The 117,563-nt window shown below is 42.4% G+C and overlaps 1 protein-coding gene across 1 annotated transcript; it reads left to right on the forward strand.

Moving 5' to 3' along the window:
* Window positions 1–26,520: 26,520 nt before the first annotated feature.
* LOC114773375 (low-density lipoprotein receptor-related protein 1B-like) lies at window positions 26,521–109,893 on the forward strand (the record flags this gene model as incomplete). The annotated part of the gene is made up of 4 exons (XM_028965827.1): window positions 26,521–26,778; window positions 92,345–92,467; window positions 109,575–109,712; window positions 109,774–109,893. Coding segments are annotated over exons 1-4 (475 nt in total), but the record flags the coding sequence as incomplete, so codon positions are not given.
* Between the last annotated feature and the right edge of the window lie 7,670 nt (window positions 109,894–117,563).

Here is a 117,563-nt window from a genome sequence, read left to right on the forward strand (position 1 = left end):
CCCCCCTGCCGTGCAGCCATCACCTGAAGGAACACAGGATGAGTAGATTTAGCCAAACTGTCTCAGCCCCTACTGAACTGTTTTGTTGTATTATAAGGGACTAAAGCTAATTAGTATTCTTTATTTTTAAAGCCAATTACAAACCAAAGAGCCATTTTCCCTTCACTGCATCAGATATAATTACATCAGATATGTTAAAGAAATAAGCTCCCTAATCGTATTAGCATTTGTAATTCTAACCACTTGGGCAGGTTTGTACTCACATTTAAACAGAAAAAAAAATTGAACTGGGAAAAAAGGGACCCACACTGAACCAAACCTGAACCAGGCCTGGCTCTAGTTATTGCTATTTAGTGTTCACATTAATTTATGTATATCAAAATTACTTTGACAAAACCTGAACCCATGCATCTAAAAAAAAAAAAGATATTTCAATATGAATCGGTATGTATTGCTAACTTTCTACGTGCTTGCAGTAGTTTGTGGACAGGCGTTTCATTGGTAGCACAAATAAAGGCACAAACATTGCATTCTATCTTAACCTTTTATCAGTTAAAATATGCAATACAATAGACATAGTTGGTTTCATGGGTCAACTTTCTGTTTGGGATCTTTGATTATTCCCTGCTTAGTGTACATGGTTGGGACGACCATGTCCCATCCTTCTCAACATGGCCAAAATACAGTTTTTTACCTGTATTTTTCCAGCACTACATCAAGCTGACACCAAATAAAGTTTTTTATATTGATATTGTTTGGATGGTGCTTTACCTACTTGTCGGTTGGGGAAACAGGCCTGCTGACAGACATTTCAACATGCTCTCAGGGATTAAATCATCTGAGACACGTTGTGATAATCTGTCAACCAGTTGATGGAGCCTGGCAGAAAGTGTCAGATTTGAAAAAATGTGTCCGGCCCTGCTGTCAATGTCCCACGCATAATTCAAGATGGGAGAGGGGGAAAAAATAAAAAAGAAAGTTGTGTCTAGATTGAGAAATGTTAACATTGACTTAAGGTCATTTGCTAGAGGTCTTACGCAAAGGTCACAACTGAGCGATTTTATTATGAGGTCAAAATGCACTCACTCAGTGTTTGAGAAATAACACCACAGGTCCCCGGAGGCATAGAGCCTGTTTTTCTTAGTACATTTCATTTCAGATCAGTTCAGTTACTCAAGCACTCTCTGCAAGGTCTCTGTAAGTGCCATACATCTGAACACAACACAACCTCCTTCATACTTCATAAAACAAATGACTAATGAAAATGCAAAACAGGTATGTGAGCCAAAGTGGGTTGCATTACATTGCAGTGCAAAGTGGGTCGTCTGGTCACCCTAAGCACAATGAAACAATTAAACATCTCAAATTTAAACCTTTCAGTAATTTCAAAATCACATTTCGACTTGACATAAAATGAACACACTCCATGACATTTGGTTTCAGAAATTAACTTTTTAAAGCTATTTATTATTGTAAGACTTTCAGGACAATCATGGTCACTGAGGGGTAGTATAAAAACTGCAGTAATGTTTTATTGCGGCTACAGCATGTCATCAAATTCCTTACATGTTCAGAGTCACTCTGTGATGGAAGCAAGACTACTGAACTCCCTCTGTGCATTCTACAGTCCCAGTCCCCAAGCAGAGGCTTTTCCTCAAAACCTCTCAAAGGAACTGTGTGGAACTTGTCTCCATTCATTCCTTATTGATTTTTCTTTCCACACTAAATTGGCCAGACAGATGAACCAGCTCTGCGGTGACTCTTTCATTAGAATTTACTTTAACGTTAATGCTTTAATCTCGTTCAGAGAAGAATCTCTCACAAAATTGCAATATCCACTCCCATTGCTTTTATCACCATTCCCCATCTCAAAGGATCTAGGTTTCTTGCCATCAAGCAAGGGTATTTTGCAGGATAGGTTTCAGACTCAGCTATTCATCTGCACAGAATATTTATATTGGCCGTGAAACTGTGCCAGGGAAGACTTCTCAATTGTGATTTTTTTTCTGCAAGATATGGAAGGGCAGAGAGAAAATGTTTGTGGCCATGCCGTTGTAGGGAAGGTAATTGTGTGTGGAGACTGGGAGTTGAACACAATGATGAATGTGTCGATCCAACCACCTTTGTGGCAAACAGGGAGGTGGAGGCTGACCCACTTAAGACACATCTGAAGGTGATGTATGGCAGATGTTGGAGAACCGTACAGTAAGAACCGGGGAGGAGGAGATAGTATGAAAAAAAGCATTGGGGACCTCCCCTAGCATATTTAATTGCTCTAGTTTATTCTAAGCAGATAATTGACAGCACAGCAGCAGAAATTTTTATATGGAATAACAGTGAATTGGACACATTTTCACTAGTAGCTTGAGTGCCAATTCCATTATCTGGGCATGTTAGTCCAACTTTGAGAAGACTAATGTAGTAATCTTAGTAATTTTACAAGACATTATCAAACAAATATTAACTGGTAATAATACTGACAAGGCTGCAATCTATAGAGTTAAATGCAGGGTAAACTCAGGTACATTTGTGCATCGACAGAATGAGTTCAAAAAAACTTTGTCACAGATGTGCTCCATGATGAGCTGAACCTCCAAAGAGCAGGCCCAGATTCATCCTCTAAGACAGATGGACTCTGGTTTGCCCATATTACCTCCTCGCCTCAGAAAGCAGGATGTAAAAGGTCAAACTTGTGGTTGCAGTTGCCTCACAGGGGACTGGTCTCATAGTGAGAGGTCTCACGATGACCGCTCACGCTTGGTGATGCATGGTACCTCGACGGACTTGAAAAAATTGCAGGTTATTTGCCATCGTGACAAATGACCTCTATAGAAATTCAGTCTCACAACTGCATAATGAAAACTGGGGTGCCACCCTGAGGTGATTTTAGGTCACATTGCTCATTGACCTTGGCTATTTCATGTAATAGTAAGCACACTGAGCAAAAATATGGTGAAAGAACAAGGCTTCGAATAGGACTGCCATATTTCCTGTCTGAATATTCTAGCATGCTATTAATCAAAATTTAAAAGGCACAAATTTATAGTCTGTCCAAAATAGCCTGGTATATTGAAAAAAATGAAATGTAGAAACCCATCTTAACACTTCTTTTGCCTCCAGACTTCCAATAAAAATCTCAGTCCTTCTAAGCAATTGATTACATTTATTAAAGAAACATATCGCCTTTAGGCATCAGTGAAAGACCAAATAGTATATAAAACCGGTGCATAACTGGTACTTCTGGCAGCTTTTAATTTAACTGCATTTGTGTCTGTGTTTTCCACACAGTCTTGCGGAACTGGTAGGCATTTTTGGGCTATTTTGTTCAACTCAACCTAGTCAGAAACAGGGAAGATGAAGTGGTGACCGGAGTAAAGGAGGAGACCTCAGCGGAGCATGATGGAGAGCAATCACTGCATTCACTGACTACCGGTTACTAACCAAGGCAGGGTACATTCAAAATGACTGATAGGTAGTTTACTTCACCTTTCTGGTGAGTCTGAGGGCAGGACAGATGATATGCTGACTTGCCTCTTGAGGTGAATTGAATAGTAAATGGATATCAAAAAGGTTATGTTGACATTTGTAGTTGTTCAGAATTATTTAATAATAAATAACAAACCAGTTAAACGGTAAAACTAACACTGATCCACTAACACGCCACTAACATTGAATGACATATTATGCTCATATGAAATATTTACATATGTTGCCAATGTTGCCAATAATCTTCAATAAATCTTTCAAGCAAAGTACATTGCCCTGCTAAAAACATGTAATGAGTAATTGCTGTGCTGATTTATAGGTAAAATCTGGCAGTGAATTATGTACCTTTCTCATTTCTTAAACAGCCATATAGGAAGATACAGTATATAACCATTGAAAAAATTTCACTGCTTTTCAGAACGTTATTGTTCTGCAATAAGCTCTTGAAATTGATTGCTGAAATGACTGAAACTCTGTTAAATTATTTACAATATTAAAACCTGGAATGATGTACCATCATCTGAGCAGAAAAAACTGTTGTCAGAAAAAAATTGAATGGACAGTGGTTGGTCGACTGACAAAAACTAAGTTTAAATGGACAATGATATGTCAAATGCATGCTAAATATGGACAAAATTTATAATGCAAACATGTCTTGTTGGGGGTGCTCTTCATGAGGGATCTTTTTTTATTAAGAATGAAAATAAGAAAGAATGCAGCAGGGCACAGGAAGCCACTGTATGTGTGGTCAAAGCTTGAAACACATTTATGCATGATGTTATGCATGGTATGCATGATAGCGACACTGTTTTTTTTATGTTTAAGGATCTTCTAAATATATATTTTTTAAAGTCACAAAATAAATCCAGTAATAAATAAAACAGCATAAAACATTGACATTTACAGAGTAAAAGGCATGCTAGTCTATTGGGTCAATATTATATCAGCTTTTTTATATAGCTCAGTATTTGTCTAATTTACCAGACGGCCTTATCCAGAGTGACTTACAATCAGTAGTTACCGGGACAGTCCCCCCTGGAGACACTCAGGGTTAAGTGTCTTGCTCAGGGACACAATGGTAGTAAGTGAGATTTGAATCTGTGTCATTGGGGTTTTCTGTGAGTGTGGTACCCACTAGGCTACTGTAATTTTAATGTTGTCTAATATATATTTTAGATTACACACTGTAACAATATTAGTGTTTATGACCTTTTAAAAAAGAATATTAACAAAAGTAGTGACTACCATTTAGTAATACGTTTTATAAAATGTAGCTGAAAAATAGTTCGGAGGAATGCTGCAAAACTCAATGGGAAGGCCAATTCATCACAGGACTCCAGACACCCTGGAGGCAACAAGAGAGAAGAGGATGATGAAGAACATCATGAACAATACTGTCCACCCACTTTCCATTCTGCTCTCTTGGTGCACTTTTAGCAAACAGCTCAATTCAACATGGTGCTGCAAAGAGCTGCTGGGGACGTTTTCTGTCTGCTGCCATCAGATGCCGGCCTTCAACCAAACATTGACACATGCCAGAACAATTTCACCTGGCAAAATCCACCATGATGTATTCTTTGTTTTGTATTTTATGTTTTTCCTTTTTTTTTCAAAATCTAGCCACACACTTCTCACCTTGTCATGAGAGTGTGTACTTTATGATACTGGTACATGGGTACTGCGCTCAGTGTGTATTACATATGTATGTTTAATGTGTTCTTTTCAGGGACAGACATGTAGGACATAGAAGAAAATATTTAAAGCGCTATACACAGTTTCATAGCCTTACAATTTCTAAATTGAAAAAGAAACATTTTACCATGAAACAGGAAATCGTTGATTAGAGGACAATGGGAAGTTTCGAAATTGAAATTAAATGTGTTTTTACAAATTAAATGCATAATTTGGTGGTATTACTCTTCTGGACCCCAAACGAGTGAGGAGTCATATGCCATTTGTGTATATGCCTTTACAGAAAATCAACACTGCAGAGATGATTGATTATTTCTGTATTACACCATTTCGGTTCTTTTTCTAGAGACACATCAGATGTGTGTGTTGTCTTTTATGCAGCCACCCTCAGTGCAGAGAGAAGAGACAGCTAGTCTCGTTAACATTGGCAAAAATTAACTGATTGTTGTTTTTGAATTTATTTTCATGCATTTAAATATTTTGTTTCCATTGTAAGATGGATACATTTTTTTTATCATAACAAATGTTATAGACCTTGGCAGCTCAAATTAAATTTCAATAGCTGACCCTCAACACAGATTTTTTCCGTGCTGTGGAATATTGGACCAGTTCTTATCCGTGGCACTGTCGAGTGGGAGTGCTTGGCTTTATGCTAATCCACTCTGCAGTCCATGGTTGTGGCTCGGCCCATATGCTTGAATTCATTAGGCCTGTGTACTTGGTTCCGGTTGGTATTCACTCTGTTCAGTGTCGACTCTCCTTTGTACGATTTCCATGGCACAGCCAAGGAGATGAGTGTCTATAATGGGGAGCTGGAGACAATATATCATGACCTCAGGAGTGAATTTGACAAATCTGTCTTGTTTTGTGAAGATTACAGCTCCAAGTTTAAAACTATAGTTAAAAAAGTTTTTTGTCTTGTGTACAAAATGACATGTTCAAATTCCACTTGTGTCATGTAAGTTCATGTCATTTATTCTGAATTAGTGCCTCAGCTATACAAATAAATACTCTCTTCAATTGAGGAGAAATTAAGTGAAGGAAGTCAAGTATCTCAGGTTCTTCTTGGGATCACAGTGGTTAAAGGAGTGTTGTTCCAATCTGCACTTGTCACTGTGTAGAGCACAGCATGAAAAGGGCCATTTTTACAAGTAAGCAACATTGCAAATTGCAGTGGAATTGTAAATGGACAAAGGGCAGAGAAGATTGTTCTGTTTACTTGCCCGTTCTTACACATGGTCAAGAACACTGGATAGTAATCAAATAACCCGATCTTTATATATGCTAGTGGCTGAGATGAAGGTCCTCAGCAAGGTTTCTCAAACTGTTTTTTATGAGAAGATATAAGATTTTTTGCTGATCATCTTGAATCTTGAACTTGAACTTTAGAAGGAAGTGGAGAATGGGCTGGTTAAGGCCCATCATCAAGATACAACTACAGCAGTTGTATTCTAGGCTTGTCCTACTGACAGACATTTTATCTCCTGGATAATGTGTTTGCACCTCAAGAAGATCTAGAGACTGTTGCTGGGGAGTCAATATGAGGTAACTACTCTACATTCTTTTGGTACCTGGCACGTAGTTTTCCACCACTTTACTCTCTCCAAGTCATCTTCAAACCGACATTCAGAAGGGAACAATGGAGGATAGTGAATCTTAAAAAAAAAAAAAAGAAAAACTGGCCTGGCAGGTTATACATCATTTACAGTTAATTGGTCTCTTCAAATAATTTTTAAGCAACAACAGTATTCAGAAGCGTTTGTTCCAGGATACCAAACACCTGTATTTCCTCCATCGACCACAATGTGGCTTTGTGTTGTATTAAATACGTCAGTTATGGGGTGGTAGTAGCCTAGTGGGTAACACACTCGCCTATGAACCAGAAGACCCAGGTTCAAATCCCGCTTACATTGTGTCCCTGAGCAAGACACTTAACCCTAAGTTGCTCCAGGGGGGGACTGTCCCTGTAACAACTGATTGTAAGTTGCTCTGGATAAGTGCGACCAGTGTTCCGTTTCGGTCTTGATATATGGTCACTATCACAGTGTGTGTATGTGTGTGTGCAGGGGAAACAGAGATGAAGATGGCAGATTCCATTAAACAAATACCAGACCAGGGCCACTCTAAGGATTACAGAGCCCCTTTCAGATCAAAGGAAAGAAAAAACATAGAGCATCACAAAACTTGGAGAGCAATCGCTGTTGATCTAAGTTGAGGACAATCGGGCCATAAAGTCCAAGACACCGCTTTAACCAGAAGACTGGGGCAGAGGTTACGCAGGCTTCCTGCCAAAACTTCTGCAGAACACAGAATTTTTTTTTATTTAATTCTACCTGGGGCATCTAAAATCTCTGGACTCATATCACTTGGTGGGACAATAGACTTTAATTTCCCATGTACCATGTTCAAAGGACATACCTAGTTAATTTCAGGTTTCCTAGTTATTTACAGGAATGTGGTACCCCATGGTATGGATGAATATGCATATACTTGTTGGTGTCTCTTTAACCACCAATTTATAACCTGAGTGAATAGTTAGAGTGTAGTGGATAAGTCTTATATCAATTTCCTATTATAAGGATCAAAATGAACTCATCTCCGGTCAAATGGTCAGGAGGGGAGAAGCAATGTCGGTCCTCCCTGCAGCCTGACACCCTACTACAGCCATTGGCTAAGGCCTCAACCTGCGGTGTGGTCCCTCTGGAGATAGAGTTGGCATCCCATTACCAACTTCAAGGAATCAAAAAAGATTTTACACAACAGAGCACGGCAGAACAGAAGAACAGCTAGACGAAAGGCAAAAGAAGAAGAAACAGGCCTAGTTGTTAACACACTCGCCTTTGAACCAGAACACCCAGGTTAAAATCCCACTTACTACCATTGTAGCAAGACACTTAACCCTAAGTTGCTCCTGTAAATACTGATTGTAAGTCACTCTGGATAAGGGAGTCTATTAAATGCTGTAAATGTAAATGTAATCAAGCAGCAAAACCAGAACCAAGGGTACAACTTCAACCTTCAGAGACCAGCAGCACAGCTGATCAACAAAAGCAAGCCTTATCATCAATAAAGTAGAAGCCTTCTATGTCTTAATGTGTAAGTAAGTGAAGTGAAGTGATTGTCACTTGTGATACACAGCAGCACAGCACACGGTGCACACAGTGAAATTTGCCCTCTGCATTTAACCCATCACCCTGAGTGAGCAGTGGTCACCCATGACAGGTGCCCAGGGAGCAGTGTGTGGGGACGGTGCTTTGCTCAGTGGCACCTCAGTGGCACCTTGGCGGATCGGGATTCGAACCTTCTGATTACAGGGCTGATTCCTTAACCACTAGGCCACCACTACCCCGCAAAGCTGCATTAGCCGGGATGTAATCGTCCATCAGACAGAGAACACGTGATGGATCGTGCATAGTATATTTGCTTTGACTGTTTGTTGCATAAAACTGCCCCCGTGGTACTTGTCAGGCCGAACTGTATTATTAACATCATAACCTGCTCCTTAAGATTGTACCTCATGATCTGATTAAGGTCTTTCATGTAATTTGTAATAGTCTTAGAACTTGTATACAATAAAATTCCCAAAAAGCATTTCTCCTGAGTATGTTGAATAGCTGCATTAAAATCTAGAGAACCTACACTGATAACGATCAGACTTGCTCTAATTTGACAACCTTTGGGGATGCTCTTTTTGTCCATGCATTTCTATAAGAAAATTATTATTAAAATAATTAGAAATTTACTAAAAACCATGTCATTATGAGTCAATTCACAAATTGATTCACAACCACACATTTGGGCTCAATTTACAGTACACGTGTACAACTTGTGGTCTCTCTTTTTTTGAGGTTGACCGTGGCTGTCTGCTGGGCCGGCCGTGGGCTTCCTCAGGAATTCCCTCCGTGTGGCCTTGGGGAGTGCTGGTGTGATCCTCACCAGCAGGTTAGGAGCATTGGTGCGAGTCAGTGTGACTCTGTCTTGTCTGGGTGCTGAATTCCTGCCGTGTGGTACGGTCTGGCCAGCAAGTTTGGTCCCAGTCATGTGTCATGGCCTGAGTCAGTGTGACTCAGGGTCACAGTTATGTGTTAACAGTCGAGGTGTCTTTACAGATGTGGTCGTGTGCGGAGTGTTCCCCAAGTGTGTGAACCTTCCCTTTCCAGTCTCCACTCCCTCTTTCCCAAAGCCGATTCCTAAATGTTGAACTTGAAAAGCTAAAAAAAAACAAGTTAACAGGTTCCTTGTAGTGTAAGAAGGACACTGGTGAAAAAAGTATAATGGTGACCAGCCTGGCCTGATTCCTATGATGAGACATTTTTCATTTTCTGCTATTAACAAATACTGAGCTGCCTAATAAATTGTGTTGGAGATATCGAGGTTACTCTTTTCCAGGTAGCTCATTTGTGCCTAATTTGGCTCATTGCATAAAAAACATTGCATCACTCTTTTTGGCACCGGGAAAAGTTGCTGTCTAATTGCTGTCTATCATTCCAAACAAAATCAGGCAACTGAACCTGTCATTTGTTTTGCACGATCTGAACTTTAATAACTACATAGTGCTATAACATGTTTTATTATTTTTTATGCTAATGACTCACTGCCACATACTGCACACATAGAGCATATGAAACATCTGCTCCAGGAGACTTTAGAAGAATGAACTTAAGCAATAGAGGCATCTTTGATCCAGCACATAGATATTGTTTGCTGTCCAGGCCTTAATATTTGCAAGGGGTTCAAAACTATGTTTCCTCATGGATGCTTAAACAGAATATTGATCACTGTTAGGTGTGTATTGATCAGTCATTTTTTTTATGAGTTTAGCTTCCCAGTTGGCCTGTTAGGGTACTGGTGATTTCTACTTGTTCAGATATTGATTCCTGTGATGTGACCACCATTACTTTATTGTACGAAAGGACAGTATAGTTTGAGATATACAGCTTGTAGATAGACTGGACAATAAATTCAGTAAATCCTTTGATTATTTTTATTCCTTTTTCAATATTGATGTAACAGATACATTGTTTCCTCCTTTTGGGGGAGGGGGTATTTCACACTGGAACAAAAAGTATTAGCACCATATTGACAGGGCAGGCCATAGCAGCATAGGCGATATTTCAGCTATTTTACAAGAGGAGAACATGAATGATAATATCTACTTCCAGTCTCTAAATAAGGCTTGGATCCGGTTTACCTGAAATGTCACTTAAGCCAGTCGATAAGTGGTGATGCAACTTGATGTAAGTCGTGACAATGCATTTATTCTGCTGTCACTATTCCCACACTCTTCCCACACTATTCCCACGTCTGTGGAGTATTCTGTCAAAACGCCTCACCTCTGGCCTTGTTCGCCCGATCTTACTCACCTACTGATTTGTAGCCATGCCCTGGACTAATTTATCAACCTACAACCAACAGCACCACAAGGTCTTAGTCACAGCTTTTAAAGTGCTAATGAATTTGCATTTTTTAAATATTATAGAAAAAACAAAAGACACAGGGCTATGAAATAACATACCTGAGGTTATATAATAAATAGGGTTGGGCAATTTTTTAATCACATAAGTGACTGAATAATCACGATTAATCACATTGTTGAGCATAACATTCAGTAATAAATTCAGTAAAGACATTTTCTTTTTTCTTTAACTTTAATTAATCACATTCTTTTTTTAACTTTAATGTCATTGTAGTAATGAGACATTGTAATACATTTTTTAGGTGCTATTTTCTAGCGCAGAAAAATAAAAATGATCAGGAGAGTGGGAGTGCACAGTCAGAGACAGGCATGCAGAGCTGGGTCTGGGTTCATTGCAGGTAGGACGTACAGGGGAGAGCAGGGTGTGTGGCTGTGGGGGATGAGATGATTTGTCGGCAGTGGGGGAAGCCGTGCAAGGTGGATGCTCTGAGCGCTGCAGCAAAAAGGAGTGCATTCATGACACCATGATGGTTCAGGCTTAGATTTGGGCGGAGAGAGTCAGATGCAGGAAAAGATAATATTGGGAAGTCAACCGGGAGGTTGGGCGGTGTCCATGACATTTATATTTATGTGTATTCAGAGCCAGACTCTCAATATAAAAATAATAACAATTAAATATCTTTAGAAAATTGTGTTGTTGCCATTATTTTAGAATGCACCAACATGACCATAAAATGTTAAACTGTAAGTAATAAACACCAAAAGAAAGGTAACAAAGGCTTACTGGCTTCTCTCCACCACCTCTACCAGAAAACAGGGATGGCTTCCAACAGTCCTGAAGGTTTATGCTGAGCACTTTCTTATCATTACCTCATGTCAATGAACATCTTATATGAAGCGGCTTTTGATGAGGACAGTAGTGAAGAAAGAAAAGGTAAAAAGGGATGACCATGAAAAAGCAGATTCATCAAACATACTTCGCTTTCTCCTGCAAAAAAAAAAAAAATCATAACTGCCATGTAGTTCAAAAATTTGGACTGGTAGTCTGTGTCTCTGTGTCTCTCTCTCATCTCTCATATATATATATATATATATATATATATATATATATATATAATATATATATATATATTGTGTGTGTGTGTGTGTGTGTGTGTGTGTGTGTGTGTGTATATACATATATATATATATACACACCATACACACACACACACACCCACACACATATATATATATATATATATATATATATATGCTGATGTGCTGTTTTTTTCACTGGCACAACTAATCACCACACATTTCTTAACTGTTGAGACATCTGAAGTTCGTGACACATGTTAATGCATAAGCTGGTTTATCTGGGGCAAGAAAAGACCTGCCGCTGGTATTGAGTAAAGAGTAAGAACAGCCTGAGCCTCTGTGACTCGAATCGATATTTCATTTGTCCACGTGAAATTGCCTTCGGATCACCCGGCACACACATTTTTGGACTAGATTTGTCTGTCTGCATTTACATAGGCCTCTCTCATGCAACCTATGTTTATTCCACAAGCCAGATTGGCTGAATGGAAACTCGGTAGCTGCAGTGATCTTGGCTTGAGGCCTTTGCGAAGCTCTTTGCTTTAACAAATCACGGGAGATGCATCTATTTTACATTAAGCTTTTTCATTCGGACAAATGTCCCCAGACAGATTACAAAATCACATTTTCAGAAGCCTTCCGAGTCTCAGACGCGTACCGTGACAGAATCTATATGGAACAATGGGGGCGGCTTTGTTTTATTTGTATGGAACACTGCAAAAAGGATAATGCACAGACCAAGGCAGACATTCATCAGGAAGGCAGGGTGTCTCAATGGGAGCATTGAGCTTCTCCCATTCTGATTCAATTTCAGTTCCAAATATGGCGTCGAGCACAAAAGTCGTTGTATAATTGTTGATTTGGAACCTCTCACCCTGGTTAGCAATTTTCCTCCCCTCAAACACACACACATATGTATATGCTCCAATCCAAGGCTATTATTGGGACAACAGGAGCCAGGGAGACCAGGTTTAGGGGCCAGCGTGATTTGTGTTTCATTTCATGCTTTGCTGGATGTGAAGCGGCAGTCGCACGTTTCAACAAATCTCCTTTCGCCGTTTCATACCTGACTTGTTTGCCGACTTTGCTTCAGAAACTGCAGAAGAGGAGAAAGTCCTCTGGGTGCGAGCAACAATTATTTTTGAAAGCCTGTGATGTAGTGCGGTTATGTGGAATCGTACACATTCGGTTAGGGGGATGCTGTTGTCTCCTTTTCTTTCAGAAACTTTATTAGCTTATTAATTATGAAACAATGCGCAGGTGGCTCCTCTGATAGAAAACAACTTAATTTTTCTGCCGCAAAAGCCCACCGTAAAAACGCCCTTCACATGCTCGGCGGGGAGGTATACAATTAGCCAGGAAGGTAAAGTGCAGAACGCAGCAGATGAATCTGAAATGAAGACGGGTGAGTCATGAGGACAGTGAGGCACGGAGAATAGACGAGAAGGTAGACTACGACTGAACTGGGAGGAGGCCGTTTTAAAATAAACACATGCTGAAGATGAGTGAAAGCATTGTGACGGCCTTCAGATGGACCTTTGGTTGCCTCCTGTCATTTGTCTGAGGTGAGTAGTAGGGATGCTATCAGCGGGATGATGCGTCTCTTGGGGGAACGCCACCAGGGACGAGAGCGGCTCTTCATCATGGGGGACCCAGTTCTCTGGCGTTTGTTCCCGCACGCTGCAGAAGTTTCACTCCATCTAAAATGATTCAACTTGCAGATCTGCAAATATGATACTAGAAATATTGCCCAGAATTGTACCATTCCAATGAATCAAACATGCCTGAAGCAGTGGCATAAGCAGTTTTAGAAAATTCCTTTCTGTGTTTACCTCGGGTATATTTATTACCTGCAGTAGGGTGTGCTTTATCTGTCTGTATGCAGGGTTGGGCAACATGCTACAAAAGGTAGTGAAGATTCAACCCTGAATGCAAAATTGGCCACTACAATAAATGTGGGGCTTGTTTGGTAGTGTAAGTATAAAGACGTTCTTAGGATGTATTTAAATAAATAGATCTTTGCACATTTTACTTAATGACAGGCATTGGTTTAAATCCAGAATGAGGAATGAAATGAAAAAAATTGAAAAAAAAGAAAGTGATTGTCATTGTGATACACTGCAGCTCAACAAAATGTGTCCTCTGCTCTTAACCATCACCCATGGTGAGCAGTTGGCAGCCATGACAGGTGCCCGGGGAGCAGTGTGTGGGGACGGTGCTTTGCTCAGTGGCACCTCAGTGGCACCATGGTGGATTGGGATTCGAACCGGCAACCTTCAGATTATGGAGGCGCATCCTTAGCCGATAGGCCACTACGCTCAAGTGAGAGCAGTCAGTCATCAGGATCCTCCCATCTCTTCAAGATGCATAAAAAAATGCTTGGAATTTATCTGAAAAAGCTAAGGTTCTCCTGGTTTTACAATATTGAAAATAAAGTCCCATACAGACAGCCTCCCTGACGCTCAGCACGAGCAGCAGTTCTAAAATAGTGCTTGTTCTTTTGTGTATTCAGAATACTTTTATAATACAAAAAAAAATACCTTTTTGATGTGGATTTAAATGAACCACTGTATGTTTTCCCTTTTGTAGTGCTGTCAATAAAATCACCAATAATGTATCAACATGAATAATACACATTACTGACTGTCATCCACATATACTTTTGATTTTATGAAGCTCTTCCTTCATGAATGTGGGTCTTATGACTTCATGTCTTGGCATGTCACCTGTGGAGGACTCCAACTCTGGATATGTCTAAGAGTCAAAGTCAAAATGCAAGACGCAAGTGTTTTAGTCCAGTATGTGTCCAGTAAGTACGTGATGTCCCTGCTTCTCAGCCTCTCTGGTAATCCCTATGCAAGGGCTCTTCAGAGGAGAATTGTCAAATCTCAGAATCAAGAGGAACAATTAATATTTTGTCCTGGCACAGTGGAAGAACTCTTCATCCTTAAACAACTGTGTGAGGTTGCATCCACCCCCCCTGCTGGCGTGGAGGTGGAATGGGGGCCGTGACGTCAATGTTTATGAAACATAACAAACAAAGTATGATTACTCAATATCATAGTCCATATTCTCAGCTACAAATTCCATGGGAAGTGCACCTGTCTAGACACATCTCTTCCAATATGTAGACTTGGCCTTTTATGATTTAATGAGCTATTTAAGCCTACCATTGAACTACCAACCTGTCTCTCATTCTCATTCTGTAATATTAGAACTAGACATTAATCACATCCTGAGAAACACTCTTCGGAAATTTACCCAGCATCGGCTGAGACCGGAGCAGGCACAGTTAAGTGGATAAACCCATGGGTAAAACCAACCACGACTAGATAGGTTTTTATGGCTTGTGTAAAATGTGATTGTAGATACAAGCAGAATACAGGATCTTTTGCCAATCCAGTAAAATAGATGAATTCTCATTTTGTCAAACTCTCACCTGTGAAAATATACCATCACATTCCGTTATGACCTGTTTGTTTAATTTTTTTTTATATCTTCACATTCTCCATAAAACTGACATTATCAAGGCCAAATCAAAAATGTTAAGGGCATTCAGAGGAAAGAGAGCGAATTGCCACCAGTGATATCTGCGTACAGGCCTGCGTTTGTCTCACCTTGTTCTATTGTGTCAGCAAATGCAGAGGTCAACGTTGCCCTGTCAAAAAAAATTCTTCCACATTTTGCAGTTGATCACCCAGCATTAAATGGCAGCCATTGGCCAACAAACTCTGTTGGTCTCTCCTACTGTGATTATGTATTGAAGAACAACATATTATAACATTTACTATGCATGGCTATATTAGGCAAAATGTTGGACTTTTTTGTGCTTCACTTTTCTGCCATGTAAATATAGAACTGATTACTTTGGTGGTCGAAGGTCAAAGTCACTGCGAGGAGCACCTTGAGGGGAAATTTATCAAAGATCAACTGATAAGATTTTGGAGAAAGGTCACTGCTTTTCTACAGTGTGGCCGTATTTACATGAAACAGGCTTGCAGAGGCAAACATCACTTTAATTGAATGTTTGATTTTGAAGCAGTATTTGTGGTTTGAAAATGTCCCCACAATAGTACTATTGTGATCGTATGCTTTCACCTTTTCTTTAAATGGTGACTGTGGTAGGCCTATATTGTGGCAATTGGGAATTAGATGTGGTCTAGTGAATTGTTTTGAAGGCCCTTTTGCAGTTAATCTCGGCCATCCCTGCAGACTGTTACTCTGCTCTGTAGGTCAAAAAGAAAACGCTCGATAGGTGACCTGTATAAATCATTAAACCTGTTATAGGTGAAAGGCTCTAGGACTCTTTGTCCATAACCTGACATGTGTAATTAAGGATTCACATTTTTGCCGACCATTTCTCTAAGAGCCATTCTTCATCGAGGCGAGGGGAAAAGATCTCATGTCTTTGAGGCATATTACAATGGGCAATTTCAGTTGCTGATGGCGGGGCTGGCTGTAGGGCATTGAGCCACTTGGTGGAGGATCATTTGTAGCCAGTCAATCAGGGACCACACAGACACCAGAGGATGTGCAGCAAAAAGCACAAGTGCCTGCCTGACAAAGTGCATGAGAGGGCTGGCGAGAGGGAGACGGAGAGGGGGGGAAAAATAAAGTGCAGTCATGTCAGAGGCGGCTGGCTCGTATCTGAGCGGGTGGACGAGGATGGATTTTTAAAAATATATATTAAAGATATGAGCAAGCCATCTGCTTTTACTCGAGTGCAGCAGAGACACATAACAATTGCACATAATGGATTCAACAGACTCAGACAGAGTGCAGAATATGTGATCATTTATATATAGACACATGCCTTATTTACCACCTCCACTACTGCATTGTTTTTTTTTTTTTTTTTTTTTTTATTGTTACACCATGCATGGAATGATAGGAGCTTTGGCTCCAATTCTTCCCGTCTGGCTGATGCACACCTTGCAGGCATAACTGTGTCTTCCTCACCTGCTCAACAGATGGTTAGACTCAGCAACTAGTGTCTCCTGGCTTTATATAAAAACAAACGGACACACTGTGTGGGTTTAGGGGTGTGCATGTATGGCTTTTTTCCCCCTGGCGAGTTCATTCGTACTGCTCATTATGCCTATGCCCTTGCATAGACACAACTGTTAATTAAATGGCAGTGCCTAAGAGTTTCCACGTACAATAACAGAACACCAGACAAATCGCTGACAGCTTCTTCTCCATCGATAGTAACACCAATGTTTAAAGTGTGTTTGGCATCTGAAATAAGGCCGACCCGGATGTCTGACCACCTCCATCAATCATAAGCAGCCCATGTGAAAGGTGGCACACCGAAACTACAAAGTGTCAGGCTTGATAAACACCATCAGAGCTATCATGAACAAGATAAACACCGCCTTCGGTCAAAAGGAGAAGCCGGGAATGGACCGAGGGCCTGATAACCGATAGGCAGGGCCCAATCTGATGTGCTTGTGCAAAGATACTACCCAAAGCCCATCTGAAAACATTTCCTGGGACTCCTCCGATTCAGAAGCAGTGGGGTGGGTGTCCTTGTGGGACGGTTTGCTGTAACTTTGTATCCAATGCATTTTAACAAGGTGCCTATGGCCAGATTGTGTGGCGAGGGCTTTTAGTGTCCCTCAGAGTGTTTATTTGTAGATGTGCAACCCCACTTGTATATGTGCGCATCCTATGAATTGCAAAGGTGTCACCATGAGGAAAATTTTAAATCAGGTTTACCATTAAATGAACATATTCATTATATTTTATTGAAATTTTTTTTTTTTTTTAGCATTGAGAACACAACCATCTAACTAACTAAAGGACATTGTCCCTTGAAGGACATATGTATACAATCATATAAGAAAATGATTATTTAAAATTTAAATATTATTTGATTTAAATATTAAACAATCCATTCTTTATTAAGAATTGTTCACATATCAGTGTCCAATAATGTTTTATACCTAAAAAAGAAAGAGTGAATTTTATGTGTATTTTAATGGAGAAAATGATAAGACACAATACATGCTAATTAATAGTGTTCCCCCCTTGGCGATATAACATCAGTGAGATACCTTTTGTAGACTTTTGCCAGTCTCTGACATCAGAAGAAAGTTTGCCCTCATGCCTCAATGCAGAATCTTTCCAGCTGTGAAATGTTTGAGGCGTTTCTTGCATGTAGGGCCCGTTTTCAAGTCACCTCACAGCATCTCAATGGGATTAAGATCAGATGACTTGGCATTTCAGGACTCTCCACTTCTTATTTTTTAGCCAGCTTTTGTGAATTTGCTGGAATGCTTTGGGTCATTATCATGTTGCCGTGTCGGTCGGCAAAGTTCTTCAAGCACCCTATGATACACAGTAGAAATTATGATGTATTCTAGGGACGGTGAGTTGGCCAGGTCCTGCTTCAGCAAAGCATCCCCAAACCAAGGCCACCTCCATGCTTCACTCTTGGTATGTGGGGTGGTTGTAGCCTAGTGGGTAACACACTCGCCTAAAACATGTCTTCTGTTCTGGTGTACAAATAATTAAATTTTAGACTCATCTGTCCAAAGAACATGATTCCAGTCATGGTCTTTGTCTACATTTGCTCTGACAAACTTCAATCTGGCCTTAATTTCTCTTAGAGAGCAAAGTTTTCTGCCTTGCATATGACCCATGAAACTTGTCAAAGTCTTTTTTCTGATAGTAGGGGACATACACATTGACAGTAGCCAGAGCCTGCTGACGTTCCGGTGATGACATTTCAGGATTTTGATGACTTCTTTGAGCATCTTGCGGTCTGCCTCTGGGGGGTGTATTTGCTTGGACGGCCAGACCTGGGCATGGTGGCAGTTGTTTTGAATGTCCTCCACTTGCAAACAATATTCTGGATGAAAAATGGCTATGCAAATTTTTAAATCCCTTACCAGATTTATAAGCGGCCACAATCTTCTTTCTGAGGGCATCAACAGCTGTTTAGATCTCACCATGGTGCTTCAACACTTCAACAGTGAGGAGCACACCAAACTAAATCTGAGGTTTAAATTAGGCAAGGCTAATTTATGCCTCTCCAAAAATTGCATTCTTTTAAAATTACATTTCACAGAAAGTATTAAATATCCAAAATGTCCAAATATATATTTAAAATATACAGGCTTTCTTAGTGTGTCCTAATTTTCTCACATGACTGTAGGTGCAGTAACTTTGACAGGTGCCTTAACAATAACAAACCCATTTCCTCAAGCAACTCTGGCATGATCGTCCTCCATCAGGCTGTCTTGGGCCTACCCCCTCTTTTTCTTGCAAACTGGCACCCATTTGAGGGCACTGTTATGGATCTGGTCACCGACACTCTAAGGACATGGCTGGGGCTTCTTATCTTGAGCTCTATGGACAAGAGCTGGCTTTGTGAAGTCATGCATTGACATAATTTTTGGGCGCCTCACTCGATGCTCAATTCTTTTCATATGAAGTCTTCAACTTTCTTCAGACACACATTCAGTGAGTTAGTTGCTTTAGTTAAACCCATTACGTGATCTTGTTTCTTCCTGGAAATCAAGCGGCACAATATAAAATATCTTGTCCTTATAAAGGATGTCTTGATCACTTAACTATTTATTTTGTCAGGCTGGTCCTTTGTGGTGTGACAATATTAATTATTCTTCAGAACTAAGGATTAAGGATTTTTATGCCACCATATGTCAATTTCAGTCTAATATTCATTATTTCTAATCATTGGAAAGTTTTAGCTATGCATGAAAAAAGACAGTTCTCGCTCGTAACACATATTCATCGGCTCTGCTGTCCTGGCAGGAATTCACTTGACATCACATTTTTCACTCCTTTCCTTTTGCCTCCACTTCTACTTTCATGATCACCCCCAGAGAGAGTCTAGAACCCATACGACATTGTGGAACTTCAAAAGCTAATTGTGATTGGATTGAAGCTCGGCAACAGCAACAACTGTTGCCTCAATGGACATCAACGGTTTATACCAATGAAGCTAAGATGCAATCAATACATTTCCCAAAGACACTGGAAAGGTGGTATTGAACTTTTAGTGCTCATTAGAAGAAATGAGGTTAAACGCCTTCAGCTGAGCTAAACAGACCTTCACGAATCCTACCTGTTCTCACACAGACCTCCTCCTGATGGACTGCCTCGGTTCTCCTAAAGTGGCACAGCGCCAGGCATTATGGATGCCGCCGTTAACATAATCAGTGCATCCTGCGCCATTGAGAATGCAGCGAATGTCCATTTGCTGACATTATTCAGCGCATTGGCAGCGGAGACAGGGGCATGAATAAAATCCCTTGCTCAGGCTGACCTTGTAGGGGCATTCAAAAAAAAAAAAAAAAAGAGGGAGGAAAGAAAACACAGACAATGCAGAGAGTGAAACTTTCTACACGCGGTTCATAAATAAAACGACGGTTCTTGAGGCCCGGTTTCTGGCCGGTCACACCTCTCTCGGTAAGTTAGGGGCCCTCACTCCTCGGATAATTAGCCATTTATTTTTCCACTAAGATGACTGTGTGTGCGCTGGCACTCATCCAGGACCGATGAAAAAGAACGCCCGTGGGGGAGTTCTGCCAGAATGTGCTCTACCAAAAAGAAAACTGGCACTTTCTGAAACACGCGATCCGCTGGATCATATTTATGCGGCACTAAATTAGACTAAGCACACGGGGAGTGTTCTCTGAAGTCACATAAAGTATATCTTTGGACAAACTCCTTGCTAGTTATCTGTATCTTCATCAGTGGTGTGTCATTGTTCATTTCCCAGATGAATGGGGCTTTTCGAGACCGTGTTCAAAAAGAGGTGGATCTTATAAATGTGATTAACAGTTCTCGTGCACACTACTTTCATCGTTCTTTATAATATAAAATTCAAGAACGATGGAAAATTGTTTTTCATCATGTATCGAATTGAATAGAATGGATGGAATATGAAAGTATTTGTCAGAAATAAATCCATTCAGGCTCCACCCCTATGCTCTAACTCAATCTCCGACCACGGCTGCCAAGCTGAACGTGCATTTTGTTATCTTTTAATTTCCCGATGGCGAGCTGATGAATGTGAACATATTACAGAAAAAATATCTCTGTCGGTGGCTGTTCTCACGGCTTTGCGCTGTGCAGTGTGCTTGCATTCTTTGCCGAAGGGCTCACTCTCCGTGAAGAACAGGAGACGTCTCGTGGCCGCCTTCAGAAGCGGGGCTGGCGTGAGGCAGGCATGGGGGTTAGGGGACCTGACTTGACGGTGAACCCCTCCAGCTCAGCCATCCAACCCCTCTTAATCTCAATCAGACGAGGTTGGGGCATCATTAGTCACTAGTGAGGTATCTAATGGAGGTCTCAACCCTTCCCTCTCCTCCCTTTCCTCTCTCTCGTCCAGTATCCCTCACTCCGGGACAGATGTTTTTGCTGCGAAGCTCCAGAGGACACACCGGCCATCAGTGATTGCTTTGCGCAAACCTGCCGTCAGCCTGAAGCCAAAGTACTCAGCCATGACCAAGAGAAAGCACGATGTGGAGGGCTCTGTGTGTGTGTGGTTGGTGTGTGTGTGTGTTGCCAGAAGAGAAGTGCACAGATTTCTTCTTGCATAGCTGTAAGTTTGTTTCTGATTTGGCAGTGAGCTGTCTTCCGCTGTGAGACTGACCTCCTGCAGAGCTGGTTGGTCCCACTGGTATCCAAAGTGTTGGTTTTACATACAAGCCACAGTGGCACAATCACAGAGAAACACACACAGAGAGAGAGAGAGAGAGAGAGAGAGAGAGAGAATGAGAGAGAGAGAGATTGGGGATCGGGATCAGTACCTGTCTCTAGAGGGAAGCTGGAGGGCACAAGCTCAGAGGACCACGGCTGATGACGGCACCAGCGATGTTGAATGTTGAGTCAGAGAACAACAGAATTCTGCCGCAGTCTCACGCTCCTCTAATTTGTGGAAGATGTACCCTGTATCATATCACCTTCTCTCGGCGTGCTTGAATTCACCAGAGGCCTTCAGACAAACCCTGGTATAAATGGATGTATGCATTATTTTCCCGGCCACAGCAGCATGCCAACGTCCTAGTGACAACGCTGTTGGACATGGAAGTATTCCTGAAGGTTGTTATTAGTTAATTGCGCAGCAATCGATTTAAGGCTCGTTCAGACGTTCCCTTTGTTCTTGTGTGAGAAGTGCGAGCGAGGAAGTGAGTGAGGCACTGGTCACTCTAGATGGCAGTAGTAAGTCACTGCATTGTCATCCGCTCGAAAGATGGCACACATTTCTGTAGCATCAATTTCAATTATTTCCCAGTTAATGGGATATTAAAAGTAATACAATGATAAAAATATTCCAAATATAAATAATATATTACTAAGCTTGGATGGTTCAACATCAACAGCCAAAACAGGATGAAATAGGAATGGTCAGTCGGCAGAAAGGTTCTCAAATCTTCCTTGTTTGCCTGAGATTTGGTTAGTCTGATGGTCTAATTGGCGGCTCATCATGTTGTTGTGTTGAAATTCAAATAATAATGGATGTCGCTGTCTTTGAAACAGAAATGCATTTTTTTATTGAAGTGAAGTTACTTCATTAAAAGTAAATGTGAAAGGGCAAAGAGTAATTTGGAGTAAGTAGTTAAGACAAGACTATGTCCTGCATAGCCAAGAGGTTTCCTCCCTGTTTCTATGAGTTTGTATAAAACATACATTCATTATGCAGCATCCTCATTATAAATATTTTCACGAAAAGTCCAACATTTGCATTTAAATTCAAAGACATTTTAATGTAAATGTGTCTCGCTCCCCACCATTAAATCACTTGCATGTCCGCAGCTGCCCACCTGCAGACAGTCCTTCTCTCCAAGCACTATGTGAAAAAGATGAATAAACAGGCCGTCTGAAGAGAAAACAACTGTGAGTGATTTATTTACAGTCATGGAGACAGTGGGCTAGTCATTGTCTCAAAAAAACATAACTCTGTTTTTCTCTCTTTGTTTTTCACAGAAGTTATTGTGACACTGTCTCTCCCCCCCCCCCCCCCCCCCCCCCCCCCCCCCCCCCCTCTCTCTCTCTCTCTCGCTGTCTCTCTCACATGCACACCACACACACATGCATGCTTGTTAATATAAAAAACTTAATCCACACTGATGTGAAGCACAAAGATACATATGACAATTAAACATACGTATGTGTTAAAATATGTTTTTGAACAGCCTATGCAGTATAGAATCAGAATTGTGTTTGTTAGCATACGCATATGGGATTTGTCTCTGTCTCTCTCATGCAACACAGTAGAATACAATACTACAAGCCCATATACAATTTGTACCATGTACAACTAGATCTTATTTTACAGATGTGCATGAGAAATAAGACAACACAAACATACATGAAATGCAAGAACAACAGTGCATGCATGGGGTGTAGACCAAATAGCATTGGACATTGAACATGGATTTATAGATTAGATATTAGTGAGGGTGATAGGGTCAGGGAAGAAGCTGTTTCTTTGTCTAGAACATATACAACAAAAGATATTTATGAAACATGCATTTGTGGGAGTAGCCTAGTGAGTAACACATTCGCCTATGAACCAGAAGACCCAGGTTCAAACCCCACTTACAACAATTTTGTCCCTGAGCAAGACACATAACCCTGAGTGTCTCCAGGGAGGACTGTCCCAGTAACTACTGATTGTAAGTCGCTTTGGATAAGGGCATCTGGTAAATGCTGTAAATGTAATGCATTTGATTCTTTTGATTCCTGGTAAGAACCTAGCATTAGAAAAGACAATTTTTCTTCACCCCAACCTGTTCTATGGTAACGTATGCTATTTAATTATTTTTCCCTATTGAGAGAACTGATTCCTTTACCAAGTAACTGTCATCTGAGCGGCTGATAAAAAAAATTCCCCTGAGGCCCAGCGCCACTTACTGAAGCTGCCACACAACAACCTGCCTGTTCCCCGCAAAACGCCCTGCATCTTCGGTTCCGCACCTTCCATCATGCACAGATCACATCACACACGTCTGTGTAAGGCAGAGCAGTGTGCATTTACTACTTTACTCCCACTGCCCTGACCTCCACAACCCACCAGTGCTCCATTTCACCCACTAAAACACCAGGCATGGAGTGAGGTAATGTAGGCCAGGGGGGGTTTCCTCCGAAAAACAACACAAAGCCAAAGGTTCTCTCCACCGTCTCTTCAGCGCCGGAGACCTGGCAACAGCTTCACCTGGTCCACGGCAACCGCGAGGGCTGCACCTCCAGGCATTATTAATGCCTGCGCGCCTCCAACCACACGTGAGCGCCTTCTCCGCAGCAGGCAGGGAGGTCAGGGATCTGCATCTGTCTGTTTCTGCGGAGATGGAGGCGGAGAGAGCCCACCGACTACACGGGAGCTGTTTACTATGCGCGCCACGTACCTGCCTAGATATGAGTCACCAGTGGTGCGGAATGGAAGTGTCACTTCCTGCGGGACGTTCAGTCGTTTAATTACAACCTAGGACATCCTTAAGTCCCTCAATTTCCCGAAAAATGTACAGTTGCTACCCTGTAATGGAGCCTCATGGATTTAAATAGGCCAGTAAATGTTTTTTAGATATATTTTCATGTACTATATTAATACCATGTACTTACTGATTGCGAAGGGGCCGCTGTCTATGGTGCTGATTTACGTAGTATGAAGAGCCTAACATCTTTGCAGGGGCTAAATATCTTCTCCACAGGTTAGTTTTGGTGTTAGACATAGAGTCATAGACGAAGTCATAGACGATGTTTCAAACAGGTAATGTGAGAATAATAAATGTCAATTGAGCTGCTACTGTTATAAATGCCATGCATGCTCCATATGCATGACCAAGGGCAAATATGGCGTAGTAATATTTAACTCACGTATGAACTAGAAGAATCTAAAAAATTCATTTGGACAGCCCGCTCCTCTTTATTGTTCAGTAAGTACTCTTTATTTACATGGTGAATACATTTTTTTATTTTTTTTTAACAAGGCGGGATGTGAAGGGGTTAATGGAAATACTCGTTTTTCGCCGGGCCGGCTGCCTGTCGCGCCTTTTAATTGCCGACCTTTGCCGGGCCCTCATTTTCCACACTAACGGCGACGGTTCATTAAAACGGAGCCCAGTGGCAGAGCGCGGTGTCGCACACGTCCCCGGGCCCGCATGCACGAGCGCTGCACATTCTGAGCTGCAGAGAGGTGGAAAAGCGCCATCCGTTTGTTTACTCCTCCGAGATGCTTGTTCTGATCGTCTCCGCGTCTTGCCACCGGCACCACGTCGCAGCACAGCTAAAAATAAACACGGACACGTTCGGCCGTCCCGGCGAGGGGCCGAGAACGAAAAAGAAGTCGCGATGGTGAGGAGGCCGCAGGTCGAGGAGAATCCTCGGAATAAAGGCGGAGGTGCCGCAGTGGCAGCGCCTGGCCGGCAGCTATAACCTCGGGCGTGGCGGTGTGTGGGCAGACCCTCTGCGCGACATACCAACAGGCCCGGCGGGCGACGAAAGCGTTCGGTACATAATGCCTTCACTTTACATAACTAATGTTGCCTAAACGTCTACAGCGTTTACCAGACGCCCTTTTCCAGAGCGACTTACAATCAGTAGTTACAGGGACAGTCCCCCCCCTGGAGACACTCAGGGTTGAGAGTCCTGCTCAGGGACACAATGGTAGTAGGTGGGATTTGAACCTGGGTCTTCTGGTGTGTTACAACCACTAGGCTACTAGCACCACAAACGCTGGTTTTCGTCGCTCTCCAGTGAAGGTTCGACTGAACTGTGATGTCCCGCTCCAACTGGGTGTCTTGAGAGTGATGAGACGGAATTTTCTCACGTCTAATTAAACCGACAGATTCTTTTCCGTTTGCTGTAAATGGCGTCCATGATGTACCGGCAGCTGTTGTTATTTCCGGGGACGTTCCCTCAGCTCTAGTCCGCGGGACGGTGCGGCGCGCCGCACACGCATTTAATTAAGAGGACATGCTACGCTACAGAAGTCCAGTCCGTCAGTCTGTAAATATTTGATGAAAGGCGGCCCTCCGGGACATTTCTCCGCAGGCCGGCCGCTTTGCGTGAGACGAAGGACGCCGCATCCCTCACACGGATGAGTCACTTCCGATTAAGGATGAAACTCCGGGGTACCGGGGGGAGCTGAGTCGATGTAAACGCGTTACTTGCTTTAAAGTCTGGTTGCCTGCAAGCAGCTTCGTGATGGTGATGGTGATGATGATGATGCCGTCACCTGTTGCACTTGACCTCGAGGGTTCATGGTTCTTCACCATGATCTTCTGTCTGGCCATTTTTTGACGATTTGCTGTTTAACGTAGCCACAAATCTTCACAAACACACACGTATGCTAATGTTGGCAAAGTAGCAAACGTATTATTACTAAAGCGCAACTATTGCGCAACCTTTAAAAGCTACTTTACTTAAACCCATCAGAAACTTGCTGGATCAAATTCATCTGTTATTGTGCTTTTCAAACAGCCTGTGACTTGTGTTCAATGTGTTTTCTTTATTTTCATGACCATTTACGTTGGCAGATTCTCACTGAAGAAACTATGAATGAACATATAGTATCTTGTACACTTTACACTTCAAGGTGACATCTCTGTACCTTCTGGTCCTCGGACGGCTGTGGTCCAATCTGGTGTCTAGATGGGCTTCCTACTTGAGGAATGTACTTCGAGGTACTGAAATGGACTCATGTGAGAACCCATCTTTCTGACGAATGAAGTCAACTAATGATGCAGAAGAAATGATGATGCACAACCCTCTCTCACACACCCACCTCTCTCTCTCTCTCTCTCTCTCTCTTTTACACAGAGGAAAAGCGAGTGAGACACACACACACACACACACACACACACACACTTGTTCACACACCGCATCCATCTGCCCCCGCCCTCCTCATTCTGCTGCCGTCCGCTCCCGCGCGTCCACGTGCCCGCCCGAGCTCGCCACCGGAACGCGCGGCGCGGCGCTCGGACCCGGATCCGGACCCGGACCTCCAGGCTGCCGCCGTCCTCTCCTCCCCGCAGCGATGTCCGACCTGCTCCTCGCCCTGCTCGTCATCTCGGGACTGGGGGATTTATTTTGTGGCGCCCAGGCGCCCCGAGCCGCCGCTGCACGGGCAGGTAAGACATGAAGCCGAGTCCCGAGTCCCGACTTCTCACCGGAGACACTTCGGCTCGGTTGGTTCGAGGGTTTGGGGGGTTCGAGGGTCCTTCGGTACCGGCGTCGGGTTGACTTTTGCGCGCGCGCGCGAACTGGTTCTCGTCCCTCGTCCGGTCCCACCGATCTGCGTGGATTCTGAAGGTCCAGATGTCCCTTAGACGTGACGTCGATGTTATAAAAATGTCACCTTTACCAAAAAAAAAAACAAAAAAAAGATCGTAGTCCATGGGGTCTCCAGAAGGAGCCAGTGGAGGACAGTGTTCGACTTCGATGCAGCACCAGCACCACTGACCGGGTCTGAGCAGAACTTCACTGCCGTCCTGCTGCTGGTCCCGTCAGATCACCCAGCAAGTAACACACACACACACACACACACACACACAAACACACACACACACACGCAGATGCGCACATAGCAGCCTGCAGACCGCAACTTCTCTGCTTCATGAATATAACTTGAAGAAACGAGTCAAGCATGTTGTCTTGTATTGGCTATTTGGGGGCATTCCCTGCTAAACGGGGACCCGTTTCTTAGAGGTCCTTGTTCTAAGATTTGCTCCCAGGAGTTGACTAAACAAGCCCACACACCCACGCACACACACACACACACACACACACACACACACAGGGTGGCACAGTCGTCCCCCCTTTGACAAGCGCTGCACGTTTACGATCCCTCCCTGGAACGTCTGCGGCGGAGCTTTTCACGTGAATGTCAGGCCGAGGCGTTATAAATCGTCCCGCCCTGAAAACCCACTGATCGTGGATGAGCCGGGGGCAGTGTCGTGTCAGCGTTGGGGGCGCGGTCTCTCTGCTGCCCGGGGTGGCGTTCGATGCAGAGCAGCACACGCCTTCCATCCCGGTGCCACCCCGTCCCGGATAATCCCATTCCGGCTGTCGAAACGTGCACGTTCTGGTTCTGGAGTGAGGTTGCCCGTCCCTGATGGCCCTGCACCGGAGACGTGCCGGGTAAGATTAGTGATGGCTCAACATTGCCGGGAAACCTGTGGGCCGTTGTGGGAGGCAGAGTAAATAATAATTTCCTAATGAAATCAGGAAGATGGTCTTCGAGGGCTAATGAAATGAGATTATATCTGCGTGGGCTTATCGTCATACCTGCCACTGGTTCTTAAGTCAATAAAAGCTGCGGAGAAAGGGTGGTCTGGTGGGGAGTGTGCAGGGTGATGCTTTCCACTGCTGGGTCCGGTTGGGTTGGAGTGGAACGGCGGTGTTGCCGGGTAGATGAACACCTGAAGATTTATTTCCAAAGAAGAATTCCAAATGCCGGGCGACCTTCCTGGGGCATCAAATGGCAAGATTCAGATGATTTAGATACAGTGACAAAAAAAATGGACCTGCAACGGCAAATACCAAAGAGTTACTGAAGCCTCCAAACACAATGCACTTTTTTTTTATGATGCAGTGCATCATGGGGCTTTGGGGTGGGCGTGTCTTGCTCAGAGTTTACATATCACTCAGCCTGGTCTGATTTCTTTCATTGTTTTCCCATTTCCTTCACTTGATGCCATGGAATGAATAATACTAGTAATAGTATAATTAAATAATAGTAATAAGAATGAAGGGTGGATATTGACGTGATTAAGGGACTAGATAAAACTGCCGGTTGTGGCACTTACTGATGTTCGTGATTCTAGCTATGACTGCAATCGGCCTGTGTTTTTATCAGGCATATCGACACTGAATCACTAATTTAATCTAATACAAATTTGTCTGAGAAATGAACATTTAGCCAAGGTCGTATGTAAATGTAATTTCATGTCTCAAGTAAAGTTAAGCTCAAAAACATTACCTACTCAACAATTTTGGCCTGATTACTTATTAAGTTTAGTCAATTTATAAAAAATTGTAACTAATTTAATCAAAAATTTAGCAAAAAAAAAAAAAAATATATATATATATATATATATATATATATACACACACACACACACACACACACACACACACACTGTATACTTCACATTGCTCACAGCAGAACTTTTTATAAAATGGTAATTTGTTGGACAGTCAGTGGGGTAAATTTTGGGTCTAAGTTGGGTCTGATCTTGCGAGTCAGAACCGACAGTTGGTTGCCGCTTGCCCACCATCTTGTGTAAGATGACATTCCAGGTGATTTTATGACGGCAAGGCATTTGACTGTCAAAAAATGGTTATTGTTATAGACGCGACATATTGAAACCATGTGTCACACATAAAAACAATGCATACGATACGAATGGCGCATACAATGAAATGTGGTCTCTGTACCTCAGCGGCACCTTGGCGGTTGGGGATCCCTTTGCGATTATGGGTCTGTTAGCTTGCTCGCTAGGCCGCGAACGACGCCTGTGGAGCAGTGTGTGGGGACGGTACTTTGCCTAGTGGCTTCGAACCGGCAACCTTCTGCTTAGAAGTGGTAGGCCAACACCCTTCTTCTGTGCTGCACACTGCTGACTCCTCAGCTTTGAAAGTTTGGTGCCACATTTGACCCCGCCCGAAAAGCAGGGGCACTAATTTGACCAGAAAGTGCTGCCTGAAAGGGTGGAAGAAATGACAGAGTCGCGGCGGCCGCCGTTCGCGCTACGAGGAAGTGATTCATCCAGCACCTGAGTGGCGGACCGTTTTTCTTCTATTATTTCTCTTGGCGTCGGTGACCATGTCTCATTCTGTCCAGCTGGGTTTTCTTGGCTGCCAGAGCCTCAAACAAGTCCGGTTATGGGCTTGTTCAGCAAATTGTTTTTGGTAATTAATTTAAATGAAAAATTCTGGTGAGGGCCCAGGTCCAAACATGACCAAATGGAGCTTCAGCTCTTTGAGGCTGAACCACAGACAAAAATCCTGTGTTTCAGAATAACGGGCAATTACAGATTTGTCTTTGGCTTCATTTGTGCTTTATGCATCATTAAAGAAATACGCTATGAATATAACACGACTGATAGACTGATGGGTCCTTTTTTGTTTCCAGTTGCTGCTGAGCCCTTCATTTGGAAAATGCTTGTGAATGCGTGTCTGACTAATGCAATTACTGATTTGCGATAAAGCAATACGCTTTTATCCTGTGAGCCCACAGAAGGGAAATGCAATTTAAAGGTAACAAAGACGCGGTAAATAAGCATCGTCTTCATAAGTCAGGAGAGCTCATATGAAGCAGCAATGAAAGGAACGGTGAGGCTAAATCAAAGAGGCAGACCTGAACACACCGATGAGCCCGGAGACTCGGTAAATGCGTTTCCGGGCAGACCACCTCCCGTCAAAGTTACTTCTTTGTGTCTGTGATGAAATAAGGCCGCTCGCGATGTTGTAATCGTGCCCGAACGAAAATAGTTTCAAAGTCGCTCGGTTGTGGAGGGTTGTGACAAAGTGAAATTTACATTCGCATCATGCATTTACATTCGCAGCATGTGGTGGGACGTAAGTGGTCTCGACCTTGTTCTAGCTGTGGGAAAACACTCATGGGAGGATAAGAAAGTAAATCTAATGATGGCTTCATATTAGCCTTTTCTAAGCCAGAAGGACATTGGACATTAGGGCCCATTAACTTCATTGGTACGAGCTGAGCAGCATGACCCAATCCTGATTGGCTGAGAGTTATTCCGGCTGCTTGATCTTGCTTGCCCACAATCGTTGTCTAATCGCACGATAGATCTAAGGTAGCTTTTCAATCAAGTTCGAATAAAGGGTTAGAAACAACTCTCTGCCTGTGTCACTGCGGTGGTGCACACTAATGCACTAATGACGTCTCTTTATTGAAAAATGGATCAAAAAATTGGCCGACCCCGAGGAGAAAATGACAAGTTATTGGTCAAATGTGAACATAAATATCTTGGTCCAATAAGCGAGTCATCAAGATACTTTTTGTAAGGTTTTAATGAATTGTCATTCAGAATGTCATCGGTATGATGTCATCAGTGGCAATAACACTCATGTTACCTCTCACTGTCGGCCATGATTCTTGGTAGTTGTGTTATTGTGTGAAATTCCATATTTTGTTCGGTGAAACAGTATTTCAGGACGCTGTGTTGTGGTAGATGGCTGTATTACTCCGTGCCACTTCGGTAGTAGAGGTCGTGACCTTTTCCTACGGTCGATCCGTAGAGAAACTCCCGTTTCGCCTGCGCTTGAGTGAATACGTAACGAGGTTGCTCGTGAAGGTGTCCCGCGGATAACACCTGCCTGCCCGCCCGACAGCCGACGCGCTCGTATCGGCAAACACCTGTGGTGAAATAGACTTGCCGACGGTGAGGTTCGCACTGTGCGGCGAACGTCGGCCCCCGAGCCAGACTGTCGAGGAGCCAGTCCAGCTGCCACCTGGCACCCACCAAGACTGAGGGGCCGATGCAGGAGCGCCCGAGAGAAAATTAGCACAGAGAAGTGATTCATGGGAGCGTCTGCGGCAAAGACCCCAGGCGCGGTAATATATATATATATATATATATATATATATATATATATATATATATATAAATAAATTAACTATTAACTTTCTCACAGCAGACATGCCGGAGAAAAAAAAAAAAAAAACACACTGCAGATACTCATTGCCAACACCGGTCTGTAATCCCACGCTCATTCATATTCTAATCTTGTTTGACGGATGCGGCGGCTGATTATGCATGCTTCACGAGCCCCTACGCCGCGTGCCGGCATGCAATTTATAGGAAAAAAGGGATCGTCTTAATTTCAGGTCCCTTTTCCTCGGCAAGGTGGAACCTTCCTGGTGACATCGGAGGCGAGGGCTGAGCCTCGGGGCGGGGGAACCGAGATGCGAATCGGCGGCCTCATCGGCGATGTTCTGCCTGTGCCGCAGATACGGCAGCGCCGCGGGGAAGCGCTCCGGCTCGACCTGCCGAGCCCCTGGGAATATGCACAGCGAGGCTGTGGGGGGGGGGGGGGGGGGGGGGGGGGGGGGTTGGGGGGTTGGGCGTCTGGTGATCGTCTCCAAGGTTTCCCACCCCCTGTCTCGCGGTTAGTCAGGAACTCTTGTCTGAGCTGGGGCCAATCCCAGAAGAGGCCGGGAAAGAAAATGAAGTTGACACAGGGAATCAGAGATGCTTTAGTCTGTTTTCTATGCTAAGCCTGCTGATATTAAAGTCAAAAGTCCTGGCTTGAGAGGTATTTGCCTTTTGTGCCGTTTTAAACAGTCTTGTGGGGGATCAAAAAAAGCCACGTTTGAGACTTGGCCGGTTAATATTATTGCAGAATGGGTCTCTAATGACTATCGATGGAGATGCTCAAATGCAGTCCAGACAACTACTCACAGTCTAACCATCACATGGGATTGGAAAACAGGGAGACCAGATGCCACGAACCAGATGTGGTGAAATTAGTATGTCAGTGCGAGACCCCGTGGGACAAGTGACGTTGATTTTATTCCAGAAAAGAACTCTTAACATTCTGTTCTTTGTATCCGTGATATCTCTGGCTAGCTTTGTCCTTATCTGATTTACTGTGTAAAATATTCACTCATGTCGTGAGTGTTTGAGGACATCCACTTGTTGCGCGAAAGAAAAGCTATTTGAGTTTTCAGATGTACAGATGTGATGTCTACATGCATGAAATGTGACACTATTTTGATGCTCCGAGTCTCCGCACATCTCCATTCATACAGATGTAGTCTAACTTAGATGACTGGGCCAGCACACGATGGCCTGCTGCCAGCTATGGAATATCAGCAAGGCCTTTTATATGCTTTATAGACGTAGCTGACAGGGGTGCAAGGGCACAGTGGTGGCCTAGTGGTTAAGGAAGCGGACCCGAAATCAGAAGGTTGCCGGTTCGAAAACCAAAATGCCAAGGTGCCACTGAGGTGCCACCGTCCCCACACGCTGCTTCCCGGGTGCCTGTCATGGCTGCCCACTGCTCACCAATGGTGATGGTTAAAAGAAGAGGACACATTTCATTGTGTCACCGTGTGCTGTGCCGCAGTGTTTTCACAGAATCACTTCACTTTCCCAGCCATCCCACGGTACGGTTTGTACCTTGTACGGTTTGTTATTTTCTTGTGTTTCTTGTGCCATGGTTGGTCTGTTCAAACACATTCCGGATAGACAGTTGGCGTTTTGCTGCGGTTACTTTTTTAATCTCTCGACTGTGCTTCTTCGCTAGTGCTCGCCATGCATGTTTGTTTTCTTTTTTCTACCTCATCTGTGTGCGAGTTGCACTTCCAGCTACGCTTTAGTTACAACAGTTTGAGAGGCGGCGAGTGGGTGGAGGCACAACAGTGAACGAACATTAACTTTCACCCATAAAGGCTTACAGCTTAACAGGCTATGATATGCAAAGTTACTGTTAAGTTGTAAGCGCCAATGGAAGAAAGTCCTCCCCGCGAGTTAATATCCAGTCACTGGACATTCCTGGATCAATAAAAAAATGAAATCCTGCTGTCCAAAAGGAGAGATTGGACAGACGTGACAGTCCAATATACAGTCCAGTGCCTCTGCACCCCTAGTGCCTGTTTATGATTGTGCAGCTCATCTCATAATTTAATCAATCTTAACAAGTTACCAAATAAACTGCCAAACATTGAGCGTTATTGTCTGGCAGCATAACAGATCTAGTGTGTGTTAGCTTGGAGTGTCATCTTGCATCACATTGCTTCAAGATTTATAGATAAATGTCTGCATGATTATGGCAAAAACCATTTGACCTTTGAAACATCCAGTCGTAATTGTTTAACAATTTTAACATTTTGCATTTTAAGAAGACTTTCTTTAAATATCACTTCACACCAGAAAAGTTCTGAAATACAAAAATGGCAATCTGGAATTTTCTGGGCAACTTTGGGCATCTTTGTGAAAAGGAATGTAGTAACACACGTGTTATTTTTGTAATAATTTGAAGCCAAAATTGTAATCAATATTAAAATTTAATTTATTGCCCAGGCCTACATGTATTTAGTAAGGAACATTCTATTCTTGCCAGGCCAATTTTGTCAGTAGTGTTTTCTACTCTGAGAACATCATCAACAAGGTCCTACAGTCCCCTTCACTTACTAGCAAATCAAACTAGCTTACTTACCATCAGGTGGACATTGCAACATTTATAGTTTTAGTTCTGATTGATGAATTTTTGAATCTCATCTATTCACTTGTCCCCAACACCTTACGTCTTATATAGTGCTTCAAAAATATCCCCCAGCACCTCAATATGCAGTACGTGGGACAATATACTGTGACGTCTGATCACTTTACTCGCAGCAGAATAATTCTATAAATGTTCTCAAACCAATCACTGTAAAATCGCACACTAATTAAACCAAACTCCTGAACTTTGCAGAAGCTGAGATCTTTTGCATTAAGTCTATTCTGTTTGGTTCAAAAGACTCCTCTGTCTCTCAGTTATTATATTTTTAATTGCTTCCCACGCAGTGTCTCTGCTACTCTGATCTCAGCAGTGGATTTCCACGGATGTGCCTCCAAACAGGCTACCTGCGTGACAGCCACCGTTAAGTCGAGTTGGTTTTCGCTTCCCCGGCTTTTGCCGTAATTAGAGGCAGACTTCGGTGTTCGTTTCTCTCCCCTCTCCCCCCATCGTGGTAGCGCACTCATGCCTCCTGCCTCGCCGCTGTGCCTGAGTGCCCCGGGAAAGGGGGCCGGAGATGAAGCACTCAGCCTCCCGAAAAACAAGGGGCCTGTCACAGCCATCTGCCGCATCCTGCCAGATAAACAACACTCCTCTGAAATTGTTCAGTGGTCTCAGAGACGGGCAGGAACAGAGAGGGGGGCGACGCGGAGACGCCTTGCACTTTTAGAGAGCGGTGATTGTTTCAGTCGAATAAGCAAAATACTGTGGTGCTGCGCTGAGAGGCTGTCATTTTTGGGGTGAAAGGCGGGAGCGAGCGGGTGATTCTGGCTTTGGGGTTCATCTTTGAGGTTGCGTTGCCCAGGAGACATCAAAGGTACCTGTGATAGCCCAGGGGCCATGGGGTGCTCCTGCACCTGATTATGGAGTCCTGGTCCATACCAGCTAATACCGATTAGGCTCGATGGGCCAGGACTCCATGAGAACTGTTCGGCAGCACCCAGTAGGTGCTGCCACATGTATCTAGACATTATTTGTGCTTGTTTTGCTTCTGTTGTTCTGGACACACGCCTTCAGGACAGTTTATGTTTATGATTTTCCTTTTTGGCCATCATGCCCGGTTTGATTTCTGTTTATAATAAATAGCCTTTGTCAGAACACGCCTCGCTTCTGCGCCTCCTTTCCCTTCTGGCCCCAAGTCGTGAGAGAATGTGGCCTCCCACACCAGAAGCGTAGCATGCGAAGTAAGCAGAGGAGAAGACGGAGAACCTGTGATGAGTGCGGGTGCCAGCGGGGATCACTGGACAGCTGGCCCGAAGAGAGTGTTGCGCTATGGCGAGGTGAGCCATGGTGGTGTGGCACCGCGATCTGAAGGAAGGATGCCATCCATATGATGGGGTCGTGCCATGGCGAACCATGCCATAGAGCGTGAGCAGCGGACTCTGGACGGTCTGGGAGCGTCTCCTGGCGGGCATCAGCGAGGGATGCAGAAAAAGCGTCAGTAGGGACGTAACTAGCAGGGTTGGTATCTGTCCTGGCCGGTCCGGGACCGCCTCCCTGCATGGCGCCTGCAGGGCTTGGGTGATAACAGCAGGTGCACCTGCACCTGATTATGGAGTCCTGATCCATCCCAGATGGACCCATTTACGACCAGGACTCCATAAGAACTGTTAGGCCACACCCAGTTACTTACCTTTGTGTTCGTGTTGCTCCTCTCATTATGGACACATGCCTTCGGGACAGTTTATGGTTATGATTTTTCTTTTTGGCCATTGTGCCCAGTTTGATTTTCTATTTTTAATAAATATCCTTTGTCAGAACACGCCTCACTTCTGCGCCTCCTTTGCCTTCAGACCCCAAGTCGTGACTGTACCCAAAGGACACAGAAGGTCAGCTGTGACCATGAATTTTACCTGGTCTTTGTGCTGGACATAAGACCTCAGGGGAGTCTGAATATTTTTCCTGTTTTGAAAGAAGCCTATTTCTGTGCAGGGGCAGGGACTGTGCTCATAGATGGTGAAATATGATTGTGTGGTATTGTGCGTTTTTTTCACTCACGTTTATATATCTTTTTGTCAGATTCAATCAATACGATGAATGATATGCAATGAGACTGTTATTTGCAGAGAATATACAGATTACATACAAGACAAACAACATTACTTAAGGTGCATGCTACAATGAGTAGCATGAGTGGGAAATGAGTATATGAATAATTTTGGATTTTGTAGATGAGAAGCAGGATGTAATAAAAGTCTGAGGAGTGAGAGTAGTTATGGAGCATTTTTTTTTTTATGAGGGTGGTGGCATTAGGCAAGTATGTTTTATGGAACAAGTCACTGGTATAATGATCATGTTTGCCAGGGCACTCGTTTGTTACTTATTACAATGATTTTTTTCAGTTTTACCGCGCAACACAATGCATTTCACATCGAATCACATTTAAACATGAGTTGCGGCAGAATGAAGAAGGGCGGATGCCTTCGAAATTCCTGGAGGGTTACGGGGTTAAGCTCCACAGAAAGGTAAGCATTTTGATTCGGTTCTCCTCAAGGCTGTTCATTTCTTTGTAGAGTGACAAATGACAACCCCCCCGGCAGGGCAGGTGAAGCTGACAGACAGCGTGGTTCGGCTGAAAAAAGAAAAGCACACATACATAAACACACAAGCCTCTGATTGCGCTCTCGTGTGTGTGTATGTGTGTGTGTGTGTGTGTGTGTGTGTGTGTTTTTCTGTTCATTTCTCAGCAAACAAGCACGACTAGCGTGCCATCAGCGGGGGTTTAATTATCAACGAGCGAAGGTAACCTTTCAAATCGTTTCCAACGCGGCCGACGTTAAATTTGATTGGTAATTATGGTGTATTGTGGTGGGAAACCGACTGCCTGGTAAAAAGTAGCTCCGGGGGGACTAATCCACTGCGCCCCCTTTGGCTGCTGACTTTGGCTTTAAAACGTTACAGTGTCGCCTTTTGAATTGGGATCTTAACCAGGCAGACTCGCCCTTCCACAGGTGTGGAAGCCCATCCTGGGTCATTGAGCATCACCAGGCAAGCGGGGTGTGCTTGTTTCATACTGCCGCACAGAAAGCAACAGATGTGTTGGATCCGTAACGTTCATGTCGCTGTATAATTGAGTTGGGCGTCATTAAACTACATGCTGATGAAAGGAGTGACAAGTGACTGGCACAGATGCGCTGTTTCTACATTTTAAACTGCAGGATGTCTCAAGCACCTTCATTTCCATATTTTTAAATTCCAGAAAACGGAATCAAAGAATGTTGCTTAAGGGAGAAAGTGGAGATTAAGGATATATATTTTTTTTCGGGATGGGGTTGACAGTGAGTCAGTGATTATTTCCTAAACCTCTTGGTTACTACATGAGGAGTAAGTAAAAAAAAAAATGTTACATTTGCATTTTTTTCATTTAGCCGACAGTCTTGAATAACTTAACATTCAGTAATTACTGGGGCATCAGCCCTGGAGAGGCAGCATTGTTGCCACGGGGACAGTGTATCGATCTTTATTTTTTTATTTCATTGCATTTTTACATTTACAACGTTTATCAGACACCCTTAACCAGAGCAGTTTACAATCCCTAGTTACAGGGACAGTCCCCCTGGAGCAACTCAGGGTTAAGTGTCTTACTCAGGGGCACAACGGTGGGATTTGAACCTGGGTCTTCTGGTTCATAGGCGAGTGTGTTACCCACTAGGCTACTACCACCCTACCATTTCACTTTGTTGTTTTGGTCTCTTGTCACACCAGAATATTACAGTTGCACATATTTCTTTTACGTGATTAAACAGAGATACGGCTTTAATGGTAGATTTTGGGGTTTCTCCTTCCAGCTACACCCATTACCCACCACTCACTATAACTGTATTAATGAGACAAAGCTTATTTTTTGTTGAGGAAAAAATTTCATTCTTGGTCCCGGCCTGACGTTTTACATAATGTAAACGAGTTAGGATGCAGGGAAATTAAGCTACACCATGAAAAATAGCTACAGACATTTCTGTAGTAAAGACTTGTGCAGATTAACACAATCAATTGTTACGAATCGCACTGCTCGACAGGGATCACTTGAACTTGGGTAAGACGGGTATGTAGATTGTAGGGTGTACTGTATGTATGAACCACCACCAGTGTTCAATAGTGGTAAAAATAAAAAAACCACTAGCATGTGTAAACAGAACACAGTCATCTGGCAAATGTTCAAAAAGTAATATACGTTTTGGGTGAAGGTGCCCTTGTCGAATGCTTACTTTCCTCAGGATAGTGAGACACTGTTTTACTGTCAATGTCACACCCACACAGTGATGCCAGCACTATTAACACAGAATTTGCTGTCTTTCTGTGATTTACTGCATTGTGTTCTTAAAAGAAATAGATCCTGTTTTTCTTTTCATTCCAGTAATTGAAAGTGTTTTATTTTGCATTGGCACCTCAGAATAAGATAGGGTGGTGGGAGCCTAGAGGGTAACACACCTGCCTATGAACCAGAAGACCCATATTCAAACCCCACTTACTACTATTGTGTCCCAAAGTGTCCCATTCCTGTCTAGGGGGAAGGAACGTGGACAATGTGAACTAGGTGGATGGTGACAAGGAGGAACACACGGGGCAAAGTGCAATAAAAGTGTATTTATTTAAAGTGCGGGAAGTGATATATACGGGCAAGCCAGCTAGTGCTATATTCACCACCGCAAAACCCTCAACCAAACACACACAAACTATATACAACCCCAGCACAGAGCCAAACACACTAACAGAGGGGAATCCATGCACGGATAAACACACACACGGGTGCTCTGCGAGCGCTAGGCCACCGTTCAGCCATTCTGGCTTAAAAGGAAAACATAGCATACACACAAGCATACACAACCCCATTAATACACTCCCAGGGTGCTAAGCACCCAAGGCACCCAAGACGCTTAACCCAGAGTTGCTCCAGGGGACTGTCCCTGTGACTACACAGCTTGTAGGTCGCTCTGGATAAGTCTTAATAAACGCCGTAAACGTAAATGATAGATGGATTGACCAAAGGAAGCAACCCGGATGCCTCTACACTCCGATGCCCCATGGGTGCCTCCCCAGGCTGCCACTTATGCCATGTACATTACATCAGCCTGACAGAATAATGCAGCACCATGCTACAGATGGTGCCCAAAGCTTTGTCTCCGGTTCCTGCAAATGATGGCATCATTTGTGAGGAAAATTTTTATCCTGTTTTTTTTGGGTTCTTGCAGCACTCCCATGAATGCAATTTGTGTCCAGTCTCCGAACGTGGACTTTAGCTAGTGAGTCTCAAGTGAACTTTCCTACTGTTCCAACTTTCTCCATTTGTAGATAATGGAGCTCTCACTGTGGTTTACAAGACTCCTGGCGCTTTAGAAGTGGCGCTTTTCTAACCGTCTCCAGACTTTTTTTTTTTAACAATTTCTAAATGTCTCAGCTCATGTTGAATTTCTTTATATTTAAGCATTATTTGTAACAGTTATTATAATTCAGTTGATTGAACTGGTTGATACTGTGGCTACTTTTATACTTACCTTGACAGTCTGTAACATCTGAAAACTGAAAATGCCTTGGAACTTTTATCTGTGACATATACATTGTAGGCATGAACTAAGCACTACACAAAGCTCTCAGTCAAGCTGATTAGCCTGGCTTTAGAGGAAGGCGTTATAATTGTTGGGCGAAAAAAAAAAAAATTGCAAAGTTAGCTGACAGGCTGTCGGTTTGACAGTCATAACAGCGAAGCGTGATGTACTTTGCCAGGAGCATTATAAAAGATCCTTTCCACCCGGGACACTTCCTGTTCAAACTGCTGCCCTCTGGCGAAAATTTCAGTAGAATTTTTTAACAAACTGTTGGGCGTGGACCAATAGAATTGAAGTCTTATGTCTTTCACTTTCCCGATTTCACTAATCAATATTTTTTGGTTACACCCATCATTATTTCTGCACAGATAGAGTGCAATTTTAAGATATAGACTTTCTATTCTGTGCATAACTTTAACCGCTGTGACAACCATGTATTTCTTTAGGCCTTTAAAACGTCTGGTTTCCCGTTTAGGCTCACTGCAGTGGAACAGCTCTAAGTTCCTGCATCTGACACACATTTTGACAGTTTTTTTCATGGAAGACAGAAGGTGTCTTGATCTCCGCTGGAGGTGCGGTGCCTGGGCCCGGAGTCGGAGGGGCCGGACTCATGGGCTGGCTGCAGTTTTCTGATTGCTCAGCTGTCATGCTGACTCCACTGACACGGCGCTGTGATGAGGTCGGCGTTGGCCTTTTTTCGTCCTGATGTGGTACGTGAGGTGCTTTCACAAGAAGCTCTGTTGTACTGTTATCTTGGTTTCTTCAACATAGACGGAGTGGCAGGCTGAACCGAGAACAGTCCTGGGCGCTATGCAAACATCATTAAACCATCCAACTGGTCACTTTTACACTATGTGTCATATGTGTCATAATACTCAAATTTAGACTCTTTAAAAAGATTTTTTTTATGCTCATAATTGGACCGTATGGTGGAAGGAACAGACCTTTCTCTTATTCCGAATTCATTTGTAAATTTTTGGAGCCAATTCCCCAGCGAAATGTGAGGAGTCACTCTTGGCAGCACTTCCAACAATATTTTATGTTCCAAAGAGTATGGTCTCGAGGTCTCAGGGAGGAAATTGTACTTTTGTGTCTGTGAGTCAGAAAGGGATCTCGATGTGGATAATTTGCTGTAGCTGTCAAGACTGTTCCGTAGCTCAATGTGTTACGCTGCACATTGCCGTGAAAATAGAAGTTGCGCTGCTAAAAGTGCCTCCTTTGAAGGCATCCAACATCTTTCTCCAGACCTTTAGAGGTCAGATTTCAGAAGAAAACTGCCAATTTATGGACTGAAGTTCTTCTTGAGAACCTTTGATAGAGTGAACGGTGACACAGGCTTCAGTGGTATAATGGACACGTGTGGATTTACTGTTTTTTTGTTTTTTTTTTTGGCCTTGTTCTTTTTAGATTGACACATGGGGGTGGCGAAACCTGTCCATAATTTAACAGATGCTGTCTGCCACGTCCGCAATTTCAGACAGAGGCGAGTGATTCATGGATTCCGGATCACGGCGGTGGCGAAATCAAAATGCTTTCATACAAGTTGCAATGGCGATGCCTACAGAAATGGCAGCCAGCAGGTGCCCTGAGGGACCCTTTGCAGATAGCACTTCAAAACATTAATTTTCAGACTCGCCAAACACAAGCAGCCAGCCTCAGGCATTGTTTCCCCCGGAGGACTGCAGACGATTCATTATATAAAGGGCCCTCACACAGCAGCCTCCGCACTCCTTTGACCTAATGACTTTCTGGAAGATTCAGCGAGGGATTATACTGTAGTTCATCCTCATTTCCTTTATCGTCTGAGGATTTTCATTGCACACCGTTTCAGATTTTTTCTTTTGATGTTGTGGCACACTCCACGGTTTCACAACTTTTAAACATTAATCTTCTATTGAGAATTTGCACGGTTTTGTATGTGAGTTGGAGAAATGGAAAGGGAGAGGTAATCCACTTTTTCAGCGTCTAGGTTCTGTGCTTAACCCTGAGGTTTTTCTGATCAGCACACACACCTGCGGGTTTATTAAAACATGCACAATAATGATGTTCATTTCATTACCAGTCTTTTATTTGACTGTATGGGGGGTTTAGTAGTATGAGAATGGTTTATCAAAGTGAATTGTAGATCTGTAAATGAGAGGTTTGTTAATGGGCCTCTGCTCATTATTGTTGCTGCAGAATAAAAGGATGGAGAGAGGGAGTCAGCAGTGTAATTGAAATATGGGATGTATAATGTTCGAGTTTCTCTTGCACTATATATATGTATTACAGCGCGGGTGAATGGTGGTACTCGCCGCCCTAATCCTGCCGACAAGCCCGAAAAGAAGAAGAAGAAGAAGAAGAAAGGAACAATCTTTACATGACCGATGATTGAAACAATGATATGGACACAGCTGAAATGCTGCAAAAGGTTCATCAGCACAACAAGAGATTAAAGGGGGGGGGGGGTCCTCATCAGTCCCATTATGAAACAATACGTCTTCGGACAGCAGGCAGCAATGTGCTGATGACATCTTGGGCACGTGTTCCTTCATAATGTCATTAGCATTATGAGAAGGCTTCTTGTAGAGCGTTGCACATCCCCTGAGGATCGCTGAGTGTGAAATTGTCAAGCGGGCATCCAACTGTTGCTCGTATTGTTTTTTTCCTGCTTTTTGCCATCCTGTGTATGTGTAGGTATTCTTTTTGCCTCTGAGGGAGACGAAACATTCATGCAATTATATCAATGTTCACTATTAACAATACAGGGAGTGCAGAATTATTAGGCAAGTTGTATTTTTGAGGAATAATTTTATTATTGAACAACAACCATGTTCTCAATGAACCCAAAAAACTTAATATCAAAGCTGAATGTTTTTGGAAGTAGTTTTTAGTTTGTTTTTATTTTGAGCTATTTTAGGGGGATATCTGTGTGTGCAGGTGACTATTACTGTGCATAATTATTAGGCAACTTAACAAAAAACAAATATATACCCATTTCAATTATTTATTTTTACCAGTGAAACCAATATAACATCTCCACATTCACAAATATACATTTCTGACATTCAAAAACAAAACAAAAACAAATCAGCGACCAATATAGCCACCTTTCTTTGCAAGGACACTCAAAAGCCTGCCATCTGTCAGTGTTTTGATCTGTTCACCATCAACATTGCGTGCAGCAGCAACCACAGCCTCCCAGACACTGTTCAGAGAGGTGTACTGTTTTCCCTCCTTGTAAATCTCACATTTGATGATGGACCACAGGTTCTCAATGGGGTTCAGATCAGGTGAACAAGGAGGCCATGTCATTAGTTTTTCTTCTTTTATACCCTTTCTTGGCAGCCACGCTGTGGAGTACTTGGACGCGTGTGATGGAGCATTGTCCTGCATGAAAATCATGTTTTTCTTGAAGGATGCAGACTTCTTCCTGTACCACTGCTTGAAGAAGGTGTCTTCCAGAAACTGGCAGTAGGACTGGGAGTTGAGCTTGACTCCATCATCAACCTGAAAAGGCCCCACAAGCTCATCTTTGATGATACCAGGCCAAACCAGTACTCCACCTCCACCTTGCTGGCGTCTGAGTCGGACTGGAGCTCTCTGCCCTTTACCAATTCAGCCAGGGGCCCATCCATCTGGCCCATCAAGACTCACTCTCATTTCATCAGTCCCTAAAACCTTAGAAAAATCAGTCTTGAGATATTTCTTGGCCCAGTCTTGACGTTTCAGCATGTGTGTCTTGTTCAGTGGTGGTCGTCTTTCAGCCTTTCTTACCTTGTCCATGTCTCTGAGTATTGCACACCTTGTGCTTTTGGGCACTCCAGTGATGTTGCAGCTCTGAAATATGGCCAAACTGGTGGCAAGTGGCATCTTTGCAGCTGCACGCTTGACTTTTCTCAGTTCATGGGCAGTTATTTTGTGCCTTGGTTTTTCCACACGCTTCTTGCGACCCTGTCGACTATTTTGAATGAAACGCTTGATTGTTTGATGATCACGCTTCAGAAGCTTTGCAATTTTAAGAGTGCTGCATCCCTCTGCAAGATATCTCACTATTTTTGACTTTTCTGAGCCTGTCAAGTCCTTCTTTTGACCCATTTTGCCAAAAGGAAGGAAGTTGCCTAATAATTATGCACACCTGATATAGGGTGTTGATGTCATTAGACCACACCCCTTCTCATTACAGAGATGCACATCACCTAATATGCTTAATTGGTAGTAGACTTTCGAGCCTATACAGCTTGGAATAAGACAACATGCATGAAGAGGATGATGTGGACAAAATGCTCATTTGCCTAATAATTCTGCACTCCCTGTAATGTTGAAAATATTATATACAAAATAAACTGTAAACCTCTGTGAAACATGCAATCAAAGTAGCACATGTACTTTTATAAAATATTACATCATAATACCTGAGACTTTGTCTCAGGCATCAGTCATGATGAGGTGGGCATTGAAAGATTTCAGCCTCTGATTGGCTCGTAGGTGTGCATTAAAACAATAGAAAATCATAGTTAATGGGGACTAAGGGCAACAAGTAAATCTAAGAATTACTCCCAAGATTCTGTGCTGTTCTAGTGATGCAGTACCTGGGGGCTGACTGGACATTTTCAAGCCTTCACTTATGCCACTTTTCAAAATATCAGCAGGGCTGCATGGAAAATAATGCTTTCTAACTCTACTGTAGTTACTTTAAGAAGAAATGTACCAATAAAGAGCATACATTTTTACAATTTACTTTATTCGTCAAACATGTCTGAAAATGAGGTGTTGTGTTACACTCAGGGTTGAGACCAAAAAACAGAATACTGGTACATGGCAAAATGTGAAATTTTGGAACAAACGATTGAAACAGTCTTTGATTAATCTATTTGTTGCCATTTTTCTAAATCGTCTAGCCCTTGCACATTACATTTTTGGACGTCTAGAACCAGACTTTGTGTATTGTGTTTCACATCGCAGTATGAATGTTTTGCCGCGAATCCTGTGAGTGACCTTTCTGTGGTTTTCGTTGAAACCATGATAAAAGCAGGATAATCCGCTCCACCGAGGTGTCCGTTTAAAGACTGATTCTTCACCTCCTTTAACTCACACCTCATCCGGGATTATCCCCAACTTCAAACCCTATGATAAGCTGTGTTTCGCCTTATCGCATTCAGTTGCTTTATCCACACATTAACATATAAAAATTTCCATACTAGTCTGAGCCGTGTGCCGAGTGTTTTATACTCCGGCAAACATTTCCTTCTCCGCCTCGCCTGGCATCGCCAGCCCCTCTCTGCATCCGCCACTGAGCAAAGAAAGAGTGTCTGTATTTTTGAGAACTGCCCCTTTTTAATGGCTTTTGTAGATTTTTGACCTTCAGTTTCCCTTTGTGGAGCAGTTTTAAAGACATCAAATTCAGTCCTAGGCTAAATTGCCATGGATGGTCTGGCAGAAATGCCGTTCACGTCACTCTAAAGGCTTTTTTCTTGGTTTTTAGGAGTTTGTAAAAGGCCAATAGCGCTAAAGGCCGTGTTAAACCCGGCAGCATTTGCACACCAGACCATCAGTTTAAAGAGATCGTTGAAATGGACTTGTGTACTTTTGGGTCTGAACCCCAGTGGAAGAGTAAAAATATGAAACAAGTGCAGTGCGTTTTAAGGCCCAACAGGAGACTGATCAAGATCCTACGGTGCATCTAAACTAGACGCCGCTGTCAAAATGCAAATGACTTTGGCGGCGTTGGGGTTCGTCCTGCGACATAAAAATAAACTGCCAATCATGGGGGGGCGCCAGCACCTTTAATTAAAGGTAGAGACGGCGTTATAATAAGGCAGCGCCCTGACGGATTGGCCTCATCTCATATTTCATTTTACGGCACGTTTTATTTTCCAAAGAACCTTCGGCCGCCATCTCTTCAGCCGGCCGATCATAGACACTGATCATTTCCGCCACAGAGAAAATTGAATTTTCACCTTTTTATATTAGCCCAGCTTTACCTGGTGGGATTACAATAGGAGAAGGGCTGCTTTACATGCCACTCAGCTTTCATTTGGGCTGCTTATATACACACACACACACACACGCCTACAAAACTTTCGAGATCGTTTGCTCGAGTTTCATTAATTGAAATTTCTTTCTGGCACTGATGTACCGATTTGTTCCATTTACTATGAACTCTGCACTGGGCCCTGAAGCAGAGAGGAAAGGAAGAATCGCTTTGTACTTTATTTGACATCAAATTTTAATTCCTCAGCTTCCTCAGCGGGAACATCATGAGGGGCTTTTTATGGGATTTATGTGTGTTCTGTGGTTGCCTCCATTGATCCTGAGTGGTTTAATGTGGTGTGCGTGCGTGTGTGTGTGTGAGTGTGACAGTGTGATGCGCCGTGTTCAAGTCCTTGGTCCAGATGCTGCATAACCAAATGTGGTTCTCCTCGACCGGTACTAGGCTGTGGTCTGCTGCCGATGGAGGAGAGGGAAAGCGCGCCAGAGCGCTGGATCTGAGCGGCAATGCGAGAGCGAAAAACGATCCCTGGGGAGAGCGCGTTTCAGAAGTTCGGTGGCGTACTTCAGTCAGCAGGCGCATCAGCAGGAGAGACGTCTTCCGCGAACTGAATCGTTAGTTCTGCACAACGTGGTCCAATGTGATAACAGAAAAAAAAAATCACACCGGCAACGACAACACGCCACGTCTCTCCATCTGCTTTTGGAATTTTCTTCACCGTTTGTTTGGGTTTTTTTTTTTTTTTTTTGCACCAACCCTGTGCATTATGCATACCGCAGGTGTCTCTGCAGCCACGCCGGCACAGCAAGCGGCGAGGAAAAAAACCCAGATTAATCATTTAATCTCCCCAGCCGCGCTTTGTTGTGCTTCCCTTTTTCTAGCCGTTCTCCAGCCCAGTCAGGAGGTGTTTGTTTACCCGCGGGACCGGGAGGGGCACCATGCGTCATGTCTGGTTCTGGAGTTCTGGAACAAGTCTCGAGAAAATTACCCACGCAGATGTGACACCTCAAGGCCTGGCCTCCACTCACTCCCCTTTCCTTTTACTCTACACCACATTTTCCAGACCTTGCACCATGCAATCCCTTCCTGTTTCTCGTTCTGAACACCTATAAAAAAAAAAAAAAAAAAAATATATATATATATATATATATATATATATATATATATATGTCCCTGCAAAGCCCGTGTTTTTCCAGCCCTGAGATCCTTCATGTCGCTGATCCACAGGAAGTGTTCAGAAACCGCCATGACCTTGCATTTAAATGGACACTTCAGCTGCTGCGCCCCGGTCACATAAAGGCCATTTAAAACGCTGAGATGTGTCCTTTTTCTTTCCCGATGGCCTTATGCTCTAGTCTGTCTGTTTGGAGCTAGTGAAAGGCTGCAAAATAATTGAGCCTGAATGCTCTTCCAGAGGAGCCATTGCCGCTGACGCGTCCTAGAAACGTTGAATGCAGCCGCTTCTGCAAGGATTACAAGTCATGAATGCAAAGCTGTAGATACCATATACTGGTTCAACAAATGTATTGGTGTGAGAAAGAAACTTGCAAGTTGAAGATGTCAGTGGAGGTGCTTTCATTTCTCTTTGAGACATAGAATTCTTTTCATGCCTTTTTTTCATATAAGGATCCAACCATATGCTTTTATTAATGTTGATGTTTCTCATGAGTCTAAATTAGTTTTCTGTACGAAGAAATCTTTCACCACCATATACGGCGTTTCGAAAACTTTTTGCGCCTTTCTATTTCTATGGCAACCGTTCCATGACCAGAATTTCAACACCCACATTTCACATTTAACATGATGCTGATGTTTTTTTCTTGTTTTTGACTGATTTAATATGAATTTGGATTTTGATTCCAGATTGTTAATTCATTTATTATTGATGAATAAGGACACAGGGAGTGTACATCATCTAAAATGAGGAGGTATTTTAAACCTAATTCATTCTGGGTGGATAAACATGTATATGTGTGTGTATGTATATATACACATAACACACAAACACATGCACACACACCACTCCACCTTACCGAGTGCTCTGTTGTTGTGTCTGTGTGGAAATTTGTCATCTATTTGCAACTATGGATGTGAAATTGGTCTTGAATTGCCTGTGTAATGGTTTTAAGACCACCTAAAACGTAACTTGTTGAAGCCTGTAGAGTCCCTGTCTGTATCATCTCCAGCTGAAATGTGATTCTTTGCGGACGGCCGCCTTTCATTTTTTGTTATCATTGTCTCCCTTATTGCCCGAAAGACAACAGATTGTGTCCCGTCCTGGCGCTCCTCGGCGATTCTGTCAAATCATATTCTGGCGTCGGGGGCATGCTGTTCGAGAGTCTGGCCGCAGTGGCAGCCCACGCTGGCTGTCACCTCTCCTCCTCGATCGGATTTGCTGATAATCTGGTCCAAGCTGTCCGTAATGAAAGCCCGGCCCTGGACGCAGCCGCACAAGCCGGTGCGCCCGGGCCAATTTGCAGCGTGTGAAACGGCCTGTTTATATTTTAACCATGCTAATTTGCTGCCTAACTGCACATTATCAGTGCCACTGAGGCGGAAATAATTCACCGCCTGCAATTTTCTTAGCCTAAATATCACGTGGGTCAAGTAGCCATTTTATAACGGTGCTACACGTGGACAATTGCCCAGAGTGCCGAATACAATACGCGTCCCACAGGTACTCCCTTTGAATGCTGTGGCATTTGGGTAAGTGGATACGTCCCGGCAGGCAGATAGCCTCTGCCAGGCTCTTCTGTGAAGCGCACTATATGTTTGAACACTCAGTATGCATAATAACAAACGCGTTTTGTTCTTGCCGTGTATTGAAGTGCATGCCGCGAAAACACAGAGGTCTTTGTGTAAATGGATGCGAAAAAAAATATTAGAAGTTCCGCATAACTTGTTTGCCGAGCATCGTTTCAGACATACGTACACATGAATCCTAAATAGTTCATGAGAGGGCTATATGAAGTGTGTGTGTGTGTATATATATAGATATATACATTTCCACCCTTATTTTTTGGTTTATTTATTTATTTGTTTATTTCTGCTGGCTGTATTGCAGGATAAGCAGGAAGCGCACGTCCAATACTCAGTCACGCGCTGAAAACATCGGGATCAGCAGCCCCTGCCACGCCTCGACAAAAATCTACGCCGCTTCCTGCAATTCGCTCTTAAAAACAACGGCGCAGAGCTAAACAAGTCCAATCGATCACTAGCAACCTGAGAGGGTGCCAGAGTCCCAATCCGTACTCGTCTAGTGCTTATATGCCTTCATGGTATAATGTAATGTGGTATAATACCCACTTTTATTCATTCTGCCATGTAATTAATCTGTTCTTGCAGCAGGCACGTGAACATTCTTCTTTAATTCATTTATTTCCTTTGTCATGATCAGTGTTGTGTGTTTGTGTGCTTCAGCAAAGTAGTTGTCGTTTATTTTGCAAATTACTGCATGTACATCTCAAAATTGTAAAAAAAAAAAATCAGAAAAAAAAAACCAGGGATGGACACCACTCTGATGTGGTGCTGATGAATGCACTGGTGAAAATAATTTAATAAGGAAAGTCAGTTTTGCTTTTTTTCTGCTGCTAACACAGGTTGAGTATCATGTTGGCTCCATTAAAATCAGTGATTCGAGTTGCTGAATAAGCTGCTTTACTTTGATGGGTTTTTTATGTCTTCTTTACACTTCTGTCCACGGTCTCCTGTTTCTACATCACCAATCAATGTATTGGTTTTAATCATCTTGTAAAGCTAAAAGTAGTGCAATTTTAGCAACACTTATTACTGGAACTGAAAATAATCCTTAATAATACAACTACTGCTTGATAATATTAATCATCATCATTATTCTAAATACTAGAGTGTATGTGACTACCATTTGTGTGTGAGTGTCTGCAGGAATAGTAAAGGAAATCCGGATCGGCAGCTTATCTTGCCTCCGATGCTTGGTGCAGTTTGCATGACTCCATCCACCTGTATTATAATTGTAATTATTACAATTACCACCTTATCCGGCCCATTCCTGTGCAGGGCATCGCCACTTTTTTTCTTTGAAAATGACCTCATGGCATGGATTTAATGTTTTTTTCATGATGAAAATTAACCCCTGGAAGAGGGTGTGGCCATGCACATGGTCTCCGACGACACTCTGCTGCCTGAATCGGATAGAGATCTTTGCCCTGCTTGATTGCATCACCGCCACCAGGCTGAAGCACTGACACGAAACAGGAGGGAGGCCTGGGCTCATGCTGTGCTCCCCGATGTCTGACCCAGCCGTCTGTACGTTGCAGCAGATTTTGTCGGGCAATCCGGTTCGAGTCCACTGCAGCCTCATGGCTATTATGCAGAACCAGGCCGTCTCTGTCACAAACATACACCCTTCCACGTTCAGATGACGTCTTGTGTGTGGGGGGGGGTTGTGACTCAGAAAGCATTCTTGCGGCATTTGTAAAAAGCCCGAAGAGATAATTAGGAGCTCAAGTATGCAGATGGGCACTTAAAGCATTAACGTCAGAGTCCTGACCTCCACATAAATCAAACTCTGTGAGATCACACAGACAAAGGGAATAAACTGCCTCTAAAGAAGGACCGGTACCTTAAGATGATCATACAGCACTGTACCAAAGCTTCTTTTTTAAAGACACACAATTTTTATTTATAGCATAGTATATCCATATCGATTTTTTGACAACTGAGGTCTAGTTACGTTTACATTAGTGCTGCCGCCTCTCAACAAGGCATCCTGGCCTCCTTCCATGACACCCAAGTTCTTCCTGTAGTTCAAAGGCATGCAGATTAGGGAACGTGGCGTGTCTGTGTGTTTGTACCCTGTAACTACTGGCATCTTGTTCTGGGTTCTTTCCCGCAATGGGCCCAGAGGCTGCATGGATAGGCTCCACCTGCACTGATGCTTTACATTACAACCACGTCTTTGATTTTCAGTGGGACGCTAAGAGTTTTGCACAAAACATGTCTTCACCAATGCCGTGTTAGAGGAAGCCGGGTTTGCTGCCAAGTGCTCGTGTTGGAGAAATGAAGCAGAGGGCCAAGGATCGATCCCCCCCCCGCTGTTCGGCCTCTCCATACTATACCATTCACTACCTTCTTCTAATCCAGGATGGTGAAAAAGGTCTGGCTGTTCAATATGTTCCCCTCTAGCTGCACAAAAAGCAGCCCAGCCACACCAACACATTCAGGCAGGCCAGGAGACACGTGTTAAATGTATATAGAGCAAGACCAGTGGTTTGCAATGCAGCAATGACTGGGATCAACGGCATAAGGGATCTAAATGTAACTTTTTTTTTCAGAAATGGGTCAGTCCAGGGTCTATAAAAGGGCGCAATGCTGTCAGTCTTTTGGCCTGTCTAGCTAGTGGCCGGAGCCACTTATGCCCATTCAGATTGAGCACTGTAGCTTTGTAGCTATTTAGCAGCTTGGCTGGTCTCAATTATGATGGCAAAAATAAAATCACGAACACAATATTGAATTTGATGGAGTGTGGTGTCCCAGGATGGGCTCCGGTAGGTGCAACCCTGATTAGAAAATGTGATTATGGGTAGTAAGTGACTGAGAGTTTTATGGTCCAGTGTTTATGAAAGTAAAGTAAAGGAGTTAAATAGGAAAATGAGGACAAACAGGACGTTTAATGCCATAACTAATGTAAAAGCTGCTGAGTATTTTGCTGCTGGGTCAGCTCGTTTTCTGTTTGTTACAAACTACATGGTCAGTGTGGTGTGTGAACCTGCAGCTGCGCTCACATGAATCTGTACACACGTCTCTACACAGAACACACGCTTGCTAGAAAGGGACATTTGCCAGCGATTGGGGCTGGCAGAACATTTTTCACATTCCCAGCTCCAACTGTAAGCTGTCCTCTGTTGACATTCACATTTATGTATGTCTTCAACTTTTTCCTTTTAGGGTATGTCTTGTATGGATAATTTGACAGGAGTCTTTGAACGTGACTAGTCCTAGCACTCTACAACAATGCAATTTACATTTACATATATGGCATTTATCAGACACCCCTTTTCCAGAGCAAGTTACAGTCAGTAGTGACAGGGACTCAGGGTTAAGTGTCTTGCTCAGGGACACAACGGTGGTGTTTGAACCTGTGACTTTGTGTGTGTGTTGCCAACTAGGCTAACACCACCCAATTTTGGAGATGGAGAGACAATAAAACACACTAGTGGACAATGAAAGTATAGCAATAAGTAATGCAGATACTCTTGAACATTCATATGATAAATCTCTACCCTGGAATCCATTTACATTTTTACATAGCCTACATCCTTCTAACAAGTTATTAAGTAAACTACCACTGAGAGAACGTTGTATTAAGATACGATGTAAACCCACTACACTACACTCCTCTACATCTATTAGTTCCATTTTGCTGCATGAACCTTTGCATGATGGGTATTCATGTTTTCTGCATCCCATGCATTCCATGAAGCCTTGAGCGACAGAACACATTCTGGAGAAGAACACTGTTGAAGGACAAAGACATAATTCTGTAATGGGGAAAGCAATGTTTCATTATTTCATTTTGATGTCAAAAATAATTGAGAGCACAAGAAAAAGAGGAACAAAATATGTTCAAACAAAATATGTGAATCTGTGGCGTCATAACCAATTTGTCAAATGCGTTTTTTTTTTGTGTTAGATCTTCACAGACAGAGCTACATGAAAAAAAAAAACATTACAAAAAGACTTCAGCTGCTCTCTGTGGTAAGGAGTATGGAATGCTGATGAGCAGAGGGCATCTGAAGAGAGACAGTCTAACACCAAACGAGGCTAAGATAAACCTATAGATCTGGGACCTAAGCCTGAGAATGTGAGCGAAGGGTCTCCGCCTTCAATGGGCAGGCACTTGGTGCAGGGCGGGGCGGCAGCCCATCGCAGGGGCACTTGCTGCGTAATAACGTTGCTTTAATACGTGACCTTGAGAAAATAGTCAGAGTTTCACTCTCTGCGAACCAGTCAGGGTTTATAGGGTCACTTTCCACTCACACTAACCGTTTGGACATACCTACTCTGTGACAGTTATGGAGACTCAAATGGAGACATTTTGAAGAAGAATCCAATGCAAGAAACATATTGCATATGCATCATGCTGGAGGAGAGTGAAGTATGTTTGATGGATCTGTTTATTCAGAATCGCCTCATGGCTGCTTTGTTCAACATTTTCATCATCAAAAGCAGCTTCATGAGATACTCATTTACATGAGCAAATGATAAGAAAGTGTTTAAAAACCTTCAGGACTGTTGGACACGATCTTTGTTGTCTAACTCAAGGTGTACAAAATAAGTTTGAAAATGCTGCCATCACACCCAAAGCTCCCTGTTTTGGACAGATGTAAAAGACCAACTTTTTTGCCTTGTTTGTTAATTTTTTTATTTATGACATAACCTGATGTGTTATATCAGTTCTGTGTTTTTAATTCTATAATATAAAATTAAGACCCTAAATGAGTAGGTGTACAGACTTTTGTCTGGTAGTGTAAGTTACATGGCTGTGTTCATCACTATCTAAATCACTATTTAAAGACATAGTTACATTTTTCTGAATTTATGACCAGGTAATAGAACTTGTATTAAAGTATTAGCTCTATTAGTAAATTTTTTATCATGTTGGATAATTATTTGAATTTATAGTCACACATACTCATGTCATTTGAGCATAATTTTGTATTTTGCAGTGGAGAAAATAATCACCATGGTCAGTTCTTTATCATACTTTATCATATCATGCTCAATATTTTCAGTTTATGGTCTTTAGGAACAGTTTTAATGGTTGCCATGTTTTTGTTCATGAAGGCTTCACCATCGTTCTACCAAATTTATGCACACATAGAATTTCTTTACAAAATCTCCTTTCCAGAAGACCATCATTTTCAGTTTTCCCTTGTCAGCCTGTGCATCTTTCTGCTTCTGCCCGGATGCTGAAGAGCGCCGGGCGCTTCTGGTCACGTCGCCCAGCACTCTGCCATCCCCCTGTAGCTGGGTCTCCTGGTGCGTGACCTTATTCCCGGTGACATTTTCGCCCATTAATCTCCCGACGTCGGGTGATGGAGTACCTCTCTGAGTCACATTGTACTCGTGTCACCCTATTTCATGTGAGGTGGAGGGGTTCCTCGACCCAGACGTGAGTGGTTTTGCTCGGGCCGAGAGGTGACGGTAATTTAATCAGCCCTACCTGCAGGACCCGTTGTCACTGTTTGTCTTATTTATTTGTGCTTCATGGAGACGTACAGACTCATACAGCGGTGCATGGTTGGGTCCCTTTGAGTATCACAAAGGGGTGGGGCTTCAGGGTGGTGCTCATTAAGGCAGGCATTGACTGATGGACTTAATGCGAGTCCTGACCGTCTGAAAACTGCAGCATCCACTGGTAGTGATTGATTATTAAGTAAAAGATAAAGACCTGTCAGACCCAACATTAAAACATGGCTAATATTGTGTTGGTCCCCCTTGTGTGACTGAAAGAGGTCTGACCTCTGTCATGTGCACTCTGGATGTGGGGTCTCTGTGGACCATAGACTTATTTTTATGGCACATCTCACAGATGCTCAAACAATTTGAAGGGTTTGACAGGTTCTTCAAACCTTTCCGTACCTATTTTGCATTTTGATGGGGATCGTTATCCTGCTAATGAGACCAAAATCATGAGGGAATATCATCGAAGGTGTTTGGCAACAGCCTTTCAATTTGATTTTGTCAATTTTGTCGTGGCAAGAAAAGGATGGAAGGACACAAACGCACGACTCACAAACAGGGTTTTAAAAAAAATGTACAGAACACAGTGTCCCTCACACAAACACCAAACATGAACATGCAAAACACGGGGGGAAATTCCGAATGACAGAATAAGGACCAGACATGGCAAGGATACATCTATACTAATAATTACATCTGAAAACAATCAGGTATCAGGAGCACAAGACTGAGAACACAAAAGTGTGGCCTGGGAAAACGGGGAACCGGGGGCTTCCCGGAAATGTCAAGGTCGTGACAGATTTAGATATAAATGGCAGGACCCAAGGTTCCAGCGGAATGATGAGAGCATCACACTGCCTTTCCTGACTTGTCTTCATCCCATAATACTTCCCGCTTTCAATAGAAGGTGGTAAATCACCTTCTTCCATTGCTATATGGTCCTTTTCCGAAGCTCCTATGGCTGCTTTTCATTGTTCAGCAAGGTCCCTTGGACTGGTTTGCAGCCACCCATAACCTTGAAGCAGATCCTGAGGCCCAAGTGATCTAGCATGACACTTTGGTCCTTGTCACTCAGATCCTTATGTATCTTTTGTAGCCAGGTAATCAAGGTTATTCCATCTCCTAATGATGTGGCAGATCGTGTGCTCCAGTGTCGTGGTGCATCTGGAAAATATAGTGCCATTAGCAAACCACTGGAAGCCATTGACCTACGTGCTTGTTTCACTCTATTTGAAGCGAAATCGAAGTGTGTTTGTAAAGGTTTATAGCATAAAACGGGATTATGGGTTGTTTATGGGCTAAGTGTTTTAATAGTGTGATGATGCCTCTCTGGGGACCTCAGACAAAGCTGATGGATATTACAGGAATGACCCCGTCACCTCTATCAGATCTATGGCATCATAGCCTGTAATAACACTTTATGGATCTGTTGACGGACAGGCCCAGACGTCCCATACAGACAGAGCCTCTTATCACAGTGGGGTGATATTGGATTAATGTCTCTCCCCTGTTCTGTGGGCATTATGGCTCATGGCTGCTCCTGGCATCTCCGTTGTGATACTTGATATATTTTGCTGATGAATTGTGAAATCAATGCAGCTTGTGGAACGTGGTGAGTCCCAAAGTCAAAGAAGTGCCTTTGCGCGGAACATTTATTTTTGTGTGGGCTGCTGCTGTTACAGCTCTCTGTAGTGTGAACGGTTGCCAGATACCTTGGCATCTCTTATACCATGAAACAGAAAAATAGGCATTTTCTGAGGACACAGAACTTGCAGAGAAAATTTGGACACATTTGTCAAAAATCTACTTTAAAACATTAAATCTGGTTTCTGTGGAGTGCATTTGCATGTTCATCTATTTATTTTGGTTTATGTACGGAATCCTTCTATTGAACCTGGAATTAAACTAATGTCTTTTCACACAGAGAAAGTGCACGTCGATTCCACTTTAAAAAAATGTGCTGCTACCACAGAAACAAGGTCGTCTTCCATTGTGTCGACCTTTTTGGGCTTGATGACAAAAAATGTCAGTGAAACAGTAGCAGTGCAAAGCAGAACATTAAACATATAAAAACAAATGCATATTTTTATACATTTTATGTGCTAATACGCTTTATGTATCACGTGTGCACACACATTCTGTACACTATAGTGTAGTGTAAATTTAGTCATTTTAAATGTAAATGCAATATTCATAAAGCTTACAATAGTTTTTTTTGATTATGAGTCATGATAACCAATTCCATTTCATTCAAAACTTGATTGAGGCTGACGGGTTCCTTTTTTAATTAAATTGTAAAAATGAACAACCTTTTAAACATTGTTTTAATATTCTGTATTATTCTTAAACATTTACATTTATGGCATTTAGCAGGCAACCTTTCCAGAGTGACTTACAATCAGCAGTTACTACCTGGAGCAATGTTAGTGGGTGGGGTTTGAACCTGAGACTTTGTGGTCTTGTTCATAGGCGAGTGTGTTACTCACAGGGCAGGTACCATCCAAAATGCTAGTATGTATGGCTGGGTCTTGTATGTATACACTGGTCTTCAGAAAAATATATTTTCAAACGGGATATAGCTTCTACATTAAATATATTCTTTATAGATATAATTTAATGTTGCCTTAGATTGCAACCCCATTTTTTATGTGTTGGCATGAAATGCTGAATCAACATCATCAAAAAGGGCCACATTTTAATGAGTAAGACCAAAAGGTTTCTGCGATTTATATACAGTCTTAGCTGTAATCTGGATGGTCAAAAAAAAATATTTGTTTTAAGAAAGAATTCTGCATTCATAATACATTCATATATGATATAACGAATGTTTGTCAGGTTTGTGAAGGTCCAGAGAGAATGTGAATGAGCTTTATGACCATCTGATTTCAGATGGGATGCTTTTCGAAAGGGGCTTTCGCTGCCAGGGAGGGAAAGCATGCACCGTACGAGCACAGGCGCGACCTCCATCATTTTACTGTCACCATTGACAGGCAGAAGGCAGGTCAAGAAGCACAGCAAGAGTATTACTCCTCCCGCTCTTCAATTTCTTATCTTGAGCATTCTTTTTCACTTCTTCTTCTTCTTCTTCAAAATGATTCTACCGCACCTAAGAGGCAGAAACTGAATTAATAATGAATAGTCCTGAGACACCCAATGTCCAATTTCACCGGATTTCACCTTGGAGTGACTTTGCTCAGGTATTGAATCCCGATGGGGCCAGATATGTGCAGCAGGAGGCGACTTTTTTCCCCCTCCTCCCTCTCTAAGCTGCACAGATGAAAGTGAGGTGGCCGATCTGGCCGCAGATCTCAGCAGATCTCGTCTCCTCACGCCGTTGTCACAGGACATAAGCTCAGGAGCGAGGAGAACGGCGATTTTTCAGGGTAATTAAACCCGTGTCTGCCCGCGCTGTGTCTCGCTTTCACGACGGCTGCCTTCTGAATGAAACACCCCAACCCCCCATGGGGTGCTCTTCTGTGCCGTGTTTTCTTTTCTTGGCTCTACACCGCTGTAATCTCCACCAGGAGACGTTTCAATTCTAGCCAGTTGGTGTGGCGAAATGAGATTTCTCTGCGCCGCTATCCCATTGTGCAAACTGATAAATTATGCATCGTCCAAACACTGTTTAGAGCCGCTGATCAATACACTCCGCTGTTTTTCTTATGAGGGATCTCCGAACAGACACCTTGTCATTCTGTCAAACATCATTAGCCTGGCACACGTTGGCATGGATTAGGGCTCGGGAAAGGTAACTGTGGCAAAGGAACATACCGCGAGTTCAGGGTTTCCATCTGCTTAGTAAAGCACACACTCCGGGGGACAGACTGCTTAAGTCCTTATGCCAGATTTTCGTGTTATCGGGTCAAAATTCTGATTTGAATGACCAAATTCATGATTTTAGAACCGAAATAGGATCAACAAGCAATTCCCAGTAGCACCGAACCGTCCGCAGTGGAATGGGAACGGGAGTGTAGACCAGCTACTGATTTTCTTTCCATGCTAATGTCACAAATGTAATATGTCTCCCACCATGCATCCATGTACGCTGCAGTGAAAGAACAAACTGTGTTTATGCTCATAACAGTGAATTCAGAGATAACATTTTAAATAATATGTGTGTATGTATGTGATTTAAATTACTTAATAAGTTGCTGCCATCACATTTCGAAAGTGAAGTGATTGTCCTTGTGAAACACTGCAGCACAGCACACGGTGACACAACTAAATGTGTCCTCTGCTTTTAACCCATCACCCTTGGTGAGCAGTGGGCAGCCATGACAGGCGCCCGGGGAGCAGCGTGTGGGGACGGTGGTTTGCTCAGTGGCACCTTGGCGGCTCGGGATTCGAACCGGCCACCATTGCCCCCCTGCTAGGCCACCACTGCTCCTTCGTGATCGATTTGTGGATCTGTGTCATAATTCATGCCTTAACCTGAACTCATATTTATTGGAAAACTGGTGCCACATACAGGGAATGCATTTTATTAAAAACAAATGTTGTGTTAATACATGTAGTATTACATGTATTAAATAAGTCTAATTTGATGGATTTTATTGCCACTATTTCCTAATTTAAGGTTTAGAAGTTATTTTGCTCACTCGGCACAGGCACCCAATCAGCCATCAAAACAGTTGACAGGACAATTATCCATTTTTTATTACTTGTAGTGGCTAGCTTTGTAGTGCGGTGTCTGTTTAAACGACACACTACATTTCTCTTCATCATTCTCTTTATCATGGCTTATTATCATCCATTTGTCTTTCGATTGTTCCCGTTTTGCACTTTGGCATTTCAACCCTGCTTTTGTGAGGAGGGCTACCTGCTCTTCTGGCGTTCAGCAGCGCCACGATGCCTTAGCGCGGGTGACGATGGTTCCGACCGATGCAGAAACTTACTCAGCTTGCCTCTGCCTTTCACCACACTGTCTTGTTTGGAAATGAAGATCAACGTGAAAATGAAAAGTCCAAAATCACATAACGCATTAGCATTGTTAGCGCCGAGCTGTAAATATGTTTATGAAGCAAAATTCTTTAATGCAAACAACACTGTCTAACTTTTGACAAATCCTTCCTCTCTCGAACCAGGTTCATGCTTGTCGGGTCACGTTGGGGTGTTTCCCCCTGAACAACGTTTTTGATGGTCGCCGTGGGTACGAATGGCCTCTGTTGTGGAGACTCTGTACAGCCGCCGTTCCCCCTCGCTCTGTGGTAGCAGCGGCGGGCGATGGCGATGACCGGGGGTCGAGGACAGAAAGTGGTCAGCAGGTCACTTCAATTACACAGTGTGTGATTCTGGCGGATGAAAAGAAAGAAAAAGAGAGAGAGAGAGACGACTTCGTGGCAACTCCCACGTGACTTTCTTTCTCCGTCAGACATCGGGCCCGCCTCCCTGCCAGATGGAAAGAAATAAATAAGCAAACACCCTTGCCGTATCCTTGGTAACGGAGAGCTGTGGTCCTGACGCGGGGCCGCTCGGCCAGTCTGGGATAGATTAATAGAGGAGGCTCTGGGCCAGGTCACAGTATAACGGAGTGGCGGAGCGCGTCTGAGGAGATAAGTTCATATTGCTTGCCCGAGCTCCATCTTGCACCCGTCTGTAAGCACATTTGGCCCCTCGCTGCTCGGGGCGCCACAGCGGGGGGCTCAGACTGCACCTCTTAACATTTTTAGCCCGAGTGCTGAGGTGCCAGACTTCAAATTCAGACAACACAAATAAACACAAAAAAATTATTACATTGGTGAAAATGAGTGTTAATTGTTAAATAAAAACCTGCATTTTCTACTTGATATGTTGTAATTTTAGTCAGTAACACAACGTGTTTCACAATTAATATTGGGTGTTCTGCCAGGTTCTGAATCAGAATGGTCATGTATGGATATGTTCCACTGATGGATGGGTCTCTGTTTAATATTTGAGGGCTGATAACCAATATTTAAAATAAAGGAGATTGCTAATCAATATACACTTCAGTCAAACGTTCCGATGCACCTACTCATTTATAGGTCTTGCATTTTTTTACATTATTGAACAAAACTGATGAACAAGGACTAATAACACATGCTGAGGTTATGGCATAAACAAAAACCTAAACATTTGAGTCTTTTCATAGCAGGGAGCTTTTGCTGTGATGGCAGCATTTCACACTCTTGACATACTCCAACACCTTAAGTTGGACAACGTGGATGGTTTCAACAGTCTGAAAACTTCAACAGTCTGAACACTATGCTGAACACTTTCTTATCATTAATTGATGTTAATGAGCATCTCATGAAACGGCTATGGATGATATAATAGTGAATAAAGTAGGTAAAAAGAGGTGACTATGAAATTAAACATGCTACAAAGAAATGCAAAATTATTTTCTTGCATTGAATAATTCTAAATGGCTTCCATCTTAGTCTCATAGGTTTTTTTTTTTATGGGAACTGTCACTTAATGAGCCTATTCAAGGCAGGAGGTGAAACCAACCTGGAGGATAAAATTGTGGTCACAAGCCAACTTCCCTCAGGTTGACAAAGTTCTGTGGATGCACATTAAAGAAAGTCCAGTTGCCATGACTCAGCTTTCAGACAAATTCACCTGGATGACTGAGAATCTTCACAGACATACCACGTACAACATATTCGCTCCATACTGTGCCCGTCAAAATGCACCTACTCTGTGGCAGTTATGGAGATTAAGATGGAAGCCATTTAGAATTATTCAGTGCAAGAAATTGATTTGGCATTTTTTGTAGGATGTTTGATGAATCTCGTGTACGTGTTATATTAGCTACCTGTGTTATGTGTGTTATATAGTTTACTGATGGATGCGGTGGTTTGTCCTGATGCTCCACCCCAAGTTTGCCAGATGTTCCACAGGCTTTTCTACCCTCACCCTGCACCCCTCTCAGTCCAGTAATATGCAAAGTAGTTAATAATGCTAATTGGCCCTGGGGTATGTTGCTGTGTCGTAATTGTGTTTACTGAGTGTGGAACGGATAGAAGGGCCTGTAGCTTTCCCTGAAACCCTGGCCTGAATTTACACAGAAAATGGATGGCTGGAAATGGATGTCATTTGCACTGTTGGGGTGGACTTTCAGATGAAATAAAAAGAAAAGAAACATTGGAATGGCGGCAAAACCCAATAAAACGTTGAGTCAGTTAATATTTATAGGCTCATTGATTTGTATGGGCTCACTGAGTCGCCGTTTTGTATTTAAAGGGCTACGGAGAAGAATGTGGTTGCTGAAATGGAATTGAAATAGGCATCATTTTCACATATGACATTTGCAAATACAGCCCTGGAGATGCCCGCCACTACATTCCCTTGCCAGTCATCTGTGTCAGTATATGAAGTAGCGCCTCTAAACCTTGATGCGCAGACGAAAGTTTTTCTTTTCTTTTTACTTTTGCCTTTAAAGTAGACCATAAATCTCCTAGAGACAAAAGAAGGTGGTCTGAAGCATTAATGTGGCCGCCTCACCGCAGTGAAGCAGGGAAAGAGGTGAGTGGAAGTTTGGAAGTGGGGCAGGCGCACACCGGCTTTCTGATTGAGACTTACCAAAGCTGGAGGCTGCAGTTGACTGACCTCTCCGCAGAATGAGCTTATCCCTAAGGGATTTGACCCCCTGAGATGGACAGAATTGCCAGCTCTTAGACTGGGATTCAGAGCGCTGATCTCTCTGGTGGAAGAATGAGGATGGATCCCTGTCCGCATGGGTGACGAGAACCATTCTCTGGCATTCTTCGCCCACTTCCTGCCTCTGAAATTCTCCCTGGCACGAGCGAAACTGTTACAGAATCCAAGAGATTTCATTCTTTCTAATGTTTAGCCCTTAATTCTGGGTTCGAAATTTTGGGAGCTGTTATTAGCCCAGCCTTGCAGAGGGTCTGTGATGCACTCAGCTTGCTGCAATCGGGCAGAGGATCGATATTTGATCTCTTGTGTTGTTTGAGCCTTGCTGATAGCCATATTACCATTATTAGACGGGTGTCTGGATAAAAATGCGTACTGCGGCACACTCTCGGATACACGCTTCCATCAGGGGGGCAGAATTATCGTACACCTCTCAGCTCAGTCCACTGCGCACAATTACAGTGCACGCACGCTTTTATAACTCTGTTATTTTAAATGTGGGGAGTAGGGAGTTATGTCATAGAGAATTGAGAAGGAATGCGTTCCTCACCTTCCCGTAGGGTGCAGGGAATGGCACATAATCAGTGGGGGCCTGCTAATGTAATTTCACCATTTAAATTACTATTTATTTATTTATTGCATTATCATTTTCCATTGATGTTCTATTCATTCGAGAATTTGTTGTCATGCTTTTGAAGCACCTTCGCGCTGCCCTGGCACAGTTGGGATGTACGGACGTGCAAAGTTCCGTCATCAATAGTGTGAATTTGAAGAGATTTGGTCCTGGAGATCTGCCGGGGGGCTTACAGATTTACATATTTACATTAACTGTGACGCGAACAGGCTGGGTGTATGAGAAATGGGATCACTGAAACGAGTTTATGGATCTGCTCTTTTCTGACAAGTCGAGGAAAATACCAGCGAAATCATTCTCAGCCTGTCTCTGTTGCCAAATGGCTCGCTAAATTATGCATCACTTTTTAATTGGCTGCGCTCACAGTGGACATGGGATTTCTTTTGTGAATATGTGATGTGGAAGGTGAAGCTGGGTTGTGTCGGCGCCAGGCCTGGCCTCGCTCCACGGGTCACTCTTCCCGGCCGGCAGGGGGCCTGAACGCCTCCGACCAGCCTCAACTCCCCGCAAGCCGGTGCCCTTCCCGAAAAAACACATTATGCTAATGCAACCCAGACTTCCCTCTCCTAAATTATTCACTTGTAGAGTATGCAAACGCATCAGCAGGACACATCTGTGGGCCTGAGCTCCTTCGGTAACACATGTCTCCTTCTTTTTTGTTAAGTTGTGCCATGCATTTTGTCCCTCTCATAAATTTACACCTGCGGATGAAGCAGAATATCACAATGGTGAACTGGCCATGTAGCTCCATCCCCTCACTCATGACCATCTAGCAGCAGGATCTCTCATACCATACCATGCCAGCACTTTAACACAAGGTGCTTACCAATGTGCTTACCAAAATAAACAGAAGGTGCTTACCAAAATAAACAGAAAAAAATAATTACAGTTAAATTACCAGGAACAGGACAGACAAAAAAGACCATTAAAAGAATAAAAGAAGGACTGTATAAGAAACCACATAAACCACTGCATAAGCAAGTCAGCAAGTCACTGCATAAGCAAGTCATGCGAGAGGGATTTTCTACAGTGTAGCTTAATCTTTAAGCCCGTACGTTGCAATCATTAACTGTGGGCTTGAAGTTCAAGGAGACTTCAGCAGACTTCAGATCCTGGCTTGATGTGTTCTTCAGGAACATGCACCATTTCCTGGCCTGGGGGCGAAAACATGGTTCTTGTTAGCTGTAGAGGATCAGTATTTAATTCCCAGTTTGATTGCTTGACATACCTGAAGAACTCAGCATTCAGCAAGAAAGGTTATTAAGATTATTAATGATCTTTTTTTATGTAGGTAACGTGTTGCGCTACTGTTGTAAGTACGTTAAACAAATAAGTGGAACTGGCTTAAAGAGCCCACTGGCAGGATTAAGGGGTTAATGCTATAAAAAAAAAGAGTGCAGTTGTTCTATTGCCTTAGCTTCCTGTACTTTAAAACAGGTTGAATAAGCCCCGCTCCCTATACAAGGCCCGTTCGTGGCAGGCCGTAGGCGCACGCTTGCTGTCATTACTGCCCATTGACCGAGTCATCAGCGGGGTGGCGTGTTTGATTATAAACTCCTCACGAGGCTAAAGGCTGAAATTACGTCGCTTGCTCGCTCGCTCATGATGAGTTCCTACAGCCCGGCGCCATAAACCACTCCAGCGGCTCTCCAATGCGCAGAGTGGGATGCTAATGTCAGTGGCATCAAGCCGTGGTTAATATCCTCATGAAAATGGGCTCCCTCCCCTTAATGTGCCATTACCCTCTTTGCCCGCACATAGTGCCGAGGGTCCTCAGTTTGCAACCTCAGAATGCATAATGCATGATAAAGGGTATAGGCATGCCGGTTTAGGCGAGAAAAGAAGGGTCTTTGTGGCTTTTTGTGAAATGTTTTTCTTCATGCTTCATGTTTGAGAGTTTATTACTAAAATTATATAGGACCTAAATTCAAGAAAGTTATTGTAAAGGAATTACTATAAAATGACAGAAAAGCATGTAATAATAATTACATTTCTTACATTAAATTATATATATATATAAAAGAACCGTACTAGCCTGAATGTAAGATGACCCCCCCATACGTTAAAAGAACCGTACTAGTCTGAATGTAAGATGACCCCCCATTCAGTTCTAATTTAAACTGTCATATTTATTGCCCTCTAACTGTACTGCACTTTTTTTCTAGACCCTAAATCTGAAACTTTTTTATTGTGTGTATGAATTCATAATATTACTCTGAAAGATTTCACATTGTAAACAGGTTTTTTGTAGTATTACTTAGATTATGAAAGCGAGAAATATGAATATTCCAATTGACCAGCAACAGGGGGACCTGAATGAAAGGGCTGAAACCTGAAGTGGAAACTCTGAAGGATCTCATTTTGACCTTGCAAAAACAAACATGTCCCCAGTGCAACAAGAGTTGCAATTATCCTCTCCCCCGGACCTGTAGAATCAATTTTCAGCCAAATGTCAGGTGACCAACAATGTCTACCGTCCATCTTTTCTACCAGTCCAGAGAGCAGTCCCCCCGGGAATCCTGCGGTATTAATGAACCTGCCCCACCATGCTGCGGCTCTCCCATCCCCACCTGTCGTCTCTGCGAGTCCCCTCCTGCCTCCCGGGCGAGGCGTGATAGGCGGCCATCTGACGGCCCTGGCGCTCGCCCTCCCTGTGAAGCCCCCCCCGACTCGCTCCGGACCTCGGAGGGATTTGTTAATGGGCCGGCCCTCATGTCGGAACGCCATCTGTGCTGCCGTGAGACGTCAGGGGAGAAACATCAATTTGACTGTGGCACTTTGGGTGCTGGCAGCCGCCTCGCACTTCCACATCCATTATGACCAAAGGATAATGCAACCCATTCGTCTCCCCAAATAAAGTTGAGCGATTGCGGTCAGTAGTTCTACGCTACCTGTTGTCCGATGTGCTGTGTTCTGGTGTGATGCCCGGTTTGCTGGACGACTCCGGTTCAGGCGGACTGTCCCAATTAGCCCTTTCCTTCTGGGCTCTCCTTGTATTGTACTGCATGGTGCAGTTGATTGCCGAGTGATTGCACGGTAAAATTTGCCCGTCTCCGGCACATGCGAGGGGTGGGACCGATCTGACACTGAGGCAGACGCTAATGGGACAGCTGTGCCTCCGGGAGCCCTAAAATCCTTCTCTGCCCACAGGGAGCAACCAATTAGTGTCTGCAGTAGTAATTAATACTTATACGATCTATTCTAAATTATTCATCAGTAGTTTCGGGGGGGTAGGTTAAAACTGAGGCATATTGTGATATTGCGATTCTGATATTTTCCTCACCCCCATCGACTGTGGAACAGAGTCAAATTCACTTTAAAATTGTAATATGAAAATCTTAAATCATCTGAGGATGCTCTTGTTGCTCTGAGGTGCTGATATTCGGGCCTTTCATGCCACCAAAAATTAATTTTGCTAGTATTCATGTCTTTAATGTGGGTTTAATGTTAGTCATACATTAAACCCACTAATCTTTTATTGCACAGTTCTGTCAACAGTTTTGTCAATGACAGATTTATTTTGGACCAACGTCTTTATTCCTTTATTTAATTTATTTATTAGAATATCGTGCTTTTATGAATTTGAATCTTTGGCTTTTGAAATGATCGAAGAGCAGAGTGGGCTCTCTTGGCCAGCTTCCAATTAAAATGTAATCATACAGTCATTAATTATGGTAGAATTTTGAAGCAAGAGAGAGAAAAAATACTTAGTTATAAATAATTAGTGAATGAAAAGAGCACTGTCATTGAACAGTCGTTACTTGTTGGATGGTTAATGCTGCTGTCTTATTGAAGTTCATTCTCAGTCTTCTAACTTCTTGATGCATAGTGCATATTGAAATGCTTTTAATTTCATGTTAGTTAGTTAGTTGCTAATTTATACAAACATGTCAGTTTTCAACCCTTTGATTAGTATCCACTTTTCAGACTATATTAATCTCTACTATTCTTCTAGGTTTTAATAATGTGTTTGACAGATCATAACTCATGTGTAGTTTGCTTGGTGCAGGAAAATAATTTGACCTTTTGAACTGCATCAACATATTTCCCATGGCCATGGGATGTGACGTCTGACATAGTTAGGAATAATAAGACATCATTTAAAATGAAATAAAGTGCTATAAACAGACCAATTAATCACTGCCGTAATTGACCAATCAAAGACTGTAAATCCATGGCTGCCCCAGTTTCAACTGATTTTTGATCTCGTGTTTTCCTTTTCCATCTACAGATTTTGTTCCTGTTTGGTCCTTGACATGCCCCACCATCCAAAGATTGCTGTTTGGGTGCAGGGACAGAAACTGGTTTCACCGTTAACATAGTATATAACATGTATAAACACCTTCATGCCTGTATATGGGAAAACATTCCCATGCTGTGTTTTAGACGTCAGACTGCTGAAGCCAAAGTGTCTAAGTGCTAAATTTACTCAACTTGTGCATGCAGAGTGCATCTCTCCAAAATCCCACAGTCATCATACCTGTCAATGATTCATGTGACTTCATTAGGAGAAGCTGAGCCCAGCTCAGCAGAGAAAGTCTCTTGACAGCCACGGTGTTTAGCAACTATTTGTGAGTAGCTCTTGGTGCTGCTAAGATGCTAGGCTTCAGGGTGGAGGCTTCGGGGCTGTGGAGAGGAGATAGGGATGGGGATGTGGTGATATTTCTTATAGCATGTACCACATGGGATTTATCCCCATCCAGTTCTGCACTTCCATTTACTTTGACTCAGCCGGCAAGGCGCGGTTTTGTGTTCAGCCACAAGGGGAGGACTTTGGAGTGCGCTGTATGTAGGCTGGATTCAACAACATACTACACATTTAGCACAGCGACCTGGCCAGGGCTTTCTCTACATGATGGGAGATATTTTCATGGGGCTATATGAGATTTAGTCTTTTGGGGGGGTTAGCAGATGTCAGACTCACTAATTCACCAATCGGAATGCTTGAATAAAAGTGCTGATGTTCTAACTGCAACCATTTTAAGTAAGCCCAGCAGTTAAAAACAGCAGTTTGGGCTCATTTTTGGACAGTTGCAACTGAACCAATCAGATATCTGGAGACACCTTTTTTATGCTCTGTAATATATATATATATATATATATCATCAGAATGAGGAAGCAGAGGTTTCTGAGGTCTGCCATTCATCATTTCATCATTCTATAAATAATTAAAAAAAAAAAAAAAATTAAAGTCAGGGAATTTCTGTTCTTCATATTCATGTGGAGTTTGTCCAGGTTCTCTGCACACAACACATTTTCATGTAACATACTGGTTTATTCTCTTGGATTTGTTCCTGTCTTGTAAGATTATATATTTATGGCTGCCTTAGTATAGCCAGGGCAATAATTGGTTGTACTTTTTAGCACCAAACTCTAATAGTTTAATATGTAGCGCTGTTTCTGCACAGGAATTAAAAACTAAATATTTTGTCACCGTCAAATCATCATCATGGAGTGAACGGCTCCATGATGAAACTGTTAGACAACAGCATAAAGTATATATACCAGCCAAAGCTGCATTTATGTGATTTACCCAGCACAAGCACCCACCAATTTCATGCAAAGAACCCAAAAGAGACAATTAAAAAATATTTTTTTTTCAGTGTACAATTTAGGTCTTGGACAAGACAGAGCTGAGAGATTATAAAATGGATGTGTTATCACAAGCTAGAAACTGTGATTGGTTGATGCTCAGTAACCAATCGTTGGGTCCCCTGTGCTCTCTTTAAGTGTCACGCCAAGGAGTAGGAAGGACGAGGCACAAGTGCACGACGTAATGAACCTTTAAAGGTCCCCTCATGTGAAATGTTTTTAACGGGGACGATGAAAACGGGATTAGTTGTTCTAATTAGACACACCCACTGCAGACACACCCACTGTCACACATAAGAATGGTGCAGCCAGTGCATTGTTACATTTGAGTTTATATACAGTTTCACGTCCCCGTCCAGGGTTTGGGAAACATGACAACAAACGAGGGTGTCATAATCCGGACCGGCAGGGGTTGACTCCGGATCCGGAGTTCGGACCGGAGTTTCATGTTCGTCTTGTGCAATGTTCCCTGATCGTGTTCACCTGGTGTATATTTACATAATTGTATAAAGCTATCCTGTTCGTGTCTGTTTGCGGCCGGGTCGGTGTGCGTGTTGATGTTCCCTTGTCTCGTGTATTTTATATTAAACCCCTGTCCTGTGATCGTGCAAATGCGTCCTCCTTCATGCCATGTCCAGCCCACCCGTGACAGAGGGGAATGTGTGCGGGGGGAAGACACAGATACCAGGCCCAAGTGAAATATTGTGCTTTTATTTACAGTGAGTAGTGAACAACCAACCAAACCTAAGGTTGCAATCCACATGAGGACAACCCACCATGAAAGGAGAGACTATACAACTAACCGCAATAGTCACTAACACACAAAAAAAAGGCTTATCTCAAACTCTACAACAATCCAAAACTCTCCTCTCGCTTCCTCCTCCTCCGGCTCCACAACCATGAGCCTCGAATGGTGGCTGGAATGGTCTCACAACACGGAGCACCCCAAGCCATTCTACGGCCCAAAGGACGTAACAACAGTCATAAGATGTGAAACAGTGTGAACGTTCCCCCTCACAGCCATTGCCACTGAGCATGGTAAACATTGTGACTATTCAGATGCCTGTTCTAAAATGCTGTTATTGGATTCAATTTTATTCAAGTACCTTTTATTTTCATCCCGCCCCTGTTTGGCCTGGGTCATTACCCTTCTCATTACCTGGCACAGTTTGCCTAACATTCACAAACACAAACATGCTCATCTGACTGGAAAATGGAGATGGAGGTCGAAGCTGGAAAAAAAAACAAAGGATACACAAGAATTTGATTCAAATGTCTGCAATTTTTATTCATTTATTTTTTAGAAGATTGCTCATGGCCATGTCCAAGGTCATGACTTCAAATTCCAGATCTGGCTTTTTGTGCTTTTCCCTATGTTGGCAAATGTTTCCATGTTCTCTAATCTATGTTCTCCAATTTCATGCATATGAACACTAAAATTTGCCTGTAGTTGTGAGTGTGTGAATGAATGGTGTATGTGTTAATGTGTGTGTGTGTGTGTGTGTGTGTGTGTGTGCACTGTATTGGGTGAATGTCCCACGATGATCTCCAGTGTCTGCAACATGTGTAGGATTAGGCATATATAGATAGTGAGTGTTATACTTACTTATGGTTCAAAAAATTATCTTTTGTAATTTATGGCCACACCAGCCATCATTCCCTTCTAATGTACATGAGTTTCAGCAAACCTTAACACTGTTCTGCAAAATAGCTCTTTCCTCTGTAATGGGACATCACCTTTGATGCTTTCTTCTGGCAGCTTTTGTCTTCGTCAAGTAAATTGAGCCTCCGATGGATAATTACCACAGTCTTTTCAACCTGTACAAACACTGCATGTAATTTCAAACGTTATGTGTTTAACACATCCTAGAAGACGGGTGATAATGAGAGCGGTCCTGTGACATACTCATTTACATAAGAAAGAAACATTGGATGCTCCTAATTATCAATGTAAATATTCTTGGAGGACATGGTAATTGCTAAAGTTTTTGTCTCGAGAGACCAGAAGGACCACGTTTTAGTTGGGTCGACTTTGAATGATGCAAATTTTTTAAAAATCACTGCTGGTGTACTTCCAAAAGAGGGGACAGAATTTATAGGTAGTTATCACGCGTATATCAAGGAATGGATCGTTCTCATCAAACATTAAGGGACGCAGTTCTAAATGTTTGATGTGACTTGTCACTTCAGCAGATCGTCCAGCTCGTCAAACAAAAGCTGGACACAAGTCACCTATGTGTTTCCTGGGTGGCGTGGAAAAGGACACGGCTTACAGGAAGTGCGTAAAAAGGAACAAGAAGAAGTCGCTGTCCAGATGGGAAGGGTAAAGGCTACTAGCTCAGCAGATGGCGAACTCGAGCGGCGAGGAAGGGACGGGTCGGTGTCGTAGCGATGAAGGTGAAGGAGAGGGACGTCTTAACGTCCCTGAGGTGTTAGCGCAGGACGTCACATCTAACATCCGCCATTATCCCCGGGCCGAGTGGATGGGGGAGAGTTTGGGAAACAGATGGAAACAGATGTTGCTGGGGTTCAACAGATGGATAGGTCTTCCTGGGTTACTGTCTGTGTTGGAGTCCTGAAGAACACGCGTCGTTTACGATATATACAACAGCATAGTGCGCCCTATTTTGTTGATCCGAGAGGTTTTTTAAAACTTTGCTTTGCACTGTCCACTAAGGTTAAGTTTGTGCGTTGCTCTTTTTGCCTCAGAATATCAAATTGCCAATGTGTGGATACTTACAAAATGACCAAGATGTAACACATTTGTGGATCCTGTTGTGTTGTTTTATTCTAAACATGAAGGTATATTATTTTATCACATATTTAAATTAATTACACATATACTGTGAACACTCCTCGGTTTTGATTAAGTTGAAGCATACAATTTTACTTCATATGAACAAGTTGGTCAAAATGGAGTCCTTAGTTTGCTAAAATAGGGGCCTTAGTCAATCTGATCACTTTAAAAATAATCTTCTTTCATCAATTTTATAAAAAGTCTTCTCTGGGTTTTGGAATCTGCAACATCATCTAGTTCTTGAACTTTATTTATTTCTGTCGTAAAGAGACTCAAGAGGGTTCTGACGAAGGAGGGGGCCTAACACATTGTGTGGCTTTTATTGCAGGCACAGCACAGCATGCTAAAGCATAACTTTTATTCCATTTCATATTCCTGGCATAATACTGGCATCACACTCTGTTGCACTACATCTGATGATATTTCTTCATATTCATATGCATTGCAGTGTTCTTTATAGTGACAAATCAAATTAAATTAATATTAGTTTTTATTCACAGTTTCACAATATTTACAGACACTTTAAGTTCATCCATGCTACATGAGACAGATGACATTTGTATGGCTTTTTATTAGTTTTCTTAAAAAAACAACAACATTTTTTGCAGTAAATTTGATTAATCGACTGCAATTTTTCAGTGTAACTCTTTTTAAATGAGTTCTGTAATTAGTTGCTTAGATGAAGTACGGGGAAGCAGTGTTGAGCGTGCAGGCTTTGAATGAAAAGCGCAGAAAAAATCAGCTCCACAGCTTAGTGACCGATCGAATTCATCATGAGGAGACTGACGCAGAAGCAATGATTAATTTCTGAAAATTTCCAGGGAAATGGCCCTAAACATTTCAGGTTTAGTTCGTGCTATGTGAGATGTAACATAATTATACCCCATTTCCGGTCTCCCATTGTAAACGGTTGAGGGATGTTCTATGAGCGTCGTGATCACCAGCACCCTGACTGCATTTCTCTTTAAATATCGTTATGCCTTAATTACTGGGACGTTGCGGTCACCAAATAGCAATACCAGATATTTTGAATCTGGAATGAAAGGGTACTTCTGTGAGGTCTTTTTTTTGTTCCATTCATAAATATTAATGCGACTGAGTTCATAGTGTGTACAGATTTATTTTGGTGCTATTTTGCTTACTGCAAGTGAACCAAGCTGGGTGTATCTGGTAAAAGTCTCCCTGACCTCTAGTGGCTTATTGACAACTGGATTTAGGGTTGACAGGAATCCAGATGAATGTCCTTGTACACCTCCTACTATAGTCAGAATGGCAGCAGGAATCAGTGGGATATTTGGATTCAGAAGCATGCCATTTTTTTCTTAGTGAATTGAGAGACTGGACATCTAGTTAATTAGAAAAGCTAGCAAAGTGTTTCTCCCCCAATAGTTAACCAAATACATGTATAAACTATATAAATATGTAGCCAAGTTGCGTGGCACCACTTCAGCGGCATGTGATTTGGTCTGGGCTGGGCTTTTTATTGGAACTAATAATGAAGTTGCCTTTTTGATACACTCCCGTCTGTCCTTACCCCAGTTGTTGCCTCGCTTCCGTTTCTGTTTATCGGTCCTTGCACTGCTTAGCTTTTTTCCTTCTTAACAACCCTTGTTAGCACCATGTCGAGTGCTTGTGCCTCCATTCCCTGATGCGTCATTACAAGATTACTTATTCGTGTCTGTTTCCTTTGCAAATCTGGCAACCGTATTTTCATAATCTTGTAATAAGATGATTTGTTTCTTGATATTTTTCACAACCATGCTTTTTCCTTAATTTATGTGGAGACAGTAATACAGCGAATGAAGAACTATTCATTGTTTTTTTTTTTGGTTTGTTTAAGTATCTAAATGAATTCATATTATTTCATTTAGACTCCAAATTCACTTAATACAAAGTTTTACATTTGACTATATGTAAATAATCTTTCCCTTGTCCAATTAGAAGACTGGTCCAATTACACTGATATGTGTAGTTTAGTGGGTCCAAGGTGCCTTGGTGATGTTTTCATACTTGGCCCATTCAAACCATGTAGGTTTAAATTTTATTCTGAAAGGCTTTGTGAAGGCACCATGAGAGGTCTATAAACTATTGAGGTTTTGGGCTGTTTGTATGCTGTGCGTAATTAACGGAGGGCGTGAAGGGCAGAGGCAGAACGACATGCGTCTGTTGATTACATCCATTAATCATGCTGCTGTGAGGGAAGTGGAAGAGGATTTGGGATCTGAAATGGACTGTATGATTTTTTCCCCCCCCTTAATGCTCCATTTCAACTTTGTCGCCAACACCCTGCTAACCAAATCCATTGCCTACATTGAACAGAGCTGCCTTGATGATTCACATCTCTAAGTTGTGCTCTTTCATTCTTTCCCCAGCAAAGTCCATAGTTACCCAGCATGCACAATTTTTAGTAGCATGTTGAGATATTTTGCGCTTACATTCGTATCAGTGATTAATGATCAAGGGAGACACAAGGGAGTTTTTTTTCTTTTAAGAACAAATTTAGAAAACTTAATTTCATTAATTCCATCATCAACTTTTGTTGCTTGAAGCTGTTTTGTCCCTGAGGGTACAGTTCCCCTTTAAGTGCCGTCAGGCTTTTGTTTTAAGTTGTCCTTCCTATGGCTGTGCATTCTCAGCGCATGTGGGAATGATGTAGGTAATGGACATGTTGCATGTCGATAAAAGAGAAAAAGAGACATCTGCACCAACATAGAAACGGCACCAAATGGTCAAGAGGGCACCATTACACAATTCTACTGAATGAAAAAGGGAATGAAGCTCACCCACAGTGCATCCAGGGGCCATGTGTACCCACTTTGCTATTCTCACTGTGTATTTTTGAAAGTGGGAAATACTATATGTTATGTTAGATCTCTCCTTTTGCACACTTTTAAGTAAATCCACAATTTTACTGCGTGTGTTTTGCCAATGTTAATTTTGTCAACATTTTTGGCAGTTGTTGACAACTGCTTATTACATGGTACTACAATAAATGAAGCAACTCTGAAATCAACTGAAATTGACAGAGCAGCTTATGTGACAATCACTTCACTTTCACTTTCACTTATCCATAGTCTAGTTATTTGCAAATATCCCTTTTCAAAATCTTAGCTCTATCCTTGCCACTGGATGTTCATTTCGAAGATCATGACCAGCACTTATATACTCATAGAGCTTACACTCTATTCTAATGTCTGAGTAAATGCTTGAACTTTAATTATACTCAAGTTAAAAAATAAATTTTATATGGTTGTAAATGCTGTAAATGCAATATACTGTTGTAAATGCTTTACATTTTTAGCATTTGTACATGTTTTCTGCTTTGTTGGTTTAAAGGCTTTGTTTATCAGCCTAAAAATGGCATAAAGCCATGTAAATGATAAAGATGTATTGAAATGATTATAAAGCATATGAGGTGTAAATAAGTAGCATTATTTGTGTTTAGATATATTTTGTTGTCCGTGTGATTGTTTGCGTGTTTATCAATGATAAGGTCAAGGTTTACATTAATAAGAACTTCTTATCTATGTTAACATTTCCCAAAATATCAAATCCAAAAGTGACCTATATGGCTACATTGAGTGCAAGATCCTGTGTCATTTCCTTCTCCTCAGTTTACCGGTTTCCAACCTCATAGTAAAACCTGCTCTCGACGGCATCTCAAAGGAGTTACAAACATCTCAGAACCACATCTGTTACAAAACCAAGCTTGCAAAGAATTCTGATTGGGGAATTAGTGGACATTGCTGACCAACCCTGTGTTACATCATAAACAACACCTTAAAAATAAAGGGCCAAGTAATTAGGGTTTATTCAGGACTGTAAAACCAAGTGCACATTCTTCATATGCAGTTTCCAGAAAGCAACATTCCAGATTCCTTAATGGTTTTTACTTTCTTGGCGGTTTTCTGCCGTGAAAGGAAATGGGCTGAGAGGAAGGCATTTGGATGGTCACCTTGCTTGAGGGGTTAGCACCTGTGATTCCAGAAACTGTTGACTGGGACATGAGGGACCCCTCTGATTCAAGATGGCCTCAGGCCATTACAGTCTGGCACCTATGGACCTTGGTTCTCCACCGACGTTCAGCAGCCGGGGGTCACCTCTGGCGCCCTGGCCCATCTGTGATAATGTGTTGACTTTCCCTGCGCGCGAGCGTTCTTGCGACATTTAATTTTGAGAGGCCGTCTACCTAACGAGCCTTTTAATTGTCAAGCTTGTCTTATTGACAGACTCAGTGCTTTATTGTAGCATGCACTCAGGCTGCGGTGTATGGTCGCTGTGTGACTTCTGCAGCGAAGCGGGGTTATTAATTGAGGACATCAATAACAGCAGGCTCGGCTCTTCTCGCTGAAGAAGAGAACATTCATCATGTGAGGTCGCGGCAGTCAGGCAGGAGAATATGGGCCGGCTTTGGCCACAGCGAGCCCGGTCTCACTCTGCTGGTACATCTCGCCGCTCAGGGCAGCTTTACCAAAATCATTTCTCTGCCTGTAGTCATGTGTGTATGTGGAGGACGAATCCAAATGGCCGTCCAGTGGACCGTACTTAAAAATGCCCATCCGTTGTTTTTCTTTATTCTCACAATCTGATACGTTCTGACACAGAATACGAAGAGATGAGAGAACACAACACTAAAAATAATACTTCATGTGCTGTAGCAATGAAATATTCCCATGCACACAGAAAGGAAAAGGGCAGATTTCATTAAAAAAATCATAAGAAATCTAATCTAATCTTAATCCTGATCCTAAACACAACACTGATTCATGCAATGGGATGTAATGGGTTAACTACCTTGTCCAGGTTTGGGCCATGAGGCAGCTGGAGTCCATCCCAGCAGTTATTGTCCACAGGGCAGGAACTGCCCCTGGAGAAAGTGTCAGTCAATAACAGCATGAAAACACACACACACACACACACACACACACACACACACATTACACACACACACACACACACACACACACATTACACGGCCAATTTATGGAGGAACATTTCCTTTAACCTGCAATTTAACTGCAGGTTTGGAAAATCAGAGCTGAGAGGGCATAGGACACCAACCAATAAATCATGTCATATCAATGTCCATTAATTACTATAGTTATTAACAAGCTGTTAACATCTGTCACACCTCCTGCTATTTTGGTTCTTTATTGTGTTTTTTTTTTTTTGTTTTGTCTGCTATATATTTATTTTAGCATCAGAGTGAAATAGACAGTAAAGCACCACCAGTTTCTCGTTGTGTTCAGGCCTATGCTTTGACAAGCCTTATGTACATCTGAAGTGGCGTGTTCTTTCTCCAGTTAATTGCTTGACCGGAGCGCTACCTTAAGCTTTTTTTTTTTTTTTTAGTTACACCTGTTTCTGGAAGCCTCTCCATTCCGTTTTCAAGGAAACCATACATTACAAGACCATGGAACTTTTCCAGCATGTCCGAGAAAGAATGCAGTCAGGGCAAGGATGTAAGAACAAGGTAGTGAATATACTTTGAAGCACAGAGTCCATTGTTATAAAAGGTGGCAACACCTTGGATCCTTCCAAGAACTGGTCGTCCTTCATAACTGTCGAGGTAGAAGGAAGATGATCCATGTTACCAGTAGACCTCAAGCGACTGCAAAGGCATGACAGTCCTCCGTCATGGAGATGAAACAGAATAATACTTTACTCATAAATCTGACTTGTACTGAGCGAAGAAATACTCTGTCTGGAGAGTGACTAAAGAAACACTAGAGACTCAACGAGATGAGATATTAAAGTCGGTTTTAAATCTAAGTATGGAAATGCACCAACAGCATCATCCCTATGTTGAAGCATGATGCAGGCACGGGACGGAAAGGACAAAAGTACCCATGAAATCCAGGAAAAACCTTCAGGAGACAATTAGAGTTGTGATGAGACTGGTTCACATCCCAAAAACAAGACTGGTTCAAATCTCTCGGGATGTGGAAAGGAGAGGTTCACATGGACTTTCCTTCCAACCGCCATCAGACAAAGTCCTTGCAGCTGATCACACATTCAAACAAAATATCATAAGATAATATTTTATGATACGTTCACCAAACTTTATGCAAATACAGTCAACCTCATGAATCTTGGCTCGTCAACTCAGCTTCAGTGCAAAATTTAACGGCATCTCATTTTTTTCAACAACATACACTTTCTCCAGCAATTTCACAGCAAAAACATTACAGCCATCGCCCCAAAGCCAGTATTTTGTAATGCATTTATCATTGAACTGTTTTTTGACATGTCCACATTCCAAAAGAATATTCAGAATTTATCTTTTGCAATCCATCTATACATATATTCTACTAACATCTATTTCCGAAGATTGTCTGATTTTCCAGTGCTTCTCTTCCTTCTACAAATAACATCATTTGGAGGTGATTTTTTTTTATTTTTGGTTAATATGAGATAATTTACTGGAAGTTACGTGCTCAAGTGCTGAAAATAGTACGAAATGGGATGGGACACATGTGAGACATGGCAAATCTGAGGTGGTTTTCCTTTAAGATCGGGCACATGAGCTCATGTATTTAGCCTCCACCTGCTTCCTTTCCTGGCTGCACCAGACATGCTGAATGGACATCTGTATGAAACCCATGATGTAGTGTTGGAAATATCCATGGGATGGAAATATGTTTGTTACCTAGAATATGTGTGTGTGTGTGTGTGTGTGTGTGTGTGTGTGTGTGCATGGAGCTCTTTCATTTCCCATCCTGCACCTATGTCTTACTTATTCACTAAATCCATTAAAGTTTTTTTTTTACACTCTTGGTCTTTGAAGAGCTTCAATATTGAATGATTTTTCCTTGTCTTCCCATCGCACCCCTTTGTGTTAACAGTGCGTTGGTGTCCCATTGTGCAGGGGAGAAAAAAGCATCAACTCCTTTTGTGGATGAAATTCAGTCTTTATGCCTTCAAACAATCACTTAGATTCTCGCCCTCTTGCTTTACTGTGTGGTGCAGACAATTACTTAAGTGACAGAGAACAGAGATTTCTGGGAGATGTTGGCTGAGCACAGGTTAATTAGCGTGGAGTCATTCTAGGTGGTTATGATTTCTAAGAAGTGGTGTTTTGATCGTTCTGAATGTTTTTGTAATAATCTCATTAACCTGATATTTTGTGTGACAGGGCAGTGGAGGACAGGACAACAAGAGGAAATGAAATGGATGCTAGAGAAAAAGGCCATCATTATATCCATCAGGATTCTGCTGAACGGCTGAAACTGGTGTTTCCGGCCCCTCCCACTTCGCATTCTGAGTCATTTTTTTGGACCTTTCCAAAGTTGCTCTTGTAGGGCGATTATGGAGTTCCTTCAAACAGAACCTCTCTCCGAAATGTCCACTCATTCCGCTTGCTACACATATCGCGCTCTTGTTAACCTCTCTGGCTGCTGTCACACAAGTGCTGTAATTTCACCCCCTTTTACCCATCTGCGCCACAGAAAATAGGAAACTGGCCGAGCTCTGTGTTTGCTTTTGAGGTCGACTCAAACAATGGATGCCATTAAAACCAAGAAGTGTTAACCTTTCCCATCTGCATCTGCTCAGTACATTTACAACGCGTTGCACATATGCAGGTCAGACATTTTAATAGACCTGAGCAACATACACACACACATGTAACCCTGTGCAGATTTTTTTTTATTGTATATAATTTACTGTACCTGTGACCGTGTAGCCATCTTTATATGTACCATATTCATAAATTATGTCTGAGTATATATTTGGTTATGTCTCATAGTAATCATTTAGGGTCACTTTTTACTCTGTTTACCCTCTAATGCCACTAGTACTTCTACTACTAAAGTGCATAGGAAGTAGCAGCTGTACAAAGCTGGCCAATCAGGTACTGAGGAAGGGTGCATGTATTAAAGTTTTCTGTCACTGTGACAGATTTCTGTCTAGTGAGTGCATTAAACGCCTTCACAGACCGAAAACATGTCTAGTGCAGCTCTGCGTTCTGAGCTCTTGCACTGCGTTGTGACGCATTAACCTGCAACCAGTGGAAACAAAGCATCAATGTGCGTTAACCCCACACGCTCTCGAGCACAAGAATTAGGTTTACAAAGATGCAATTAAAAATGTTCATAACCATCATTTATTTATTTATTTATTTTATTTTTGCTTTAATCTATGAGGGTGACGTCTTAATGATGCATCTTTATTAGACCTTTAAAATGGCACATAACGTCACTTAATAATATTGCTATTTAACACACAAACAGTTCACATAATAATTTAAACCAACAAATGCTTCATTCATGTTCAATTCATAACATAAATTAAATTTAAAATTAATTTAATCCAACTTCAGCAGTGATCAGATTCACAACGTAAGAGAGACATCCACTGAAAAGAGGGCATTTTATTTTCTGTGCTGCTGGTGTAGCCAGGCATACTCGCTGGTCGATGTCTTATCCACTATTCCTGCATCTCCTGAGGTTTTCCCAAAGCCCAGAGGTGGCGAGTAATGAGGAGACCATGACTGCACACTGCAGCCTGTCACCGCCATGTGTGAAGGCTGCACGCTGAGATGTTTATAGACCAGTGCGGAGCCCGACTGGTTAGGGGGGAGAATTTATCGGTGGCTGGCCCCCTCAGATGGATTGATTCAGAGTCCTCAGCCGTCACGTCCTGTCTGTCGACCTTTTCCTCTTGAGTGCGCCGGACCAGCGGGCCAAGAATTCCCTCATGTACATTGGTCATTAGATTGTCTGCTTCCAGCTTACTGCCAGTATGTTTGAGTTCAGCTTCTGTTTTCTTGTTCATTGTATTTACCCATTCGACAGATCCTAGGGTCTGTCACATAAATTCTGTAGGCTTGCTAATTGAATAACAGGTCATTTATACTGATGGGCATCTCATATTCACCACATACAGCGTGGCATTATTTAAGGCATAATTAATTGGATGTGTTCAGGAATGACAGACTCCAGACAGCTTGGAATAAAAGTGCTGATAGTCTGCTTTGTATGCATGTTTGGTTTGGAAGTGGATGTGGCCCCGAGATCGCAAATGTGATGTCTGCTGACGGTGCACATTTTTGGGTAATTTTGGCCAGGAAAAAAAAAAAAACTTGACAGCATGATGGTGAAAGGAGGGGGTTTAAATAAGACAGAATGAGGAAGTAGTATTTGTGAGAGCTGTCAGTCCTTGTTATGGGGTCCTCCCATAACAACCAACCAACAAACATAAAAGGTCATCAGAAATAGTTAGACTCTATCAAAATCTATAGTTACCTTCTTCATTATACAAATAATTGCCATTTGTTTATATATGTAAATCCTGATGACGTGTTTGACCCCACAACCTGTGTTGTTGATGTACTGTGTGTGTGTGTGTGTGTGTGTGGGTACTGTCTGGGGTGGGCATGACCCGTCAATCTTGTTGCCAACAAGGAAATAATCTGGGGTTTAACAATGACGTTCAAATAGTTTCATATGTGGGTATTTTCTGAGAAAAATCGAAAAATAAATGTTGTCGTGACAACTGGAAAATAATGCATAGATCAGCGATGCTTATATTATTGATGACCAGAATGACGTTCTGGATACTGATGTTGTTGGTCGATTAGGAGGAAGAAATAGTCATATCCCATTTATCACTGTGGCATTGAATAATTTAGCATGCAGTATTAGGTGATGAAAGTCTAGGCAATAACCAGCATGTAAATCCGCGGGGTATTCAGATTGTCAGCATTGCTCTTTACCAGTAAGACCAGTCACGCCAGCATCGTTTTTGCTGCTTTGCACGCATTTTTATTTTTTTTTTGTGTGTCTAAAAAGGAACCTGATGTACTTTGACAGCACATACAGCACCGGAACAAAGGCACAGTGCGGCTGACCGGCATGTTAATTAACAGTTTAGAAAGGTCAAAAGGCAAGTAATGAAGCAAGCCACAGAGACGGAGCGCAATTAGACATTGTTCCCATTAATTAGGAATAGTCATGCTGCTCCTGATTTTCACTATTTTTTTCCCCCCTTTCACTGCGCGCCAAAATGAGATTAGCGCCGTTCTGCCAAGACCATTAACAAACAAAATCCCCTAATGCTGCCGTGGAACGCAGGCATCTGTCCAGCACTGGTGGCCGGAGCTCCGGTTGTGGATTTGATGTCCAAGCTGGGGTTTGTTTGAGGACTGCTGGTTTTGTTGTGCTTCGAGATGATGTCCAGGTCTAAAGCTCGGCACTCAGATGCTGAAGGAGTGCCGGGGCTCTACCGCGCCATGTGATGATTGATTAGAATTCAGGAGAAGGTGATCGGGTGTGTGTGTGTGTGTGTGTGTGTGTGTCTGCGGTGCAGGGGACACCACTAATTCCCTGCAGCTGAGCGACTCTCACCAGCTGCGTGTTGTCCTGCCCCATGTAAAATATTGGGGCGGTTGTGGCCTAGCGGGCAAGGAAGGTTGCGGGTGCAAATCCCGACCTGCCAAGATGCCACTGAGGTCCCCTTGATCAAGGTACCGTCCCCACACACTGCTCCCTGGGTGCCTGTCATGGCTACGCCCTGCTCGCTATGGTGATGGTGAAAAATCAGAGAGCACATTTCGTCATGTGCACCGTATATCATATATATCAAAGTCAAAGTGAAGTGATTTTCACATGTGATACACAGCAGCACAGCACACGGTGCACACAGTGAAATTTGTCCTCTGCAATTAACCCATCACCCTGAGTGAGCAGTGAGAAGCCATGACCGGCGCCCGGGGAGCAGTGTGTGGGGACGGTGCTTTGCTCAGTGGCACCTCAGTGGTACCTTGGCGGCTCGGGATTCGAACCGGCAACCTTCTGATTACGGGGCCGCTTCCTTAACCGCTAGGCCACCACTGCCCCGCTAGGCCACCACTGCCCCATGTATGGCCTAGCGGGGCAGTGGTGTGTGTGTGTGTGTGTGTGTGTGTGTGTGTGTGTGTGTGTATATATATATATGTATATATATATATATATTTTTTTTTTTTTCAAGGTCAACTTTCCTCAAATGCATGATATAGTTTTTTTATTTGTGTCATTGCAAAATTTTTGTGAGAAACTGAGAATCATGGCTATAATACAGGTTCAGTTGCTGGTATTGTTGCTAAGCAATGCCAGTCTATGTCAGCACTCAATTTGATAGCTTTATATATTTTTTACTCAAAAGATGAAGGGCACGTCTAGAGACGGGTACGCAGACACAGGCCTCCCAGTGTCAAAATCAAAGGATTTTCCCAATCAATCGCCACCTCAAGGTTTAACTGTGCACCAAATGAATTCCTCCATTTAGCCATTTTACATGATCAAGCCTTCTTGACCTCTGGTTTCTCACGGCATTGGGGCTTTGCCTTTATATTTATTACTTCGCTGACAGCCCCTTATTTTCCCAGGCCTTCTCCCACGGACCAAACTTTTGGCCTCCTGTTTTCTTTGTAGCAGGAAAGCCATGTTCATTTCTAATTGATTTTATCAGGCGCAGGATTAAAGCCTTCTCATCCCTGCTGTGTTCACACGATATATGTCGTGCCATTTCCGCTCTTTATTAGAGGCTCAGCAAGCCCTCGTAACCGTATGCCAAATATTGATTGTAATCACATTGTCTCGACAACCAACATTACCTTCCTGAGGACAAAGTATTCATCTCTCTGCCAGTGGATCACCTCACGCCGGCCTGTCAATACCTGGGTTTTAACTAATGCTCTGTAGTGCAGCAGCTGATGGAGGTCTGCGTTGCTTTAAAGTTCCCGGTGCCGTGCGTTCGGCGGCATTCATTCTTGAAGGTTGTTGGAGGTTTTGTTCGACTGCAGGGCAAATGAGGAACGCTTCCTCCCCCATTTTTGCTAAACTTTATTTTTTCATAAGAGATGGGGAGAGAGAAAGAACTTTCAGGAGCAACTAATGGAAGACGAGGAACGCTGCTCTAGGCTGTGATGCGGAACACACCTTCTCCTCGGCTTTGTTTAACGATTTTTTTTTTTTTTTGATTTGTCATCAGTTCCTTATCTGGAGCTGTAGGACCAGAGGCGATGACTGTACCTGGCACACCATCTTGGTGTAGCGTGAGTCTGGCGAGCTCTGTGCAGTCTGATGTTTGCCATGTTCACTTGTTTTAAACATGCTGATCCCCGCGCCCTCGCTGAATTGAAAAGTGAATTTTAATTGGTGCACACAACGAAATGTGTCCTCTGCTTTTAACCATCACCCTTGGTGAGCAGTGGGCAGCCATGACAGGCGCCCGGGGAGCAGCGTGTGGGGACGGTGCTTTGCTCAAGGGCCATGCATGAAGATGAGGCAGGCAATTAATGTTAATAATTGCTGATTCTGGCAACAGGGACACATTTGCCCACCCCCAGAGGATGGAGGGTTGGCATATAATTGTGGCGCCCGAGGGTGATGTAGGTAAAAGGGATGCTCTCTGTCAATCAAGTAATGATTTACAACAATCAATCAGACGTCGTCGACGCAAGGTCTTCAGGAACTGGTGGCGGTGCGGCACCACCTGGAATTACCCAACCGCAGCCAGCACGCCGCCAGGCTGTGTTGAGTACAGTCGCGGTGTCAGGGTGGTGTTCTCGACTGGAACGGAGGGAAGCGTGAGCTGCCTGCACTAATGGACAAATTGTTGTAGATATTGTCACACACCGTATGTAGTGTTTCCACTGTTAGTGAAATTAGGGGACTGTGTGACTGCCATTTAGAATACAGCATCAAGCTGGTAGCAGCCTAGTGGGCAACACACTCATCTAAGGACCAGACAAACACAAAGTCACAGGTTCAAATCCTACTTGCTACCATTGTGTCCATAAATGATAAACATTATAAATATCTGCATGAACAACTGAGAAACTAAAATGATACCTGATATCATATATATGATCTATCAAATGTTTAATTTATGTTGACTTTCCACTGGTTACTGCCTGGCTCTAAGGACAGCACAAGAGTTGCTGTGTAGAAAATCAGCTCAATGATGAGCCATCGCAAATTCAGGGTCTTGGTTTTGATTTACGTTCTTTAAACTCTGAAAAAGCAAGAAAAAAAAAGTATTTGATTGTGTGTTTTGGGCATAACATGTAATAAACCAGTCAGAGTCAGAATGGCTTGTCACAAGACAGGGCTACCAAGATGCATTTACCTGGGAAAGCAGATCAGTTTTCCGCTGAGGAAGCAGACCTGCTTGTGCACAAAATCACAAAAGCGCATCATGCATGAGAGTATCATTCCTCCACCTAATTAACAATGATCTATAAATAGTATTTATGTAATTGCTGTAAATTAGCAGATGAAATCCGGAGCCCTTTCAAGGGAAGTGGCCACATTCCCCATTCATTCACATGAGGACCCGGTGGAAACCTGCACCAACCAGGGGAGAGCATGCAATTTCTGAGATGGGATTGAAACCTTCAAGGTGTGAGGATGCGTCGCTAACTGCCTTGCCATTGTGTGGCCTATTTATATTCTTAGATATACCAAATAGAGCCCTTTAGAGTTTGTATTTTATATATATAATTTTTTTTTGATGCATTGATCACAACCAATTGCAATGAGATAAATGCAATCGATTTTTTTATCCATAATAGCCGCATGTAGTGCACATTTACCAAAAGTAAATGATCGATAAGAAGGTAAATCTGGGCCTGACCCTTTTAAGCCCCTACAAGTACACACGTCTGCTTTTTTAAATGTGTTCGACAGCATTGAGACTATTGTGTGGCATTTAATGCGTTCGCCTCCTACACTCACAAGAAGACTGCCCTTTCTGCGCCAGCATTTACCGCTTCAGTGGACTTCTTCTTCCCCCCTCTGATTTTTTAATGTTCAAGTCTCAATTTGGTGCAATTACAGGGCTGTGGCTTTAGCTTTTATAACGCTGGGTTACATTCTGAAGCGCATTAGGGCAGACATGTGCTCCCAATTTCCTAATGAAATGATACTAATCGCATCTCGCGAAGCAGACTCCCAGCTGAGCGGCTCAGCCGGTTCCGTTGATGGATAATCTGTGACGCTGCAAATATCAGGCTTCGCTCGGGCATTTTTAACGCCAAGCCCCTCGTTCGCTCCTGCCGCAATAACTGAGAATTGTTGCTTGGTTTCTAATGTAAAGGTGGTGAATCACTTCTTGCCTTTTTTTTTTTTTTTTGCACCTCTCAGCACAGTCAATATAAATAATACGTCTCCGGGCCGGCCAGGCCTCTTTGATTCAGAAAGGGATAAAAAATCGCAACACAAACAAGGGCCGTCCGGAGAAAATTGAGCCATCAGCACGTTAGTTATGCAGCCGCGTGATATTTAATGCAGTGGCGACATTTTGAATGTCAGCTTCTCAGAGGTCAGAGAATGAAGGAAAAACAGGGCAGTGAAGAAAAAGGGAGGAAATCTTGCAGAGGGAGGAATTAAGGCCTGTAAACAAGAACTCCAGCTTCGGCCCTGGACCCCGTCGATCGTTTGGGTGTGAACTATTCAACAAAAGCAATCGCTATGTTTTTTTTTTGGTTTTTATGAAGATTTTTCACAGAGTAGAAAGTGGCAGGCTTCAGATGATTTGTATATTTATGAGGCAAGCAGCAAAATGTCCGGAGAGAATAGGCTGACATTTACAGGGAGCAAAGCAAATCTTGAGTCTGGACAGGAACACGGCTTAATAAGTCCTCTTTCATTTAGAGTGCCGAGCGCAGTTTTTGTGTGTGTGTGTGTGTGTGTGTGTGTGTGTGTGTGTGTGTGTGTATATATATATATATATATACATTTTTAAGTATTTTAAGTACTGGTTATGCCATTTTGTAACCTATGTTTTCTTCAACTGTTTGAAATTTCAATTTCAATTTGGTGTTGAATAATAAGACAATGTAATACGAATGCATAGTGTAATTGTGAGCTGGTCCTGCTTTTGTGTTCTTCAGTCTGCTGAATCCACAGTTCCGAATAGTCTCAGCATTCGGCGTGTCAGGTGGTTTCTAAATGACTGGCTCAGACGGAGGCCTGGGCTCCTTTTTTAGAGTTCCATACATAATGAATGGATCCCTCAAGGCACTATTTGGCACCTCCATGGCATAGACGAGAGCTCTGGGTAATGGCTACTCACCCTCCACGGGAGCTTGAAGGCCCTGACAGGCCTCGTAACCCCTGCTTCCCACTCTAGAGAACCTTGACTGGCAGTTCACCTTCCGGAGTGACAAAGACCCTGTCTGTTTTAGAGCCTATTACTCTCGCTGATTGGTAATCATGATGTTGGTTGAGACATAAATCCACAAATGGTCTCATGCAGAATCGGGTCCCACTGTGACCTTCGAGTCCAGTGGACCTGCGAATGGTATTTGTCATGGATATGCTGGTTTGCTCATTCTGACAATCCAACAACCACTACATTATTATCTATAATGAAATTGATGGGCAAAAATGTTTGAGGTTTTTTACTTGTTTTGTGTATTATGTGCCAATTACATAACTATGTGTGTAGGATTTGCATGTTCTGCCCATGTTAATGTGTGTTTCCGCAAGGTTCTCCTGTTTCCTGCCACCAAATATCCAAATATTCAAGTAGAATATTTGGATTGTTGACTCTAAATTGGCCATAGCTGTGGATCTTTGTGGATCTTTGATTGCAAGGTTTGTGTATTGTGTGTGCACTCTTCGGTAGGCTGGCACCCTAACCCGGCACTCAACGTCCCGGGATGGGCACCAGATGCGTCGAGCCATTGGTGAATTTAGAAATACATGTAATTGGTTGTTTCTGTTTACTGCCACCATCATCTGGAAAAATGTGCAGAAGAAAAGCCTTCTAATTCCAGCACTGTTTTAGATGTAGGTGGTCCTGTCCTCTTTATGGCAAATGAGTTTCATGAGAACAGCTCTAATCATGTCCACACTTGCTTGCATTTAACAGCATGTTTGGGGTCAACGAGCTCCACTGGATGCACTGGACAAATTCTGCAGTACTGTTCTGTGGGAAGCAACTAGATATTACACAATCAGTAGAGAACATAAGTACAAAGAATATTAATGTTGTATTGTGAGTGGTGAGTTCTTATTTATAAGTGATTATGCTAAATCATCATGTCACAATCTGGACATGACACACCACAATATGGCATCCATGATGGTGGACCGTCTAAGACGTATAATGATATGTGCAATGAATTAGTAGCACTTTAGCATTAATGACAGAAAAATGTGCATGACAAAAATTGCCTTTAACCACTGACAATCACTTCACTTTGACTTTTGACCTTCTAAAACAGTGTCCAACAAAAAAACTATATGACAGATAAATTAATTGATACTGTTGTATTTGTATCACAATAGATTGTTGTATATTGTTATTTATTGTATTGTTGTATTATTGGGATTTTGATATATTATGAAGACTGAAAATGTGATGATCTTGTGATAATGTGTGTGACTCTAGTGGTTTTATATGTGTGTTTACTTACTATATTTTACAGGTGGCTGAAATTCATATCTGCTTGAATTCGCGGCGCTCAGTGACATTTCAAGCCATTTTTATTAACATAGACTGGTGAAAATCATATCGTCAGACCTGATATTCATATCCAGAGAGATGCGTGTGGCATTCATGTCCAAATTCCATATAGCCTGTGCCACCGGAGACTACGTGCTTGTGCTGACAAGCCACTTGAGTGTTACGGTCAGCTTTGATAGCAGAGGAAGAGAAGTTTGGCACTCACTCTCCCTTTCATCTATAATGCATATGGCCTACAGCAAGCTCGGCGGTGGAGCCACCTCTGACATGGCGGCTCCTCCTGTTTGTATTGGATCAGCCGTTCCTGTGCTGACCTTGCACCACTTGAACGAGTGGGTATATGTCCTGCATAATCAGTGTGCTGGCAAGGTTTAGCATATGCTGGGGTCAAGGACCCCACTAAACCGGTGCTTACTCACCGAGTGGGTTTTCTGCATTTGCAAAGTTCCAAGTTCCAACCTTCTAACCCACCACTTCGTGAACTTTAAAACTGCATAGCTTACAACGTTAAGGGAGGGGGCTCTCCAAGCACTCTCCAAGAATAATGTGCTGTGATATGTCATTGTTTCTCAACTAGTTTTGTTTCAGAACTTTGATTTCACTTAAAACTTCAAGTAGTAAAATACAATAATTTATCACAGGACAACAAGGATATTCTGATTCAGTCTAAATTTCAGACATCGCCGTTGTTTCACAGTTACATTGTTGTGTATGTAACATGAAACCTTTAATGTTACATCAAGAAGCAGTTCAATTCACTGTGGAGAGCACTTTAGCGCTTGGAGAGCACTAGGGCGGCGATGTGAAATTTATAGAACTGGTGGTAATTTTGTGCACATCAGTGACCGGGTCCCTACTGAGCCTCTTTTTTTTATTGTGATTTCATAGCATAAATGTAACCCCATAGTTTCAATGCAAGCTGGTATGAGGAGAATTTCATTTGTGTTGCAATATCTGTGTCGAAATTGCAGTTTTTTTCCCCACCACCGTCATTCTATTGGACAATGATCCAGCACATGAGAACCAGTGGCTCAGGTTACTGTATTCCTTTATTTATTTATGTCATTATGTCGTTTTTTTTAGCCCCTCCCCACAGATATCTTTTTTAAATTGACTGAAACGGCCACGTCTCCAGAATTCCCCCCCAGCAGAATGTAAAGAAGGAGGGTGTCCCTCTGCATTAAAGTCTCGTATTAGAACCCAGAGCACACTGTTGCTCCGCTTGTCAAGGTAGTTGTGGGGATTAAGGAAGAGGCTGAGTGACAGAAAACAGTTGGGGAGATAATGAGACTCAAGACAGGGTGCTCCAGTAAGTAAGCGGAACAGCTGTTCGGCATCCAGTATAAGTTATAAATTAGGGCCGCAGCCGCTAAACGCCTCGCCTTTCCTCAGACAAATGCGAATGCAGCCTCACTCCCATCGTCTCAGCTCCGTCCTCTCCTCGATTAGACGTGGATTTCCGTGCTTTAACGAATGACAGCCCGGCAGAAGGCACCGTAGGGACGGCGAGGGAACGCAGTAACTCCATTACGAACGACTCCGACGACAGCCTGGATCCTGACAGTTGCACCAGAGGAGGAATTGTGTGGTGCTTTGTTCTCCTTCGTTCTCCCTCCTCCACACAGGAATTTCGAAAAAAAAGCCGTCTCTCCCATCTGCCATCTGCAAGTGACATTTTTTTATTATTTTTTTTTTTTACGTGTGGAAAACTGGCGGCGTTAAAAAGGACTGGGGTCTTTAATGAGCCAGTGTGATGTGCCCGCCGAGGCATACTGGGTGTCGAGAAGTATGCTCATAACACCAGGCCTGCCCCACTGTTATGGTAATAGGCTCACTTTCTTTTTCCTCAAAGACCACTGCCATTTCACCGTGCTATTTATAAGTCGGTCACAGCGGTTCTTCGAAAATTATCTTCAAATGACCAAGCCGTTTAGCGATGAGATACCTTGCTCCTCTTCCTTTTCTCATGCAGATGCGGTTTTTCTGGGGTTTTTTGTCTCTCCTAATCTTAATGATTCCTGCACCGAAAGCTACTGACAGGGGCTGTGATATCGTGAACACGTGATTAAATATGTATTCTGCTCTTTGGCCTTACAGTCGCAGAAGGAAAACCGTCTGACCGGTGCCACGGTGAAACAGAGGGGGGTATCGGTAGGGGTGAAAAGTGGAGCCCATCTGGCACTGAGGGTCATGCCGGAATTTCACCTTCACTTTCGAGACTGTCAGCAACATGAAAGCAGCTGCACATCAGTAGGCTAGCAGCTACTCAGGAGTACAGAAGGTGGAGCGGCCCGCTTAGGAATGGTAATAGATTCGCCTGCAGAAGGTGAGGTGTGTCCACTTGGGGACTTGACGAGGCCAATCAGGTCACAGATCACTCGGGCCACCGCTGATTGGCTGGGCAGTTTTAGTGCATTAATTATACAGTCTTGAAGGTTTTCATTCATAATATGAGTTACATGAGCATATTTAACATTTTATTCCTAATATGAAGACTGTTTATTATTGATCATCTTCTGCTGTCAGTGTACCAGTCATAATTTGTAAGTGGGATGGTAGTAGCCTAGTGGGTAGGACACTCTCCTATGAACCAGAAGTCAAAGGTTCAAACCCCACTTACCATTGTGTCTCTGAGTAAGACACTTAACCTTGAGTTAACAATGATCTTCAACCACTGATTGTTAAATCACTCTGAATAAGGGCGTCTGATAAATGGCATAGATGTAAAGAATGTCTTTTTTAGTTGTTGGTTTGTTAATAGTCTCTATATAATTACTTTTCAGTAATTGCTTTAAAAACACACCCAGCTTTCCTCTCCTAGTCCGTGTGATCAAAACCAAGTAACAATTCATTGTGTACAATTGGTTTTACAAAAGTTTTTTTTCTTCTTGTGCTATTTGGGATGAGAGACAGAGCACAGCCGTCATCATATTCACCATAATTGCTTTGTGACTGATGGGCGACTGCCATTGAATTGAATCAAAGCAGATTACAGACTGAGTTTCCTGAGCTGCCGCGGCTCCAAAGAAGCAGAATCAATTGAGGAACATCTGAAACCCCTTGAACAATGCGTCAGATCCCTCTCCTCTCACCAAACTAATCTACGCCACGGAAGAAAGCAGCGCGGTTCAGTCACCCGCAAGACGCCGTATGCCTGCCAAAGAACTAATCACTAGTGATGCTGACTCCTGCGATGTGCTGTCTGTTTCCGGGGCGGCACGAATAGCACATGCAGATCATGGTGGTGATCAAAATGACCAGAATCTTTGTTCTGCCGCTGACATTGTTCTTTAGTTTTAAGAATTGCAAGAAGGCCGTTGACAATGATTATGCAACCCTTGCGCCAACTCTTTCAATTATCTTTTGCCCTGAAACACTCCAGTCCAGTCCGTTTAATTGTTCAGTGGTGGTTCTGACACTGTACATATTCCATATCCTACCTCCTACAGTACAGTGCAGTCATTATAATTCACCTGCACCACATGAATGTGCAGTGTGACAGCTTTATCACAACCGCCGCATAATCCGATTAATCCATTTTTGATCATTGGCTAAATGTGCGAAAACTTTTCCCTTTATACATATAATACAACTGACAGGCTAACAATGTATAAAATTAATTAATGAACTAATGTCCCACCTTTTCAGTATCCAAGATGCCTTATTCTTGGTGTAATTTAATTTACAATGAATTTACAATATGTCTATTCAACATACAGTGACACTGCACAGGCTATAATCTCCGATATATATATATATATATTTAAAATATTAATTTAATGTACTTCCTGCTCATGTAAGTCTACATCACAGTATTTCCCTGTAGTGCAGATTAAACTATTGATTTCTTAAGTGTTTGTTTTCTAATCAGATGAAGTTGTATAACCCAGCCAACATTGAATTTGTTGTTGTCCATTTAAACACATTTGTTCAACCATTTTATTAATAATTATCCAAAAAAATCAATCTAAATATATGGATTACCTGTCTAGCCCTGGTAATAACTGAATAACTGAATGTTTATGGCCATTTCAGCAGGCAGTTGTATCGAGGCTGTCCACACAACCCTGCGCATTATGTAAGACGGAGCATAGCGTACCAGATGGGAACTTTAACCACAGCAATAACACTGCGTTTGTATCTAGGAGGAGGGTGTGTATGAAATGAGAGAGAGAGGGCAAATGAGAGAAGTATATGAGCTTCTCTGCCCTTTTCCGACCCATCCCTTGACAGCAGATTTGGTGGAGGGCAAAAGGTCAAAGGGGAGGAGTGCTTTGATTTATCACTACCCATCCATTTACAGCAAATCTGACCCTTACTCCCACTGAGAATCGTTCAAACATAACACGTTCGAGTTTGCGTGAGTGCATATGCCAGCTTGTGTGTGTGTGCGTGTGTGTGAGTTGCATGTTTTTTAAAAGGACGAGCGGGCTTGTGCCAGAGCGTATGCTCATGTGTTTGTGGACCTGTGTGTTGAGTTTAGAGGCACTAAAATCCCTGGGGATGCAGCAGTGCCCATGGTCCATGCAAACTGGAGAGAGATCTTTAGCGGAATGTGTCTCTCTGCTGCCTGACTGGCAGATGTCTGTCACAGCCCCTGGCACGGGGCTAGTCAACATGCCATCAGGGCTGCGATTGAGCAACTTTCCATATGATCAGTGTTACATAGTCAAGACTGCAGAAGCAAGATGACAGGAGGTGACAACAGTTTCATATTTTAGTATTTTCTCCTCTTTTTTTTTTTGTACATTTGTAAAAACATGGTGGTGCTTCTCTTCTATGCAATGAAACAAAACTACCTCTGTGTGTCAGATGTGGAGGCTCAGCCTATGCAGTAGAAACACTGACTCATTTGGTGACACGGGTTGACAGTATCGACAGTCAATTTAACAGCACTTATTATTCTAATTATATAGTAGAATAATGTAGTGGAACTGTAAAACGGTTTGAATTAGTGTCAATGGAATTAGTGTCAATGGAAAGACAATGAAAGGCTGACTTTTTTCTTTGTGATTGAAATACATGATGTAAAAATTGCTTTTCTGCGGCTAGCCTGTAGACACAAGCTAGATCTGTGTTTCTCTGCTGATCACTGCACTGACTTTTCCCAAATCATTTAGCTCTGCATAATAAAATGATAATGCTTATATTACTTTTCTGCTATTGTTTTTCCAGCAGGAGGCATCATATGTACAAGAACAAAAATGATATAAAACTGGCACAAGGGGCAAAACAGAAACCTCAAACCAGTAGAGTGTACTCACAGATAGAGATAGATCCAACAGATGAGCAATTCAACCTAGGAACACAAGGCAGGCATATACAGAAATTAGACCCATTTTATACCTTGTGCTTTTCTATTGGAGGCTAAGAGTCTATGTATAAAGGTGTAGAATTGTAACGATTTCTCTTCAGATATTTGTATGTAGTGTCATTGATTTAAAAAAAGAGCCATTCTTCCATAGGATTCCATTCAATCTCAATGTGAGGATCCCACTGCATTTTCACCATCAGATTAGGGCCACTAACCACATGCTAACCACATCACATTGCAGCCATCACATCTCCCATCTCCCATGATCCATATCCTCTCCTCCATCCTTTTGCTCAACAGAGCCCACCCTGTGTGATGTGGGGGAGTTTCTGTGCCATGATCATCTGACCTGCATCTCCGAAGACTGGCTCTGCGATGGTGAGCCCGACTGTCCAGACAGTTCAGATGAAGCCCTTGAACGATGTGAGTATCTCATCCATCCACCCTGACTCACCACTTATTCCGGTTGGACCCACCCTCCATGGCATCAGTGACATTCTATCAAAAAATGATCCTGCTGTGCATTTCCACTGGAGCAAAGCTAATTTGTCTTGTATCACCAGATCTAACAGCCGATTTGTTTCTTTGGGAAATGTCAGTACAATGCAGAGAATAAAACATCTGCAGATGTGGGGCGCTCCTGAGTCTACAGGAATCTCTAACATATGCACAAATGTATTGTACTTTGTGTTGTGATTTTTTTGGTGAGGAATGTGTACGTTTATTTGATTGGCTGTGTTTTTTCTTTGTGATGCATTGCTTTGTTTTCAGTGACAAACATATGAAATTCAAACTGCAGGGCCAAATATCTATTAAATCAAAAATCACCAAAAGGCCATACTTGGATTGAGGAAGAAAACCAAAATACTGGCAGTTTTTATTTAACATATACATGTTCTAGATACTCTTTTTTTTTAACACATGATTATTTACTGAATATCTAGTGCCTTTGCATCCATCCTTTCTTCACACTGCTCTGATTTATACTTAATACCCTGTAGATTGGGCTACAGTCTCTGCTGGCATTGCATTATCATTTAGATTAATCAAGTTTGGCTCCGTTTATTTATAATAAGTCCGAGCGGAAGCTATGAATATTTATCATGGGAATTTTGAGTGCCTCATTATCTTGGATTATGTATTGATAGGAAATGGAATATAATCAGTGTGCTTTTTTATTGCCAAAGTCACAGTGATGAATGAATGAATGAATGAATGAATGAATGGATGAATGGTGTCTGGTACTGATATGTTAGAAGTAGGTCCTTTAAATCCTGTGAATAGTTTTTTCTCTCTTTTTTCACACATCCCACATGTGCTTTGTTTGAGATCTGGGGAAGTTGTGATAGTCCTCAAACTATTCCTCACTTTTTTTTGCCATCAATGAACAGTGAAAGGGAGTACCGTACTTTAGTACCGTAAAGTCACACATTTTTTCTTATGCACTGAAAACTGTGGCTTCCTGCTGCCAACACATTTGACCTTGCCAAAACGCAGCCAGATAACCCCAAGTGCGGATGTGTCATCGTGAAGTGTCTTAACGGGGAAAAGTCACTATGTTACGGCAAGTATTAATGCTCCCCACAACAGCCCAAGCTCAATAGTATATACACTTCCCTGTACCACGCGACATGTTCAAACTCCAATGATGGACATATAACGACTTAACAATAAGCTCGGCATCAATGACTTTTGCTGGTAGGTTCCTGTATTTTACATCATGTGATGAAGCATACCTTGAGGCTATTCGATTCCTATACTGAAGACAAGTACTCTAGTATTGTTAAAAGCACTGTTCTGGAAAAAAACATGTGCAGTATGTATGTAGTGGTGGATATTACCATTACATTTATTTAATTAAAATTGTAACATCTTGCTCTGTTAATAATTGATGTTTTAACGGGGACACCTGCAGCTTTTTTCCTTTTAAAAATGAGTAGGTGTGGCTTATATATAGGTGGACTATAGTCCGGAATTTATGGTTAGTAGTCTACAACAATTTTTTACGTATCATTTATGTAAATGCTGCACTCAAGTTTGTTTAGGGCTTCTGCAGTATTGACCTTCCTTTGACATCTTTTCAGTTGTTTGTCCCGTCCAAACAAAGAGAAAAAAATCCATAAACTGAACTTCTCTCCCATCACTGACCATCCCATGCTTACATCACAAGACCTGTTTTGGAGATCATAAACTGGTCCTTTAGTGATAAGGCAGAGTTCCTTACTGTTCACTTGCTGCTGACAAGTAACTATTCCAAAGCCTGGTGTTAATGATATGCACCAAAAACACTGCCTTACATGAAAAACAAGTTTTCTATTTTTATTTTAGAATTCTATAAGCATTTTTTTATAACTCTATAAGCATTTTGTATAATTCTATAAGCATTTTGTCTTTTTTCTTTAGATTTTTTTTTTTCAGTCTAGCCAACGACATTTTAGCATTATATCTTGATTCTAGCAACGGGGAATAAATGTATTAGTCACTGAAACACCAGATGAATAAATTGCGATTTGGTGAGAACATGTCCTGATTCCCATGTAAGTCATGCCTCCCTTTTTTTTAAAACCTGATCCCATTTCTTGGATGCATGTGAGCATCTGTGTGTCCAAATTCTGCCACTGTGAACGAGAAATGTAATCACTGCCTGCCATGTCCTCCAGGGAGGGGCAGCTGTGTGTTGAGCTGCCATACGGCCAGAGGGGGAACTGGCTGGAGCCAAACACCGGGAAGCCCCAGGGATCAGGCAGGCGGCTGGGGTTATCAGGGGAGCTGGGAGGTAGCCCACTTCTCCAGTAATAAGGTGGAAGTAAAGGAACTGGAGTGCCAATCCTGGAGCTCCCTGAGCATCACCACACAGTTTTTTGCTAGAACGGAAAACAAGAAGGCAACTTCTTGCTTTCTGCTGGTTTGTTATCGCCCCCAAAACAGATACTTCTGTGAGTTGGGGTACAGGAAGGCCTAAATGGCAGCAACGAGTCCATCTGCAGTGCTTTGTTTTTTATAACATTATATCACACCAAGCTTGTGCTTCATGGATATCTCCCTGAGAGAATCTTACTTGTTGGAAGTCTAGAATGTTCTTTTAATTCCTGGACCCAGTGAAAAAACAACAGATCCCTGTTTGGTTCTGTTGTTTTTTCTTTTTTTTCTTGTTGGTGTCCAGGAGGTCACATCTTTTTATTTTCTTTTTATATTTTCCATTAAGTTTTCATGCTTCAGGGATCAGTGGGCCGTAAAGGGTCAACAGTGGCCTTCAAAGAGTGGGGCGAGTCAGCGTGAAATGCCAGTGATTTGGCTCGACCTGACCAAGCACAGGTGATCATCCTCATCCTCTCCAACGCACACTGTGAAGAAAGGAGAGGGTTCAAAGCAGGATCTCCATGGGCTCAAACTGTATGGGGCAAAAGAAAGATTGTTCTTCAACCAATTTTATCATCCACTTCTGGAGCTTTACAGCCTAAATTGAAAATACTTTGCACATCTAGACTGAGCAAAGTTTGCCCGCTCTACTGTTGGTCGAACTGGATGGATACTGTTGGGGGACTGCTATCTTCATATCTTTCCACAGATTTTCACTTCTTTCTCTTTTCGCTATGAAATCCATCCATTTTCCTTCTACCCTGAGGCAGAGCCCCAGGCCCTTCTGCAGAGAAACACCCACACAATAGGGTGCTACCACCTCCGTGCTTTACCATTTGGTATTGTTTGATTTTAGCCTCATCTAACCTTCCTTCATTTGACAGGAGAATCTTCAAAGTGTATTCAAATCGATCCTTGCTTGAGAAGTTGCTTTTTTTCTTGCGTCCCTCTCAAAGAAATCACATTTTTTCACAAAACGCTTGTGAAATAGTAGTCACATGCAAACAATGACTACTCTTTGCCATCAAAAACTGTGACTCCTTTAAAGTGGCCATTGGTAACATCTCTTAGCATGTTCCTCCTGGCACTCCCATCCAGTTATTGCAACGGCCGGATCCAGGGAGGGTCCTAGAAGTACCAAAAAACTGTCCGCTTCTTCATTATGGGTTCTTCTGGGAATTCCTTTTTTGTATCCGGTCTTATGTCCATGAATCTATACATGACATCAGTGGCTTTCAGTTGCACTCCAAGCAAGGGAATGACGTTCTTATGCTTAACTAATCACACTGATTACAACTGATCACAAGCCAGTAACCATGTAAAGGAGGTTTACGTACACCTGAATGAATGGGCAAATATGGTTTAGGAGGGGGGGTGTTCCTTCATTCATCGCAGAATTTCTTTAAATAATTTATATGAACTTGTGTGTGTTTTTTCATTTGAATCTGGAACCAACTTAATGGGGATATTTCAAAGAAGGTGACTCCTTTCAATACCTCTGTAATGCTACACGCATGAGAAAACATGTAAAGAATGATTTTTTTTTTTAATGAATTAATTTAAATCATATTCTCAAAAATATAAGGTACTCCGCTTGTACTCTGTCATGATACATACACGTCAGAGGGATATGAGATTTGTGTTATATTGCCCAGCCCTAACTTGATGCCGCATGGCATGGTTAATGTCGGCATCTAGCCACATCTGCGGCAGACTCATCCTGGCACGCCGTTTGCATTAACGGCAAGCTGGAGTAGCTGTTTCCTGTTTTATGTGCACTCTACTCAGGGTACCTTTTCCCTGTCCTGGCTCATATTGAAATAAATGGATTGTAAATGTGTCTATTCCCTGGGAGAATTGGCACCTGCAGGAAGGAGCTTTCAGAGGCAATGTGCCGCGGCATCTTGTTATTGGACTGAAGGACAACCATTTTGCATGATGTAATATTTATCTCCAAGGCTGCCCCTGGGCTTGACCCAAACCTTTGAGTGTCCTTATATATACATAACAAACCCCTCTTCTTGGATAAACCTGCCACGGGGGAACATTTCGCTGAATGTGTGCTTCAAAGGCAGCGGCATCTGTTGGATCACCAGAATCGCTGACTCAATTAGATAGGAGCCTTTTCATCTGGCAGCCTTTTAAATATCAATGTCCGCTCCGATTAGGAGGAAATACTATAGGTTCTGGTTATGATAGGTGCACTCCCATGCCAGCCGCCGCTTATATTAGACGTGTTTGGACAGCAGCCTGCTGAGGCTCGCCGGATGGAACCTGCAGCCTCAGCTTTTTTTTTTTTTTTACCTGAACACCACTGAATGTGGCCCGTCACTTCCTCTTTGTGAGTTGGGATGTCACAAGCCTGCCTTTATGAATTCAAACGGCCGCTTACATTAAAAGCCGTTTTAGGCCCCTTCTCTTCTGCATTGTCTGCTGAGCACTAAGTTACATCTCGAAAAAAGAAACATCGCCCCCATGAACATTTGTTAGCGTATCGATCGCCCCGTCTTCATTCAGACTTTCCGCCACGCAGACAGTAAGCGGAATATCAGTGACTCATCCCTTGACGCTGAGTTCTGGACTCATGCAGAGATTTATTCCGCTCCAAATGAATTCATTCTGAGTGAGGATTCCGATCGACCTGTTTGCGTGGACGCAGAGAGTGTACTATTTCCTGGTAAAAGATACTCGCTTGCATGGGCATGCAATCCCATTGAAACACATTTGAAACACACGCATTTTCTGTGTGTCCGCAAAAAAATGAATTCCAGTGGAGAAAGGTAGTGGGTTTTAGCATGCGGAAATGGTTCAATTACATTTTTTCAATGTGAGCAAAATGTCAGCACGAACGGGCTTCACAGGAACTGTGCGAACTGACTAAAAAATTCAGTTTTTATTCCAATGGAGATTTTGTGTAAAATCTTGTCTCTCCACAAATAATTGATCAGTTATGAATCAGCTTATAGAATAATTCTGCAAGCTGATTTTAATGGTGAATTAATTAGATAAACTGTGACCAGTAGATTTGCAAGTTCTTTGACTGTTTAAAACTGTTATTTAAATCTGAAAAAAATAGTCTTGCCTGGACATTTTTGTTCAGTATTCACTGTCATTTTGCTCATTTTTATTCATTTTTCTTTCTTTTTATTTTTTTTCTGCATGTTTGCTCTGTGGGGATTTACGTTTCTTATGACACAGCAGGGTGCTGGAAAAGATCCTTTTAATTTAGCCACGGCCTCTCCCCCACTTTGGATTGGGTCCATGCCTTTCTTGAGGCCTGTACCATCTGCTTTTGGAAAAAAAAGAGGCAAACACACAAAACAGAAACAGGCCTGTTCAACGGGGCCATGTCTGGAAGCTGTTTTCTAAACTTTGTAATGCATAATATGCCATGACTTTGGCAGAGGTTGGCAACATGGCCTCTCCTGAGCTCGAATTCAGGCTCTGACCTTGTGTGGAGTTTACATACTCTCCCCATGTTGCCACAGGATTCCTCTGGGTCCTCCAGTTTCCTCCCATGTCCAAAGGCACTAGATGAATTGACTTCCCTGAGTTGTCAATAGTGTGTGAGTGAATGGTATGTGTGCGCTGGCGTGGTGGGCTGGCGTCATTGGCCAGTGTTCTGGGGTGGTGTAGAGCAGCCTCGACCCTGAGGAGGACTATGGAAAGTAAGTGAGAGAGCGTGTAGTACACGTGTATAAAATGTGAGCTATATAATGTAATGTAGATCCGTCATTGGATAATGGTGAGCTTGGTGCTTTAAATTTCTGGGCAAACATCAAACACACTAACATCAACACACCTTCAAGCCAAGAAACAGCATAGAGGTTTAATGATGTAAAATCATTACATTAAATCATTATGTCACTCTTCCACATAGATAACATAAACTAATTATTTAAAAATCATACAAGCTAGAAATGGCTATAACACTTCAAGCCCAATACCCGTCATCTCAATCATCTCAACAGGATTATGCATGAAGTACCCTAGCAATACATACTCATCAATCTGTGCAGTCTCCATTCTTCTTCTTTCAAAGTCAAATTTATTCAGCCAGAGATCATGGTCAGTCATCACAAACTCTTTGAGGCAGGTTTTCAAAGATTTAAGTCACAAAATTCATGAATGTCTGTGTTCACTCAAACACATTCATGGCTGTATTTCAGTACATGAAACAGTTACATGAAGATGTACACTTGGTGTACATCAAACACAAAGATCTATTATTTATTGTTCAATTATAAACCACTTTTTGCTGTACAGAGAAAAAATATCTGGTATATTCAGTTATACCAGGAAGCTTATCTAGCAATTCCAACTGGATTTATGCTGACACGTGTCCAGCCACCGCAGTCAAACGCAGTCAAAGCCCATGTCCCTTTTTGAATAGCATTTAAAGAACTTTAAAAAAATGTTTGTGAATGGCAAAATGTAAAACAAATAGGTTTACAAATTATGAATGAGGCCCACTCTTGCAAGAATGAGAGCTGGTCACATTTTATCAGTGTATTTACAATAATGTGCAATGGTTGTAGGCAGTAGTGACGTTATCATCTTCCCAACAAATACTATTTAAAAGTGCAAATCATATAAGTCAGAATTATTAAAAAAAACATTATAACATTTTTATACCCACACATTTAAACATTAACTTAACATTACTGGGACAGAAGCACTTTTTAGTCAGAGGTACATTTTTCCTATTTTGGTGAATTCCGTGAAAAACGAAAAGTGAACGGTGTACACAGTGAGCAACTGTGTAGTGTAGCTTTCCGTCACGCTTTCAATTTTACAAGGTAAAAGCAAATTGCACTTTCCGTGTTGTTGACACCGGCACTCAACAAAGTGTAGCGCTCTGACATTTTGCATTATTTCAGCCTCCTTAATGATGTTCTGTGCTGAAAGTGAGATGATAATACAAAGGACTCAAAAAAGCGTTTAAGTGCAAATGGGAAAATCAGGTGCCCCATAGACAACCATGCAAACACTGTCAACACACCATCATTAGTGAGCGTGATGTGCAGACCCCCGTACGAAGATTTTTTTAACGCAGACAGAAGTGGATTAGCTTCGACGGTGTGTCTTTCGCTTCCACTCTCTCAATCTGACTGTTCTTTTCATCTTATCCTCCCAGCTTTGGTTTTGTATGCAGCTAAAAATCACGCACTTGTCACCTGTAGCCCATTGAAAGAGCAAATTTCAGAACGTGACAAGCTCCCTGTCATGGTGCCATCGCGCAGCATCAAACTACTAAAGTCTACATTAGCCCCCTGCTGAGATTTCAAAGAACTTTATGCTGGTACATTCTGTGCTTTGACTCTTGGGGATGAGGAAAGCACATGGAAGCCTGACATGGGAGGTGCGGATGGCAGGACTGTTTGCAATGGAAAGGGCTGTGGTTGGATATTTCTTTCAAGTGGAAGGATGACTTTTTCGGTGAAATCAAGGTATAGGGCACTATTTTTACACTGGCACTATGTGCAGCAGTATGCATTAAGCATGGGGCTTGTTTGCTAATACAAGGTCAAAGGCATCAAAAGGACAAGGTCAAAGGATTAACATAAATTGATAAAAAAGGAATGAATGAAATCTTTAATGACGGGTGTGGGTTTGAATAATCTATAATGAGAAAGTTTTGTGCTTAAGAGCTTAGTTAGTTTCAGTTCTTCTTGAAACCAATAACTACTAAGCAGCTCTTCATTGTTTTATCTGTTTATGTATGTCTTTGCACACACTCACACAACTCAGCACGTAGTGCCGTGCTCGTGTCCAGTTTGAAAAATCAAATGAAAGCTTTTACTGCTTCCAAATAGAACTAACTCTTGTGTTGAAATGTAAACCGTTTAAATTGTGCAGAAAGACGTCTTCCAGAAAAGCAAACTTCACCACAATCCCTGAAATACCAGCGTAACTGGAAGGAAGGGCAGGGAGAATGATGCGCCACCGCGGATCTGCCGAACGATCGGCCACAGTTCTCCATGCAGAGTAGGCGGTGCGCGTGGTCCCGAGGTTTATTGGATTGGACAGGAGCCAGGGGTTATTCAGCTAAGCAGTATATCTGTCCCCTCAGTAATGGACTGGCAGGCTTCAAAACAATGCAGTAAAATATGTCCCCTGCTTTTGGCTTCTGTTCGCAGGGAAAAGAACATGTGCTGATGCTTTTGTAAATAGCATGTTAATTGCATTCCGACAATTAGCAAATCATTTTCAGAGAATCCCCATCTAGCCATGTGTATATTACATTGTAATTGTTTAATTGCTGGAAGTGCAATCGGGATGTTAATTAATGTGCAAAGTATTAATAGCAATATGGCACTGAAAAAGAAGGATTTATAGAAATAATAGCTATAGCAATAAAGAGGGCACGGATGCAGTCTGGCGATGGCGGTGCAGTGCTCAACTTGCGTGAGGTGTAAGCGTGTCTGAGCCCGGTCTCCCTCAGCTGGGTGCCGAGGGTGATGTATGGACGTGTTATTGTACAGTGAATGCTTTAGAATTTGATGTATTAACAGTCTGTACTTTGGAATATGGGTCCGATCTGCTATAGTGACAGGCCCATTTCATCTGATGTTGATTATATTACTATGTGATGATGAACGACTTTAATTAAATCCATACTGTGATTTAGTGTGAGTACATGGTCAATGTAGGGAAGTGAATAGTACAGTGAGCTTGAGGCTGTGTGTGTGTGTGTGTGTGTGTGTGTGCGTGTGTCTGAGTTTTTTTTTTCTTCCACCAGTTCTCTCAGTGCAATGTATAAATAGATAAAGGGAAAAAAGCTATTTGGTCATAATATGTAATTCGTAAATCACCGGCAGCTATCACAGACATTTCTAATCCTGCCAGTACTGGCGGTATGTGCTGCAAGCTTAAGTATCTGCTCAGTGGACCAGACTGTGGCATGTTTCAGTAAACAGAAAATTATCCTGGACGGAATGCATGGAAGGCTTCGGCGAGAATGGCGGCTCGGGCAACGGAGCCTTGTTAGAATTCATGGGTTGACGCAGAGCCAGCAATCCCCTTTTATTGACCAAAGCGCTGTCCCGACCACACCTTTCATAATGCATGGGTGTTTTCAGACATTGACCCCTTCTGCATGCCTGTATACTGCATGTATATTGTGTGAGTTAAGAGCGCAGTGGCAGTCAGTGTGTGACTAGCCAGGCCCGCAGGAAGTTGCTCTCACATTTGGAGCTAAGCATGAATGACACAGGTTTTCCGATTCGCCGATTCAGTAGGAGCAAACAGACAGATTTTGTCCTTCTGAAGAGGACAAAAACTAATCAAGAGGACTAAAAACTAAACAAAAATGGCAACATGAGCTCCGGGGTGCATGTGGAAGACCAAAAACTCCAAATTGTGGGTCACACCTTTGTCACATTTTGGCCAAGAGCGTCAACGTAAGCTAGCAAATGTAAAACAAAGAGGCATTCGATTTTGTAAGTTACACATGAGCTGTGTAACTTCCCCAGAACCTGCTGTGCTGAGATAGCCAAACTGCTGCAGTCACGCTGTAATAATGACAGAAGTGGAAAGCCATTTAAGATATAGTGAATATCAAAGTTGTTCTGGGAAGTGTGTGTTCATGTTTGTGGCTCTGTATCTTGACTAAATCCTGTTTTGTGAGCCTTTATATCATTACCAAATGATGTTGATTCACTAGGGCTTATATGTTAGATAAGCGTGCAGGAACGCTGCCAATTGTGTTTGTCCTAATAATCATTTAGAACAGGACAATTATCCACGGATGCATCACAGCCTATTTAGGGAAAGTAAGAGCACAGGAGACAGGATTTTGGGTCCTAGGCCTGATGCATTTTCCATGCATCGATAATCAGATAAACATTGTTATGATTGATTTTAAATGGAAAAATTCCACTTTATTTATAAACAAAGTAAATCGTTGGAAAGGTTTTTTACTATTGGATCACCAATGATCACTTCTGGATCAGCATTGATTCTAGAGCAAAACTTTCAATAACCACTTGATCCACACCAGGGTCCTGGAGCCCATGCGGGATCATTAAGCCATCCAGGGTCATCATCCAGGGGGGGGGTTGGCTCTGGGGCTGCATACATACTTTGATGTGTCAACTGTAGGGGTGTATATTGGCAAGGATCTCACGATATGATATATATATCACGATACACAGGTCACGATGCAACTATATCGCGATATATTGTGATACTGTACATACTTCAATAGTTCACTGAAAATTAAAAAAACAGAGCTTAAATACAATATGCTGTGATCAGTCTGTCATGTTTTGCGGTTTCACTCTGCCTGAAACGCCAAGCAGTAATTCAAAGTACCCAGCTGTACAGCGCCACCTACAGGAGTGGAGGTCGTAGTCGAACACTGATTCTCATCTCTGCTGATCTCACTAAAGAAAACGCTCAGCAGCACCACCCTGAGGAAATATGTATCCAAAATATTGAGATTTGATGTCCCTGTTTCGATACCAAATATCACCATGTAAAATATCGCGATATTTTGCCGTATCGATATTTTCTAACACCCCTAGTCAACTGTATTACTGACAGGCCAGAAACACAGACATTGCTCCTACTCAGTGGAGGGAGAGGGGGGCAGAGTCGGCGCAGACGTGACAATCTGCAAGCATCAATGGATATTTTCTGACATCTGAGACTTGAAACATTTTCTGAGACTTGAAGCAACAACTGTCTATACTTCCTTTATATATATATGTGTGTGTGTGTGTGTGTGTGTGTGTGCGTGTATGTGTATACATTTGGCTGTTTCAGTGTTTTTGGATCTTTTTGTCAGTTGTTTCTGTGGTGTATTGAAGTATAATTACAAACATTTTATAAGGCCTTTATTGACAATTACATCAAGTGAATGCAGTCAATATTTGCAGTGTTTGCCTTTTTTTCAAGACCTCTGCAATTCTCCCTGGCATGCTCTCAATCAACCTCTGGGCCAAATCCTGACTGATGGCGACCCATTCCTCCATAATCAGGGCTTGGAGTTTGTCAGAATTTGTGGGTTTTTGTTTGTCCCCCGCCACCATTTTTCCAGATGCCCTAAACAATTAGAAAGGGTATTCATCAGAGACAGTGACTTCACCCCAGTCCTTTTTGCAGAATTTACTCTCTGCAGGAGTTCACCCCAGTCCTCAATCAGTCTTTGATGTGTTTCTTGGAGAGAAGTGGCTTCTTTGCTGCCCTTCTTGACACCAGGCCATCCTCCAAAAGTTTTTGCCTCACTGTGGGTGCAGATGCACTCACACCTGCCTGCTGGCATTCCTGAGCAAGCTCTGCACTGGTGGCACCCCGATCCCACAGCCGAATCATCTTTAGGAGACGGTCCTGGCGCTTGCTGGACTTTCTTGGACACCATGAAGCCTTCTTCACAACTTTTGAATCTCTCTCCTTGAAGTTTTCGAGGGGAAGTGGTGGCCTAGCGGCCCCGTAATCAGAATTCCCGATCCGCCAAGGTGCCACTGAGGTGCCACTGAGCAAAGCACCGTCCCCACACACTGCTCCCCGGGCGCCTGTCATGGCTGCCCACTGTTCACTCAGGGTGATGGGTTAAATGCAGAAGACAAATATCACTGTGTGCACCATGTGCTGTGCTGCTGTGTATCACATGTGACAATCACTCACTTTGTATCACTGTAATATGATAAATGGTTGATTTAGGTGCAATCTTCTAAGTGATATCCTTGCCGGTGAAGCATCTTTTATGCAACACGATGATGACTGCCATGGTTATCAGAGGAACACTCTCACCTGTGTTTACGAGGTCCTATTTTGGCAGGTCTGAAGTGCAGTGGAAATGCAGTGGAAAACATTCTGGATTATATTCAAATTGTCAGAATAAAAACCGAAGCAGCAAACTTTAAAAACAACAGAATTTGTGTCATTCACTTTTGGTCATGGCTTTGTGTATGTGTGTGTGTGTGTGTGTGTGTGTGTGTGTATGTATACATGTATGTATGTTTATGCATTTGATATTCAATAACTGTGGCCTATTGTGGCTAAAATCATTACAGAGAGAGCACATGGGGTCTGCTAGAGAGGATGTGAGATGTCTCGCTCTGATCATTAGCTTGACTGAGAAGGACCCAGTATATATTTCTCATACCCAGTGCTCAGCTCTGATTAAAGTGATAATCAGAACGAACGCCGCAGCTGAAATTTCACCCAGATGCCTTTCATTGCAGATAACAGGGGGATTAGCAGGTCCCATCAGAATTCTCCTCGTTCGCGTCTCTGAACGTGGGTAAATATCATCACGCTTTCTTTAATTAAAAGTAATATGCAGAGATGTGACAGAGATTGGAGAGACAGAGCCAGGGCCTCTGTTCATTTAACTTTATGAATAGGCGAAAACCAGTGATATTTTGAGAGCATTTATTTTTTTATGTGCCAGACACTTTGCTCTCATTGATATGCCCCCTGCTCGCTGTAAAACATTTGATTTTTCTTTTCTTTTTGTAGACCCTTGTGTGGAAGATATCGCCTACTGCAGTGCTTAATTGAAGGTCCATATTAGCATTTTTCTCGAAGGCCACATTAACAATAGGCAGGACAGCAGAGAACCGAGGCTTTCCTTGAAATTCATGCAGGGGAGAACTTTTGAACTTTAATTGCTGCACCTTTGTTTCATGAAAATCTCAATGGGCTTCATTTCAGATGTGCTGGGTACATTTAACCTCCCTTTTGCATATATACATCTTACAAAGAAACATTAGGTTTTCAAATATTCAAATTTGATCATTTCTTCTCAGTGATCTGAAAGCCAAAAGTCAAAACATTTACATTTTGCAGCATTTATCAGTCACCCTTATCCAGAACGACTTACAATCAGTAGTTACAGGGACAGTCCCCCCCTGGAGATACTCAGGGTTAAGTGTCTTGCTCAGGGACACAATGGTAGTAAGTGGGATTTGAACCTGGGTCTTCTGGTTCATAGGCGAGTGTGTTACCCATTAAGCTACTACCACCCTGAAACTCACAATTTTCAAACCTAATTCCATCAAGGTATTAGTGTGTATAGGCATAATTGTCATGCTGGCTGGACATGGCGAGGAAGGAGGACACATACGCATGATGTCACGTTACAGTGGATTTATTAGATGGTGAACAGGACAGGGGAAACATCACCAAACAACGACCCGAACAGGGCAGCTTTATACATGCAGGCAGAGGTGAAAGCAATCAGGAAACATAATGACTCAGGACCAACACAAAGCTACGATCCGAACTCCGGATCCGGAGTAGCCCCTTCCAGACCGGATTCTGGCAATAATGCATATTATAGCTTTACTGAGTGTAAGATATTGCTTTAGAGGTATGGCAGTTCTCCCCTGTTCTCCCCTGCATTTATGTCCCTGTTGCTTAAATATACAATTTCTTCCATTTTAAAAGAAGGTGTCGCGGACTGCGGTGTCTGGCTGAATCATCTCCCATCATCCCTCAGCTGTACAGAGACCATCTGCGTGCGGGTGCATGGGACACGAGCTGCCTGCTGAATATTCATTCCTCTCCCTCGTCTGATTAAATTAGACCTCGATCACTTTGCGATGTGTAAATGATTCAGGGGAAGTTGCCTGGGTGGTAGTAGCCTAGTGGGTAACACACTCGCCTATGAACCAGAAGACCCGGGTTCGAATCCCACTTACTACCATTGTGTCCCTGAGCAAGACACTTAACCCTAAATTGCTCCTGGGAGACTGTCCTTGTAACTACTGATTGTAAGTCGCTCTGGATAAGGGCGTCTGATAAATGCTGTAAATGTAATGATGTAAATGACAAGGCTTGTTTTATTGGGATGGTGATATGTGATGTCAGGGCGTGGGGTAGGCTGGGGGGAGGGGGGGTTACTATGTTAACTAGACATAATGAGCCTGTGGAATATTAGACTCAGTTATGGACACAAATGCATCATATGCATCAACATTAAATAGAAACTGCTGGCATTGTAATTTGAAAACATGTAAAGAGGGGTGGTTGTAGCCTAGTGGGTAAGACACTCGCCTATGAACCAGAAGACCCGGGTTCAAATCCCGCTTACTACCATTGTGTCCCTGAGCAAGACACTTAACCCTAAGTTGCTCCAGGGGGACTGTCCCCTGTAACTGTAAGTTGCTCTGGATAAGGGCATCTGATAAATACTGTAAATGTAAATAAGGTGTGTTCTAAGTATGTTTTATAGCACCAGTTCTAGAGTAAATTTTTACTAGAAATTTAGTGTCATTAAGTAGGGTTGTCTTATTATTTTTTTCCTATGACAGTTTGCACCAAATATGCAAAAACTAATCTTTCCTGAAGCTACTAATAGCAAAGAACGGAGAGAAAGTATTTGAGGGAATTAGAGAATACGCTGAGGAATGGAAAACAGCGTGTGATTACAGTAATTGTACAGTACAGTAATTACAGTAATTACAGTGCAAGATGGTAATTTCTTTTTCTGCGAAAAAGAATAAGTCCAAATTTTATATCTAAATTAAGTTTACACAAATACAAGCTCTTAATTTGTTCTGTCAAGCCAAATTGAAATAAATGAATACGTTTGGTTTGATTGCAATGTAATTTCTGTTTAGGCTAAAGTGCATTTATATGGAATGATGTGTAAATCAGATCCCTTAAAATTTGTGTCACCAAAATAAACATATTTGAAGCAAGAAATGAAATCCTCAGAAATGAAATCGCCATTTAGTTCCACTGTTTGCTGGAACAAACAGCACGTGAACATGAAATCATTGATCACGTATGAAATATGAGCGTGTGGTGTTAATACCATTTCCAATTGATCGGTTTTAACCGCCCGACCTCCTTAGGGATGGTGGCAGATGCAAAGAAAACGCTCTGTCATTATAAACAGCCTCATCGTTGTTGTCTCAACGCAGATTGATCTGCTTTGGCCCAATCAGCCAGCGCTTTAAGGGTGGCAAAGATGACAGGCTGCGATTTAATGGCCGCTTTAATCGTGCCATCGTTTTACCTCGTGAAGTTTAAGTGAAAGGCGGCGGATAAGTCCACATTGGGATGTTTCCGCGCGTCCCCGTTAAGGCCCGCGGAGCGCCGGAGATTTGTTGCAGGCCCCGTCACGTGGCTAGTAAATCAGCAACTAAGTGGCTGCGTTGCAGTTAAAGTAATTGATACTGGTGTCGTGGCGGTGGACGGTCCGCTCACACGTGTTTTATGTGCTCTCATGGCTGCTTAGCCGATGAGGGTCACCTGCGCGCCTCATGAATCTTTAAACAGGCGCAAAGTTTTTCCTCACACACACACACACACACACACACACACACACACACACGCTTGCACTTTCTTTCTGTCATGTAGTGTGCTGCTGAACATCTGTTGAGCGTGAGGAACAATGGCATCAACTATAAACACATTTGCAAAAAAAAAAAAGCATCTATTTTTCTTGGTTTGTTCTGTGATGTGAAAAGCTTGCTTATCAATTTATGTGTTAAAATAACAGAGCAGAAATCAGAACTTATTAGAAATATTAGAAATTCAAGCCAGCATCTGATAAACAATAAAAAGGTGTATAATTGCAAGGTCTTCAGCATTATTGGATTTCTGAGGTGTAGGTGTAGCCTAACACTGCAGCAAATATCACTTCCCTTTTAATATTATTATTATTATTATTATTAACTTATCATGGTTGCACTGAGGTCACTGATGCATTTTCAGCAGCTCCCGGTCTTGCAGATGTAATTGGAAACGCGTGGACTGTGCGTGTCAGCACAACTGAAATATATTGCAGTTCGCTTTGTTAAGGAGGTGTGGGCGGGGATGGGGGTGGGGTGGGGTGGGGGGTTCTGTCCAACCTCACTGCATCTTTGATGCTGCTGCCGTTAACTGATGAGGGCTGTTCCCATAACCCGTCACGTCGCCTGGACAGCAGGACACCGTTGGCGTTGCAGTGGAACGCTGCCGTTTGTCACTGACTTTATTTTGATTTTTTTCATGCTGACATGTTTGAATGTACTATTGATGCCTGGTGGTTATTATTATAATTATTTATAATAAAAATAATTGAGTGGGTCACATGCAGTTATGGCAGTTAGCATCATGGACTAACACCTTTAAGATTGTCAGTTTGAATCCTGGCACAGGCATTGTCTGTGCGTGTGTGTGTGTGTGTGTGTGTGTGTGTGTCGGTGTGTTTGCATGATCTCCCATGAGATGGGCTCTGCATCTGGATTCAGCAGGTTATGAATATTGCGTGCCCGTAAATAAATTCATTTGCATTCTGTAATTATGGACGTTTCACCAGAGAACGGATTCCTTGAAGTGGATTGTTTGAACCATCCTGTGTTTCCACCAGTTTTGAGCAGAATCAATGAACCAATGAGGCATCGTCAACAGAGGCTACTGCTCAGTGAAACAGTAGAAACAGAATGACATGCTGACTGATGTTTCTGTCTAGGTTCGAAACTGAGAGATCAGTTGTCTAGTATGTTACAACTCTTGGCACATGTATGCTTCTTTAAAACCGCCTTATGAGATGCTCAAGGAGAAGGTATCTTATAAACTTATTTTTGCAAAAAATACAATATTACATTTAATTAGATGATTGACAGTGACATGATGGTGAGATATTGTCCTCTTACTCAGTCAAAATTGTATAAATATGGCCATTTTCTTGCCCAGGTAAAGAAGTGTGACACGATTATCTGTTTTACAGGTCCTGAAGAAGTGAGAGTCCGATGTCCGCTTAATCACATACAGTGCATTGGAACGAGGAAATGCATCCACTTCAACAAGCTTTGCAACGGGGCAAAAGACTGTCCGGATGGTTTTGACGAAGGAGTGCACTGTAGAGGTATGAAAAAGGTTCAGCAAAATCTGCCGCTGCTGTTAAAATTTCTATGTGCTGCAAAAAGGAATTGCACAGTCAGGGGCTGCAGACTTGGACCGGGAAAATGCTGGAACGTTCCACAAGTTGCCACAGCGACAGCCGTCTGGGAGCAGTGTAAGAGCAGCAGGTGCAGTGTTGGACACAGGTTAGTGTTGTTCTCTGCAGCATAAGCCGCAGGAGCAGCCTTCTGGCCTGGCCGATAGGACAATGACGACTTAGCATGTGGTTCTGGGTGGGTGCCCATTAACTGTGGCTGGCTGACTATGCGGCACCAACAGCGTGACCTTTGGTGGACTGGAGGTGCACATGCAACCACCTGCGCAATACCAGGGACTCCGGTCAGGCTGTGGGAGCCATGCCCTTTGATACGAACCCTTGCTGAAAGCCAGGCACGCGACCGTGGTATGTCAGTGCGAATAATATCAGCTTGGGTGGTCGCCATTGCCTCGGCCCTCCAGTTGGATGAACGTTAAATCCCTAATAGTGTGAACAGCGTACAAAAAAGTTCTATTGCATCACTATGTTAAAGTTTCATGGCATGATATGACTTATTTTTGAACAATTATAGTTAAGAATTCTTAGTAATAGGAAAAAAACATTTATTTCCTTAAGTCTCCCAATTGCATTTTTGACCCATAATATTCAGCAGATTTGCTTGCTATTATTTTTGCACAGGGCAGTAGCATTTATTTCATTTATTTTATTTGATGTATTCTGACAGCTTCAGCTTTTTTAATTTATAGATGCATTGTTTTGGCAGACGCTGGGATAGGAAATGTGGCATTGCAACCTGGACAAGCATGTCCTTCATCTGAATGTTCATATTGCCTGGCAAAATAGAAAGCATTAAGCAGTAAATCGTCAGCGTCTGTACGGTGCCAGCATGCCCAGTTACTGAACGGGTCCCCGTATACCCAGTATGCATACGGGTTGCAATATGTTGTCCCAAAAACATATAGAATCTTACTAATCAGTGAAAAGGAAATGATTGTAGCCACATCCAAATGACATGCTGATGTCAACATGTAAAGATCACTAGTCATGGCATAAACATTTCTGCTTTTGGAAAAGTAGTAAGTTATTTAATCTTTCTTTTTTATCTGTTGTTGGCTTTCTGTGAGGTAGGTGCTGAGGTTATTATTTTTTTTAGCATAGCTAAGTTTAACTAATGCAAATTTGTTACTATCATCATCAGATTTCTGCTCACACTTTTCATAGGATGTACATGCTACAGGAATATTTGAGTAGTAAATTCCCAACTGTTATTTGTGGAAGGACAATTTTCATGGTGCAAAGGGAAAGTTCATTAATGTCACTTTTTGTATGATGTCACGACTCTGGGCTCACAGGGAAAGGAGACACAGAAGCGAGGCATATTAAGGAACAAAAAAGTCCAAAAAGGGCCGAAAAAAAAAACAGAAAATGAACAACTGAAAATTGGCGATAGGCGATTGCCGATTGCCTGGAACTGAAACAAACAAAGTTTCCACTTCAACATGGAATCAACGTCTGAGTGCTGTTTCTTGGGTTTTATGGAGTCCTGATCTCTGTTGTAGACATCTCAAGACCATGTCTGGTACTAAACCAAACGTGAAGATCGATTGTCATGGATTTTCATGGTATTTTGATTGGCTAACTTATAAATATGATATTCGCAAACACTGCCCACACGCAGTGCCTTACATAGCACCATGATGATATCCCCTAAGGGTAGCTTGAACAGAAATTATGTCTATTTATGGAGCATAATTAATCTAAATGTCCACATTGACCAACAAAACTTTTATGGCTGAAATCTGGGACAAAACAGTAATTTTAAAAAACATAAACGTGCAAAATGCATACCTAAGATTCATTGCAGGCCAAAAAGCAGTGTATGAAAGCAGTGTAATTATAATGACACTGAGGAATTCACATGCAAATATGCACAATCTCTGTAAATTCTAATTAAAGCTTTTTTACTTATTTTTATTAAATAATGTTTGTTTTTATCTATCACAGAAGTCCTCACAGCAGGAGGCACTTTCTTCTACTTCATGTGTCAATCAATGCTACTCAGAACAACAAAACCAAGGAATAAATGGTGCAATCGTTTTGTCTAATCCACAATTTGTATGAATTCTGATTCAGACTTTCTGATCTGCTCTCACACACACACACACACCCACACTCACAAACACAGGGACACATCAAGCCACTTTAAATGGTACGCTGGGAGACTGTTATAGTGGTCGGAGCGACAGCGAGTGAGCGAAGATGTCAGGATGAGAGATTAAGTGAGTTGCTGTTGCCAAACCCCAGTGATGGATCACGCAACGTTCTCCTCAGATGTTAGGAAACATTAAGAAACATTTTCTCACTCCTCCGTTTGTTTGTTCTGAGATATAGCTAATTAAGCAGAGAATGCCGGGGCTATAAATTCTGCCTCTGCTGCTGAGCATTGATCAGACAGCAACATGCCTCCCCTCTTTAACATCCTATTGCAGGGCCCCTGTAAACTAAATGCTGAGTCTTCCTGGAACCCCCCAAAAAAAAAAAAGTTTAAGTCAATTTAGATCCACATTAATTGATAAATTAATTACCTCTGACTTGGTGTTACACAAAAGGTTTTTTAACATTTGCTTATATAAGCACTTTTATATGCACTGAATGGGACGTCTGACTCGACGCCAGTGCAGTTTACTTTAGTGACCTCATCATAAGGTGAGGCAGACACAAGAGTGCACTTAATTAAGTGCGATAATTGAATGAGTAACGTAGCGCCCACTTTTAAGTTGAGCCGGGCACTCACACCTGCAAAACACACACTGCAACGCGGGAGGGAAGGGGGAGGCGATGGAGGAAATGAGGTCACCAAAGAGAAGTTTTGGAGCACACCAGCTGGGCCTGGAGCGAAACTTTTTCTCCCTCTCCGCCTCTCATAATGAATAAACATAATGAATCCCTGGGGGACGTAGCACAAAATCTGCCCATATGGAGTACAATGAAACCATTCTGATTCACCTTCACCACACTTCAGCACTTTTCTGGTTTTCATTTACATATTTTTATTACCTTTTTGGGTGGGCTGAAGAATTTTTTCTCTTAAATGTGACTTTTTTTATTATTAATTTTCGTTTGCACCAACATGAGTAGCTTACTCTCCATACAGCCACCTGGCTTCTCCTGGCTCTCTGTCATCTTTACCAGAAGTGGGTAGTGGTGAACCGTGTTTGCTGGACTACGGAATGTTCCACTTAAATATGCTCCTTAAATATGCTACTGATGAAGCATTTAATGAGCTTTAATGATAATTTTACCTTTAAAGGTCCCCTATTATGATTTTTTTTGCTTTTATATAGGTCTTAGTGGTCCCCTAATACTATATCTAAAGACTCATTCCGAAATTACAGCCACTTTTATCCAGTCAGACAATGAGATTTGCCCAGGACGTGCCATTTCAATGTCTGTGGCTTTAAATGATAATGAGGAGGAGAGAAGACCCATAGAAGTGCATGGGTATTCGCTGAAATAATGTCATCAACACTTCCTGTTTGGCACAAATAGGAAGTTGTGTCCGCGTTTTTCCAGAAAAAAAAAAAAATTATCCAACTAGTTCTTCACAGTCTCTCATTACAGAACCAAAAAAAATACAATTGCTCTCATTTTTACATCCAATCACAGAACAACAGCAATGCTTGCGGTTAAGGAAGCGGAGTAATCAGAAGGTTGCCGGTTTGAATCCCAATCCGCCACTGAGCTCCTGGACGCCTGTCATGGCTGCCCACTGCTCACTAAGGGTGATGGGTTAAACGCAGAGGACACATTTTGTTATGTGCACCATATGTTGCGCTGCAGTGTTTCAAAATGACAATCACTTCACTCTTCATTTGCAAGCCATAAAGGGGAGATAACCTTTCCCCTTATGATGGGGCAGTGGTGGCCTAGCGGTTAAGGAAGCGGCCCCGTAATCAGAAGGTTGCCGGTTCGAATCCCGATCCGCCAAGATACCACTGAGGTGCCACTCAGGGTGATGGGTTAAATGCAGAGGACAAATTTCACTGTGTGCACCGTGTGCTGTGCTGCTGTGTATCACATGTGACAATCACTTCACATTAAAAATTAAATGGAGAAATTCCAGATCCTACCGTCTGAGATGCCGCTTTGGCCAAGCAGAATGTCCAAAGCATTCTTTTTACCTATCACCATTTCTAGCCACTGCAGTAACATAGACAGGCTAGGGGAAGACATATTAATGTTAAATAATCTCACAAAGTGAAATTTTCAGGACCTTTAAAACAACCAGATTTATGGCCTAATTGAAATTTGACTTGACATGCGTACTGCCTTACTGTACCCCTCAAAAATGTAATAAATATAGCATATTTGTAAAGGTCTGAGCACAACATTAAAACCTATTATGAAATATGATAATGAAAGTGTCATACATGCTGTGGCCCAGGAATTCTGGTTAAATATATTCAGCAATTCAGTTTGTCTAATTACCCCCTTGTCAATCCAATAGCCCATGAGATTTATATACATAATATGTTTTCTGCCTGAACAAATAAGGAGGACCATTGATGCTCATGGGAGCAGTCCAGCTATGGAATATGATGGCTGTGTCGCTCTTGAACCTTTGCAGCAGCACTTTTAGGCATTAGCATGATGAAGTGTGACAGTTGTGATTTGACGGCCTTTCCCTTCCCGTTTGATCCTCTGAACTGCGGACCTCTCACTCGCAGTCGAGGGCGAGGTGTCGTTTTACCAAAAAAGGAAGTTGAGCCCACCTCACCCGCCATTATTTTATTCTGCTGACGGTTTAGCTTGACTTCGGTTTAAAAAGTGCACAGAGATGCGAAAACAATCTTCAAACGTTGGCCATCTAAAGAAAATGATAATGCATCGGTTGTACATTTCAAAGCTAGCCCTGTCAGCCAGGGTAAAATGGAATATCGCAGCAGCCAATTCTGTAATCAGCAGTCGGACAGTTTGGGGCAAAAGAGGGGTGTGGATTGCATTCACTGGAGCTCTGTATTTGGAGTGCTTAAACACCTACTTCATCATGCGATGCCACTTTAGAGCTTGTCCAGACATTCATTTAGTGATACAAATTACCCTCAGATTCTTTTTTGGAGGGAAAAAAGACGAGTTTATGAATAAATAGAGAGCCCGGGCCCTGTGATGAAGGAACAATGTCACACGTGTAGCGCTCCTCCCCTGCCTGCCTCTCGACAGCATTCAATTATCTCACTTGATTAACTTTTCATTACCGACAATTCCAACAAACAAACAAACAATATTCTCCAGAACCAGCCAGGCAGTGATAAAAATGGTCTGTTATTGTTAAAAAAAATACAAAAATGATTTTCTGTTTGTGCTGCTCCTGTAAATTGTGTAAAATTAAAAGTGTGTAATGTATGTCTGGAGTTCCGTATCTCCACTGAAAGCAGGGTCGCTGCTTACCCCTGTTGTTGGATGTTATATACTACATTTTGTCATTACTACATTCTTCTGCTCTCTCTCTCTCTCTCTCTCTCTCTCTCTCTCTCTCTCTCCTCTCTCTCTCTCTCTCTCTCTCTCTCTCTCTCTCTCTTCTTACTGGAATTCTGCTGTTGAAGGATTGCCGTACTGTGCAGCAAATCTCCATGGATCGCCTACCTCAGATGGTTTCATCTAGCTCCTTGCACCAGTCGGAGACCTCATTTGAATGAGATAATGAGAGGGTAACATCCTGCGTGTAGCGCATTATGCCTCCGTTAGGAATATGAACGCGACGGAGGGCAAATTCTTTTAACGAACAGGAACAATGACATCTGCGTGTGATACACATACGAGATATGTGTGCTGTAAAATATTCAAACGTTTGCGTAGAGAGATGGCAGATGATAGCAGATGCTTAATCATTGAAGAGTACCTGGGAAAATTCCTGTGATGGGTTCTTTCAAGTACAGAAGACTTTCAAGTCCTTCATCATACATGGCATTTGTGACACCTACAGTATACCCCAAATAAATGAGAGTGCATTATACATATATTCCCAAATACGGGTGCTTGTATAATTCAAATTCTGCAGCATTAATTGCATTGCTGTATTTCATTTTGGGAATTGCAATGAACAGACACACTTAAAGTTGAAACTTTTTTATAATAAAAGAAAATCAATAGGGCCAAAGGTCAGTACCCTTACTTGCTATATGTCTGATAAAGGATGTAGCTCCATAACTGCAAGTTAAGGGCGACTTTGTAAAGAATAAGAAACAGCACAGTTGCCTGCATGTCTAAACTTTAGATGTTTCTCAATCCCATTTAGGTGGTAACCTGGACTTCGCTGGGCAAATTTTTGCAGAATTCACTTCTGACAAGGATTTGTTAGCGTAACCTGACTTCCCAGTTCTTTGCAGTAATGCAGCACCAATGTGTGCTTCTTCATTTTCACTTAAAATGCATATGATGTGCTAATGACGTGGCCCTTCAAACGTTGGTATGAGCTTGTACTTGCAGATGAATTTACTTGTGACTGAAGGGGATACTGTACAGATAAAAATGATGAAGAGACTGAGCGCATATGTGTCCTGCCGTCCGCAAAAGTCTGGGCTTGGAGAGAAGTCTTTTCGTTATTCATGGCGAATTAAAACGCGGTGGACTTGTATTTAGTTCTCTCTCTTTACGCCACTGTTAACTAATGAGGCGGCCTTTTCTTGTGTGCATATGTTTGTTTCCAAAAACCCAGAAAGACACTTTTGACATTAGCGAGCTTGTCCCAATGGCCCAACGATCTATTTAGCACTACTAAATTACAGCCCTAGATAGTCCTTAGTACATTTATTACTGGTGGATGCTGGCACATTAGCTTCTGTAGCTCATTTATTTATTTAGCTGCTAATTGCAAATGCCCATTGACCCAATTTGAGTAAGTTCCCAGACTAGTGTCTGGCGCTCACTTCTACAATGTGTGAGATTCAACCGCAGAGGTGGGTAGAGTAGCCAACAATTTTACTCAAGTATGAGAAGCCTTCCTCCAACGTAATAAGTCAAGTACAAGTGAACAGTACTCATCCAAAAAATTACTCAAGTATGTAGTGACAAGCATACTCTAATACTGAATACTGGATTGTAATATATAATTTTTTTTTTCAAACAGAAAAAAATATAAATGTGCTAAATCTGGTATTTCTGATAATGGACTAAATATAAGTGTACAAACTTTTACATGCTGATTACATGTTTTAGCATTAATAAATTGAATATGTACAGAACAGCTCAATGATACCACTAATCCACAGAAAATAATTCTTCCTCCACAGAAAATGTATAGAGGTCTTCTAAGCTTAACATTTTTACAAAAACTAAAAAGAACCTTTATGAAAGACTGTGATTCTGTATAATTTCGGTAATGTTTGGGTTTAGTACTGGAGACAGTCGCATTCGCCTTTTCTGTGTCTGTGCCGTGTTATGAGTTTGTTTGTGTGTGGTCATGTGACTATATGGCTACGCCTGATTGGTGAAATGTAGCCATGCGTTAGATCTACAGGCTGCATCTGTCTGGCAAATAGAGCATAAATAATTGTTTTTAAAAAGTAAGAATTTGACCAATGTAGCAAAGTAAGAGTTATTTTATTCACAAATGTATTTGTCACGACCGAGGTGGGAATGGAATTGATGGACACCAAGGGTAGGGAAAAGGAACACCACTGGGTTTACCGGGAATGTCAATTGGGTTAAGCAATCCAACACACCTTGTGCTGAAACAAGGTCTCCTCAGGTTCTGCTGTGTGCAGAAATCTGGGCCGCTTGACACGGCTCCCTGTGTTCCCCGCCTTCACAAGTCCTATG

Source organism: Denticeps clupeoides, unplaced genomic scaffold (assembly GCF_900700375.1).
Source record: "Denticeps clupeoides unplaced genomic scaffold, fDenClu1.1, whole genome shotgun sequence".
Taxonomy (NCBI): Eukaryota; Metazoa; Chordata; class Actinopteri; order Clupeiformes; family Denticipitidae; genus Denticeps; species Denticeps clupeoides.